Source organism: Lucilia cuprina, chromosome 3 (assembly GCF_022045245.1).
Source record: "Lucilia cuprina isolate Lc7/37 chromosome 3, ASM2204524v1, whole genome shotgun sequence".
NCBI classification, from domain to species: domain Eukaryota; kingdom Metazoa; phylum Arthropoda; class Insecta; order Diptera; family Calliphoridae; genus Lucilia; species Lucilia cuprina.
Genome location: NC_060951.1, coordinates 64,443,253 through 64,585,808, shown reverse-complemented (window position 1 = coordinate 64,585,808; position 142,556 = coordinate 64,443,253). Strand labels below are relative to the sequence as shown.

The window sequence follows — 142,556 nt, the reverse complement described above, 5'->3', positions numbered from 1 at the left end:
AATTTTTTTTTTTTTTTGATTTGAGGAGGGTGCGTTTATTGTTGAGTTTATAAAACAAAATTTGTTAATTTCCTGTTTTATTTGTTTAAGAGCATCTTTATAATAAATTAAAATTTAGAACCCTAAATGTGTTCTAAATACAGAAGAAGAAACCGAATTCACTAAACAATAGAAATAAATTTATTGGTATTATATGAAAGGGTTTTAAAAACCCGTTTTAAATATAAACATTTTTAATATTTACCACTTTAAAATTGTGTTAAAAATTTCATAAATTCCAGAGTACGGATTGAAATATATGCATGAATAGTTTAAAATTAAAACGAACAATCTCAAATATTGTTGTCGTTTAAAAACGGAATATTTCATATGGGCCGTTTCTCATATGATTCGCTAGACAGATTTTAGCTCATATGAAACTTACTTATGTTGAATTTCAGCGCTACATTCGTATTTTCCAGTCAGTAATGAGGCCATTTATATGGGGGTCATGCGAAAACGTGAACCGATATTGCCCTTTCAATATCAAACAAATCTTACATATAAGAAAATATTTGTGGAAAATTTCTGTAGCTCTTTCCGGTCGCCCTCTATAGTGCTTTCACAGACAGATAGACGACATGGCCAGATCGTCTTAGGATTTAATAGGGACCCAAAACATATACATTTGTGAGACTACTATACCTATATTTCCTTGTGTTATTGACAAAATTAATATACCGCCCATCAATAAATTTTATACGATCACGTTCCTAGATTTTTTATTTGAAATTCTTAATTAAGAGCGATACAATTTGTTACCAGTTGATTCTTTTGTTATTTCATATGAAATCTTCTGATTTTTTTATGAGAAATCATCATAATTTAATGAAATTGAAAGAAAAAATTAATTTCAATTCAAATTAATCTACAATTCGTTTCCAGTTTAAATGGATTTGTTAAAGTGAATAATTTCCAATTCGTTTGAACTGAATTAATATTGATTTCATTTAAATGAATTTAATAAGAAGAGTTGAATCATACTTAAGAGCAGATCTATTTATGTTTGGCATTTTTGGTATTCCGCACTTCGACTCGATCCACTAAAATAACAACTTACAAAAAAACGATCAATGAAATAGAATTGCTTCTTCTTTTTCTTTTCAGAATACACACAATTGTGAAGTATTAATTTGAAACAGAATTGCTTCATTTGTTTCTTACGATTCCGTTTGAGGTTAGAATATTTTTTTTCGAAAATTTTCAAAAATTTTCAATAAATATTTTTCATTCATAGTGTATGTATTTCATGTGGGGGAATAGACCTTAATTAATATTCATCATACGCCTAGTAAACCATGACAATTTCAATATTATTTGGTTTTATTCAAATTTTTTGTTTTCAAAACTATTACTGATCATAGATTTTGTTTTTGAGCAGCATTAAACCAAATAATTATTATAAGTAGACGGGGAGAAGTATGTACATATGTATGATTATTGTATTTTTATTTTTAAAATGAGATCATCGTTGAAGGCAATGAAATATTGAAAAACAAACATATATACACACATGTTGTTACTTGTTGAATCTGATGGTAGGTAGCTAGTCCAAACAAAATGAAAATATTAATAAAACACAATTTTTTGGCAAAATTTCGAAATTTCCAAAACGTTAAATGAGTTTTTATGAAAAAAAAATTGGCACTAGATTGGAGAGTACGAGTACGAAACTAAAAAAAAACAATAGTAAAAACAAATTTCGAAAGCAAAAGAAATTTTGTGTTTATGATTTGAAAATATCGGAAAAAATTAGAAAAATATTTTGTATAATAGGTGAATATAAATATAGAAATATAAAAAAATTAAAACAGTACCACACCCACGCATTATAGAAACTTAAAGTTATTTTTACAATTAATTTTTTTTTAAATTAAATATTCAACATAATTTAAAAAAATTGTTATTTACTATTCTTTTTGTTCAAAGTAATTCACTCAATTTTTAGTTAAATTTTTGTTATCTTTATATATTTACTAACAAATTTCTTACTTTTAATTTTATTTTTATTTTAGATAAACCGTTCTATAATGAACGTCTTTACACGCGTACGTTTGATTTTTAACTGAACTGAAATCGAAACCGAAAAAAATTTTTGAACAGAAAATTTCATTTTCAATATTATTTTGTGTTCTCCTTTTGTGCAAATACGCAGCAGTTTATTTGTTTTTTTCAACTCTTTCTGCAATTACTATTCTCTCCATAAACTTTTTATAGAGAAAATGACGTCATATACGACGATACAAATAAAATACACAACAAATGCTAACAAGTTGCTTTTTTCACTATAGAAAATGTAAACAAACTTTTGTTTAGAATTCAAAATATTTAAAACAATTCTGCTGCTCTCCCTTATTAGGGTGGCCCAAAATAAATGTGACTGATATTTCGAAATAAATTTTTGTCTTTTCCACAAAGATTATTTCACTTTGCTCTCGATGACAGAAGATATATTGTTCAAAAACTAGAAAACGGCATTAAACTTGAAACGTAATTAATTTAACGTTATAAAAGTCATTCTAACGAAACCGTTTTCCTAGAAATCGGCAAAAAAACTTGTAAACGTAATTAATTTACCGTTATAAACGTCATTCTAACGAAACCGTTCTCCCATTTCATTTATTTCCGCAAACGTAAAAAAAATGTTGCGTAACGTTAATACATATCTGTTAAGCTAAATTTACTATTATACCTGTTCGATAATAAATGCCATCATCTCTTGATATTCTCCCTCATCGAATCCGCTGTACGATATTCTATAATATTCACCGACATCCGATTCCCAAACCGTAAAAAAATTTTAATGTACGAGGTAGTTCTAACAGGGTATTTCTGATTAGTGGTTAATACCTTAAACTTCGCAGTGATACCTTCATTAGTGATTCCTAATAGGGATTCCATACGAAAGACAGTTTGCAGGGGTGTGCAGCCTTTACTATTTGATCCAATATGGAATCTGGCTCAGGGTTTATCTGATATTTGGCAAGATTAAAGTGTCTTATAGACTTTCGGACGAATATAGCGTCTTTCAGATCCTGACAATATGGAAATCCGTGGACATTATTAAGAAACACATTACTAGGGCAGTTGAAAGTAAAGATTTTTTCCTTATAGCTTGCTTAAAAGCTGCTATAGGGACATGGAAGGGTTAGTCAGCTTATACACAGTAAGGCTATGTTAGGTACATTAAAAGTGTAACGTACAGCGTAATAAGATCGCTGAAGAATTGGCCAGAAACGGCTCGGAATTGTAATTACTATAGGCTAATCTCCGAAAAGCTAAAAAACTAAATCAACCGATTGTTTGGATTTTTGGTTTCTAGAAAGTTAACCTAAAAGCAACCAAAATGGACTTTACAGGAATAGTATAGGGGGTAATAACTAGACATTGCGGAATTGGAGCTTTAAGAGGTAATATCGTCGGTAACACACAGGAGTTTTGTATTCAGCATTAATGTGTTTTGCATTAAGTTGGCAACATCAGCAATTTTAATTTCGTTGCTGCCCTAATATACATAAATACATGTACGCAATAAAATTATTTTTAAATAAATTTCATTTAACTTAACACCGGTATATTTATGTATGTTTTTTGTTAAGACCTTGAGAGCTAATAGCTACTGTCCCTAAGAAACACAATAAATGTTTTTATTTTTAATTATAAACAAATTGTTGATTAATTTCTCTACAATCAGAGTTACTCTTTTCTTTATTTCTGTTTACTGACGTGATGTCTCACCTACACTCATAAATGCACTACTGGGGCCCCAGTTTTCATTGATAACATTCTTTGGTGTTTGTACTACGTTTTTTTTTGGAATGACTCATGTTACTTTATTTTTTTGTTGCTTCAGTTTCCGATGCAAACTTGTAGATACATTAAATTTACAGTGTGTAACAATTAATATTTAAAAATTGTATATAAAGACATTTCAAATAACAATAGTCAAACAAGTAGGAGTTCATATAGGGAGAAGAACAAATCAATAAATATTTCTATAGAAATATATTTGTAACTATAAGTGTGGATATAAAAAGAGGCTCTTGGTAAAATGAATATTGGTCAAGTATGCATTCAAATCTATATCCTATGCCTGCAGTGGGAGGATATCATGCGTTTGTCCTGGTTATATAATATCAATTAACTCTGAATTACACGCTGAGTCGATTAAGCTAAGTTTCATTTGTCCAACTCACAATTGGTGTTGTAAGGTTGTATCGTGATATGTCATATTTCTTTTTGTTTTGTTTTCAAAAATTTTATTTGACATACAAAGATACGACATCGATTGTTAATTGGACAACAATTGTAAAGCATAGAAATGAAATTTATTTCTCTTTTCCATGCGATGCGTTTTTTTTTTTTTTTGCTGGAATACCATTTTTTCGATTGTTGCGTAATTGAATGCGGAAACAGAAATCGGTATCTAGATCAAAGTTTTATAAAAGACTAACTGCTGAAATTAATTCGGACAAAGACTGGTTTCATTAAAATATTGTTAATCTTCTCCAACGATGTAAGCGTTGCAATAGCTTACTGGTACTATTTTTACGGTATCTCTGCGATTCAAGGCAAGTTTATAGTGAGTTTCTGAAAGGTCTGGGCATGCTTGGTGGGATTTATCTGAATTCAATTGGTAGAAAACGTTAATGGTTTGTGTCTTCAAAAATATCGCTTATTGGTTACTCTGAACCGTTAAAAGATTTGACATCGAGTCAAGACATTTGTATGTATATAAAATACATAAGTTATGGAATGTATATCCTTATAGACTTAATCATGTCAAAGTCCTTGATTTATTACCACATACTTATGTTTGTATATTTTTTTTTTTGACTCAAACTGTATAATAAAAATTTCCTGAGTTTACTGGAGGTCGCAGTCATTTTTGTATTGAAAAATATATTGTCTGAGTACTTCGAAAAAAAATTAAGGTGGAAGTGAGAGAGAGAGCCACTTTGTTGGTATATAACTGTATGTACATTTGACATTGTTATTGTTTTATTAACAACAACAAAAGGCATTGTAATATTAAGTTTTTTAAGGTACAGGGTGTGACATAAATAAATGCAGTAGAATTCAATTCTGAATTGAATTCAATGAAAATGTAATGTTACAAATTTACATCATATTGTTAAATTTAAATATGTATTATATCATAATTAAATTTAATAATTTGTGGTTGTTTTAAATATTTTTATAGAAATTTTAACAATGTATTTGTTTGTTTTCTTTATAAATATGTATTGTAATAAATGTGGTTTTACGATAAAATTTTAAAATAATGTTTATTAACCACAATTTAAAGAAATAAACATAATCAATTATACATTTAACCTAAATATGTATGTATGTTTAATCAACAAATAATCATGGATATTAAAATAGTAATCTAAATGCTAGAATGTCTAAGGGCCAATCTTTAGGTGAACGTTTACCGATTAAGTTAAATTTTATCCTCGAAAGTTGTCAGTTAGTTAATTTTGTTTGCTAGTTTTAGCGCCAAATTGATGGCACCTAAACAGTGATGTTTTATGTTGTTTTGTATGACAACACTGCGGAGTTTAATTTTTAATCAAAAACATTAAAGGAGTTAAACCTTGGATTAAATTTTTAGATTTGTTAATTTTCTAATTCAAAACCTCGCTATTTATAATGTTATTTAAACTCAACAACTCCGAACAGGTTAAAAAAAGTTAAATTATTCTAAGATACATATATCTTGCAAACTAAATCTTATGACATACTACAACCTTTTAAACTGTTACTTTCTTTAGTATTTTATAATGTTTATTGCATTTGTATTATTTTATACACCCTTAGTCTTACTATTTTGTATTAGTGAGTCAACAGTTTTAACAATAAGAAAAAAGTTTGATTTTATTTTGACGTCCCTAAGTCTCGCCATTAATGGTCGCACATAAAGTTTATTGAACTTTGTTATACTTTGTGTTTTTAATTTACTTTGTTCTAGAAAGATATCCTTCCTTAGCACATACAATACATACATACATACATATATAAATAGAGGGTGTAACACAGTGTCGGCTAAAATATATTGAAATCTATAGAAATTCACAATATTCAATGAAATCATAATTTATTGAAAACAAAAGTGAATTGACTGTTAGATTGACTCTTTAACTGAAAATTTTTCGGAAATTAATTTTTAAAGGTTTTGTTTATATTTAGTTTTAATCAATTCCCATTTGATAGGATTCATAATTATTGTTGTTTTTATCTAATAAATATGATTAAGTCTTGTTAAAATGCGTTTTTTTTTTGTTTCTAAAAGCTACAGTGGAGTTAACTTGACGTACTATTTTATTAGATAAAGTTGTATTTTTTTATTTCGTTTTCGTGTTAATATTAAGAACTTCAAAGTAAAATATAAATAATAAACAAAAGTAGAAAAAAAAACGAAAGATTCTAAGCAATTTTACGAGACTTGGTTTCGCGTGCAGACTTATGAATAGGAAGGAGTAAACGTTTAAGAACTCAAAACACCAAAAACAAAAATAATTTCAAGGACTCGAAAGACGATACGCATGAAGTTCTTAAGATTTAATCCAAGCCATCGTCGACAAAGTCAGGTTTCTTGGGGGCTTCTTTGGGTTCATCAGCCTTGGCTGAAGTTGGTGGAGGAGTAGCACCATCGGCTGCACCACCTGGGAAAGCACCGGGGAAACCGGGTACACCACCGGGGAAACTATTTTTAACAACATCAATAAGTTTAGAAATTTTTGGATTGGACTTGTATTTGTCAATATTAGCAGGATTTTTAGCAATATCCTGCAAAGCAGCCATAACCTCAGGATCATTCATACCCGACAACAAGTCGCCCATATTCATGCCACCGGGGAATCCACCGGGAAAACCTCCGGGAAAACCACCAGCACCACCTGGGAATCCTCCAGCAGCTCCAGGTCCCGAGGAGGTCTTTTGTTGTTTGGCCTGTTGTTGACGAGCCTTTTCACGTCTCAACTCTTCGGCTCGGCGCTCACGCTCGGCTTTTTTACGTTGCTGTTTCAAGCGATGTTGTTCTATTTTCTTAGCATTTGGTGTTACTTCGCGCAACCATTCGTCAGCTTCTTCATCATAATCAAGCTTACAGGCTTGACGCAAGTCCTTGGCGGCTTCTTCCCAATTACCCAACAAGCGATTGGCACGTCCACGGAATTTGTAGGCAGCAGCTGAATCGCAATTTATTTCTAAAGCTTTATTACAGTCGCGTATGCAGGCATTGGGTTTTTTGAGTTTTAAAAAGGCCTGACCACGTTTAGCATGGAATAAGGCATTGCCGGGATTAATTTCAATTGCTTGTGTATACAAATCGATAGCTTCCTGATATTTCTGTTCACTATAGGCAGCCGCTGCCTGGGAACGCAACTCACCGGATTTATCAACTTCTTCTTCTGTTGGAGTTTTCGAGGAATCGCCCATTGGTTGTTCGACATCGTTATCAGGCTCGATGACACCTATGTAAAGCATGGAAGAAACGTAGTTAAGAACAGTAGAGTCATGAAATTGATTAAAATACGAGGGGATGATATATTTACTGCAATTGGATAGCGGGGAATGATTAAAATATAATACATATCCTTGTTAATTATGTTTTGCACTATGGATCAACAAGGGTCAATTTATTACAGAACTTATTAAAAATTATTGTTATTTTAATTAAAAAAACACAATTTTTTATATTTCTAAAAAGTATTAGTTTATTTTTCTTAATTGATTTTTTACAAAATAAAATACTGTTGCTATGGAAAAAAATTCTTAAATCATTCGAAATATTGACGATGTGTTACTACTATGCGGCAGATTACTGCTGTCATACAGATTCTGGACAGTAGTTTGAAATATCGCTCTGGGATTAAGTGATGTTGCTGCGGCAACAGCCGTTGAAGTATCAACAAAATTTGCCAAATGTTGTGCTGCAGCGGCAGTAGCAAAGTTTAAAGATTGATTAAAATGAAGGTTACCGCTCGTGGCAGCTGAAGATGCTGGAGATTGATTAAGGTGAGATGTTGAATCCATCGAAGAACACGACACAGCAGCAGATGGTTGCTGATGTTGACGAGCCCCGGAATACGTTAAACTTTCTCCAGGATTAATGAGTCTTAAATCTAATTGATTTCCTTTGGAATCTAACCAACAACCACCCGGCTCTTCTCCGGTATAATGAGATATATTGGGATTTATATTCAAGAAGCCACGGCCTTTTTTTGATTCTTTATTACTTAAAAACAATAAACGAAATTCATCGTGAAATACTTTATAGTAGTAAAATGCCGAAACCGGTTTTGTTTCATCCTCTGTACATTTGTCCCGATATTCTTTGTACATGCGTTTAATAGACAGGGAGTGATGAAGACAGCGTAGTTTGGCTTTTTTATTGGGCACCCAAACTGGATAAGAGTTGATGTGATCTAAAATGGCCTGTTTACGTTCGGGAGAGATTTTATGTATCAAGTGTTTGCCACGACCGTCAACACCTGTATAATTGCCCGTAGTTTTATCCGCATATTTAATGGCATTTTCAATAAACTTGCGATTGATAGACAGCGTATTCATCATGAAATGTTTACAGACTCTTTTATTTTCGCTACTTAAACCCGAGCGTAAATAGAATCTTGTTTGATAGGCACGAGTAGGACGGTTTGTTTTGCGAAATTCCGGTGTTGTAGGTGTTTCTACGTCCTTTGTTTCTATGCGCGCCAGTATGAAATCTTTGCGTCTCTTAAAGTCCAAAGACCAAAAACTGTCACAAATTTGTTTTCGTTCTTCTTCGCTGAAGTTCTGATGGCATTTAAATGTACAGCGTATGGCACAATTAATGGGACGGGGAAAACGTTCTGGCTCTGGTTCTCCAGGTTTTCGTCGTTTAGTTTTTTTCTTAGGTTTGGTATCCGTTAAATTTCCCGTTTCTGGATCGAGAAATTGTTGTGGCTTTTGTGGTTTTTCCACACTCTTTTCAGCCAATTTACTTTCTTCTTCCTTTATAATGTCCCGCAGAGGGCGTACAATTCTTTCTGGTTGTAGCTCATATCCCTCGATGGCTTCTTTGATTTCTCGATTCGAAATGCCCAAAGTGCCTTCGAAAAATTTTCGACAAACTTTTGTTAAATCATCATTTTTGGCATTGTCATTATCTTTGTCGTTTTCTGCTTCTTGTGGCTCTTTCAAAATGACTTTTTCACCAATTCTGTAATATTTTAGAAAGTAACAACAATTATTTCCTCGTTTTTTATTACGTATTCGCGTCAATACTGGTTTCCGTATGTGTCCACGTATGAAATTTACTTTATCTTCTTTGCTTAGTTGCCAGTAGTAGTCGAAAATGTCAATTCTTTGTCGCTTAGTATATTTTGTGGTACATTTGTGTTTGCAGGTCTCTAGACAGTTGTGTAAACGTGGAGTTTTTTTCTTTTTCTTGCGTGTTTTACTACTTGACATTCGTGTTAATAGTATAAGAGGCTCATCATCGTCGTCTTGGTCTTCATCTTCATCATCGTCTTCTGAGAGTTTTGTATCATCTAAATTCTGTTTATACATACAGTCAAATTCTTCTTCATAATCTTCAACTTCTTCTTCGTCAGTGGCATCATATTTTTCCACACAAAAATCTTTATCGACATCAGAATCGAAGTAAACTTCGGCTTCCTCTTCATCTTCTACATCGGGTTCAAATTTATCTTCATTTAATTCACATTTAACCTCTATCTGAGGTGTAAAGAGCGGATCATTTGGATCGGTGTTCTCAATTTTTTCTTGATCATCGCTCTCATTCATATTGAATTCCTTTTTCACTCTAATACCTTGTTGCACATGTGTCTTTTTTAAAGTGATTCCACTTTTTCGGCTTTTTGAAATTGCCTTTTTCTCAACGCCTTTTTTTGTTGATTTCTTTCTTCTTGCTGGTTTTAGTTTTTTAACAATCTTGGGTGGATTATCCTCGAGATAAAGAACATTAGGTTTTAAGAGTGGTTGACTGTTGTTGGCTGCAAACATATGGCAAAAAGCACATTATCAAAATTCGGAGATATTAATTGGATAATTGCTTTTTTATTATTTTTTGTGTGAGTGTTTAAAGTGTACATATTTAAAAAAAAAAAAAAAAACAGTACAATATTGTTGTTAAAATTTTGAGAAACAAAGGTAACAATTATCTAACTGTTGTTGACCAATAACTAAATCAGCCAATTTAGTTGAAGTCGTCAGAAACTAGAATTTTTAAAATACTTTAAACAAAAGTATTTCAAAAAAGTTTATATGTATATACCTTGCATTAAGTTTCTATTAGATCTTTCAAATGTTACTTAAAATCTTTAAGAACGATTTTATGCAAATAAAAATCGTGTTTTCTTTAAGTGTTTTTGTTAAAATACATTAAATATTACACAAATTACATATTTTCAGAATTATGAGCAAATTTTTCATAGAGAGCAGGATTTAAATATGATTAACCACGTTAATTGATGATGTTGATGGATTTACAACAGATGTATCTTCCGTAACATTGGCACTGTTGTTAAACTGACACGTAGTGAAATTTTGAGTGGGATTGTAAAATCTAATATTAAGTTTATTGCCTTTGCTATCAACCCAATAGCCACCAGCTTCCTCACCCGTGTAATGTGATATATGTGGATTTGACAGTAAAAACCCACCAAAACCCTTTTTGGGATGGGGACTCGTTAGGAACAATAAACGAAAATCTTCGTGAAATACTTTATAGAAGATTCTGGTGGAGACATAATTTATTTGTTCTGCCAAACATTTCTTTTTATAAGCTGTATACATCTTCTTTATCGACAAATCATAATGAAGATATTTGGTTTTACTATTCTTATTTGGCAACCAACAGGGATACGAATTAATGTAATCTTTTACGACCTGTCTACGTTCCTCAGGTAATTTATTGTGCGGAGTATGAGTACCTCGTCTATCGGTACCCATGTAGGATCCTGTTGTTTTATCAGCAAATTTAATAGCATTTTCTATAAAGAAACGATTAATGCAAAGAGTTTTCATCAGGAAATCTTTACAAACTCTTTTATTTTCACTATTTATACCAGATCGTAAATAAAATTTTGTTTGAAATGTTCGAATAGTGCGATCTGTTTTACGAAGTTCAGGATTTATATGTGATTTCACATCTGTTGTTTCTATACGTGCCAGTACGAAATCTTTACGTCTCTTAAAATCTAACGACCAAAAACTATCACAAATTTGTTTTCGTTCTTCTTCAGTGAAATTCTTATGGCACTTGAATATACAACGTATAGCACAATTATTGGGTCGTGGAAAACGTTCAGGAATCGGATCACCAGGCTTGCGTTTATATTTTTTCTTAGGCTTGCTATTCGTTAAATTTCCTGTTTCTGGATCGAGATATAGTTGAGGCATTTTTGATTTGCCCCCTTCATTTTTACTCAATTTATTTTCATCTTCCTTGAGTTTAAATCTCTGAGGTGGTATATGTTTTTCTAGTTGCAGTTCATAGCCCTCAAGAGCTTCTTTAATAACTGAATTTGGAATACCAAGAGTACCGTCGAAAAATTTACGGCACACTTTCGTTAATTCGTCGTTTTTATCTTCACTATTGCCATAGTCTGCACTAAGATCTCCTGTCACTTTTGTCTCTTTACTTGTGCGAATTTCGCCCATTTTATATGACTTTAGGAAATAACAACAATTATTACCAGTCTTTTGATTACGTATTCGTGCTATAACTGGTTTTCGTATATGCTTGCGTATGAAATTGACTTTGTCTTCTTTGGCCAGCTGCCAATAGTATTGAAACATTTCAATTCTTTGTTGCTTAGTGTATTTAGTTGTACATTTATGTTTGCAGGTTTCCAGACAATTATATAAACGTGGAGTTCTTTTCTTTTTTATATAATTTTTACTGGCAGACTTTTGGGTTAACAATATTAGAGGCTCATCATCATCTTCATGCTCTTTATAAGCACTTTTATATTCCGAATCATCTGAAGTATACAATTCTCGTTCATTCATAAAATTATATTCTTCTTCATCATCTTCCTCCACGGTGGTTTCATTTTTTTCTACACAAACATCTTTATTGTTATCGGAATCAAAATAAATGTCCTCAGTATCTTCATCTTTTACATCGGGGTCGTTTTTGTCTTCACTCACTTCACACTTGACCTTTACTGGTGGTGTAAAGAGGGGATCATTTGGAGCAACATTTTCGTCTTTCTCCTTCTCAACATCTTTTATCAAAATAGATTCCGTTTTAACATCAATGTTGTGTTGTATGTGCGTACTTTTCAGACTATTTCTTACTTTTGAAATGGAATTTTTGTTTGTGATTTTTTTGGTTGGCACTTTTCTTCTTGTTGACCTTCGTTGTTTAACGATCTTGGGTGGTTTTTCTTCAATAAAGAGAACATTAGGTTCTAAAAGCGGTTGACTGTGTTTGGCTGCAAGCATATGGCAAAAAGCACATTATCAAATTTCGGAGATATTAATTGGCTTATTGCTTTTTTGCATGTATAATTTCTTTAAAGGAATTGTGTAAAATAGTTGATTTTTTTAACTGAAAATCGGTTGTATCCCCAAATTAGTAAATTTTTATTACAATTTTAAAACCATGGATACGTGAGACATTGTAAGTTGTGATTTATAAAATAATTACATAATTAATTAAATTTATCAATTATGTTAGAAAATTCTCAAAAACATTAATAACAGAACTCTAAATCATATAAAAATATTGGAAGCCTGCTTCCTTTAAAATCAAGCCATATTTTATTCTATTACATTTCCCGAAATCTCTGTTAGATTTAATAAAATACACTGATTATTTTCATTTATACTTAAATAATATTCTATTTTATTTAAATTACAACTTAAGCCTAGTAGTAAATTAAATATTATCGGAATTTTGAGCAAATTTTTCATAAAGAGCTGGATTTAAGTACGATTTAGCTACATCAATAGCTGACGAAGATACTGATGGATTTTCCACTAGTGTCAGTGGCATAAATGACGCCGAATTAGCTACGTTTAATGCATGATGAGCAAAGGTGTCAGGTGTATACGGATTTTGCGGCAAAGATGTAGCTTCCGAAACATTCTCAAATGAATTATATTGGCAGCTTTGAGCTGTATTACTTGATTGTATATCGAGTTTGTTTCCTTTGCTATCGATCCAATAGCCACCTGCTTCTTCGCCTGTATATTTTGAAATGTGAGAATTTGACACGGAAAACCAGCCAGAACCTTTTGTGGGATGTGGATTCGATAGGAATAATAAACGAAAATCTTCGTTAAACACTTTATAATAGAGTTGGTGGCAGACATGTTTTTTCTGTTCAGCCAAACATTTCTGTTTGTAGGCCGCATACATTTTCTTTATGGACAAGCTGTGATGTAGATATTTTATTTTACTATTCTTATTTGGCAACCAACAGGGAAACGAACTGATGTTGTCCTTTACGGCCTGTATACGTTCGTCGGATACTTTATTATAGGGCGGATGGGTACCTCGTCTATCGGTACCCATATAAGAGCCGGTTGTTTTATCGGCAAATTCTATGGCATTTTCTATAAACCAACGATCAATAGATAGTGTATTCAACATGAAATGTTTACAAACTCTTTTGTTTTCATTTTTTATTCCAGAACCTAGGTAAAATTTGGACTGATAGGCTCGAGTAGGACGATCAGTTTTACGAAATTCTGGCGTAGTAGCTGATTTCACATCTGCTGTTTCTATGTGTGCCAACACGTAATCCTTGCGTCGTTTATATTCCAAAGACCAGAATCGATCACAAATAAGTTTTCGTTCTTCTTCACTGAAATTCTGATGACATTTAAATTTACAACGTATTGCACAGTTTATGGGTTTTGGAAAACGTTTCACTTGTGGTTGTGGTTCACCTTTTTTACGTCGCTTGCTGCTTTTTTTAGGTTTTGAATCTGTTAAATTACCAGTTTCAGGATCGAGGAATTGTTGAGGTTTTTGTGTTTTATTTGGCGATTTATTAGTTAATTTAGTTTTATCTTCATTTGTGCTATTTTTTACGGGAAGAACAATTCTTTCTGGTTGTAGTTCATAGCCCTCGATGGCTTCGTTGATATCACGATGGGTAATACCTAAAGTACCTACGAAAAATTTACGACACACTTTTGTCAAATCATCAGAGTCACATTTATTGTTTGAATCTTGTCCAATTTTATAGTATTTCAAAAAATAACAACAATTATTACGGCGTTTCCTTTTTCGTATTAGTTGTATTACCGGTTTACGTATATGCTTGCGTATGAACTCCACTTTATCGTCTTTGTTCAATTGGGTGTAATAATCAAAAATGTCTATCCTTTGACGTTTATCATACTTTGTTATACATTTATGCTTGCAAGTCTCAATACAATTGTATAAATAAGGTGTATTTTTCTTTAATTTCTTTTTTGTTGAAGCGTGACCATCGGACTTTTCTTCTTCTTCGTCGGTAACTTCATTTTCAGAGTCACTAATATGTTCTCTCCATTTTCCTTTAAAATCATATTCCTCTTCTTCATCATCATCATCATCTTCCTCACATTCATCAACACAATAATCTTTATCGGCTTTAGAATCTGAATATTCCTCAGATTCATCTTCATCATCGTCTACATTATATTCAAGTAAATCCTCTGCTTTTTCATATTTCAACTCTATTTGTGGTGTTAAGAGGGGATCATTAGGATCAATTTTATCAATTTTCATTTGTTCATCGACATTATTTAATTCCATTTTAACTTCAACATTTTGTTGAGAATCGTCTGTCTTTTTTTGACTGGCTACACTTTTTCTTGTTTTTGAAATAATCTTTTTCTCAACTCCTTTTTTGGTTGCTTTTAAGTCTCTTTTTAACTTTTGATCTTTAACGATCATTCTTGGCTTATCTTCGAGAATAAGAACATTGGGTTCAAAAATCCGTTGGCTGCTGTCAGCTGCAAGCATATGGCAAAAAGCACATTATCAAAATTCGAAGATATAAATTGGATATTTACATTTTTGTCTTTGCATCTTAGACTGATATTATTCACACATTGATTTATTTTATTCAAAATATTTGAATTTAAAACATTTTATAGAGATATTATAACGTAACGTTTAAGTTATTATGTAACTAAATACCCTCCTAAATAAGAATATAATTAAATACATTTTAGTCTAATTACAGATTAAAAATAGCTTATTAAAACAATTAAAAAAAATTCAATTTTTTGTAATTGATTCCATTATTATAAGAAAAATGATTTCAAAACATTCAGTTTCTTTAAAAGTTATTCATGTCCCACTTAAAAATCTTTTGATACCAAGTTTCGTTTTGAAGTTATTCTTTGGAAGTACATTTAAACAAAACATTCAAATAGTTTATTAAAATTTATTTAAAAACAATTAGAATTATAGCATTTTAAACATGTTAATTGGATCGTGAAGTAGATTTCCATAAAGAACAGGATTTAAATCAGATCTAACTACTGCAAGTGATTGTGATTGATTTGCTGTTGTATTAATTGGCATTAATGATGTAGTATTGACCACATTTAATGTATGTTGAGGTGCATCAGATACAGAGGAAAAAGGATTAGCTACCAATGATGAATTTGGCGAAATATTGTCGGCCGAACTTTGTTGGCTTTTTAAGCTCTGCGCAGGATTAATTGATCGTAAATCCAGCTTATTGCCTTTGCTATCAATCCAACAACCACCAGGTTCTTCACCTGTATAATGTGATATATTAGGATTTCCCTTTTGTAGGGCACATCCCTTCTTGGGATGTGGATTCGCTAAGAATAATAAATTGAAATTATCATGGAATGCTGTGTAATAGTTAAAGGAAGAAAGAAATTTAATTTTTGCTGCCAAACATTTTTCCTTGTAATCGTCATACATTTTCTTTATGCTAAGGGAATAGTGGAGGTATTTGGTTTTAGTTTTTTTGTTTGGTATCCAATAGGGATAAGAATCGATATGATCTAATAAAAATTGTTTACGTGCTTCGGTTTTTTTATTGGGAGTATAACCACCGCGTCTATCGCTGCCTGTGTAACAGCCCGTTGTTTTGTCAGCAAACTCGACAGCATTATCGATGAAAGAACCAGTGATACAGAGTGTTTTGGTAAAAAAATGTCTACAAACTCTTATGTTTTCTCCACGCATGCCACCAGTACGCAGAAAGAAACGCCTTTGCTGGGTTCGTGGCGGTCGATTAGATGTGCGAAAATCTGGTGCCGTTTGGGTTTCAACGTCCTTAATTTCTATATTGGCCAAAACAAAATCTTTGCGTCTCTTATAGTCCATAGACCAGAAGAGGTCACAAATTTGCTTTCGTTTTTCCTCGGTGAATTTCGTATGACATTTGTGTATGCAGCGTACAATACAATTGATAGGTTTCGGAAAATGCTCTGGTAATGGATCTCCCGGTTTACGTCGAATACGTTTCTTTTTTTCCTGTTTATCTTTAGGAATATTCTGTTCTTTAGGGTTTGTCGATTTGTTGGAGTTGGGTTCCACAGTAATAAGGTTGCCCGTTTCTGGATCTAAAATTTGTTGAGGTTCTTGACATTTATCTTTTTCTTTATCCTTATTCTTTCTTTGACTGAGTAGCATTAATTCCTTTTCAATTTCCAATACGGTACCATCATTGGCCTTTTTTATAAAATGATTTGTGGTGCAAAGGGTAGCTTCAAAGAATTTACGACAAACTCGTATAAGCTCTTTACAATCTTCCGGTGTAGTTTCATCGCTGCCAATTTTATATGTCTTGAGGTAATAATAACAGTTATTAGTACGAATTTTGTTTACTTTCACTCGTTTCGTGCGTGTCAAACGTCTAGCTCTAATATGTTTTCGTATAAAGACCACTCTATCTTCTTTACTTAGATGCCAATAGTAATCACAAATATCCTTGCGTTGTTCCTCAGTAAATTTTTCAGTACAATGCTGCTTACATATTTCTCGGCATACAACGCTTCGAGGGATTTTGATTTTTTCATCATCAAATTCTTGTAATATTTTACGTGATCTACCTCTACGCCGTGAAAGCACTATCAAAGGTTCGTCATCATCATATTCATTTTCATTGTACTCTTCATAACTGTCACTTTTTTCGGGTTTACTAACATGCATGTCATGTTCATAATCATAATCTTGATCGCCATCGTTATCTGAATCTTCCTGTTCATCAGCCCCAAAATCACATTCGTTGCTATCATTTTGATTCTCATCATCCAGTTCACATTTTATTTCCAATTTTGCTGTGTACAAGGGATCATTTGGATCGTTTTCCATTTTTTTGTCCTGATCCTCAAATATACACAATTCTTTTTTGATAATGTAATCTTGTTTTAGTTTAGTTTTTCTCTTTTTTGTAGGATACTTTTGTTTGATTTTGCTGATAGTTTTTCTAGTGGGTTTTTTATTAGTTGGCTTTTTTTTAGTTTTAACAATTTTTGGCGGCTTCTCGTCCAGATACAGAATGTTCGGTTCTAATACAGTCAAGTTGTTGGCTGCAAGCATATGGCAAAAAGCACATTATCAAAATTCGGAGATATGAATTGGCAATTTGCAAATTTTCTTTGCATGTTAGACTGATATTATTATTACACATTTATTCATTTAATTAAATTTAAAAAAATAGCTTTAGATTAATGTTTGAGAATTGTCACACTTCACAATCAATTAGTGAATTCAAAACTCAACTATCCGTATGACCTAATGTTTGACAACAATAATTTCATTTCTACAATCATAACCCTTTGTGTTTCCCTAGATTTATTTATAATTAATTTTTTTATTATTTACTAAATGTATTTAAAATTTATTTTAAAGCACTTAAAACTAAAGCATTTTAAACACATTAATTGAATCTTGAATTAGATTTCCATAAAGATTAGTATTCAATTCTGATCTAACCACTGTAAGTGATTGCGCAGTTGGATTAGGCTGCATTAACGAAGTCGAACTTTGTAGATTTAACGGCTGATGAGGAAGTACTGAAAAAGTATTTTCCGATAGATCTTCAGTGGAATTGCATTGGCGGTTTAAGCTTCGTGCAGGATCAATTGATCGCAAGTCCAACTTATTACCTTTACTATCAATCCAACATCCTCCAGGTTCTTCACCTGTGTAATGGGATATAGTCGGATTTCCTTTTTGTAAAGCACATCCTTTTCTGGGACGTGGATTCGCCAGGAATAATAAATTAAAATGGTCATGAAATGCAGTGTAATAGTAGAATGTGGAGACGTATTGTATTTTTTCTGCCAAACATTTTTCCTTGTAGTCGTCATACATTTTCTTTATGCTGAGGGAATGATGAAGGTATTTGGTTTTAGTTTTCTTGTTTGGTATCCAATAGGCATACGAATTGATATGTGTCAATACGCGTTGTTTACGGGCCTCGGTTTTTTCATTGGGAGTATGACCACCGCGTCGATCAGCACCTGTGTAACAGCCGGTTGTTTTATCGGCAAATTTTACAGCGTTATCGATGAAATTACTGTTGATACAAAGAGTTCTAATATAGAAATGTTTACAAACTCTCAAATTTTCTCCACGCATGCCACCAGAGCGCAAAAAGTAACGCCTTTGTTGGGTCCGTGGTGGTCGATAAGATGTACGAAAATCAGGTGTTGTTGGGTTTTCCACATCCTTTACTTCTATAGCGGCCAGAACAAAGTCTTTGCGCCTTTTATAGTCCATAGACCAGAAAAGGTCACAAATTTGCTTTCGTTCTTCTTCGGTGAATTTTGTATGACATTTATGTATACAACGTACAACGCAATTTATTGACTTCGGAAAGTGCTCAGGTTTTGGATCTCCCGGTTTGCGTCTTATGTGTTTTTTCTTTTCATGAGATACATTCTGTGTTCTGAGATTAGTGGCTACCGTTAAATTTCCCGTTTCTGGATCTAAAATTTGTTGTGGTTCCCGGGGTTTCTCTTTTTCCATAGCCTTTTTCTGACTGAGCAATAGCAATTCTTTTTCGATTTCCAATACAGTGGCTTCATTAACCATTTTAATGAAATTGCTGGTAGTACACAAGGTGGCTTTAAAGAATTTTGGACAAACTGTAATTAGATCATCCGATGTATTAACTTCTTCGTTGCCAATTTTATAAGCCTTGAGGTAATAGCGCAAGTTGTTAGCACGAATTTCTTTGTCTTTTACACGCTTTGTGCGTGTCAAACATCTGGCTTTAACATGTTTTCGTATGAAAGTCAATCTATTGTCTTCGTTTAAACTCCAAAAGTAATCACAAATATTCTTTCGCTGTTCCTCGGTAAATTTCTCTGTACAATGTTGTTTACATAATCCTCCACATACAACCCTACGAGGAATTTTGTTATCTTCATTGCCTATTTTCTTACGATATTTACCCCTACGTCGTGAAAGTACAATCAACGGTTCATCTTCATTTTCACTTTCAGTGCTATCGTCACATTCATCTTTATACTTTTCCAATTTACTTTCAAACATGTCCTGTTCATAATTATAGTCTTTATCATTATCACAATTTTCCTGTTCATCGGTTTCACATTCGTATTGTATGCTGTCATTTTCTTCAGATTTCACTTCCAATTTTGCAGTATATAAAGGATCATTAGGATCATTATTCTCCATTATTTCATCCTGTTCATCAAGTACACACAATTCTTTTTTTATAATATAATCTTGTTTAATTTTAGTTGATCTTTTTTTTGAAGTTATTGGAAGTTTTTGTTTAGTTTTGCTTGTAGCCTTTTTCAGGGATTTTTTATTTGTAACTTTTCTTTTAGTTTTACAAATTTTTGGCGGCTTATCCTCCAGATACAGAATGTTTGGTTCTAATAAAGACAAGTTGTTGGCTGCAAACATATGGCAAAAATACCAATATCAAAATATCGAAGATATACATATAATTTGTTTGAACATTTTAAGCTTTTGCCTTCTACTAGAACAAAAAACTTTGAATAACACAGTTCTTCATTATTACTTCAAATTATTTCAGTAATTTTAAATTTTAAAAATTTTTGTGAAAATCAGTTTCAATCCAAAGAATTCAATTTACAGTTGGTTTTTATAACAGTTAATCATAGTTTATTAATTTTATTTAAAAGAACTAAAAACATCTTAAAATTTATTGTAAATAAATTAAATTTAAAACTGTGTTAACATATTTATGGAATCTTGTGTTAAATTTCTATTAAAATCAGATCTTACTGAATTAAAAGACATCAAAGAATTAGGGTTAACAAGATTTTGTCCACCATCGTAGTTAAATGGATTAGACAAAGACGTACTGTCAGAAATATTCAAAGGTAAAAACGATTGGTTTGAATTTAAACTTTTCGCGGGATCAATTCTTCGTATATCAAGCTTATTGCCTTTGCTATCAATCCAACATCCTCCAGGTTCTTCACCTGTATAATGCGATATATTCGGGTTGCCTTTTTGTAAAGCGTTTCCCTTTTTAGGATGTGGATTTGCTAAGAATAATAAATTGAAATTGTCATGAAATGTTTTGTAATAGAAGCAAGTGGAGACATAATCTTTGTTCTCTGCCACACGGTGGTCTTTGTAGGCGTCATACATTTTCTTTATAGTCAAGGAATGATGTAGATATTTTGTTTTTGTTTTTTTATTCGGTATCCAGAGAGGATACGATGCAATTTGATTCACTACAGTCTGTTTACATGCATCCGATTTTTTGTTATGAGGAATTTGAACACCGCGTCTATCAGTGCCTATGTAATAACCCGTCGTTTTATCAGCAAACTTTATGGCATTTTCGATAAAATGACTCGATATGCAGAGAGTTCTGATATAAAAATCTTTGCAAACTCTGAAGTTTTCACCACGCTTGCCCCCTGAACGCATAAAGTAATGGATTTGATAGGTCCGGGGAGGTCGATTTGACTTACGAAAGTCTGGTGTCGTTTGAGCCACTATGTCTTTAACTTCTATAGAGGCCAATACGAAGTCCTTGCGCCTTTTGTAGTCCATAGACCAGAAAATGTCACAAATTTCTTTTCGTTCTTTCTCAATGAAGTTTGTATGACATTTAAATATACAGCGCTCGGCGCATTTGATAGGCTTTGGAATATGTTCGGGCTTGATTACTTCTGGTTTTCGACGTTTGCGTGTCTTTTTTTCTTTTGTATCTAGAGATGAATTATGTGATTCAGGGTTTGCTTTAGGTTTGAAAGTGGTTAAGTTACCAGTTTCTGGATCTAAAATTTGAAGAGGTTGTTGGCATTTCTCCTTTTCTTTTTCCTTATCTAATTTAATTTGTGCCAGGTGCTGTAATTCTTTTTCAATTTCTAATACAATTCCATTATTGACTTTTCTTATAAATTTACTAGTCGTACAAAGAGTGGCTTCAAAGAATCTTCGACATACTCGTATAAAATCAGTGCAGTCTTTTGGAGTAGATTCAAGACTGCAAATTTGATAAGGCTTGAGATAACAACAACAGTTGTTGGCCCGACTTCTATTGGGTGTAATACGTTGGTTACTTGTCAAACGCCTGGCTTTTATATGTTTTCTTATAAAGGCCACTCTACCCTCTTCATTTAAATTCCAATAATAATCACAAATATTAATACGCTCCTGTTCGGTAAACTTTTCGTTGCAATTTAACCTACATACTGCTTTGCATACAACGCTGCGAGGTGCCTTAATATTTTCTTCATCTCGCATTTTCTTACGAGGTCTGCCCTTACGTCGTGCAAGAAAAATCAAAGGTTCATCATCATCTTCGTTATCATTGCCGTCATAATTATCTTCATCACTGCTTTCTAATTTATTATCAATGATGTCATGTTCATAATTATAATCTTGATCATCATCATTATCATTATATTCGACTGTATCGGTTCCACAGTCGTTTTCGATGTCCTGAGTTTCTCTCTCATCTTCCAACTCGGATTTTAATTCCGCTTTTGCTGCCGAGTATAAGGGATCATTTGGATCATTAGTTGTCATTTGTTCTTGTTGTTTTTCATAAATACACAATTCATTTTTAATAATATAATCCTGTTTTAGTTTTGTTGGTCGTTTTCTTAAAGTTTTTAGTTTGCTGGTTTTTGTATTTCTGGTCTTATTGGAAGATTTAACTATTTTTGGCGGTTTATCCTCCAGATATAAAATATTCGGTTCTAATATAGTCAAGTGGTTTGCTGCAAGCATATGGCAAAAAGCACATTATCAAAATTTCGGAGTAATTTTGTAATTAAATAATTTGTGTTCTTATTAACTGATATTTTAAAAAGTAACGAACTTTCGTTTATTTTTGGTAATTTGTAAAATTTCATTGAGACTCTCTAGTTGAACAAAATATATTTTTGAACTAATATACAATAATTCCTCTTACTACTATAGGTAATAGTTGAAAATTTCCTAGATTCTTAGGAATGAAAAAATTTTAACTCATTTGTTTTATTTAGATAATTATTTAAAAACCTTTGTTTTAAATTTATTTAAAATTAAAGCATTCTAAACATGTTTATGGAATCTTGTGGATAATTTGCATAAAGAGCTGGATTTAAATCCGATCTAACCATTGTAAGCAATGGTGCTTGATTTTCTGTTGAATTAAGTGACATTAGAGAAGTAGGATTGACAACATTTATTGTGTGTGATGATACAGCATTTCCAGATGCAGAAGATGTTGCTTCCGACACTTCTTCAGGGGAATTTTGTTGGCTAATACTTAAGCTTTGACCAAGGTTAACTTCATTTACATTTAGTTTTTTCCCTTTGCTATTTATCCAAAAACCTCCAGGTTCGTGGCCTGTATAATGAGATATATTTGGATTTGCCTTTTGCAGACCCCAACCCTTTCTTGGTTGTGGATTAGCTAGGAATAATAAATTGAAATTGGCATGAAATGTATTGTAATAATATTGGTTTGAGACATAATCTGTTTTCTCTGCTAAACATTTCTCTTTATATGCTTCATACATTTTTCTGATGTTTAAGGAATGATGTAAATATTTGGTTTTAGTTTTTTTATTTGGCATCCAGAGAGGATAAGAATTAATGTGATCCAATACGACCTGTTTACGTTCCTCGGATATTTTATTGGGAGCCATGTGCGATCCACGCCTATCGGAGCCTGTATAACATCCTGTTGTTTTATCGGCAAATTGTATGGCATTCTCAATGAAACAACGATTGATGCATAGAGTTTTCTCATAAAAATCTTTACAAACTCTTAAGTTTTCTCCACGCATACCGCCAGTACGCAAAAAGAAACGTGTTTGATATGTACGAGGCGGTCGATTTGATTTACGGAAATCTGGTGTCGTTTGAGTTTCAATATCTTTTATTTCAATGTTGGCCAAAATGAAATCTTTTCGTCTTTTATAGTCCATAGACCAGAAGAAGTCGCAAATTTGCTTGCGTTCTTGCTCTGTGAATTTTGTGTGACATTTGTATATACAGCGTATAGCACATTTGATGGGCTTCGGAAATCGTTCGGGCAATGGATCGCCTGGTTTTCGACGTATGCGTTTCTTATTTTCCTTTTTTTCTTGAGGAGTTTGTGCTTTTGGTTTTGGTATTTTACTGGACTTTGGATCAAGTGTTATTAAATTTCCTGTCTCAGGATCTAAAATTTGTTTAGGTTCTTGACTCTCTTGCTTGGCCTTTTCCTTAGACAATTTGATTTGTCGCAGTAAAAGTAAATCTTTTTCGATTTCCAACACGGTACCATCATTGGCTTTTTTAATAAAATGACTTGTAGTGCAAAGAGTGGCCTCAAAGAATTTTCGACAAACTCGTATAAGATCAGCACTGTTTTCCGGAGGAGTTTCTTTACAGCCAGGTTTGTAAGTTTTGAGATAATAACAACAATTGTTGCCACGAATTCGATTAGCATTTACACGTTTCATGCGCGTCAAACGTCTCGCTCTTATATGTTTTCTTATAAAGCTCAATCTATCATCTTTATTTAGACTCCAATAATAATCACAAATATCCTTTCGTTGTCTCTCGCTAAATTTCTCTGTACAATGTTGCTTACATATTTCTCGACACTCTACTTTCCGTGGAGTTTTAATTTTATCATCATCCATCTCTCGCATTTTCTTGCCAGGCTTACGCTTACTACGTGTAAGCATAATTAAAGGTTCGTCTTCTATATCTTCATCCTCATCTTCATTAATATCATGGTCATCATACTCTTCATCACTTAACTCCGATTTACTTTCATTTAAATCATGTTCATAGTTATAATCCTGCTCATCCTCTTTATCATCTTCGTCATCAACTTCACGCAATTCAGTTTCACAGTCGTATGCAATGCTTATATTTCGATTTTCATCATCCTGTTCACTTTTAATTTCTAGATTTGAAGTAAACAATGGATCATTTGGATCAATTTTATCTTCGGGCTCTTCGATGGGAAACAATTCTTCTTTAACAACTTTATCTTGATTTATTTTTGTTGATCGTTTTCGTGAAGTCAAAGCAGGTTTTTGTTTCAAATTCTTTTTGCCTTTAGCCATTTTAGTGGATCTTTTACTTTTTGTTTTTATCCTTGTTCTAACAATTTTTGGTGGTTTCTCGTCCAGATATAAAGTGTTTGGTTCTATTACAGTTATGTTGTTGGCTGCAAGCATATGGCAAAAAGCACATTATCAAAATTTCGGAGAAATTTTTATTTTTGCAATTACATACATGTTTTTTTTGTTTTATTTATAAACTTTAAAAAATTTTAATATTTTTTTTTACTTTTCCCCACTTTTTTATTTTTTATGTTAACTAAATCAAATGATTTAAGTTTAAACTTTATACATATATCCAAGAGCTTTAAATGACCTAGACCTCAAAAATACAAATGAGTACATAAATTAAAATTCAAAATTATTATTTATACCTTTCTCAGACTAAAGAAATAACTATTTTTTTTTTTATTTTACAAAAAAGCATCTTAAAATTTATTAAACACGAAATTAACCTAAAACATTCTAAACATATTTATAGGATCTTGAGTAAAATTTGAATATAAAGTAGGATTTAAATCTGGCCGAACTACTGCAAGTGAAGAAGTTTGATTTGCTGTTGATTTAAGGGGTACGAACGGAGCGGGATTTGAAACATTAACTACATTATGAGCATCAGTACTTCCCGATGCAAATGTAGTATTTTGCGAAATATCTTCAGAAGTATTGTGTTGAATAGAATCTAAGGTTTTCGCTGGATTAATTGATCGTAAATCAAGTTTATTGCCTTTGCTATCAACCCAACTTCCTCCAGGTTCTTCACCTGTATAATGAGATATATTGGGATTTGCTTTAAGAAAACCACCACCCTTTTTGGGATGTGGATTAGCAAGGAACAATAGATGAGGAGTATGGATATGGAACGTTTTGTAATAGTAATGCAAATTGACAAACTCTTTATTTTCGGCAATACACTTTTCTTTGTAGTCTTCATGCATTTTCTTAATGGTCAGTGAATAATGCAGATATTTAGTTTTGGATTTTTTGTTTGGTATCCAAAATGGATAAGAGTCGATGTGTTCCAATACAGGTTTTCTGCGTGCTTCAGATACTTTGTTGCAAAACATATGAGCACCGCGTCTATCGCTACCCGTATAATAGCCAGTTGTTTTATCCGCAAACTCTATGGCATTCTTAATGAAATAACGATTAATACACAAGGTTTTGGCATAAAAGTCTTTGCACACCCTCAAGTTTTCACCACGCATGCCACCGGAACGCATATAAAAACGCGTTTGATACGAACGAGGCGGGCGATCTGTTTTACGGAAATCAGGAGTTGTTTGAGTTTCAATATCTTTGATTTCCATATTGGCCAAAATGAAATCTTTGCGTCTTTTATAATCCATAGACCAGAAAAAGTCGCAAATTTGTTTTCGTTCTTGCTCTGTAAACTTTGTGTGACATTTGTGTATACAGCGCAAAGCGCATTTGATAGGCTTTGGAAAATGTTCAGGCTCTGGATCTCCGGGTTTGCGCCGCTGGCGTTTAGTTTCAGTTTTATTCTCAGAAGTTTTTTCTTTTGGTTTTTGTGCTTTATTAGTTTTTGAATCCAGTGTAATTAAATTGCCTGTTTCTGGATCTAAAATTTGTTGAGGTTCTTTGTTTTCTTCCTTTTCTTTTTTTCTAGCTGCCCACATTTGATTGAGTAGATGTAAATCTTTCTCAATTTCCATTACAGTTCCATCATTAGCCTTTTTAATAAAATGATTCGTGGTGCATAGAGTGGCCTCAAAGAATTTACGACAAACACGTATAAAACCTGCACTGCTTTCCGGAGCAGTATCTTCGCAGCCAATTTTATATGTCTTGAGATAATAACAACAATTGTTGCCACGAATTCTATTCGCGTTTACCCGTATCATGCGTGTTAAACGTCTGGCTCTTATATGTTTTCGTATAAAGACCAATCTATCATCTTTGTTTAGATTCCAATAATAATCACAAATATCTTTTCGCTCTTGATCGGTGAACTTTTCTGTACACCGTTGTTTACATATCTCTCGACACACTACATCGCGTGGAGCTTTGTTTTTTTCATCATCTGGCTCTGGTTGTTTCTTACGAGGTCTGCCTTTACGGCGAGCAAGCACAATCAAAGGTTCATCATCATTCTCGTCATTATCATCGTAATCATCATCATCATCATCCTCATCTTCCTCCTCCTCATCATCATCGTCATCACTTCTTTGCCATTTATTTTCAAGCGTTTCATGTTCATATTTATAATTCTGGTCTTGATCATCATCATTATCAAAATCATCCTGTTCCTCGGCATCACAATTTAATTCGATGTTATCATTTTGATTTCCTTCGCTCAGTTCACATTTTATTTCCAATTTTGCTGTATATAAGGGATCATTCGGATCATTATTTTCCATTTTATCTTCTTGTTCTTCATATCCACAAAATTCTTTTTTAATAACATTGTCTTGATTACTTTTTCCTGATCGTTTTCTGGTATTTGTGGAATGTTTTAGTTTGGTTTTCACTTTGCTTGAATGCTTTTTTTTAGGAGATTTTCTACTTGTTTTTTGTTTCTTTGTTTTAACAATTTTTGGCGGCTTCTCATCCAGATATATAATATTCGGTTCTAATACAGTCATGTTGTTGGCTGCAAGCATATGGCAAAAAGCACATTATCAAAATTTCGGAGATATTTATAATTGCAAATAGTTTTGATCTTTTTATTTAGTTTTCTTCTTTCATAATTTCATAATTTATTTTAATAAAAAAAAAACTAATGAGTTTATATTTTTTTATAATTATTAAAATTTTTGTTTATTCTCATTAATTGAATTCCTTTCATTCCCTTAATTCTTATAAATCACTTCACCATACTTTGAGTAATGTTTGTTTAGATCATGTTATGTTTAATAATTATAAAACATAAAATGATTTTTTTTTAATTTTAAAGAAATTTTCGATTTTATTTGTATTTTTTTATTTTAGTTTTTTAGGATCTGTGTTATAGTTCACATTAAGGGAAACAAATTCTAAGTTTGAAATCTTCATAAAAATTTCGAAACTTACGTAAAAATTCCCTTAGTGAATTTTGTAAAATCCGACCTTTTATTAATATTTTTTTAATAAATCAGAATTCTAATACGAACATTAGAATATCCACAAATAAAAGCTATTTAAGCTTATCTATTTTAACGAAAACAATCACCGCAAATAATAATCGTTTTATAGTTTTCATTAAATATTTATTTAAACAAGTCTTATGGTCCAGAAAATATTTCATAACAGTTTCATATTCATAAACAAATTTTTATGTATTTTGATTTATATTCGGTATTTGAGAAAAAGAACTGCATTACCATTTGGAAAATGTAGAGAAATCATATCAACATGGTAGGTAAAAAATTATTCTGTATGACTTTTATAAATTAAAGAATTTTTATCAAAAGTTTATATGTATACAGTTTTCAAATTTATTACTCTATAAAATTTTGTTTATTGAATCCAAATTTCACTCTATATTTTAAAAAGGTTTCCATAAATAGAATATGCTACGAAATAAAATAAGCTATTGAAAAATATAAAGATTTGAATTACGAAGTTTTAAAAGTATTTTCAATATGTATATGATTTTTAATGGAATGTGTTTAAAAACTCGAGTTTAAGTTCAGCTTTTCTATGATAAAAAATAGAATAGACTTCGATTCAGATGGCCAATAATTATCTTAATCATAAATTTAATTATAAAATCTGTTGAATATGCATTAAAGCCATTTTAAAACTTGAGCAATATTAATGCATAAGATATTAATGGGAAACAATTATTTATATATTTTCACTTAAAATTTACTACAACCTACAAGTTATACATATGTAAGTATTATGCATTATGAAGCCACAATAAATCAATGGCTTAAAAGCAATAAAGCAGCTTTTATAGCAAACGTAAAAGCATTAAAAAATATTATATAAAATTTTATTTTAAGAAAAACAAATTTTTCGTACAATTTTTAAATTATCATTCCCCTTTTTATCAATGCACTAAATAAATAGGATTTTATAATTTTAACTAAATCCAATATCAAAAACAAAGTTTTCCCTAATGTTAGACTTAAGTAAAAATTTCAACATACCTTCCATATCTAATTCAACTTCGGACTCTTCAGATTCAGCTTCCATTTCGGGAATTTCTTCTTCATCTACCTCGGCTTCAGCAGAAGCAGGTGTAGGTTTATTTTCAGATTTTACATCACCACCAAAGGGACATTTACTAAATAACAGAAACAAACAAAAGAAAAATTTAATTTTCAAATCAATTTCATTACACAAGCACACACCCATTAACCACTGTATGGTTAATCGCTGGTGAAATATGGACACCATATAACAAACAAGTTTTTAATTAATAATGTCAATCGATTTATGTATAAAGTGGACTATGATTGGCATTATTTTCGCATGTGCGAAAATTTATATTAGTTAGGTGGTATCTATATTTTACCATTGATATGTATCAATGTGAGTGTAGATGTGTGCATAGACAGTGCATTTTATGTCTATTAGAAACAGAAACTTACGCTCCGGCCGGCATTTGGAATGTGCCTTCGGGCACTTTACCACCCAATTGTTCGATAAGTTTTTTTAAGAAATCTAATTGTGGTAGATTCAAAATAGCAGGATTTGCTGCAACAAATTCCACAAAAGATTTTAATTTGGCCAAATCCTCTAGATTAAATGGGGCAGCCATGTTGATTTTTTTCTGTATTTGTTTTTACGATTTCAGTAGAAAATTGCTTTTAGAATTTCTCGTGTTTTATATTTTTCTTTCAAAGAAAAACTATTTTTATTAACACTTTTTAATATTAATTTGAGTAAAATTTACAAAATTCCAATTTACAATAAATTAATTGAAAAAAATTCCAGAGTCTTCTGGTTTTTGTTCTAATGATTTTTTCTTTCGTATTGATTGATCTCACAGACCTGTGCCGACTTGCATTAACGTCTACGGCGATTGATTCTAAATACTTTGGTGGCGGCTTAAAATCGACTGTAAGCCGGCTAAGTTTTGTTTACTTTAAAAAAATTGCAAAAATTATTAAAATAACAAAATGTTTTGCTCCGGCATACGTTCCAAACTAGTTTCAAAAAATTTTTGCACTACCATTTACTTTACACAAAAAACACCTTTTATTCTTTCCAATAGATATAGTTATGATTTTGCAGCATTGCACATTTAATTAATTTAAATTATTATTTGTTAAAAGTTTGTTTATTTTACAGGTACTGCCAGCTGCAAAAAAGTAATGCTAATTAACAAACTTGGCAGCACTTTTTCAAATGTCATCCATTTTTAAATGTCAAATTAACCGCTCAAAACAAGACAAAAAAGCACTCAAAAGTTTGTAATTATAAAAAATTTTCAATTTTAAATTAATTTTTATTGAATTTTATTTACTTTATTTTAGTTATTATGTCTTCCTTTAACGACGCCATAAAATTATTAAAAGAAAAACTGGACGATCTTCAGCGTGATACACAATTTTGCGTCAACAACTACGATTATCATCACAAAAATAATGAACATGAAATTTTACAAGATCTTCATTGCATACTCAAGGATTCCCTTGTGGACGGTCAAGAGTTTCTTAGTTACATGGAAAATATACGCTCCTCCATTGAAACAGCACGCAAGAAGTGTTCTGATATTGATGTATTATTAGTTGATTTAGGAGTTGACACTGAAATAACCGAAGAATCAGATAATTATCCTACGGGTAGTCGTAGTTTTCACGAGGAGCAAGAATCTGGTAAAGGTAGTCTTTATGTACTAGAGGAGAATAAAGAAAACATATATTAGAACATGTATGTATTAATATTTTTTTTTTAATTTAATAGGATAAAATGTGTTGTTACTTAATATGCATTGCTTAAGTCAGCAAAAACATTGATGGTAACTTGAAAAGAAAAGAGCTTAAAGAACATAAAACTCCAATAAGATAAATGTAGTTGAAAGAATGTTTCTTGCTACAAAGCGTTAAATGATAAATTTTTAGTTTTATTTAAAAAATTAAAGGGATATAATTACTTTGTTCATATAACCAATGCTGTACCACAAAGTAATAACAAATGATATTTATTTTAATATAATTTTAATAATTGCACTCCTTTATTGTCATAGTAGGGCTATGACGAAAATGTTACCTAAAATTTGAAAATCCTTTCAAATGAACAAACGATTTGATATGAGGTCGAAATTTTATGGATAATGTTATGAAATATGGCTTAAGGACTAGCACTATTGAAAATGATTAAATATGGTACGTTTGTTTACCTAAATTTTTTTAAAACACCTTCCTTTTATTAAAACTTTTAGAATGAATCATATCTTATTTAAATTATATTAATATCTGGCCTATTTAGTGTTTTATTTCTCTCAAATAAAACTTAAGCTGATAAGTATATTTAATTTGATTTATGTTAAATGTACAAATATCTCGAAAATCGCTTTAATCAAATTTCCGATTTTCATAATGATCGCGCTTCATTTGATCCTTGTTCCCATTCATAGGGACATTTCAGGAAATTACTTGAATTTCTAAAATTCTCTTATAAACGCTTGTATATAAAAAAACATTTATTTCGGAATCGGTTTAGCTGTGTCCGCTCAGCTATATGTCCATGTAAACCTTCAGCGAACATGATCGCAATTTTCAAGATAATTTGAAATATATAAGTAAAAGGCCAAATAAAATTCATGGCCCATATAACTCTTTTAGAAAATCAATGGAGTTTAAACAATTGGATCTTCGCTTCGGAATGAACCGAATCATACTCGGTCAAAGATTATAAACCCAGCGACAGCTGTATCAACCGAAAGTTTTTTTCCCCATGAAAGAACTATCGGCCACAGTCGAACTGTTACAACAACATCCTAATCAGTGGTGTAGGGTATTATGTGGTGTTAAACAAAAAGACGACCTTCAAATGTCATCATGTCTCGTTTTGTTTTTTTTTTAAATAAACCTTTATTTACCAATTTCATAATTAAATATATATATTTGTTGTACAACTTCATAACATTAAGAATTTATAACAAACATTGTTATAAAGTCAAATTGCTAAATAAGTTATAAATACAAGTGAAAAGTCATACACAATTTTGCCAGAAACTATAAAAAAACAGCTGTCGCTGGCTTAATTGAATTTGTCTTGAAATTTTTATATTTTAATTTAGACAACAAAGTACATACACCGACAATGGTGGCAAATAAAATAGAAACATTTAATTAAATATATTTTAAATGATTAATTACGAATTTTATGAAAATTTCCACTAAACAATTGACCACTATTGTGTTTACGAAATAAAACCAATTTAAAACAAAAATATGTATTGAAATATAGCAAACAATTTAATTTCAATAACAAATATTTAATTTCATAATGAATGAAAAAATGCAAACAAAAATAATAAAAAAAAACGGAATAAAAACAAGTACATGACTAAAGAAGTACAGGGAAAAAAGAAGAAGCAAGCAACAGTACAAATACAAATATTAACAACATGAACCACAAACAAAAAACCCCAGATAAATAAAGAAAAATGCTGAAAAGGAAAAAATATTCGCAATAATCCAAAAGTTTTGCATCACTTCTTTTCGTATACTGACAGGGTGACATTGACTGGCCTCCTTACTTTACCCCCAAAACAAGAATAGAGCAAAAAAAAAAAAAAAAACAAACAAGTTTACATACACCTACAGACAAATATATTAAGGTATGACTTGACTACCTACGCGTTAGTACATTTTATTTTTTATATACTAAAATTCCTTTAAATTTTCATTATTCATACGTATGTATGTACATAGAGAACACATTCTCTTTGCTTGCTGTCTTAATATGAAATCATGTACATACATACTATTATTTTATGTATCCACTGTCTTTGTTGTTATTGTAGACGAGCCCACTTTTAGTTAAGTTTTATTAATCCACATACATTCATATACTCTTTGGAACTGTGTTATACTGTTATATAGTGTAAATCTAGTATATGCTGATGGTTCTCTTTTTATTTACATATATAAATTTCCAATAAAGGAAGTTTTGTTTTTCTCTCACATACATTTCTATTTGAAATTTTATGATTTTTTTAACTCTCTTGGAAGTGAGTAAAATAGTCCTTTTTTTCTTTTCTTAATTTCAAACATGTTATACAATCAACCATTTAGACATGTGGGGAGAACTCACTCATTCAGCTTTTTTGTTAAATGTTTTTTTTTGCCATACACACTAACATTAATGACCGCTAAAGATTCTACCAAAGAGAGCAAGTACAAAAAGGACACCGTCAAGGGCAAACGTATGCTTAGAACAACAGATGAAAAGTGTGAGAAGAACTAAAAACCGAAATATGTTAACGTGTCTATAGTATACAAAAAATGAAAATTTGTTAAGCGCGTGTTGTGTATCGGTTGGTAACGTTTTATTTAGTGAGGGCAAGGAAGTGTAAAAGTTGCGTTTAATATTTGTCGTTTTGGGTTTGGTTTGGTTATATTGTATTACTGGGCATACGTGCCACTTTAAACATTAAACTAACCAAAAATTACTGTATTGCATGTGTTAGTTTTTATTGAAATTTGTTTTTTTTTTTTTATAATTATAGATTTTATTGATTTCAAATTTTATTATTTTTATGTGACGTATTAACCCTGGAGGCTTGTGCTGCATGGCCAGTAAACAAAAAAACAGAAACGTGTAGTATTGAGCAAAAAGCGATTTACTATCAAGATAGTAAATAATTTTTGTAAGGTTATTTTTAAATTGTTCGTTAAACAATTAAACAACTACTACTCCCCATTTCCTAGTAATTTTGTTATGTTTATGACTCATAAACTTTATATTTGTTTAAATGTTTGATAAACAACTTTTACCTTCGAAATTTTTCATATGCAAAATGCTAAACAATCATGCTTTTAAAGTGTTTACTACTTATTTATAAAAAAGTTCCTTTAACTTTTAAGAAAGCATTCCAGAGAAGATCAAATTGGATATGCTTTGAATCTATCTAACTATCTATGTATCTATCTATCTATGTATCTATCTATCTATCTATCTATCTATCTATCTATCTATCTATCTATCTATCTATCTATCTATCTATCTATCTATCTATCTATCTATCTATCTATCTATCTATCTATCTATCTATCTATCTATCTATCTATCTATCTATCTATCTATCTATCTATCTATCTATCTATCTATCTATCTATCTATCTATCTATCTATCTATCTATCTATCTATCTATCTATCTATCTATCTACCACTTATTTAATATGAGTGTGCATAGGTCTTTACATGTCGAATCCACATGACTAATTAAGGACTGCAACGCGGACAAGGTATAACTCGTTGAAAATAAAATTGGGAATAATTTGAATAAAATATTTTCTTTTTCCAATCATAAATAAAATAAATAAATCAATAATTAAAATATTTTAATAATGGTGCTTACGTAGAGACAATTAAATACCTGGAAAAATAACAATTAAACTAAATGATTAATGTCTTAAGTACTTCTAATACATATATTGAAATATTTGTAGAATTACTACAAAAAAATACTATACTAAAAGTTTCAATAGAAATAAAATTACAACAAAAACACGTAAATACGTAGATTTCATATCCATTGTTAGACTCGCGAAAAAAACTAATAATAATTATCAATACGATAAGATTAAATTGCAAAAAACAAAAAACTAAAACAGATACAAAATAATTGTTATAATAAATATATATACATACATATGTATATGTATATCTAACGTGCATAAATCTAGAGAGCCAATATTAAATAATAAATTTGTAATTTTCTAATGATTAGATCATATTAACTCAAGTGGAAAAGTGTCTTGTTGTTATTTGATTTAAAACGTCATCTTTGGCAAAGCGTCAATATTCATAGTTTTTATTTCAATACAAAATTTTAAATTTTTTGTAAAGAAAACAGAAAACCGCAATAATAGTTGATAGTGGTTATTTCTTAATGTTTCAGTAACAAAACCATAAAATTCAATAAAATCTAGCTACAAAAACTACGAATTTGTAAAAGTATCTTTATTCAATATTATTTATTATAGTGTTTGCTTTTTTTATGTAATTACTGGCTAGTTGTTGTTTCGCCACATGTTGACCCCAATTTGACTCTTTTTTTATTATTATTATTTGTTTGTATTCACAATTTCATTTTTTATTCTATTCTATTCTATTCTAGTCTAGTCATTCTTTTCGACAAATTTTCACATTGAATAAAGGTCATATAACTTTCCATCTTAACTTTAACCGATATAGAATAACTAAAAATTGAAAGTTTTTTATTGACCAAAGACCAACCATAAGAAATATTTGTATTCAAAATAAATAATATGGTTTTGTATAATTATAATAATAGTGTTTGTCAGGGGTCATTAACTGTTATGTTTTGTACATAATTTTAATATTGTCCAAGGACCATCTTTTATGCTTTTGCATTTACATATTAATTGAGGTTTTCAACAAAATCCATTTATATATTTCTCAGTACCCTGATTGGGACTAAAGATTATATGTAGATTGTGGACAAGACTGTAAACTATAATCGACTGTGGAATATACTATAGACTAGACTGTAGACTAGACTTTAGACTAGACTATAGACTAGAATTTAGAATAGACTATAAACTTGACTATTGACTAGACTTTAGACTAGACTATAGACTAGACTATAGACTAGACTATAGACTAGACTATAGACTAGACTATAGACTAGACTATAGACTAGACTATAGACTAGACTATAGACTAGACTATAGACTAGACTATAGACTAGACTATAGACTTAACTATAGACTTGACTATAGACTTGACTATAGACTTGACTATAGACTAGACTATAGACTAGACTATAGACCAAACTATAGTCTAGACTACAGACTATAGACCAAACTATAGTCTAGACTACAGACTATAGACCAAACTATAGTCTAGACTACAGACTATAGACTAGACTATAGACCAAACTATAGTCTAGACTATAGACCAAACTATAGTCTAGACTATAGACCAAACTATAGTCTAGACTACAGACTATAGACTAGATTATGAACTAGACTCTGGACTAGATTATTGACTTGACTATAGACTAGTCTATGGGCTAGACTATAGAATAGACAATAAACTAGATTATAGACTAAACTACAGTCTACACTACTGACTGACTAGACTATAGTTTAGACTACAGACCATACTATAAACTAGACCATAGATCTGACTATAGACCAAACTATAGTCTAGACTACAGACTATAGATCAGACTATAGACACGACTATAAACTAGACTGTATAGTAGACCATTTTATAAAATTTTATCCTTGAACTTGCAGATTACTTATTTATTAAATATGTATGTATATAACGATCACTTTGACGACGAGTGACAGACAGCACTTACGTTAGTCGTACGTGATCTAATATAAAAAAATATTGTTTGTTCGTGATGTCAATAAAAAATTTGAATTTCTAATATAACATGTAGCTGAATTTCATTCACAGATTTTTTTTCGATCATCTACTGTATTGATTTTTAAGAATTAAAACAAATGAAATGCAATATCATTTTTAAAACTCATAACTAATTATTTCTAATGACAAGTTGTTTACTTGAAAATTTTTAATGAATTGCACTCTGATTTTTTAATTTGTGCCTAAAATAAACCAATTTTTTTTGTAAACAATATTAATTGCTTTTGTAATACAAAGAATGCAGTTTTTTCGAGTTTCGATAAAAAAAATAATAAAAAATTTTAAGTCGCAATTTCGCTGTCTTTATAATTTGTTGTTTCTTGTCTCATTTGATCTTTTACAGAAATGCGAAATTTGCATTTTTCTTATTTTTCGTTTCTTTTTTACGTTTAAATAAAATTTAACAAATACATAAATAAATCAATTTTGTTTTTTTTTATTGTTGTTTTTTACTCGGAACATTGTAAACACTATGCAGTTTAGGGTGTACGTATAAGTTGTTATTTTGAATTTGTAATATTTTGTAATCTGTAATTTTATTTACTGCAGAGATACCCTAATTTTTTAAATAAATGCAACTGAGACTTTTATTATTTGTGTGTAAATATCTTTTTACACAAATATTGAATGTAATATGTCTGAATGTATCTAGTATGTGTACATATACATATGCATGTATATTTGTATATTCTAATGTAATAGTAATGTATTGTGTGTGTGTGTACAATTTGTTAACTGCATAATAATACTAAATGTGCAATTTACGTTTTAACTTTTTCTCGTAGTTATTATTATTATTATTATTATTTTTCACTGTTATTATTGTTGTATTGCCGTTGGAACACATACATTCGTTTAAAAACTATAATATTCTGGAAGTTGAAAAGAAAATAGTTCATTCATTCATATAACCACTACCACCCATCCGTCATATGTGCATACAAAAAAAAAATGATTATAGTAATTTGTTGTTTCGGATATTACACACATTTATACATCTAGTCGAACAAAACAAAAGCGCATGATTTTTATTTTGTAAAATACGAAAACAATCTAAAAAATATCTCAAAATATCTAAGAAGTTTTTTATATTATTCTTAAAAATTTTCTTATTAGAATATTTGCAAGTTTTCATAGATTTGCTTAATAATTATTTATCTGTTGAAGTCTGGTGGTATGTTGTCATGTTGTGTTCTTTTTCACTACTGCTACAGCTGTGTAGTTAGCAAGTACATACCTATATCCCCACTTGTTTAATAGGTACTTCTACTCAAAATCATATTTATAGATATTTTCCTTCCATCCTCCTATATTGAAATAAATAAACAACTCCTTGTCTATGTAATGCATTTTATCTATAAGCTCTTTATTTAGTTAAAATACTTATAGCGGCTTAAAAATACACAAAACAACAATTCGTGTTTATTTTGTTTGTTTGTTTTTTTTCACATAAAGTGACAATTGTTTTTTCGTTTTTAAATCCAAAACAATATGAAAATATATGTGTGTATATGTATATACATATAACAACTAGTGCAATTGCAGCTAAAAACAAAATACTAACTTTGGTGTGTTATTTTCTCCGGTCGTCATTTAATCACGTTTTGTTAAATAGTTTTCTAAAGAATTTTTCTTTAAAAACAAAAACACATTTTTTAATTTTGTTTACAAAACAAACAACAAGTTGTTGTTTGTCTATATAATAAACAAAAGAAAAATATGTCTGTTTTTTTTAATGCACCAAATAAAATACGAAATAAATATTTTATGATGTTAGTTAAAAATCAGGTGTTTTTAAGTTTTTAATTATTATTTTTAATAATAATTAAAACTTTATGAGGTTCTAAAAGGATTAGAGATTTTATAAAGGAGTGTTTATGAGGACCCGCTAAAACAACCTCGTTTTCGCTGACCCCTTTATAACTACGGAATCAATGCAAAAGTATTTCATCACAGCAGGGGAAACAGATTTCAAGTGAAGTTTACAACTCTAAGGGCGGGTTTCTTACTACTCAGTTAAACTAGGTTTAACTTGCTGTTAGATTAAACTCGAAATAAATTTAGGCGGACTTTAACCGATGATTGTGTTTTTCAGTTTTAGATTTAAGTTCAGTTAACTTTGTCAGTACTGCCAACTTTTCACTCAAAAATATAAACAACGAACATCTGTTTTTTGCAAATAATACTTCTGTAAAATGTAAAATATAAAACAATAATAAATAAAAGAAAACAAATCAGAAAATTGCAATTAACTTAAAATATTAAGTTTTTGTTTTTCCGAAATCATTGTTTTATTGCTTTTTATAATTGTGATTTCTCACTTATAACACTCAGTTAAACTAAGATAATAAGTAATGTTACTGTTTACTGAAAAACACAAAACATGTATTAAACTATGTTTAAACAAAGAATGTAGATTATCTCTATCTGAAAAACCCACCCTAAGTTCCTCTTAATTTCGCTATTCTAAAAGCACAGTTTTCATATATTTACATCGCTTTTCACAATTTTTAAGTGACACTAGCATTATTTGTACAATGTTATTTGTGCAAATATCTGTACCTATCTGTCTTTATAAGATCCTTCTCTCAGTCGAAAAAAGTAGACACAAAAAACATTACGGACAATAGGGTTGGCTATATAGGTCAAAACGAAATAAGTATGAACGAAATACGTGTCCATCGTTCTTTGGTAGATGCTGATCACCTAGCTTGCAACTCATCTATATTCTGACTCCTAAAATCTCTATAATTTTTAAGCGTGTGCTTGCATCAAATTTGGAGTCTCTTGCCAATATATCAATTGGTATCATAGCAGCGATTACTAGGGTTGGTTTATCCGAAATTGTCCTATATGAGCCCGCTGCAGTGCATGAATTCCTTTATGGTGCTTAAAAGTTAAGCGGTTATCTTAAAAATAATTATTAAAATGATGTATCCTATAAGTTTTATGATCACCTAACGCTAGACTCATTTTATTAAGCGACGACCTCTCCAACGGAATACAACATTCGTCAGTAGTTTTTGCTACTAATACCAACGTAAGTCGGCGGCGGAACCAATATCTATCTATCTATCTATCTATCTATCTATCTATCTGTCTAACTATCTATCTATCTATCTATCTATCTATCTATCTATCTATCTATCTATCTATCTATCTATCTATCTATCTATCTATCTATCTATCTATCTGTATGTCTGTCTGTCTGTCTGTCTGTCTATCTATCTATCAAATGTAAAATTCTGTAAAAAATAACTTTTCGCTGAAAGTTTGATTCGTTGTTGAAAATCTGAATTTTCAATTTCAAAAGGATAATCAAAAAGAAGATGAAAGTTTTATAACATGTATTTTCTTAAGGATATTCAACTTTCCTTTTTGTTAACTCATAATGGTGACAAAATTTTCCATATTTTAATCTTATATGAAAGATACTTTAATATCCATTCCAACTAAATGTAAAAACTAATAAATAAATTAAAAGTTTTCTGTTAAATGCATCTTTTGTATTTAATGGAAATTGCATATTTACAGTTTTATACATCTATCTATCAAATGTCATATTATAACAAACTATCACACCCCTTTCAAAATTCAAAAATCTTGCCGAAATATGAAAATATTTTTGTAGTATTTTTCCCAGCTATTCTGGTAATTTCTAATATTTTTTAAACATGTTGTATGATCTATTATAGACAACAGCTTTTCTATGATGACGATTACGTTTTGTTTAGGCAATTTGTTGTTTTGTTTATTTTCTCTTATTTTTTAAATTTTTGTTGATTTGCTGTCTGTCTAATTTCATGATCACACAAAAAAATAACGAAAGAAAGAAAGAGGCCGACCAACAACAGACAATTTGACATTTTGCACTTGTTCTGTTAGTTTTTTTTATTATTGGCTCTTGTTTTCATTATTATTATTTACGAATTACAACAAAATTTTGCAACAAAAGCAGACCAAAAATACAATTTTCAATTGTACAAGCAGACTTCTACTCAAAATGCATTTACACGCGACCGACACAAAACTACTTAAAAAAATATTTTCAAGTGCAACGTACAAAAAAAATGTTACAAAATAAGTGTGAAGAAGAAAAAAATCAAATATAAATACAAAAACTTAGGTAAATTGTACAATAAAATAAATACAAATGTACAAAATTAAAATTCTATTTATTTAAAGGTAGACAGACTCGTACAGTAAACTGTTGTAAAAAGGAAATTTCTAATACAATTTTGTCACTTATTACTAGAATTTACTGCATTTATCTTCTTAATGATTGTTTTAATATGTTATAAAACTAGCTGACAACAGCATTTAAACAAAATTGTATGGCATGTACTAATAAAATTTAATAAATTTATATTTCTATCGTCGCTTTATATGTGGGGTTAAAATAAAAATAATTTTTATTTTATTTCTTTTCGAATTTATAAATTTAAATTTATCAATTGAAATTCCTGCAAGCAAAAATAACAGAAGCAATCGATAAATTTTTATTATTAAATACACTGAAAGAGATAATATGATTTGCTTTTGCATCCGTACTGTATGAAGATAAGTTTATAATATTTTTAACTGTACAAATTTTTTTCCATTATTTTTCTTTCGGTCTCTTAGCTGAACATGATGAAAAATTAAGATGTGTCGTAATTCATTTTTATTGTATTGTCTCTGTTTTTAATTTGTACAATTATTGTTGTATGGAAGAGAAACTGCTTATTTCCCATAAAACATATTATTTAAAATTTAGTTTTTGTTTTTTATATATCTTACTTAAGAACTATTCATTCTACTAGATACATATTGGATTTATCTCTTATATGCACATGTGCTGCATACACATATACTAATAGCTACTTAGTGTAGAACAATTGAATGTTTATCACTTTCAAGTTGAAAGTCAATGTCAATGATTCAGTTTTATTTTGAGTTATAAATTTGTAAATATTTTATTAGACTGATACAGTTTTTTTGGTTGCATTTAATAGTTCAAATGAAATGTATTTTAAAAATGAACTAGAACTGAACTAGAACTGAACTAGAACTGAACTAGAACTGAACTAGAACTGAACTAGAACTGAACTAGAACTGAACTAGAACTGAACTAGAACTGAACTAGAACTGAACTAGAACTGAACTAGAACTGAACTAGAACTGAACTAGAACTGAACTAGAACTGAACTAGAACTGAACTAGAACTGAACTAGAACTGAACTAGAACTGAACTAGAACTGAACTAGAACTGAACTAGAACTGAACTAGAACTGAACTAGAACTGAACTAGAACTGAACTAGAACTGAATTAGAACTTAACTTGAACTGAACTAGATATAGAACTTAAACATTAATCGAGTAAATATATTGTAAAATACTTGTTAATATTTTAGAATGTTGTTTTCGACTTCGCTCTTTCAATAACCAGATTCCGGATTCTTCACTAGTTAGTTATGAACCACTCTAATATAAACAATTTTAGGAAATCAAATATCAATTAAAAAATGCCTTGATCATATTTAGAAAGTAGGAACTTGCTTTAATTAACATATTCCTTTTTATAGATGTTATTTAAGGGGTTGTCAAGTTGAGAAGAAAGAAAACAAATCTTTTAACCAACTTAATAACAGTATTATAGTGATAAATGCCTTAATATAAAGTTTAAGATTGAGTTTGATATTGTTTTAAAAAAAAATTCCTACCCAAGTTATATTATTATTTTATTTATTTTTCTAACCTTCTTTTCTAAATATATTTGTATACGCAAATATTGAAAAATTATTTTCAAATGTTAGTCTTGTTTTTCGATTCACTTGATATTGTGCCAATATTATTTAAACAAAATTTGCAAAAAAAAAAAAAACAAAAATATCAATTGTTCATTATTTTCAAGGTACTAATGAAGTGTTTTCGAAATATAATTATTTAAACAATTATATTTGGAAATTTTGCATTTGTTATTTCAAATACGATGCGTAATGTGTGTACCTAATGTATCTATAGGGGAAAGGAAACATGCTAAAACAAGTCCCGTGACTGGATCCTTGAAAGAAACCTGTTTCTACTTCAAGTCGTAAAGGGGAAATTTAAAAATTTCTATATAATACAACATTTTAAAACAGAAGCGCATATCTGTTTCGCTATGCAAAATGATTATTTTAAAAAGTTTTGTTTTCTTTCTTTTAAATTTCTTCAAATATTAATTTATGTATAATATATTATGGGTTTTTAATTGCAATATGGTTTTCTATTAGTTAAACTTTTTATATAAAATAAATTTTCTATTAATTAAAACAATATGTTTTGTTTTTTAAATAAACCCCCGTTTTATTGTTATTGTTTGCAAAATGTTTTCCGTTTTTTGACTTTTTTTGTTTGTTTTGAAAATAAAACGAATTTAGATTAAAAAACACACAATATACAAATTCCATGGGTCACCAAACACAAAAAACGCCAAAACAAATGTATGTGGGCGATTGTTGATAAATTTTCATTTTTTATGACGAAAATTATTATTATTATTATATTCCCAATAAATGCTTCACAAACAACAATTATATATAAAATATTAATATATTAAAACAATGAAAAATGATTTATTTATAATCATTTTTGTATGATGCAAAACAGTTGAAATTAATTAAACATTTACGTATGAATATTAAAAATATACATATATATATAACCAGAACTAAACTAGAACTAAACTAGAACTGAACTAGAACTGAACTAGAACTGAACTAGAACTGAACTAGAACTGAACTAGAACTGAACTAGAACTGAACTAGAACTGAACTAGAACTGAACTAGAACTGAACTAGAGCTGAACTAGAACTGAACTGAACTAGAACTAAAGAACCGGTTCAATAAACTATAACAGAAAGGATTTCTACTAAATGGCATTGCTTTTTTTCTGCATTTAAAAACTTATGATAAAAAATATTTCCAACATTTTGTTTGTTTCTCTCAGTGCATTCTAAAGACACATGACTAAAGTTAATTTATCTTTCTCGTCATCAATTCCTTTCATATTTGACGTATAAATATTTTCCAATTATTTGCATGACCAGACAGATGATTAACGTTAATACTTATACACAGTAAGAAAAAAATCATTTTTTTCTCAAAAATACATTTCATTTTGATCTACTGATCGTAATAAAGTAACAATTTGTTAAATTTTTGCAAAATATTGCAAATATTCCCTCATCATTTTAACATCTAAATTTAACACCAATTAATGTATTTATTATATTTCAATCATTCGATTCCAACGATCGTCTTTCGTTTGATCATATTCAATTGAATTTGATTTTGTAAATTGTCATGTTTATCACAAAAGATGTGCAGAAAATTAAAAGTTTGACATGTCGAAACAAATCGAAATTGATGGTCAATGTTTCTATTTATTCTGGAACCCAGGTCGTCGTGTGTTCGTAACATGTGTTTTTTTTTTTTTTTTTGATTGATTGAAATTAAATCAAAAACACTTTATTATAAAAATTTCATACTTTTGAACGGAGAAAGGTGCAGAAAGGAGGAATTCTATAAAGCAATAGATTTTCTTTTAAAACTAGCAACAAAAACTGATGCAATTGAATAAAGTAGAAATTTATTTTAAATATAATGTGCATCGTGTCTGCTTGGCAAGTTGGCAAGACGGGTCATAAATTTCAATTTGATTTTATATTTTTATGAGAACAAATTGAACTGACTTGGTAGTGTAAATGTAAAAGAATTGAATTGCATTTTAAGTGGATAAATAATAAAGTGTTAAATAAAACAAGTTGTTCGCTGATGTAAGAAACAAATTATTTTAAACAAATTTTAAATGTTTGATACAATAATATTTTACAGTTATATATTAATTCTTAATTGCTTTTCATATGAAATTTATTACACATTTACTAAGGTTTTGATTACATTTAATAACGATTTGTAATATTTACGCAAAACTTTGAAAGGAAGTTGTAGTTTATTTATAAAAATTTGTCTGACTTAAGTCTGTGTCAGTGTAACAACAGCTGTCAGACGGTTTAATTTCGGTAGTCAAATTATAATAACAAATGCTGTCAAATTAACAGTCTTTAGGATTTGATACGTTAATTTTACAGACCGATTAAAGTTAACCTTAAAAGAGAACAGGAAGGACTCAATTTAAATTTTTCAAAAGTGTAGAGTTTTCAGCGAACATATTTTGAATATTTTTAATAGATGCAGAAGGAAATTTCATTACATATCTGATTTCCAAGGAAATAGTTTTCCACTTTAATAACTTCAAAAATAAATTAAATAATTTAAATATTAATTTACGGTAGGAGTACAAATACAGGCTTAAAATAGAAATAAAATTAATTTATTCAAAACCGTATATGTCTGCTGACCACAAATAAATGGAGATAACAAATTAAAAATTTCTTTGAATAATTTCAGTTTCATTTGAATTTTGCTTCAAAAAAAAAAAACCAGTTGAGCTGTTTATATAATATTAATATAAATGTTTAAAATATTAATATTGCTTTTTTGTAAATCCCACTACATATTTATGTATAATTCAGAATTTATTTCTTATTTAAATAATCGAATCTATACTCATATTTGTACCAGTAACTGTAATACAGCAGTCATCAAGTTTTTATTGTTTTCATAGGCATGAGGTTTTACAGCAGATCACGTTTTTTTTACACAACTAAAAGCTGAATATGTATTAATTTATTTTATAATTGTAGTCACTTAAATTAAAATAAATTTTGTAAATATAAATCATTTTAATATAAATATGTATGTGTGAAGCTAATAAAACAATTTGTTTTCAATTTATTAAAAGTATACAAATGACCGTTGAAAAAAAGTACCTCATTGAGTTAAAAATATAAAAAAATAATTCATACAACCATTAAATTGTTTTGGGAATCAAAGCGCGTCAACAATCAGTTTATCATGTTTAAAATACCTTATTATTGAGTCGTTATTGTTGCATATGATACAATTTTTTGTGTTTTTTTTTTTTCTTCATATAAAATGAAAATTTAGGGGATTTTCCAGGGCAATTATTTATTTGAATTGTATTGTTTGTTTATTTTTCGAACATTTGCAAATTTATTTTTGTTTCGTTAAAGTTCTGTTTTTATTTAAAGTTCTGTTTTGTATTATTAAAACTGCCGATGAGTTGATTGTGAGTAATTAAATCTAGATAATTATGAATAATTTAGGTATTAAATTAAAAAAAAAAATACTTTATGTAGAAATGTTTTTAATGGGATCAATGGGGGGAAATACTTGTGTCTTTGAAATGACATTAAAAAAGTCACATTGCAAATTTTTTTAAAGTTATTGTTTAAAAATTCTAAAGGCTTTATTATTTTTAAATCTCTTAATTTATAGCAAAAGACACATTGATTATAAACTATAGTCTAGGCTTTAGATTTGTATATAGTCTGCATTATAAACTTTTATATAGTCTAATCAAAAATAAGACTTGGCTATAGTCTGTAATTTGAATATGTCTGATATAGACTGGCATTTAGGTGTGTGTATTCTCAGCTACAATGTACAGTCTGAACTATAAGATTATGCATAGTCTGAAATATATTTAATCAAGACATCATACGTACATATATAGTGTGGACTGTTAACTTGTATATAGTTTTGACTGCAGACTTGTCCACTACCTTAACTACACAGACTTGACTTGTCTACAGTTTTTTCTACTAGACAACAACACTATAGACTTGACTACAGACTTATCTGTAGTATTTACTACAGACTAGAATATAGTCTTCACTACAACTAAGACTACTATATTCTTTTGACTACTAGTATTGACTACAGTATATTCCATAGTCTTGATTACAATCTATTCTATAGTCTTGACTACAGTCTAGGCTATAGTCATGACTATAGACTCGACTATAATCTTGACTACAGACTAGCCATGACTATAGACTTGCCATGACTACAGACTTGCCATGATTACTGTTTTGTTTTCAGTCATGACTACAGACTATAGACTACTATAGTTTAAACTGAAGACATAACTACAGTTAAGACTACAAACGACTCTATAGACTACTACAGTCATGACTACTGACTAGTTTATAGTCATGACTGTAATCATGACTTCAGACTCGTCTATAGTCTTGAGTACAGACTAGACATGACTACTGTCTACCCTTTAGTCATGACTTCAGACTACTAGAGTCTTGACTATAGACTACTACTTGACTATAAACTAGTCTATAGTCAAGAATATAGACGACTCTGTAGTCAAGACTATAGACGAGCTAGTAGTAATAATTACAGACTACGGAACAGTCTAAGTCAAGACTGATCTATAGTCTTAACTACAGTCTAGTCTTAAGTCATGACAAGAAACTAATCTTTAGTCATGACAACAGACTAGTAAGGTCAATACTATTGACTAGTCTGTATTTAAGACTAAAAACTAGCATAAAGTCAAAACTAAAGTAGGCAAGACTATAGCAGTCTACAGACAAGACAACTCTATAGTCGTGACTGCAGACTAGTCAATAGTCTTGACCTTACTAGTCTGTTGTCATGACTAAAGATTAGTTTATTGACTATATACTTATCTAAATTCTCGACTTTAACGACGTCGATGGACTATATACTTGGCTATAGTATTAATCGTTGACTTATGTAGTATATATAATCTTGACTATAGTGTTACCTTTCGTCCTAGCTAAAGTATAGACTAGAGACCTCTCTACGAACTCGACTATATAATACTATCTAAATTCTCGACGTCAGCGACATCGATCGATCACAGTAAATACGTAAATAAAAAATTCCTATAAATAATTTACAAGTATGTATTCATAAAAGAAGATTTAAATACAAACTTAAACCACAAAATCTCTTATAAATATTCAGAATTTTGCATGTAGTCATGAAATATAAAAAAAACAGAGACATTTGAAATAGTTGTACATAGATACTTTAATTTTAGACTGGTTACTGGTAAAATAAATGTTTTTCGATAATGTCTTAGTGTTATTGACGTAAAACCGAACAAACCTACATACCAAGTCCAGCATGTATTAATTTAGATTTGCTAAAAGTTGTTTCATTGAAAAATAAAACACGTTTAAATGAAGACTAGTTAAAAAATGTGTGTTTCTTGTGTTTTTATTTAAATGAATTTTTATTTCTTATATATTTTTTTATTCGTTTATTTTACTAAGTTTTTAACGTTTGTCCATTTTGTTTAAAGAATACATATTTTTAATGCAAATTTTGTTAAAACATGCATAGTTTAAAATAAAAATTTTTGAAATTTCAATACTAATCAAAAATTATGTTTCTTAAGGTTTAAATACTCTTTATAAAACTCTTTTTTGAAAAAGAGCATTTAGTTATTAAAGAGAAGTGATGAAAATAGAAAAAAAAGAAAGTTGGAAAATGTGTGAGTAAGAGAGAGTAAGGCTTAAAAACAATTCTTTAAATTTGCCTGATATTGTTTTAATGATATCCATAGAAGTAATAGAGTAAAAATGTTAAAGTAGGAGTTATGAGAGAGAGCATTTCCTTCTCTTCTAGTTTTCGTTTCCTGCAATCTCTTCAATAATATAAACATTTGAATTTTTTGTTGTTTTTTTGTTTTTCAAATAAATATTTTTATTTATTTTAGTATTTATTCAAAATAGTTATTTAGTTTTATTTTGTATAATTTTGTTTTAAATATAAATGTGCATTTCAACAATTAGTTTTTGAATGATTTTCTTCTATAATTCGTTTTTTGTTTTTTTTTAAGTGGCTGCATTTATTTAATTTTCTTTTACGAACGAGATTTTTATGTCATTGAGTTTTATTTAAGGATATAATTTTTCTAAAAAGCTTTAGCTTTATAATTTTTATTTGTTAAATTAATATAAACTTAGTTGGTAAATGATTTAAGCTTTTGTTATTTAATTAAATATTCAACTAATTGCCACTTTATAAATTACACAACATTTAACAAAATTTTGTTTAAATAGTTTTTGTTTTTATTTTGTTTTATACTCAATTGAAATAAATGTTTGCGTTTTTCTTTTTAGTATTTTGTTTTCTTGGTAAATATAACAATAAAAAAATTAAGGCCAATTAATGAAACTAATAATAAAAAATGATATAATTTATTTGTGTAGTTTGGGTTTTGTTTTCTTTGTTTACAAATAATTTAAAGCCAATTTAGTTTTTAGATCTAAAAGTCTAAAAATAACAAAAAATAATATTTTTTTTTATTTAAACTAAATTAAAATCTAAATACTACTAAGAAATAAAATATAATGTTAAAAAATATTGTATAATGTAATTCAAAAAATATATCAACTTTATGGGTTGTACTTAAAAAAAATAATAATAATAAAAACAATATTTTCTTGTAAAAAAATGAAAATAATAAAAATGATCTTGTTTGTAGATTTTCATAAAATATCATTTCATTAGAGAAAAAAAGAATGCGCTTAGTTTTTTTTTATTTAATTAAATTAATTTAAGTTTTCTTTATCTGATAAAATTCATGTCTTTTTGAGCTTTTCTTTTGTTTTCTATGAATTAAATACCAATTTTTGAAAACAAAAGCTTCTTTCATAAAAATCAATACCAAATTAATACGCCATAAATTATCACTAGTACTGTAAAGAGTATGACTCAGAAAAAGAAATAGAGAGGAAGAAAAAGAAGAAATAACAAAAGATAGAGAGAGAGAATATTAACAGGAATTGAAAGAGAGTTCTCTTAGCATAATTACTCTATAAATTAGAAATTAAATTCGTTAAAAATAACCGTTATTTTGCATGCCTTGCTCTCGCTCTACTTATTAAAGGAATAATACCAAAGAGAGAAAGTTTGAGGAGAGTTTAAAAATGACAAATGAAATTCGTTTACTGTATTTCTTTTTAGAGGGATCTAAATGGCCACTTTATCTATTTATGTTTTTTATGCGCGTAGGCTTAATTACAAAAAGGTACTAACTACAATATTCGTTTAACATTTTAATAATTTACAATTTGTGATTGTTTCACCTTTTCTTATTATTGTTTGGAATTATCACGTAATTAAGCCGTTAATTGTAATTGTTTATTGTTTTCGTGGTAGTTTGTTTATTATTTTAATTATTATTTTATGTTTTCTTTTGTTTTGTTTTGATTTTCAGGTACAGTTTAATTAAATCAACAAAAATATAAAATAAACTTTCAACTTTTAATCGGTTATTAATGTTTGTTCTTAATAAATAATTACTCACAAATTAATGATTTTTTGTTTTCGTTTTTGCTTATGTAATCTTCAAAGAACTCTCTGTTCATGTTGTCATCATTTTATCGTTAAAAGTAAGCGCATCTTTTTTTTGACATATTTTCTTAAACTTTTTTGTTATTGTAATTTAGTATATTATTATCTTAATACCTTGTTTTTGTATATTATAACTCAATTGCCTTCTAGCAGATCTACTGTTTTTTCTTGGGTACATTGTCCTCCCGACAGGCTACAGCTGCTACAAGGGCAGCACCACGACCGGAACCATCTTCTGACAACATTAAATCGAAGGAGATGCCAGGTTTCACCAACTGTGAGATTTTCTCCACCATCAATTGATGGAACTTGGGATGGAAACGATAGACACTGCCGTCCACACCGACTGTCACCTGAGGTTCGTTCATTTTGTTGATGAGCGTGGCAATGCCACAGGAAACCAAATGGGCAGCTCTCTTGGAAACACATTCACAGATATAACGAACATTGGCACAATCTTCGTCGGTGGCGTCATTGAGACCCAATTCCTCCAAAACCAAACGGCAATTAGTGAATACTCCGGGTTCGTCGGCCTCAATTTCCGATACGTATTTGGTAAAGAATTGGCCTCGTGTCATTAGAACATCGGAATCTTGTCCTCTAAATAGAACACCAGCCTTGACCATTTTCACTATGACTAGACGCACCAGTTCACCCATGTACATGCCAGAAATCATTTTCTCGAAGACCTGCTTGCCGGGGTTAATAGAATGACTGTCGACTTCTTCATCGAATTCGGTGCGCACAAAGTCGAGAGCACCGTTATCGCCAAAGGCTCCCCACTCGGTGTTGATGAGTACATGTGATTTACCATTTCCAGCTCCATCAAACATCTCAGCCTCTTCTACACGTTCTACGTAGCAGGCATTTGAACCAGTGCCCACAATGAGACCAATTTTGCAATTGTGATTTTTCCACGCACATGACATCAAAGTGCCAGTAGTATCATTCAAAATAGCACACACATCAATTTGTACATCACCTCTTCTGGCAATGGCATCTTTCAGCAGTTGGACTACGTCCTCATTAACCACACCAGCACAGTTGAAACCCTTAGTCCAGGTGACCAACAGACCCTTGGTGAGGCCCAGCTGTGTCAAGGGGAAGGAGAAAGTGAAGCCCAAAGGCAAACGCTCCTTGTAGACGTCATGCTCGTTCATAAAGTTGGCCAAACACTCGGCGATATGATCAAACAGTTGTGTGCCCGAGCCCAACATAATATGCTGGGGAATGGCGTAGATGCGAGACTCCATTTGGAAGTCATGTTCCTCCTTCAGATGAATCAACAAGACTCGGAAATTTGTGCCACCAAGGTCAAGTGCCAAGAACTTGCCACGTTCGTTGCCATTGGGCAAATCTTGTACGTAGGTGACGAAACACTTGACATTCGCCTTCTGGTGGGTCTCCTTGGCCAAACCTTTTTTAACTTCATGGAGTATACGATAAGTTAGTTCGTTAATCTGCTCATCCGTTAGTATCAATTGCTGACATAACTCGTGCACCATCTTGCGTTTTTCCGCGACACTTGCATTGGCATACGGTGCTGTCGTTGGTGGCGTATTTGTGGTTTTGTGGTTCAATATCGATGCAATATTGTCGCCCTCTGCCAACACGGAGGCAGTCGACATGAACGATTGCATGGCAGCATCACCGGCCGCACCAGATCTGTCTGTTTCGTCCAACGATTTGCTGCAGTGGCAAGACAATGTCGTCTGCGATGAGCCATTGGTTTGTGAGAATTTCTGGCAATTCATACTGTTGTTGTTATTGTTCACGGTACCATTGATGAGTGACTGCTGGCAGCAGGAATGAACCGACGAGGGGGATGAGAGTGGTGATGTTGCGGTGGGGCAGGATGATGTCGACGTCTGTTTATTGCACACTAAATTGTTGCAACAGCCATTTGAAGATGTCGATGTAGACGTTGTTGCCGTTTTCAAACAGCATTCTTTATTTATAGATGCATTTTGCATGGCCACATTTAAATCTTTATCCATTTTGTTTCTTAATTTATTTCTATTTGCGATTTTTCTTTAGATTTTTTCTTTTTTTTTTATTGTTTCTTTTTGCTTAAAGTTTGTGTATTTGTTTTATTTGAATAGTTGCTTTTTGTTTAAAATTAATATTTGCTTTGTCTCGCACAGCACAATTCAAAATGTTGCCGTTTTTTCCGCTTTCAAATTTGGTATCGACCGTTTCGTTTAAATGCTTACAACGGAATCAATTCTACACAAACTCTGTTTAAGGTTTCTTTCTGCGTTTTCGTGTATTGCTCTGTATAGATCTCTCGATGACGACGACCAGACCACTTTAACCAGTCCACACTCGTAGCAGTTGTTAATAATCAATCGGCTTTTAAAATGGAAAAAATATACTTTATTTATTTAATTGTTTTTTTTTTCTCCAAAAAACGTTTTCTATACGTTGCTCAGTTGAGTTGTTGTAGCCGTAGTAGTTGTTTGGTGTATGACGAATGCTCGGGTTCAGAGCTTCTGTATGACTTGACTTTGTTGTACTTTTGAAGGAACCTTGAAGGTCAAAATTGACAATTTATTAGTAAAATACTGGAAAGTTGTTTTTTTTTTGCTTTCTGTTTCGTTATATTATATGGAAATGAAATAATGAATATGTGTATGAGTATGTCTGTGAATAAGTTTAGAGGAGAGTAGTAGTGGTATAGAGTAAATATTAAGTATACGCTATATGGGTATGAATTTTACAAGAGAGCTTTTTTTACACAATATGTAACAGGGAGAGAGAGAATTGATTTACACTAGCTACTAAGGAATAGAATTGTGTTGCCAGTAGTTTTTTTGTAAGGATTTTGAAAAAAAGATATATTTGTTCTTTGAAGTTTCATTTATGGCAAATAAAGAGATTCTATTAATACATACAAACATTTAAACGTTCAGTTTTCTTCTAGGAATTATTTAGATTTACCGTAAACTTTACATTTACCGTTAACATTTAAAATTAAAGTGGCATCACTACTAAATGATATATATACTCTCTCAGTCTTTTTATATAAATTGATTCCAATATCGGACTAAACCAATTTCATTTTACACTGGAAACTTACACGTTTGCCTGAACGTACTGGTGTGTACTCATATATTTTTTTAACGAGAACATAATTTTTTTTGTATGTACGTCTTACGGCATGAATGTATATATTTCCATACTTTAATTATAATAAAAATAGATGTAGATGGTTGTAAAATGTGTGTGCATGTAACAGTTTATAGGAATTTATTATATATGTATGTATATACTAACCTGCCTTCTATTTATTTATAAATCGTATGACTGTATAACAGTTTGCCGTTGTATTTATGAATTGAGTTTTTCAGTTGTTTTTTTTTTTTTTTTGTAGCTGGAATGTATTCTACGAATATTTTTCTGGTTTTTCCTTTCTTCGATGATGTTTTGTTGTTCTCTTTTAAAAAGGGGGGTGTGTTGCAATTTTTATATACAAACACACTGACACGTATTAATGTTGTTTGAGTAATGAAAAACGGGGCTCGTCTCTAATTATTTTGTTTTTGTATGTATGAGACCAAGTAATATCACTACTATTTCAATAATAATAATAAATATTGCATTCACAAAACTATTGTATTGTATCAATTGTTTTACTATCTTACACGAGACTAAATTTAGGTGTATGATAGATGATAAAAGTTGGTTAAAGTTAAATTCACTAGTTTTTTTGTGGAGGGGTTTGTTGTACGTGCTTTAACTCACACTTTTAATTTTTTTAAGTTTTTTTATATTCTTTTGCTTTGGCAGTATCTTTTATTTGCTTTCTGTTGTATGGAATTTTATTTTTTTTTAACTTGTTTTCTGCAAAACTTATTTTAGTTATTCTGCTGTGTACACGTCTACTTGGTTGTATGTACCGCTTTGAACTGAAATGAAAATTAATAAAATTTAAATTTTATTATAAATTATTTGTTTATTTATTGTTTTGTATAGTAGTATATAGACTTTATTTGTGTTTTTTTCTTATTTTTTTGTTATTGCAAATGCATTTTTTCTCTAGTTAGGTTGATTTTTGTTTTGTATACAAGGGGGCCAATCAGGGGGTGTGTAGTTTTACTATAAGTCATGCCATATTTATGGAAATAGACAGACACTCGTTTTTTTGTTTGCATTTTTTTGCTATTTAAAATCATTTTGTTTTATGTTATTAACAATTGCTTTAATAATTCTTGGAAATTTTTAAATGGGTGTTGAATTTTAATTTAAAATTGTGTAATAATTACTTTATTAAATTTTTTATAATTTTTACTCTTAATTACCAGAAAACTAAGCTAAAGAAAATATAACACTCTTACTTTCCTGCTACTTTAAGCAATTGTCTTTTTCAAGAAGTCAACTTTACGAATAAAGGGAATAAAGAAAAAAGAGTAAGCGTTTAGCTACTGTAGTAATCAAAGATATTAAAGGAGATATTAAAGGAGAGAATAAAAGAGTAGTATGTTTGCCTTTGTTACACCATTAGAAATTCTAAACAATATTCTGCAAAGTTTAATTTGATTATAATATTCGGCGGGTTTCTTAATACTCAGTTAAACTAGGCTTAACTAGCTTTTAGATTTAACCAATGATTGCGTTTTTCAGTTATGGATTTAAGATCTGTTAACTTTGTTTAAATTGCCAATTTTTCAGTCAAATGCTTAAACATTGAACAGCTGTTTTTTGTAAACATTACTTTATTACTGCTCAGTTAAACTAGGCTTAACTTGCTGTTAAATTAAACTTCGACCAAATTTACAATATTCGTCGAGTTTCCTAATACTCAGTTAAACTAGGCTTAACTAGCTTTTAGATTTAACCAATGATTGTGTTTTTCAGTTATGGATTTAAGAATAGTTAACTTTGTTTATATTGCTAACTTTTCAGTCAAACACTTAAACATTGAACAGCTGTTTTTTGTAAACATCACTTTCTTACTGCTCAGTTAAACTAGGCTTAACTTGCTGTTAAATTAAACTTCGAACAAATTTAGGCGGACTCTAACTGATGATAGTGTTTTTCAGTTATGGATTTAGGATCAGTTAACTTCATAAACAAAAACTGATAACATAAACAATGAACAGCTGTTTTTTTGTAAACATCACGTTTGTAAAATGTAAAATTTTAGAAAAAATATAAATAAACATTTAAACCAATAATAATATTAATAAAAGAAATCAGAAAATTACAATTTACTTAAAATATTTAGTTTTTCTTCTTTTAAATTCATTATTTTTTTGTTTTTTGTTAATTGTGTTTTCTCACTTATAACTTAGGTTTAATTGGCCAATAACACTCAGTTAAACTAAGATAATAAGTAATTTTACTGAATACTGAAAAACACAAAACATAAACTAGGTTTAACCCAAGAATGAATATTAGCTTTATCAAAAAAACACGACCTTAGACAAAAACCTAAAATGTTTCTTTTGATGAAAACTTTAAAATTTTCTTTATATAAATGTTGATTGTTTACTTAATTGAAAATAAGCAATAAGATTTTTTTTTCAAAATTGCCGTTCAGCCGAAAAAAAAAGTTAAAAAACATATTCACTGCAAATTATAAAAAATTTTCTCGAAATTGCTTAAAATATTTGCCAGATTTTTCTTAAAAACATTTTATAGTTAAAAAAAAACAATTATTTTTATTAATATTTTTTGAAAACAATACGTATTTTAAAAAACAATAATTTGAACATAAAACAATATTCAAAAATAATGTTTGCAAAACAAAACAAATATCTAAATTTAAAAATTTCCTTGGAAGTCTGCATATAATATTCTAAAAGATCACTTGACCACTAAAGTGTATATGTATGTATTTATTAGTATGTATATGTTTTAACACGGGGCATTGACAGACAGACCTTTAAATTGTTTTGTCAAATATTTTTTTTGCTACAAAAAATGTTTTGTTTAAACATCATAAATTATGTCATATTTATTTTTATTTTGACACAAATTACTTTTAAATCTTTATTACTTTTGTTTTAATTAACAAATTATTAATGAATGAATAAAATTTCTTTATTATTTTGTTTATTTTTTTTTAATATTAATCTAACTGTTTTAATATTTTTACTTGTTATTTTGTTAGTCTTTCTTTATAATTTAATTAATTGAAATATTTTTATCAAGATACAATTGTCGTGTGCTTTTAATTATTTTTTATTTTAATATTCAAACCATTAAAAGTTCATTGAATTATATTGAACTTTAGAATTTTATTCAATTAAGTAATTTTAATTTATATGCATAAAAAAATAATAACAAAAAAAGTCAATGGCAAAGTATTATTATAAAGAAATTATACTTTACATACAAAGCTATTTCTTATTTAAAAACTAATAGAAATTTTTTAAAAAAATTTTGTAGTTTATAGTAATTTATATAAAACTTTAATTATAAAATCAACAAGTGTTTCGAAGGATTTTGGCGCGTATTTTCTTTAAGTGTTTTTAAGAATTTTGATAAAACTATTTATAGTTTACTTTTTATAAAGTTCGTTATAAATTTTTAGAAATGTTTTTCAAAATAAATTACATTTTATTGTAAATTTCTTTTTTTATTTTTAAAAAACTTGTAACCTTTTAATAACTTTAATTATCACTCAATTTTTTCTTTAAGTGTATAACTGTAATTCTCTCACAAACATTTGGAAGGAAATTTGTTGTTTAAAAGTTGAGACATTGGAAAAGTTCTGTAAATTATTTTTAAATATTTTTCTTTTTAAAAATTGTAAATATTAAATTGTTTAATTAAAATCTATTAATAATTTCTTTTTTTTCCAGCATATTTTTATAATTTCTTATCAAAAAAACTTAAACAAGCAATTGTAGATTTTTTATATAAATTTATTTCTTATCAAAAAAAAAAAAAATTAATTGGTTTCTTAAACGGAAATTGTTAAAACAACAAAGTGTAATAAATTAAAAAGAAAAAACAAAATTTTTTTTAAAAGTACACACTCAACCAAATGCCGGTTGGTTTCCTTAAGTACACAATACTTTAAACAACAACAAAAAGCAATGAATCATGATGGATCTCGTGTCTCAAATTTAATAAACATTTCTGATAATTTTGAAATTATAAAAAAAACAGCAGCAACAAAAAAATTAACCAGGCACGTGTATTAAATATTTGCATTAAATGCCATACAAAATTTATTGAAATACATTCATTTTAAAACATTTTTTTTTGTAAAAAGTTTGCATTAACAACTCCATAAAATGATGTCTCAACAATTCAAAATAATTTCACCACTTAATTGCAATCGAAAGAAAAAAACTGCACTTGCAATTATTTATCAAAGATAAAATTTAAAACAACACAAAAAAATGTTTAAAAGAGTAACAAAAAAATTACTCACTTTTATTATTTCTTCTTGATATAAATTATCACACAAAATGATTTGTTTTGTTGTTCTTGTAATAAATATTTTTTCTTTAATTTAAAATTCAACACAAATTTTCTTATTTAGTTCAATACTAAAGTTTTGTATTTTTTTTACACAATAAAATTTAAATTTTATAATTTTAATTTATTTTGTATCTCTTCTCTTGTGTTTTTAACACTTCCACTATTTGCGTATGAATGTTGCTGAACACGAAACAAACATCACATTTAAGAAAAGACCTCGACTCTACCAACACCAACACATGCTCCTCTCCTATGTAAACATTTTTCGAATGTGTGTTGTTTTTTCAACACACACATTTTTTTTAGAAATACTAAATGCAGGCCCCCACTTCGCCTCTCCTGCATTTAATTTTATTGTTTTGTTTGTACTTTGACTAGCGAGTGAGTGAGTGTTTCGTCATACATACTCATTTTAAAAATTCCAGCAACAAAAATTATGGTGCTGGTAGTGGTGGTGATAATGTTTGTTAGTGTGACATTTATTTGATTTTTACTCTCTGTAAACAAATACACACCTCTTTTACTCTTTAGGTTTAAATTTTCTATATATGGAATGTGTGATAGATATAAAAAAAGTGGAATACGTTGCCATATACAAATGATTTGTGTCCGCCGAAAACGTGAGAGGAGCAAGATTTATTTTAGTCTTGAAACGCAAATAATAAATATGTATAAACTTTGTACTAATGTTCGGAGTACAAAGAAATAGATAGATAGATAGATAGATAGATAGATAGATAGATAGATAGATAGATAGATAGATAGATAGATAGATAGATAGATAGATAGATAGATAGATAGATAGATATAGATAGATAGATAGATAGATAGATAGATAGATAGGTAGATAGATAGATAGATAGATAGATAGATAGATAGATAGATAGATAGATAGATAGATAGATAGATAGATAGATAGATAGATAGATAGATAGATAGATAGATAGATAGATATAGATAGATATAGTTAGATAGATAGATAGATAGATAGATAGATAGATAGATAGATAGATAGATAGATAGATAGATAGATAGATAGATAGATAGATAGATAGATAGATAGATAGATAGATAGATAGATAGATAGATAGATAGATAGATAGATAGATAGATAGATAAATAGATAGATAGATAGATAGATAGATAGATACCTTTCATCATTTTCCAAAAATATTGGATATTTTCTTTAATTTCACTGGGAATAACTTGCTATTCACCAATACGGCTATTTATTCGCTTAGTATATTCCAAATTTTATCATTTCGTTGTTTTTTTGCAATTGTTCAACTTGTACATTCTTATGTGATTTCCATGACTACAAACATACAACAAAACAAATAATCCTCCCTTTTTCCTATGCTGCTCTTTACCCACTTAGTATAACTTTATGTATAAAATTTACTCAGCCAGTTTTTAAAAGGGGCTCGTCTCTTATTTTTTGTATATAACAACATATACATACATACAAATCTATATTCTTTAATAGTAGTAGTGTAATATAAATGTGTGTGTGTGTCCATATATATGTGTATATAATTTCAAGTTGTGCTAAAATTAAACAAATTGATTTTTTTCTTCTTATTTTTGCAATTTGCTTATTTTTTTTACCTCCCTGTTGTCTGTTATTTGCTGTACTGATAAGTTCATTACTCATTTCCTCTCTTATCCTGAAAACACATACACCCCGTTCTTCTCAGTCTGCTTTGCTAAGTAAGTTTTTGTAAAAATTCCATTATTGTTGGGTTTGTTTGTGCTTATTTTGTTGTTGTCTCAGTTTTTGTCTTCAAAATTTGACCCGAACCTTACAGTACTTTGGACTGTGTTGAAAATAGATGTATGAATACATTAATTTAGGTTGTCATGTTGTTTTTGTATAGATACACAATATGTATGTAGTTTGTTGTTGGGTAGATACTAAAATTGATGTTGTCTATACTACTCTTAAAAAATTGAAAATCAGTAAGAAATTATAGATGCCCTATATCCGCTATGATTATATTATATGTAAAAGCAATGATTGCTAAGATATATTGAGGCTTAATTTAGTAATGAATCAAACTCTCATGGACTGTTAAAGAAGTTTTTTAAGGCTAACTATGGATCGAATTCTTTATAGCTGGATAGTCATATATTTCTTATAGTAAATATATGTTCAATTTTTCTTTAATACAGATAAAATTTAAACTTAGTATTTCTGAGCCAACTGTTTTACCTTAAATTGGGTGTCACAAACATCAATATAAACCCTTAATATCCATACCACTAGTATATAGTATAGGGTATAACAAGAGTATATACTTTGTTCTTATTTTTTAATATATTTTTACTTTGTACTAGTTAAAAACCATTGACGTCACATTTTTAGAGTATCAGTTTATTTTATTGGGAAGGGAGTTGATGGTTTGTTTTTGCCTTTATAATGGCGGGAGTATATATGTATGTAATCTCGAATGACGTATTTAAATGTCGTTGTTTTAACCCATTATTGTATAAAAATATAGCAAAATTTTAATTTGTATCTAAAAAACAAACTAAATATTCAAGAAATAATTTTATAAATACAATAAACATTATTTTTAAAATTTAATTTTCATATGAAGGTTAAATATAGTTAAAGTCTATTTTTTTGTGACAGTAATTCACAAAACAAAATTTTTCTTTTACTTTTTTTTTTAATTAAAAAGGCCAAAATGCGAAAAAAAAATTATTATATTTTCGTTTTATTTAAAAATACAAAAAATTAAAAACAAATTATCATAAATCAATGACAACAAACGAATGGAAAAATTTTCCAACAGCTGTTTTAAACAAAAATATTTTTTCTATATGTTTGTATAAAATAAAAATATTAAAATTGTTTTGTCTCTATAAATTGTTCACAATTTTACTTTTTAAATTTAAAATTTCAGGAAAAAACTAGTATGAATTAAATAACAGTAATATTGCCTTAACTCCAGAACTCTTTCTCTGGTATATGTTGTGAATCTTAAGTTCTTCTAAAGAGTTTCTTAGGAATTAAACCTTTGCCATTAGTTAATTATGTGCTTTCTAGTTCCAGAATGGTTCTATGGAATCTAATAACGCTTCCAACCAACATCTTACATGAACACAGTAGTTTCAGAATAGCTTTATGAATTCTTAACTAAAAAGTGAAATCAAATTTGTAAAAAAAAAAAAATATTTCTAAAATCTTCTCTAAAATCATTTTATTGATCCAAAATAAGAATATTATCCCAATAAGTTTAAGAAAAAGATTTTTAATTTTAAAAACAATTATAGTTTTTTTTATTCCTTTTAAACATTTTCACCATATTTTTCAAAAATTTCAAAAACATTTTCTATTTCATTACAGACCGCAACACCCCTCAAGTGATTTGCTTTTAACAAATGACACTGAAATGACTTACAAAAACTTCTACTAACACACACACTCCAAACAAGGTGAGTCCATAGAGAAAAACAAATCTACACTCTCAAATATTATGTATTTACATGTTCATAGTGTAAGCACTCTCTTTCTAACTACAATTTACTGTTAAAACTCTCATTGTTTTCATTATGAACATACTTTTTGTACAAAAGAAAATCATTTGTTTATTATTGTTTAAACAAAATGAACAAACAAAAAAGTTAAAAAAATCTCAAAAAGATATAATTGTATATACACCTTCACGTGATATATATCACGTCTTATGCGTCTTGAAACAAAAAAAGGCGTCAAAATAGAAATTGGTTTGTTATATATAAAATAAGAGATGTCATACCAGTATCGTCACTATACCACCCAACCCAACCAGAACACCCACTCAAACGTCAGTCAGAGGGAAAAAATAGCAAAGTTGTGTCCTCCATTCATGTGACCAATATTTTCCCATGAAATTTGCGTGTTTTCCTCGTTGGGTTTTTGCCAAAATGAGCCATTATTTGTATTTTTATTAATAATTATAGATGTAGTTGAATATATTTTATTATTCTTTTAATATTTTCATAAATTTTAAATGTGTTACACCATATAATCTCAGTTGGGGAAAGGTGTTCTATATACACTAATGGAATGTCATTACATACAATATTGTATGAAATGCAAATGTCCCATTTTTAGTATAAGCCCCTTAAATACGACCTACTTAAGGCCTTCTTTACATTTCAGATCATTCACTGAACCTTTAATAACTTTTTTAATAATATGTTGTATAAAATAAAATTGTTTTTATGAGGGGATCTTATTTAGAAGAAAGTTTAGAGATGGGTTTGTGATAAAAATTTTGTACAGACAGTTGTCAACACAAGTCAACAAAATCGAAATTTTTGCGTGCCTTTTAAATAAAAATATCTTATTCCTATGTATTTCCATCCGCTGAGTTCAGAAATCATTATTTAAACATTCGGTTAGCTCAAGTTTTAGAGATATTACGATTTTTGTACAGACAATGTTTACGCCTTTTTTTGAAGTTTTTACTTAACTATGCAAAACTGGAACTTAATTCCAAAGTTTCTACACAAAATTATCTTTCTAAAGAGCATAATAATGATGTCAGTTATTGCAGTAAAACTAAATTGCCTTGGAAGAAAATTAAGAATTTTTGTTTTATCCTTATAACAATACTTCGGGCTAAATTTATTGGAGTTTTTCCATAAAGTACTACCTACACAAACCGATGATACCACTTTTCGGTTAAAACTGGAAATTCGGTTAAAAACGCAGTGAAATATTTCGGATAGAATACAACTTTTATTTGTTACATACCCATGAATTCAAAATTTTATACAATTCACAATCAGTGCCGTATCGTTGTATGTCGTAAGTTTTCACTATTCTTTTGTTTTTGTGTCAAAAAAAATTGTCTACGAAATATTATTGACGTATGATGATACAACAGGACGATACCGATAGTGAATTGGATATATGCAATGTTCTTTCTTTAAAAAAATATATAGTTGTAGATATCTGTAGGTGCTTGTCATGACAAAAACCACAATATCTCGGAAACTAGAACTAACGGAAAATGTTCATAACAATTTTTGAATTCAGCAGTTAGAAATACATGAGAATCAGCAATTCTTATTTAAAATGCATTTACAGTGTTGTCTAGTGTTATTTAAAGCAGCTGGTTGTCAAATAAACATCAATTACAATTTGAAGTACTTTAAGTATAAACACATGTAAGTTCATACAGAATGCACATACATACATGTGTATTAATAACTGCTTATTGTAATAGAAATAATAAGAAATATGTACATATATTTTTAAAGAATTGTACAGTTTCCTTTTAAAATACAATTTTTAAATGTACAGCATACATTTTACCTACACAGTCTAGGCTATATACTGAATTTTAAGAATATCAATAGAATTCTAATTTATTACAAAAATAATATTGAGATTTTGACAAGAATTTGCTTATTTTTCTCTTAGTGTAATCCATATGTTTCTACAAGTTTTGTTTTCAATGGGATTTGTCGTAGATTTTGAAACAAATTGCAGTTTAAAGTATTTTTCAACCAGTATGTATTGTCTACATAATTTTTAAATAGATTTATATATAACGTTGTCATTATAAAAGTATAATATATACCAAAAAAAATTTAATCCAGACTCCCAAGTATACTTTACTAAGGGTCAATGTTTAGGTGAACGATTAAATTGAAATAAATTTTTATTTTTTTAATACTCAGTTAATTTTGTTTGCTGGCTTAAACGCCCAATGGTGTTGGTTTAAACTTAAGCAAGAAATAATGTTGTAAACATAAGTGATGCAAAAAATTAATAAAGTTTTTTTATAAAAATAATCAGTGAAATGTTTTAAATCTTGATAAGTATAAATTATGGAGACTTTGTTTTTCAAACTCCACTTAGCGTTGTCTTCTTCTTTTTTATAAAACATGCATTGTTTTGATAACAAACAGTAACGTTCCCTGTTGTTTTCTATGGCAACACTGCAATGTTTAATTTTGTACTCATCAAAGGGATTAACATCAGTTTAAATTAAACTTTAAATTAACTAATCGGATTATCAATTGGCATTTGATTGTCAAATTTGCCGCCAAATTTTTCCATTACATTATGATTTCCAGTTATCGTGTTATAAAATTCCGCTGTATATGAGATGCTATATGAATAAATATGGTCTTAAGATTTTAACTAATCAATAGATTACTAGTCAGTATTCTAATCTGTCAGAGTTCGTGAATTCATTTCTCCGAATTTAACATAAATCAGATTGAACTCAGAAAAAATTAAGAAAAAGTTAAAATGAACATTAAATACAATAATAATAAAACAAAGCCAAAATATACTATTCTTTAAAAAAAATTATGCTCTTGTTGAGATTATCTTTATTAGGAAAACCCAATTGTATGATAGACGCAACGTTGTCAACATTGCAACAATTCGTTTTTGTTACGAAGACAATTGTAAATGTAATATGAAAATTAATGAAAACCTTATTAAAGAAGTATATTGTAAAGTCGATAAATCAAACATTTAAATGTTTATTTTTATAAAAATTTTATAATTTTTTGGCATCAGCTGTTTACACTTTTGTAAACAAAATTTAAAAAAAGAGATATTTATTAAATACATAACAAAAAATTCTTAAAAATATTCTCCATTTGAATGTATAAATTTCAGAAATTGACCCATTTTGTATGGGGGCAATAAAATAGAACACACAATTTTTAAAATTTATAAAAAAATATGTGGAAAAATTACAAAGATTTCTAGCTCATCGAACCTATCCACATAGAAATATAAAATAAAGAAAATATTTTGGCCTTAATATTATGCGAGGGATATTTTAAAAGTTTCTAAAAATATAAAAATTTTATACAAAATATATTTCTCTTACCAAAAATATTATAGAAAATTTTCATATATACCACGTAAATTAAAAAAAAAATAATAATGAATGATATTTTTGTTGGTTTTTTAATCACGGGAGGGAATACCTTGTCACACACACCAGCACGTGAATATTTTTTCCAAAAAAAAATATCAACAAACTTGTCATAGTTTTGTTTTATAAAAAAAATCAAAATTTTATATATACATAAGAGATTTCAAAGGCCATTTTATAAATACTTCCTATTTTTATAAAAAAAAATTGTGAAAAAAATCAAATTTATGACCTTTTCAAATTTCAACGTTAGAAAACAAAATGTGTAATTATAGAAAAAAGCAAAAAAAATATTATTATAGAAAAAAAGCTTAAAAAAATTTTAAATAAGCTTGTTGTTTTTTACTAAACACTTTTTAAATGTTTCTTGTTGATTGATTATTTTCAATAAATCTAAAGTCCAATATCAAAGTATTTAATTAATAACTTTGAGACGGTCATTTAAATAAAAATGATTCCACTTTTTCTTGCAATCAAAACAAACTCATCTTTAGCTAGAAAATAAAAATAATCTGTGGGTCAATTTGCACACTTCACAGGCGGTGACAAGTGTATATCAGTTGTAACTGGTTTATTGACATTAATTAAATAATTATCAATATAAATAATGACATATTGACTGGACGCATCTAATATTTATTTTTATTTTAATACAATTAAGGAACCTGTTTATACCTCTTATAAGTAAAGGTTTATAAGGTTTGTTAAAATTTAAAAAAAAAATTGTTAGTTACGAGTTTTTAATATGTGGCTATTAATAGAAAAACGTGAAATAAAATGTTATTATTCTTTTATTTTTTGTAAATCTTTGCTTTATATTCTAATTAAATTTTGATTTTTTTTATTTAATTTATTATTTAACAGTACATGTTTAAAAATGCCAGACAATTTTTTTACTTTTATTAAAATTTTATTGTCATTTTTTTGTTTTAAAAGAATCTTGTATTATTTCTTTTTTCTGATTTGATAGAAGTGTGAAAGAGCTTTTTGAACTTGTTATAATTTATGTTTAAATTCCATTCCACATACAAGTTTATTTGACCATGACTGCTTTTTTTTCTTGAAATTTATTATAAATTTATTTTACTTATACATTTGTACATGTGGACATCACCTCTCTTTATCTGCTTAAATTCGCAGTATATATATTAATATATATATAAATATATACAAAAATATTTGTTAATTAATAGAAGTAGCGCTTTCAATTAGATTCGAATTGAGAGATCACAAACAAAATGTTTAAACGTACATACATATTTCTAATTTGTCAAAAAACTTTTCAGTGTCTTCATCTATATTATAAATTGATTAAAATATTTTTTACTACAAATTTGTGTCTTTCCAGTATATTCCCCCAAAGTTTATTTTTTATTTTTTTTCAAAAATTTTCCCTCTTAAACTAAAGTATGTTTAATAGAGAAATAATGTCCACACTGATCAAATATTTTACTCAATAATAATAACAAATATTTAACAACATCTTTTACAATTTCCATTTCCACATTTCTTTTATATCCATCCAAAACTGCTTTCAGTTCAGTTCTCGTTAAGTTTAGTTCTCGTTAAGTTCAGTTCTAGTTCAGCTCTAGTTCAGTTCTAGTTCAGCTCTAGTTCAGTTCTAGTTCAGTTCTAGTTCAGTTCTAGTTCAGTTCTAGTTCAGTTCTACTTCAGTTCTACTTCAGTTCTACTTCAGTTCTAGTTCAGTTCTAGTTCAGTTCTAGTTCAGTTCTAGTTCAGTTCTAGTTCAGTTCTAGTTCAGTTCTAGTTCAGTTCTAGTTCAGTTCTAGTTCAGTTCTAGTTCAGTTCTAGTTCAGTTCTAGTTCAGTTCTAGTTCAGTTCTAGTTCAGTTCTAGTTCAGTTCTAGTTCAGTTCTAGTTCAGTTCTAGTTCAGTTCTAGTTCAGTTCTAGTTCAGTTCTAGTTCAGTTCTAGTTCAGTTCTAGTTCAGTTCTAGTTCAGTTCTAGTTCAGTTCTAGTTCAGTTCTAGTTCAGTTCTAGTTCAGTTCTAGTTCAGTTCAGTTCTAGTTCAGTTCTAGTTCAGTTCTAGTTCAGTTCTAGTTCAGTTCTAGTTCAGTTCTAGTTCAGTTCTAGTTCAGTTCTAGTTCAGTTCTAGTTCAGTTCTAGTTCAGTTCTAGTTCAGTTCTAGTTCAGTTCTAGTTCAGTTCTAGTTCAGTTCTAGTTCAGTTCTAGTTCAGTTCTAGTTCAGTTCTAGTTCAGTTCTAGTTCAGTTCTAGTTCAGTTCTAGTTCAGTTCTAGTTCAGTTCTAGTTCAGTTCTAGTTCAGTTCTAGTTCAGTTCTAGTTCAGTTCTAGTTCAGTTCTAGTTCAGTTCTAGTTCAGTTCTAGTTCAGTTCTAGTTCAGTTCTAGTTCAGTTCTAGTTCAGTTCTAGTTCAGTTCTAGTTCAGTTCTAGTTCAGTTCTAGTTCAGTTCTAGTTCAGTTCTAGTTCAGTTCTAGTTCAGTTCTAGTTCAGTTCTAGTTCAGTTCTAGTTCAGTTCTAGTTCAGTTCTAGTTCAGTTCTAGTTCAGTTCTAGTTCAGTTCTAGTTCAAGTTCTAGTTCAGTTCTAGTTCAGTTCTAGTTCAGTTCTAGTTCAGTTCTAGTTCAGTTCTAGTTCAGTTCTAGTTCAGTTTTAGTTCAGTTTTAGTTCAGTTCTAGTTCAGTTTTAGTTCAGTTCTAGTTCAGTTTTAGTTCAGTTCTAGTTCAGTTTTAGTTCAGTTCTAGTTTAGTTCTAGTACAGTTTTGTTCAGTTAATTTTAAGATTTTTTTTTTCGTTATATAAAATTCAAATTTAAAATTTTGTCTTGTCTTGTCTTATAAAATGTGTTTAAAATATTAAAATCTCATAGCTGAAACTTTAGGCACATTTTTAAAAAATTATGGATTATTTCCCAAATTATGAATTCGTTGTAGTGAATACCCTATATTATGTAAATGTTATAATAAAATCACAAAATTTTTGAAATTTTCCATTGAACAACATATTCTCCTAGCAACTGGTTAAATGTATAAATGATTTGATATCAATTTGAAACTGTTTCTTTTACTCAAAACGAAATTAAATTGAGAAAATTAAATTAACAAAAAAATTTACTAGAATATAAAACTATAAACAATTTAATTGTGATACAATTTAATAAATAAACAAAATTCAGTCATCTCACATTCACCAAAAAATACAATATAGATGTTAAGAGAAATTTCAAGAATTTAAAAATATACTAAAAATTTTCATCAATTTAATAAGCATTTAAAAAGAATTCAGTCAATTTCGCACGTATTACATTTTTATTACCTGTACAAATTGGCTTTTATTTCTGGGAAACACTTTGAAAAAACCCCCTGGATTTTTATTTTAATATAAAGAATTTATCAGTTAATAAGTTCTACGACCTAAAGATATTATTACTCTGATAATGAAGTACCAACAATGATTTATTATTTTAAACCTAAATAAATATTTGTGGTGTAAGAAAGTTAAATATAACATTTAAAAGAATTCAAAAGAAAGAGATCGGTACAAATGTAAATAACTCATTTATTCAATATAAAAAAAAATAAAAATAAAAGTAATATCGAATTTGTACTTAGATTGTATTTCAACAAAGTTTTAAAATACTTCATCATTATTTCTATAATTGTACAAATATACAAGTTATATTTATGGCTATGATGGCACATTTTCAATATATGTACATATATTTCTATATCAAATATAAAAATTACGTTCCTTTCTACTTAGAAACACAAACACACCCTCTTTTTGATATCTCTCTACGACTATCGTTTCATTTCAAGTACTTTTTCATTTGACATAGTTCCAAAAACAAAAATTATTCAATGAATTTGAAAAAAAAAACAAACTCCTGACTTTTGATAAATAGAAAAAACCCTTATCATGGTTAAGTCTTGGGCCATTTAGCATTAGCATCACTTACGGGTTGTTTTTGTGTAGGAGATTTATATACATTTAACTGATAAGATAGAAATTATTTTTTTATTATTTGCTTAATTAAGCAAACATTGAATCAATGAACTATGAGAATTTATATTTTTTAATTAATACTGCTTAAAAAAAAAAATTACAATAACAATGTTTAAACATTGAAAAAATTAACAAATAATTGTAGGCATGAGGGTCTGACTTGTCACTCTATAATAAATGCCATTTAATAATGATTGTACCTCTATTTAAAACGAGGGCTGGTAGAAGGCTAGTAACATTATCAATTTTTCTACTATAACCGAATCTAAAAGAAATAATACAGAAATTTTCATTCAATGTGTTGATCTTTAATGCAGTACTATAGGTATATATTTCAAACGATCTCAGTTATATGTATGTATTGTTCTGAAATTGTTTTTAAAAATTTGTATTAATTTTTTAGATGAGACTTAGGTTAGGGTTAAGTAAAACTTTCATAATATGATAAATGAGATGATTTTTTCAAGAACTTTAAAGTCTTAAGTTATAAAATGTTTAAAAAAAAATTGAGACACATGATGATTGGAGCAATATATTATTAAGGAATAGTATTTTTATATATTATTAGAAGATAACTTAATATAATAAGCTTCTCGTTCACATTTGCTAATCCGATGATAAGAAAACCTTTTAACATATAATATTATAATAATATTTATAGTAATTAATATTCCTTGGAAATTAAAAATTAAACACAAAACAATATGTTTTTCACCAATAAAAATACGAAATTTAAAGAAAAATCTGTTGCTAACACCACTCGAATAACATGTATTGAATAAACAATAAAAACTTTTTTGTGGATATGACTCAAAATATATGTATTTGCTCTGGTCTGGTCTGGTCAGTCGCTCATATGTATACAACATCGAGGGAATGTTTGTATATTTGCTTTATTGCACGTATTGATGAATGAAATCATGATTTCTGTCCCGTACACATTAAAAAATATTAAAACAAAACAAAAACCGATTAATAGAACTTCTGGGTATTTCTGGAATGTTATTCTTTCATCGTAATTCTGCATGGCAACTTTATGTTGCGAAATTCGGCAAAACAAAAATGTCCTTGACAAACAAAATGTCAAATTATTGTTGTCAATGACAATTTCTAAGCTTTATAGTGATGTTCAAGGAGGACATAGATAGATAGATGGATAGATAGATAGATAGATAGATAGATAGATAGATAGATAGATAGATAGATAGATAGATAGATAGATAGATAGATAGATAGATAGATAGATAGATAGATAGATAGATAGATAGATAGATAGATAGATAGATAGATAGATAAATAATATCATATTTCTAACACCAGAATGGTCAATTTTATATCATACATCGGGATCATTTTTAAAAAATTTTTTAAAAGCGCATTTTGTTGATCACTTCAAGGCCATCAAAAGAAAAAATACCCAGTTTGTTGATTATTCACCCAACAATTTTCCAAATGCTAGCTGTGATGAAGTCAATATACGACAATCAACCTATTCGTTTAAGTTTTTTTAATTGTCTACTCTCTAGATTACTTGAGGACAGTACATAGACGACTATATCCGCTCTTTCTTACTAAAAGTTAAATGAAAATCGTCACAATCAATTACATGGAGTACATTTATAGCGAAAGGTGAATAAAAAGTAACCAATCGGTAAGTTGTTAAGGAAATGACTGCGATTTTTAAATACATTGAATATTTGTTGAGGCAGTAGAGTTAGCAGATATGAGAACCGTTTATGCATAGCTTTATTTTTTATTTTAACTGTCAGAAGATAATTTGAATCATTAATCAAAGTTTGACACCAAAAGTATTTTGACGACGAACCACTTTTTTTTGTAATCAATTTTCGAATCCGTACAGGTGCCATCAGCAACCTTTCATTCCAAAAATCTCATGTGAATTTTTACACCTACATACCTATATATTGTTGGAAAACCCTAGGAAATATAGGGTATTCTGTAATTTAAAGCCGAGAACTCAATATTATTTTGCAAAATAAATAGTTTTTAAAAGATTACAACGTTGTCGCCATTGGCGGTTAATTAACATTAATTCAGGCATAAATGTAAATTTTTCACAATCTACGTAGTACATTTTTAATAGCCGCCAGACACAGACCGTATAATAAACAGATTATAAACTCTCTTCATTTATTGAAAGCACATTTGACGACGATAACAACAGAAATCTAAAAATATCAATAAAGTTCGTAAAACTCGTTTCAATTCCGACTTGTACGTACTTCGCGCTCATTTACATAAAATGTTTTTAAATTCGGTTTAAATAAATGTCAAATTTGAAACTGGACAAAAAAAACTACTTGGCAACATAATTTGAAAATAGCACGTGTTTGAAATTTCACATGAATCTTATGAAATTAATTCCAAATACAATGAAACAACAAAAATATAAATAGAAAGAATAGAATTAAAAAGAATATAAAAAAACATAAATACATAAATAATAATACAAAAACACAATAAAGAGGGGCTCGTACAGCTAAAAAATAATAAAAAGAAAAGCATAAAATGATTGTCTATATATTCAAATAGTAAATAATTTTATAATACTGCATAATTACAGAGAATTTAAAAAAGTCATTGAGTACGTAAATTAAGTAAATTTTATATACTTTCAAAGACGCTCTTTTTCTCATATTTGATTTTGTATTTGTTTATTTCTCTACCCATGTATAGACATGTGTGTATTTTGTATATGTGTTAATTCTTACTCGTATCCACCGACTGCCTGTCTGAATGAACGTCTGACGCAACAATTCCAGTCAGTCACTGACACGTTAGCATAATTCAGTTTTATCATTTATAAATGTTCAATTTTTAACGCAATACGTACAAGTCTGCGAGTTTAAAACAATGTTCGCCCGTAAAATTCGAAATCACGTTATTCACCAGCCATAAGTCGTGTGACTTGATTTCTTTATATGAATTTCTATCAGTTTTTACTTATATGGAGAGGAGGTGTACGTATGTATACTCGTTCGTTCCTACGTACCTACTTATATTTATTTCTGCGCGGAATATAATATCACTGCTTAAGTTGAAATTGAATACAAAATAAAAAATTAAATATTTAAAAATAAAATTAATTGAAATTAAATATTCTGTACAAGTTTTAAACAAAATGCAGTTACAATAATACATATATTCTATACATATATACTTAAAGCTTAAAAAATAGAATACCCTACTTATAGTGGGTTGTAGCTTTTGACCTTGATGTTTAATGGGTTAAACTCTAGCATGATTTTAATATTGAAATTGTCAATAACATTAAGATTGTTAAAAAAGTTTTAATGTTAAGAATAACATTGACAGCTTTGTTAATCGGCAAAGTTGAACTAAATAGTAAACTAAACTGCACTTTAATTAAAAAATGATTCTTAATTATTTAGATTTTTTAAATTTTGCTTAGTTAGTCAGTAAGAGTTAGTTCGTTCGTTAATAAATAGAATTTTTAATATTAAAAGTTTACGCTAATAAAAATTGTGACTTTTATACTATTTAAAAATTATGTACACTCCTGTTTTCTGTGTTTATATAAAGGAGGTTATTATGTAAATTCCTTCTCCTCACTTCACTTCATTTTACATATATTTTCAAAAATTTGTATGAAAATATTTTCAACGCAGGTGAAGTGTTTTACAGAATAAGGAGCTAAATTTTGTATCTATTTTTATACCCTACACCACTAGCGGGGAGGGTGTATTTGGTTTGTGCTGATGTTTGTAACGCACAATAATATTGGTTTTATTCCCACCTTAAAGTATATCAATCGGCTCAGAAACATTTTTGAGTCGATTTAGCATTGTCCGTCCGTCCATGTGAAAAGTGGCTAAAGCTGAACCAAAAGAGGACAAAAGGGAGAAAACTTTTAGCATTTTATGCAAAGTCGATTTTTCGACTTTTTTTCATTTAGTCAAAAGTCGACTTTTTGACTATTTTCGACTATTTTTTACTTTTTTCGAGTTTTTTCGACTATTCTAGAGTTTTTGATTTTTTCCACTTTTTTTAATTTTTCGGCTATTTTTGACTTTTTTCTACTATTTTCGAGTTTTCGACTTTTTTCGCCTTCTTCGACTTTTTTCGACAAAAAGTCGATTTATAGAACCCTATTAGAAATATGCATATTTTAGAAGCGCGGGTAAAAAAGGGAGTTCTTTATGTGTATGTGCCGTGTAAAATATCGGAGACCTTAGGAATTTTTAATTAATGAATATTAGAGTATAATGTTATGAAACCACTTAAAACCCCGTGCAACGCCGGGTATACAAATCAGATATAAAATAATTTTGTAAAAAATTTTGCACATTTCATTTTTTAACGGTCGTCTACTAAATCAAACAATTTTCACCAAAGAAGTGGTGAAAACAACCATCAGCTGTTTGATGATAAGAAAATACAGAGTTGCAAAAAAGTATTCAATATTAATAATAATATAAACAATAAACATGTTGTGATTCAACTTGTGTTCTTAAACATTTGTTGACAACATCAGATTCCAGAGAGCATTCTGCTGTGCACAGAAATTTCGTCAAGCGGTGCACAGCAAAATCATTTTTTTATATGTGCTGCGTCAAATGAAAGTGGGCCTAGGGATACGCAGCAGCCTAGGTCCCATAAGAAATACACGTGTTTGTGTGAGGTGCACAGCCAAGTCTGCTTATTCGCAGCAACTCTCTCTCTAGCAACTTGAATGAGTTGACAGCAAGTGACAATTTGTGAAAATATTTCTATGTATTTCAATAAATGTCATTTTTTTCATATGTGATTTGACATATGAAAGATCTGTGTGCTTCGCGCACAACAAAATACGACTTGTATTCCAAATTTATGAAATGTCAAAATGACAACATGGGCAAAGTAATAGAAACAGTGACCGATTCAATAGCCATTGAAATCCTGGATAATTTTACCATATTAACCAGTAAGTCCATAAATAATTGCTTGCAAATACCCAAAATAATGTATTTTATTTCCACAATTCCAAAGGTAAAGGCAACGAATTACATTTGTATAAAAGGAATCCCAAACAAGAAAACGTGTTTGAGACACAAGTGCTGGACATAAAACTCACAAATAAAGTGCACTGTATAAGGAAGTCAACACACCCAGGTGTTAAACTGTTATTAGTTTATGGTGAAAAAGAGTTTGCTTTGCTGGAATATAGTGAAAACTATGAATTCAGAGAATTTTATAGGGCAGAATTAAGTGATTGGATTAGTTGTGGTTTGTTTGTGACTACGGACCGTGAAATAGTGCTACTAACAGCTCATAGCATAATATTGAGATTTTCTTTAAATGTTAAAGAAAACAAATGCGACCTTAAAGAAAGGGTCTCTTGCACCGACAAATCAACTTTATATTGTGCTCATTTATATGGCAAAACATGGGATGAATTGGTGGTATTTGCGGGTAATGCTTTTGGAGAGTTGCTTATCTGGCAACCTAAACAGAATGAGATAAATAAGGAAGAGCCTTTAAAGCCTAAAGTAGCTCCCTTATTGCACCGTATTTCGGCCCATAATGGTGTTATATTTTCAATTGATTATGACCAGTTTTCACAATGTCTTATAACCACCAGTGATGACCGTGCCATAAAATGGTGGAAAGTTGAATTTTGTTCTGAAGGCAATTGGAATGATTCAAAGCTGCAAGCTTTGTCTAGTGGTTATGGTCATGTGGCTAGAGTTTTCCAAGGGCGTATTATAAATGATGGTGAGTTTAACAGTCAGAAATTGCAGAAGAAAATATTAACATAACTACTATTGCGTGTCTATAGGTGCCAATGTTTATGCTCTAAGTGTGGGAGAGGATTCGTACTTTTGTCTATGGCATAAAAATGGACAACTTTTGTTCAAAAGACGCCAACAATATGGAGCCACAATTTGGAATTTTGTCTACGACAATAATACTAAAACTATTTACACGATTGGCTCTATAGGAAATTTAGTGGCTTTTGGTTTAAAACAAGTGCTGCATGAAACTCAACTACCCCTCAAGGAAATACTTTTACCAGCACTAACAGAGGGATCTACAACAGAGTATATAGCAAAAATTAAATTTCTAAATGCTCAACATTTAATAGGAGTAACAAATCAAAATAATCTAATGACCTCCATACATAAGGGAGAGGAATGGCTTAATTGGGAAAAAGTGCCAATAGCAGTAAATTTTAAATGTACGGTAATGGAAGTATTTGAAAATCGTATCGCTTTATGTGGCTACAAACGTTTGATTATCTTAGAATATCAAGATAACAGTAGAGAGTTTGTAATATTATATGATGAGGAGTTGCTTAAGAGTGTTGTAAGAAGTTTTGTGTTCTTTAGCAAAAAGCAATATTTACTATGTGATGATCAGGGTAATTGTTTAATATTTGACGAATCCTTAAATATTAAACAAACTTTGGAATTGCCCAAATGCAAAGAACCTTGGCTGACAACGGCTGTTATACTACAGCAGCAAAAATGGATAGTGGTGAGCAATAGACAAGGCAATTTGCTGCTGTATCAGCTTCAAGAAGAATCCAATAATTATGATTTAAAACAAATTATAAAACATCCTCATGGCAATTTAGGAGCCACTAATCTGCACTGTCTGCAAGAAACCTTAAACTCGGCTTTAATACGTTCTACTGGTCATGATGGTGATCTAAATATTTTCACAGTTGACTTTGTCAATGCCACAATGCAAACCTGCTCTCGCCAAATTATACCCGTTTCCTGGGTGGAATATATTGAAAAGTGCTCTAATAATTTGGATTTGTATCTAGGATTTAATGACAATCATTTTGTAGCTTGGTGTAAAGAATATGATTTCCTGCTGCAGTTGCCCTGTGGTGGTGGTCACAGATGTTGGCATTTTATCATAAATCCCAAAGACTTTAAGATTTCTCTAGCATTTATTAAAAATAAAAGAGTACGTTTTTATGAAATGCCTTTATTAAATAAAGAGTTAACCACTTTACCTTTGGCTAAACGTTGGCATATAGCACCCTGTAATATAATGGAAATATTACCCAAAACTTCCCTTTCATCACAAATGGTAGTAACAGCAGGTGATGATAATTTGTTAAAAGTTCATACCTTTAGCCCATTAAATGGCCTTAAAGAGTGCAAGGAATTACATAATCATATATCGAATATAAGAGCCCTTAAACTTATTCCTTTAAATGACAATGAATTCTTAATATTTTCTGGAGGTGGTCGGGCTCAACTTTGTGTTTCGAAAGTAAACTGTAAAAGTTACCATATAAAGGAATTGATTAATTATACTTTGAAGCAGGATAGCGGCAATAAAACAAATAGTAAAAACTATAATTTTGATCCCGAGACCCGTTTGATGGCTTTGGATGTTAAAGCTGTAAATAAGGAGGAATATGAAATTTATGTGGGCTGTTCCGATGGTTTTATAAGACATTTAAAACTTAATTTAAAAACCTTAGAAATTCAGTTGCTAACACAATATTTCTATGGCAAATGCATTTTACAGCTAAAATATTTAGCAGATTTAGATTTAATAATAGTGGCCGCCACTGATGGCTTTTTAAAGTTCTATGATAATAAACTTTCGAAATGTTGTTATCAATTGCAACATCACTCTAGTGGCATCAACGGTCTCGCTGTTTTATATAATTCCTCAAATAATTGTTTAAAAATCTTAAGTGGTGGTGATGATCAAGCTGTTTCTTATACGGAATTGTTAGTTAAAGATTTGGACTTTGTGATATTAAATGAATTCCATAAACCTTATTTACATACCGCTCAAGTCTGCGCTAGTGCCTTAAGTTCCTGTGGTCGTTGCGGTTTTACCAGTGGTGTTGATCAAATGCTGTATAAACTTGATTTGAAAACAGGTGAAGTTGTGGATAGCTTTTACTCGTGTGTTGCCGATATCAAAGGTGTATCTTTAGCCGATTCCGATGTTTGTTTGCTATATGGCTGTGGTTTGCAAATTTATGCATTTAATTGTTAATATTTTTAATATAGAATTTTTGTTCTACAAAAAGATGATCAAATTATAAATACACTTAACAATAGATTAATAAAATGAACAAGTTTTTAATTAAAAAGTATTTAATAAACTTTTTCAATTGTCTACGTATGCAGTAGTCTAAATACCAGACAATGGACCATTCTATAGATTTTTATTTATTTAATGTTTACTAATTAATTGACTATTATTGCGAGTGTATGTGCAATTCCTTTGACTATTTAATAGACTAGACCGTAGATAAGTTAATGGAATGATGGTCTATGAAGAAGTCTATTAAATACTTAAAGTAATAGCATGGTTACCAGTCTATGGACCGGTTTATTAACTAATCTATGGACTAGTACTTTCTGCTGACTGGGGAACATTTTGGCTGTTGTTGTTTGAAACTAGCAATACAATTTAGGGTAGGAAATTTTTTAATACAGTTTTGTACACCTGTTACATATTTTCATCGTTGCCTTGGAAACCATTTTTTGACATTAAGAAAACGAATAATATCAAATTTATAAAAAATTCTTAATAAAAATAAAAAGGTTGTTCTTTGAAAAAAAACTAAATAAAATTATATTTTTACCATGGATCATAGTGACAACGAAGAGACAAACATCGATATTGTTTGCCAAACAACGGTAAATGAATATTTCGATCAAGTCATTGGTCATATAGAAGATATTGTTCTAAGCGACACATTTCAAAATTTACATGAACAATTCTTGGAAAGAAATTGGTTTAAATTTGAGGATAATGAAGAAAACAAATTGGAATATATGGATGTATTTGAGGAATACACCACAACATTTGAAACATTCTTTATCGAAGAGTTAAACAAATGTATGGAGGATTTCGATATGGAAAAATTTGCTCAGGAATTAAAGTAAGACTGGAAAATAAGAATAAATATAAACTGAAAATGTGTTTTAAATCTTGATTTCTTTCTTTAATTATAGTTCTTATGACTCTACAACAAATTCGTTGGGTTTTGTTGATTCCGAAATTTTCGAATTGTTGTATTCGTTTAGTAATTTTCAAATCTTTAAAGATTTAATGTTAGATTATCGCCGCAAGAAGGAGGGTCGAGTACAACATTTAGATTTTAATATTCTCACAACAAAACCATTATTTCAAACGGCTGAATTGTTGGAAGCAACGGATAAGTAATCGGTTAATAATGTAAAATAAAATTGATTTTTGTTTTCTATATTTACGTAAGTTCTGGAGATTTTAAAAATTGTCATAAATATTATAATAAAATTCATACTTTATCTGAAATAATATAGTTTTATCAGAAATAGTATTTTACAAAATGAATAAAACAATTAACATAAATTAGTTTTTCAAATATTTCTATTTTAACATCATTTGAAATGATTAATTATTTAGTATATTTATTAAATATATACGTTTCATTGTTAAAAAATAACATTAACAAAGTTAAACTTAGGCATTTTATAGTTTTGTTAATTTAAACAAAAATAATATTTTTTTGCTTAACTCTCTTTGCCACACAATCTTTTCATCAAAAACCATTTGCTTTAACAAATAATAACAAACCTAAAACAATAAGTTTTTATAGATTTTCAGCCAGAGAGCTTAAATTATCAAAACTCTGCTTATAAATAATAAAAAAATATGTAAATTTCTTTTTCGAAGAAAATCATTTTACATTACATTCTTAAAACTCTCAGCGCCATAAGGACAATCTTATTTAAGGAAATAAATAACAAAAACACTTTCCATTATTAGACATCTTTATGTTTAAAAGAGTTTTTTTTCTGTTTTCATTAAAGATTCTTTAGGATATTTAAGGAAAGGGGTTGTAGCAGAATGATGAGTATTTGAAAATTAAATTTCATTGACTCTTTATGGATTATAGTGTTTTATTTTAGCAAACTCACTGCAAATTTTGTTCTTTAACTCTATTTAAAAGAGTTCGATTTAAATTTGCAGCGTATATGACAAAATCATTTATTTTTTTGATCTTGTTGCTGCTGTTGTTGTTCTTTTTCGGCATTAGCCTTAACAGCAGCTCGATGGGCTTTTTGTTCTTCATACATGCGTACAAATTCCTCTTTAGTGGGTATAGGTTTGATATGACCCTGTTGTACTAAGTACTTGATAGAAACGGTGGTGCCGCCTGCAATTTCAAGAAAAAAAGTTATGAGAAACGTTATTTTAAGCAATTCGTCACACTTACCCAAAGTGACTGCATAACGTACGGGAGTGGCTACCTTATAGCACAAATATGCCACTGCCCAATGACCCAAATTAGAACTTTGCACTTTTTCTATAATGGTTTCACTTAAATGTATATATTGTAAAAGAGAGGGTACATCCACTCCGCTAAAAATTAAAGCTATGTTTAAAACTGTTTTAATAGATTACACATGACCTTTACTCACCTTTTTGACAGATAATAAAAGCCACACATCCAACCAGCCGAGGTCACCACATGCACTGGTATCAAAACATACCAGTACTTTTTATACATTAACTTAAACTTAGCAAACAAACCCAATTTTGAGGCTTCACCAAATAAGTCCACATCTGTGATGGCGGCTGATTTTGTATCAGACTTATTGGCTCTATCGGGTGTATTCTTTGTACCAAATTGACAGCGTGTATTGTAGATGGGTGCACAGGCATGATTTTGTAATTGTGGCCAAAGCAAATTGTGTGTTTTAAAACTGTCCTTATTGCTGTAAATCGTGGCTGCTTGAGTTGGACTACCAATGTTACGTATAAAGACAGCTGTGGAATAGTTTGCTGCACGTTTTAACTGATTACTATTCCGGATGTCAACGGCATTGTTGACTTTCAAAGCGTTTGTCAATAGCTTTAAGGTGTTCATTTTGTTAGTTTAATTTTATTTAGGTGTTAAATTTAAAAAATCATTTCACTTTTTCGTTTCTTAAATTCTCATTTCTTCCAACCATATGTACGTGCCCGCACGATGCGCCGATAAATATTAACGGCGGCGGCGACTAACACTAAATATGTCGGCGGCGGCTTAAAATCGACTGTAAGCCGGCTAAGTTTTCAACTACGTTTAGTTTTTAAATTTTTAACGATTTTAACCCTTTCCGTGGTTTTGTCGAATATATTCAACATAACAATAGGCTCTGTTTTTTAAGCATTTTTTGGTTATAATATTTAATTTTAGTTTTATTTTTTTCTTTTAGATTAAAATGAAGACTTTATTATATTTTAAAAGTATTTAAAAATCAGATTTTAAGAAATTGTCACTTATGACTACTTTTTAAAAAGTGCTTTTTAACAACGTTTAAAAAACAGCTTCATTTAATGGCCAAACAAATTGTATTTTAGGAGATCGGACTATGCAGATTTAAATTGTATTAAATGAAGTTTAAGAAGATTTTTACAAAAAAAAAATCATAAAAAACATTAGTGGTACATTTTAATTTAATTTAACTTTGACCTTCTATAACTCAATAGGGAAAACTCAAATTCAAAAAATATTATTTTTCCCGGATTCAGCATACTCAAATTATCAAGTTTTTTTCTTGACATAAATTACTTTTGACCCTGAAAGGGTTAAATAAAAATGGATTTCGAGAGATCAGAAAGCGGGATTTTGGAAGCAAATATATTGTTTATAACAACAAAACAGAGCAAGCTCAAAAGTTGTGTAAGAAATTGATGAATAAAAAATTCTTAAAAATTAAAAACAAATCTTTTCTCCAAATTTTACGAGGATCAGCCGATATTTAACTATATCCTCCATATAAAACATTTTGCAGAAAATCAGTTTCTAAAAAATTTTACATTAAGAAAATGATCAATAACGTAAAAACAAAACAAATAAAATTGTTTATTTACTCTAGCTATACCCAGTGTGTTGTGCTACCCTAAATGCAATATAAATAAGAAACTTAACGATTTTGATCATTCTAACTACAATGGTTTTCCAGATATACAATTTCATGTTTCGATTTCAATATCATAGAAAACGCAAAAAGTACCAGTTGGAGAATGAAAAAGTACCAAAAAATATCACTTGGTACCGGTGTTTCGAAAAACTCCCCATTAGCATATTTAGTGTTTTTTTGAATAAAATCAAATTTCCCGTTTTTGAGCACAAATTTATAGCATTTTATTAAACAAATTGGTCTGTAAATATATAGAATAATTTACTGAAGATATCAAGAAATAAAACAGGACCATTGTGTTTTAACTATACACATTTTTTTCAAGAAATTTTAAACCAAAATTCAATTTCCGCTTTTTACGAGAAATGATATCAAAAAAAAATAAAATAAAATTTATGATGTTCAAAAAAATCAAAACGCATGAAAGCCAATACAAGATATTTTTAATATAAACACATGCAGAACACTTTGCACATGTATTAACGTTTTCTTTATAATTTTGCAAATACTTAGGATCAATTAACTTTTCACTAAATAATAATTTTGTTAAACAAATATACAAACACGAAATAAAGAAACGAACGTAGCCAACGAATCGGCAATAGAAAATATTTTTGGGTGAACAATGCAATTGAAATCTAACGATCGATGGATGCATTTTCTTAGACACATGTTTTATATCAAAAAAATTTTGGTAATAAAGTAATAATTGCAAAAAAATATATATATGTATACAATTGTAAACATGTTTATACATATTACAAATTTGTAATCTGTCTGTAAAGTTAAATGTAAAGGAAACTGAAGGGGAAAAGCGTTCAGGTTGAATTCTTTTTTTTTTTTTTTTTTTTGTTCGACAAGGTAATTTTCATGTGATTTGAGGGGGCAGGCGAAAAAGAAAACTTGTACATTTAATAAATAATAAAAACAATGGTGTATAAAAAATTATTAATTAGAGACACCCACCACCACTGTGTAGTATGGAACATATTTTTAATTAGTAATAATTATTTAAATACATTGATTATTTATACATGCGAGTTAGTAGTAAGATTTGAAGAATTTTAAATTTATTTTTGTTGTCCTTTTTTAGACGGTTAATTTAAACAAAATTTCTTTAAATTATTCCTACAAATTAAAATTCCATCTTTTGCATTTTCATTCTATTAGTTATTAGTTTATAATATAATTTTTATTATTTTATAAAAATTTTTTCCAATTATAATTCAAATTTTGTATTTATTTTAATAATAAACTAAATTCGTTTGTTAATTAATTAATTGCGATGGCACCTACTCTCTTTGTATGCAGAAATATAAACAATCGAATTAAGTGTTTTCTTTTTTATTGAAATATAAACTCTACCAATATAATAAATTAATTAGTTGAAATGTGTTTTTTTCCTTTTTATAAAACAACGGCTAAAACAGCTAATAACATACTAATTTTTTGGTTTAATACTTAGACCACAAGTATAAACAATTAAGTTAAATAAAACATAAAACAAAATGATCTGCCCATATGTCTATTGAAATTTGAAAAAGAAAATAATATAAATAAAAACAATAAACAGGGAGTCGGTACCAAAAAAATGTTTAAGCAAACAAATGAAATCATTAAAAGAAATTATATGCCAAATAGCAAAAATAAATAAAAAAAATTACGATTCAACAATATTGTATACGTTCAAGTTTCTTGAAAAAGAAAAAAACGATAAACCGGATAGATAGATAGATAGATAGATAGATAGATAGATAGATAGATAGATAGATAGATAGATAGATAGATAGATAGATAGATAGATAGATAGATAGATAGATAGATAGATAGATAGATAGATAGATAGATAGATAGATAGATAGATAGATAGATATAGATAGATAGATATATAGATAGATAGATAGATATATAGATAGATGGATAGATAGATAAATAGATAGATAAATAAATAGATGGATTTCTTTTGTATGTTATCCTTAGAATATCCCTTGAAATCAATAACATTTAATGAATTCTTTGCGAGTTCATTGTCACAAATTGTTTTTGTTTTTTATATTTTCTTTATTAAAAAAGAAATCGTTTTTTTATAAAAGTTGCATATATAAAAACATTATATTTAAAATAAATTAAGATGATAATAAAAGGGGGAAAAAACACAAGACAAATTTATAAACAACATTATTTTTAAATATTTATACTACTTTTTTATTCATTTCCTGTTTTTATATACATTTATTAAGGATGCTGTTTACGCCACCAGCACATGACGTTAACACTCAACCAAACATCCACATTATATTCATTAGTTTGAACCTAGAGCGTATGATTGTTTTTTGTTTTTCGATTTTATGGTGCCGAACTCATACGCACCATTGCAGGCACTTGTAAAGCGTCCAATCTTTGCAGACGTTTACGTTTCTTTTCCATCAATGTTTTAGGAGGTGCTGCACTTATAAGCGGTTCAGCACACTGTGGTACCGGTGTATTAATGACAGCCTGTACCAGTGTTTGTGTGGCATTTACTGTCGTATTTGGCATGTGATAGATGCCAGATTGTCGAAAGAGTTTTTGTCTTATACTAGGTCTTTTAACGCGCAAATCTTTGGTGGCATAATGTGATGATTTCTTAGAGCTTGATGAGGAGGTGGTACTGTAACCATCACTGTTCGAAGCATTTCTATGTTTGCGATGTTTACGATGATCATTGTTTTTGAGTATCGATGTGGTGGCCGTTGACAAGTGATCTTTATTAATTTCGTTTTCAAAATGTAATAATATTTCGTTAGATAATTTTTTGTCATGCGGCTTTTTAGTCTTGGATTTGGATTTTGCTTCTAATTCTTGTTTATTTTTTATAGCCACTTCTTCCAAATATTTTTCCTACAAGTAATTGAAATGAATTCTGCATTAATATAATAGAAATTGATTTTTAAAATTAACTAAAAGTTAGGATTATTTATTTTATTTTCCATACTTACAAACATTTGTCTTCTGGCTTTATCACGTTTAGCCAAGACCACAACCCAGCCACCAAATGACAACATTATAACGGCCGGTACTAAAACACCAGCCAATTTGTTTTCAGGGTTACGTATCCATGCGTGATAAATCGCTAAAAATATGACTAATGAGGCCAAAATTACTGCTACCAAACGACCATTGGCCTTGCGTTCTTCCTAAAATTAATTAAGAAAAAAACATTCATTCAATCATATGGTGATCATAAAAACAAACTAAATCGTACATATGTAAAAAATCTTTTTATAAACTGGAAAAAATAGATCATCATCGAAAAAAAACACCAACAACAGAACATCTTATTTTCAACACCTTTAAAAATGATGCGAAAATGAAAATTACAAACATGCACCCAAACATCCTAACAATCGACGATCGTTTTATAAGTTTATATTAATTATTATAGACAATTTTAATATTGTTTACATATTTTTGTAGTTTATTAAGTTTTTAATAATTTAATTTGTTCACTTTTTTTGTTTCTCCACTTTCATACCATAACGATGAATTGTTTGTTATTTTTAATCTGCTAAGTCTCTAATCTAAAAACAGTTTTATAATTATTTTTCAAAATTTTTTAAATATTTTATTTGTGAAGCGTCTGCCTTGTATTTTTATTATTTTGTAGTTTAGATAAATTGCGCTATAAATTTTGTCTACATATTTTTTCCATTGCAGATTTTTTTTTTGTTTATGTTTTCAAACAAATTTTATAATATTTTGTTTTTAGAACAATATCAAGTTAATTTTATGGATTTTAGATCATGTCATATGTTATTGATTTGCATTCAATTCTTTGCTATTGATGTGTTTATTTGAGATTTTGTAATAATATAAATTATTAAACTTTTAACGTAATTATTACATTTTTTGTTTCAAAATTGTTCTAGATAATATATGCTATACATTTTACATTGAGCAGCATTGAATCCGAATCTGTCCTCCGGAAGAAAGAATTAGATATTGAGTGGTAGAAACTTTATTTTAAAGGTGACAATTGGACTTTTAAATGACAGATCTCAAATATGACCAAAAATGTTTATTCAAACAACATTACTCGATATCAACAAAATCGAATGTAGTGTATAAATTCTAATTGAACACAATACAAAAAAAACCTTATATAATGGATAAATGTTGAGGCCACATTGGGAATCAGCAGCGCTGTAATACCACCGTCAAACTGCATTACCGCCCTCAAACAGATATGAGCTGTATTACCAACATATTACTGCTTTATGTCCTTGTTCTTGTTATACCCACTTACCTTCGAGAGAACAGAACAGCATCCAAACATACAAAAAAATACGCAGCTGAATAAAACCAAATACATTTCCACACGCACATGTACATCTTTATCCAATTCATAATGTTGTTGTTGCTTTTTTAACAAAGCATGAACAAAATGTGTCTTTTTTGATGAAATTTGCAGATGTTGTCTCGGATTTTTGCTCATATCTCCATTATTTATAGACCGATTTTGCTGATTTTAAAAAGCGATCTTCTCGAAAGCATGTCTAACTGAATTATTCAAGATTCGGATCTCGCCGATATCTGGGGACCTCTAAAAACTGATTTCAACAGACAGACGGACAGACAGACGGACATGGCTTAATCGACTCCGCTATCTATAAGGATGCAGAATATATATACTTTATAGGGTCGGAAAATTATATTATAGAAATTACAAACGGAATGACAAACTTATATATACCCTTCTCACGAAGGTGAAGGGTATAAACACAGGTCCAGTATTGCCTATAAGGTAAAACTGTGGTTTTTTGCCGCTTCGAAATAATAACCTAATATCCTTAAAATAAAAAATATAGGTAAGAGAATCCCATAAGACCTCTTGGAATATTAAAACGGTGTGTAGAACCACAAAGATCTATGGAGTGACTCTGATAAGATGATGGTACGTGTTCTGAGTGAACGCAGTTTCAAAGAAAGTGCTCAATAGTTTCATTGTGCTCTCCACAAGCTCTACATTCGTCTGAATCAGAACGTCCAATTTTGCATAGATGCGCTCGTGTATCTGTGCAAAATTGGACGTAGAGCTTGTGGAGAGGACAGTGAAACTCTTGAGCATTTTCTTTTACACTGTCAGACATTCGTCGAAGTTAGATCCAAGTATCTTGGAAGTGATGTTAATCCGGAAATAACGTTCCTGACTAATATTGATTGGAAGATTTTAAGGAATTACGTCCAGCAAACTGAATTTTTAAACATTGAAAAATAATACATTTTTTCATGAAAAGGAGCGCATAATAGTGGCCTGGGTGTCTTTCTTTGGATTTTATGTAGTAAACGTACTTCTATCAACCTAACCTAACATATTTTACAATAAAACAACTTTCGGATTTTCTTGAAAATGAAAATTTTCAAATAGTTACAAAAAATAAGGTAAAATACAGGAATTTTTTGTTGAGAATAATAATAATTTCAGTATTGGATTACAATCGGAATGTTTGATAGTTTAGTTTATTAACTAACATTGGTTCTTATTTCAGTAACTTTATGAAGTAATTTTGATTTATTGTTAATTTTTTGCCCAATTTCAAAACAGATTCTATATTGTGCCCACGAGCAACGATTGTAAAAATGTACATATGTATGTGTACATTGTACAACCATAAAATATATTGGATGTGTAAACAAAAATATAATTTATTCTCATTCATTAAAACAATTGATATATTAAAAACTACATTTAAAAATTCGTAATATTGGATTTAATGCGCAGTTAGCTTGTTCCTTGATCTTAATTTTCAATGACTTGTTTTTATTATGTTTAATTTTTGCATTTATAAATTATAAACTCACTCGATTCTTTTTCTCCATTAATTCCCTTAAATTTCTTTGTATAATTTCTTCATCTGTCATGGATTCAAGACGTTTTTTAATTGCACCCATATTTGGATCACCCAATGTCGTCGATGTTTCTGTTTTACTTGTAATAGTGCTGATCGATGACATTGAGGTGTTTTTAAAATTTGCTGAAGCAACATTATTTGTGGTAAATTTTGTATCATTTTTTAAATTCGTTGTGGCAGCAGCATTTGTAGATTTTACATCACTTGTCGTAACCATTATTTTTTTTTTAGTTTTATTTTTTTTATTTTGTGAAAATTTATTAATATAAAATTTGTTTTTAATTAAAAATCCTTTAAATTAATTGAAAATATTCACATTATCACTTGTATTTGTATAATATTCAATTATATGTATATTATTTATTAAATTTATTTTTTTTTCTTCTTTAAATTTGTTTAAATTTAAAACAAAATCTTTCCGTTACTTAGCAACCTTGCATCGTTTGTTCTAAAAAGCAACTAAACTGTTTGTAAAAACACGATTCGAGTAAAACTCTTTGATTATATTAATTTCATGAAATTTTTGCTATTTTGGAGAAATAATCCAACAGCATTTGGTCATTATAAACATTGTTCTTGGTACAATATTACTGTTGTTGTTGTTGCTGTAAAATTTTCCAAAGAGAACAAAATAATAAACAAAATTTTAAGAAAAAAATTGTCTGAAACTTGATTTTATTTTCATCAATAATTTTTTTTTTAGCGAATAGTAAAAGTAGCAGTGGAAAGCAAAAGGGGATAATTGCGAGAAAATTTATTTAATTACTATAGGTTTTTTGTTTTGTTATTTAAAATAAAAATTCTTTCAAATTTTCTTATGTAATTTTATTAAGTATTATTTATTGAAATATACCAATCAATCACGTTTTGTAACAAAATATTTGATGTAAATTCTTATATGTCAAAAAAAACGGAGAATTCAGTACTATTGGTATATTAAAAATTTTCAGAAATAATCAATAGTTTAGACTATAGATAATTCTATGTATATGTCCATAAACTACCCAGCAGTTCGACAAAGAGTCAATGCATAGGAAAAAGACAGTAGTTTTCACTAATAGTTAACCACCTGAATGATCGCAGCTCGTATGTTTTGGGTCATTCGTCACGAATGTACCCTTTGTAATGTGGAATGAAGACGGTCGTCACTTTAGTGTCCCCTTTGTAAGCGGGAGCGGAGACAGTCGTCTCTTTACTGTCCTCAAGTAACCTAGAGATTATACTCTTAAAAGTGGTTTATTTGTTGTACTTCCGAAAGTAGTTATTTTACTCATCTTTTGGAGAAATGATTATTACTTTCTACTAATATGCCACCATCTGGTTGACTCAAATTTATAACTTTTGGGCCAATCGTCACATTATTATCCCATAGTATTCTGGAGAGTAGACACTTGAAATTTTTAAATTTTAGTTCCATTAATATCTTACCACCTGGCTGACTCCAATTCATATGTTTTCGGTCTTTCGTCACAAATAAACTCTTTGTAAACGAGAATGAAGACAGTCGTCACTTTAGTGCCCCTTTGTAAGCGAGAGCGAAGGCAATCGTCTCTTTACTGTCTCTTTCTAGGGTGTAGAGTGACGATTGACTTCCTCGTAGGACAAGTCCATGTTAAAATGATCGGTTACCTGGGTAGTCAGGTGGCTAGGGGCCACCACAAGTGGTAGGTTAAGTGGTCAGTTCGGGACTGTCCCGTCGAACTGCTGGGTAATTAATAAACAAGTACGTATACTAGTACAAAGAAAAGTCCTATATAGAGTGATTTAATTTTTATCTTGTCACCACTACCTTTTCGTTCTTCACTGTATTTAAGTATAAATATGTGTTCATTTGTGTGTGTTTACTTGATCATAAATTATCAGAAAAAACTCACGATAAACAATTGTTTTGTATAAGAAACAGTTTGTTGCAAAATTCCTTCTCTTTTTTATACAAAATTTTTTAATTAAAATTATTTTTATGTTTGTAACGGAAATTGAACTCGGAAATTGTGTGTTAACGGAAAAATACATACAAACATGTCTGGTAAAACTTAATAAATCAGCCTAAAACTTTGTTTTTAAAATTTCCCTGCATTTTAAAAATTAAACAATTTTATTTTGTTGTTATTGATTCTTAAAGATCATAAAAATTATATTTTATTATTCAAACAAATGAAAAAATAAAAACAACAACACATTGTTTTGATCAAATATTTGATTATAAATTTAAGGATTTTTATGGGCTACGAATTTGTTTAAAGTAAGAAAGTATTTTAAGATACAAGAAAGTTTATTTCTTTAAGATTATTATGGAAATGATGAGGCTAATTTTAATAAACATACAATTTTCATTAATAAAATCATATAAAACAACAATGTTTATTGTTATAGTATTATTCAATTTTCCTGCTAAAATTGTCTGGATCTCACAATTATGAAAAATTTATAATATTTCTACTTTATTTTGTAAACATTAATAATTATTAGGAAAATCATGACTAAAATTTGCCAAATTTTGGGAAGAAGATTGTTTATAATAAAAATTATTACTTTAAGTTAATTAAACATAAGAAACATAATTCGCAATTATTAAATATGGTTTGGTTTACCATTTAAGAAAAATTGTTATTATTTTCTACACTAGCCAACATATTTACATTTTCTTATTAATGAATCCTATGATCACTATTGACATATGTTGTCGATTGTCCATGTAAACCTTGTGGGCAAGGTACAGGTCAAGATAATTGAATGAAATTTGGTACACACTCAAGGACGAAGCCTATTGGAAATAGATAAAATCGGTTCATTATTTTGCCTAGCCCCCATACAATCGTACCCCCTGAATAGGGCCTTTGGGCTAATAATTAAGTAAAATCTTCTATTATGTCAACAAAATTTGGCAAAACTTAGTTTTATAGAACTTTTAATGACATTAATGATTTTTGTAATGATCGGGCCTCATTTGACCCTAGCCCCCATACAAACTTCCTTCAGAAAATGACTTGATGATCAAAATTCACCTATAAACACTAAAAACACTTAAATTCTACATAAATAACTTTGAAGCAGACGTGAATTTCTCTACCAACTTTTATAAAGATAGACCCATACTCCCCTTTGAGCCCTCTTATAAAAAATCTTTTTCTTTGCCAAAAAATTTAAAAATTATCCGGAATAAAGTTAAAAAACAAATCAAATACTTTATTTTTTTAATAATCCCCATTTTTGTAGGGTATCATACTTTCGACTATGCCCGACAATACATTCATACTTGTTATAATTATTATATAGAAAATTTGCAATTTTTTATATAAAAATCATTCAGCTTAAACTGTTAAAGCTAGATTAATGAATTTTTTGGGTTATGTTTTTTTTTAGCATTTTATAGATCCATTGTAAAAGTATTTCTGGAAAGTTAAACGTTTAGGAGATAAAATGGTGAAAAAGTGGTAAAAGACTGTGAATGGAAGAAATTGCTTATAGGAAATTACTTATACAACATTATCCATCATATTTTTAAACTACAGATTTTGAAATCTCTATATTAAAAATTGTAAATATTTACATTAAAATCTTAGTTTACTACTTCATAACCTTTTAAAATATCACATCACAGATTTTTCATCACTCCTACAAATGCAACTCTGCATAAATATTTTCTAAACAAAACACCGATTACTTTCATTGCATACACCAATAATTTTATATTTTTGTTTTAAAAAAGAAGAAGCAAACAGCTGCTTTTACAGCAAGTGTTTTACTAAAATAATTTTTTAGATTAAATAGAAATTGTATTTAATTTAGTGTATATTTCATATATTTGTTTTTATTTTTAACATAAAAATTACTTAAAGTGACGAAAAATTGGAAGGTATTTTTAGAAACTAATACTACAAAGAAAAAATTTTGTACAAAAACAAATTATAGTCAAGCAAAATTATGTATTTTCTTAAAAATTTTTCTTAAAATTTTTCAATTTAAAATAGTTCCAATAAAAATTTAATTTGTTGCAAAATATTTGTTTATGTGCCACATACCACCATGTTAAAGTTATAAATAAAATGAATATTTAAATATTTTTATGAAAAAAAAAATTTTTTAACTAAAAAAATTCATATACGACTAGGAACTTAGTAAAATAATTGCTGGTGTCTTGCTGTCGTCCCAACGTATTGATCCTCCTTCCTGAAAATATACAATTAATGAAATTTTATTAAAGCAGCACTTATAGGATCTCCGCAAACATGTCGAATGGCAATCGAGGTCCCGGTCCCATACCCAATCGTTGGCTGTATTGTCCACGTAAAAGTGACACAATTATAGCAGAGAAATTTTTGGCATTTAAGACCCCATTGAGTGATGCATTCACTAGCCAAATGCCCATGGAATGTATTTTCATGCCTGACATGATATTCGGCTATTGCAAATCATTAAAATTAAAATTGGGGCTTTGGATCGATTTGACGAATACAAAAAGATTTTACGATCGTGCCGTGGTCGATGCCCAGGGAGCACAATATGTTAAGTTGCAATGCCGGGGTCACGGGGAAACTCCTTCGCCAGAGCAGACACGATCCTTTATAGAAATTGTAGATAATTTTATCAATGAAAGACCATTTGATATTATTGCGGTACACTGTACACATGGATTTAATCGTACTGGTTTTCTGATTGCTTCCTACTTGGTTGAGCGATTGGATTGTTCGGTTGAGGCTGCATTGTCCATGTTTGCCACAGCCAGAGCTCCTGGCATTTATAAACAGGATTATATAAACGAACTATATCGCCGTTATGAAGACGAGGAAGACGCCACTCCGGCACCAGAACTACCAGCCTGGTGTTTGGAATATGATGACTCAGGTCATGGCGGCGGCGGTGGTGGTGGACAAAAGCGTAAACATGAGGAATCTGCACACTCTTCTAATTCTCAGCAAGCTTTAGCTGCTCGCCAACATTCCAATGGTAGTTTAGGTCTAATAGAGTCCTTAGACGACGACAATCAAGCCGATGAGGCAGATGGTAATGATGATGGTGCCGAGGACGACGGCAAAGAGGGTAATGGTGAGGGTAAACCACGTAAAAAGCGACGACGAGAATTAGTAGTAAAAAATGCCACGTTTATGGAAGGTGTGCCAGGAGTTGTATGGGTACAAGACCAACCACGTCTAGGCGAATTGCAACAGAAAGTTCAAGACATGTGTGGCTGGAAAAAGAGTGGTTTCCCCGGCTGCCAACCTGTGTCTATGGATCGTAATAATATTAAACGCTTACACGAAATACCCTATCGCGTATCATGGAAAGCTGATGGCACAAGGTACATATTGTTTTATTTTAAAAACAGACAGTTTTAAAAATATTTCATTTTTCATTTAAGATATATGATGTTAATAAATAAAAGAGATGAAATTTATTTCTTTGACCGCAATAACTCATGCTTCCAAGTTGAAAACTTGACTTTTGTCAAGTCTTCAAATCTAAATGAACACCTGGAGGATACACTAATCGATGGAGTAAGTTAATGAATTTTATTTAGAAAATTTTAAGCAAATTTCTTGTTGTGTTTCAACAGGAAATGGTTTTGGACAAATATAAAGGAGAAATAATGCCACGCTACCTCATCTATGATATCATAAAAATCTCTAATCATGATATTGGCAAGGAGCCATTCTTTCCCAATCGCCTAAAATGCATCAAAAGAGAACTTGTTGAGCCTCGCATCAAAGCCATTGAAAAGGGTATTATTAACCGTCCCTCGGAGCCATTTAGCATACGCAACAAAGAGTTTTGGGATATACGACAATCAGCATCTCTGTTAGGCGAAAAGTTTGCAAAATCATTGTTACACGAACCCGATGGTTTGATATTTCAACCATCTGAACAACCTTACACAGCAGGCGTGTGTTCTGACGTCTTCAAATGGAAACCGTTGGACATGAATTCTGTGGACTTCCGTATGAAAATACACACTGAAGAAGGTCTTGGGTGAGTATTTTTAGATTTTTCCTAAAATAGTATTTATTTCTTAAACATATGTTTTTAAGAATTGTAAAATGCAAAGTGTGTCTCTTGTTTGTGGGAGGACACGACGTACCATTTGCTCAAATGAAATACACTAAAGAACTTAAGGATTTAGATAATAAGATTGTAGAGTGTACGGTTAATCAAAAAGGACAATGGGAATTTATGCGTGAAAGAACCGACAAGACTTTGCCTAACAGCTATAATACGGCCGTATGTAAGTACACTTTATTACCACCAACAACTGAAAACAGTTCTAATAATTCTAATTGTTAACTTGTATATTTCTAGCTGTGATTGAGAGTATACGAAATCCGGTTACAAAAGAGATTCTTTTAAATTATATTGCCCAATATGGTTATCGTAATGACAATGATATGATGCCACCACCACGTAATATGCACCATCACCACCAGCAAAATCCTCATCACCATCAACAGCAACAACACCAGCAGCAGCAGCAGTTTAGACCTCCTTCTCAATAAATGCAGTTACAAATACATGTCAAAATGACTTTCTCAAAAAAAAAGAAAAAATCAGACAGGCAGACACAATTTTAACTAGTTATTAAAATGATGTTTTAATTAAATTAATTAATACTACAACTTACTTGTTTAAGTTAAGTACTTACTATGATGTCCTTTTCTATGGCAAACACAAACAAAAATCAATTTACATAAATATTTGTTTGGTTTTAAACTTTAAAAAAGTTTATCTTTTTATTGTGATCATCTTAAAATACTACCATTTTTTATGAGTTCTTCATCTGTGACTAGACCAATATTTTTTAAACACACTAGGGCTGCTGCCTGTTCGGCTTGTTTCTTATTCTTTTGCCAATATGTACTTCGGTAACGTTTGTCATCGTACTTGCAAATGGAACGAAACAGTTTATCTTTGCCCTCTGTCTCATAAACTGGTTGCAATTTATCCTCTTTCCTTGAGTGTTCATATAAGATACTTTTGGGAAATTTGTCTATATCTTTTGGATTTAAAAGACGTGTTTAGATTTGCTGTTAAAAATAATAATTTGTTTTACTTACTCATATTGTAGTTGCTACGGAGAAAAGCTACATTCTCTTCTATTATATCTTCCTCATTTTCTATTTTTGCTTTTTTAGCAACTGTCTCCAATACATCCGAATTGTCCACTTGTCCAGGCACAACTTTTCGTCTGCCATATTTACTTTTCTCATGCAGTTCTAATTCCTTTTGACGACAATAATCACCTAAATTCCAAATCTCACTGAAATTATAATTTTGTTATAAAACATATTTTTTGTTAAAATCGCACACTTCTTGTCTGCGAAAGTCGTGCACGTGGGTCATTTTGGTCCCTCCGAGATATGACTATTCTTACCATATTTGTTGCATAGTTTGTGATTGTAGAAACTGTTTTCCTCTTGGTGTCTCCTGTTGTTCCCTTAAAATGCTCTGCACCCCATACTTGGTATTGTGTGGAGGATTGTCATAGTCAACACTTAATTTTAAATATTTACAAATAAGCTCATCCATGGGCAAAAACCCTATTAGATTAAAATCAAATTTTAGGTTGTTGTAAAATCTATTAATCTAACTATGTACTTACCCTCCTTCCTAAATATGGACACATTAATTTGAGCTGCTCTAGCCACCATTATACTGGAAGCACCACACTGTTTACGAAACTTTAAAATGTCCTCGTATTTTTGTATATCCCGGGAGCCACCATTACAAATGACCGGTATGTCGATGTGTTTAACAATCTCTCTTATTACTTCCGGATGTGGTTCATGCTGTGGTCTTTCATCTCTTGTACGACAGTGTATGCCAATTGCCGCTATACCAGTACTTACCAGTTTCTTGACCAATTCTATGGTGTCTTGCAGGTCGGGTAGTATGCGTATTTTACAGGTAACTGGTATTTGCAGGCCATCTACAAGTGTTTTTAATATGTGTGCAGCCTTATCTGGCTGAGACAAAAGAGCAGCACCCATGCCACCCTTAATGGAAAATTCCTTAGGACAACCCATATTGATATCTAGACCAGCAATATCATGCTGCACTTTTAAGCCCACTGCCAAGGCTCGGTCAGCATCACTGGTGCCCATTTGCAGCACAACGCGAGATTTTTCTAAATCACAGGTGCGAAATGTTACCGTGCCATCGGTGGGATCAATAAAATCCACCGTGCCCAAAGCCTCTAATAGATTTAGATTAAAAGCATGTCCTTAAATATTTATTAGTGGTTCTTACCATTTATTGTTCTTTTACACTTTATTAATCTTAAATCAATTAATTCCTCGGTGTAAACAATATCAGCTCCCATCTCTAGGGCCAATAATCTAGTGGGTAGTGTGCCTACCCTTACCATGGGTGCCAAAATGATTTTATTGCTATAGTCTAAACGTTGAACTTTATCAATAGTCATTTTTCTTAAAAATTTCCAAATCATACGAAATTAATAAATTTAATGTTGTGATGGAAGTACAATATTTTGTTCTTGCACATGTACAAAAATAACAAATGTTATCAATTAAAGTGAATGTTAAGAAATAATATGAAGAAGTTGTAAATAAATCAGGGTTCGGAATGCATATGTTCAATTTCGTTTAAAGTGACCCAAATCAAAAAAATAGATTTTGATGAAATTTGTCAAAGTTGGCCTTTTTGGTCGTACAGGGTTTTTTAATAAATTTTTAAATAAATGTAACTTTTCACCTAATGGTCCTAGCAAAAATTGTCTAAAGGAGTTAAGATAGCAATTTCATCGCCTTTAAATAATTTTTTTTTCAAAATTTTGTTCAAAAGAAGGCTTATAGTTGCTTAATGGGTTGCGAGTGAGATATCTATCAATATTTTTAAAGTCAAGAATAAGATTTTCTTCTTTTTATAATCCCATTTTATATGATTAATTAAATAACTGTTGTAAATGCGATTGTATATAAATTATATTTATTTTTAATAGTATACCTGTATGGAGTTTTAACAAAAAGAAAGAATTTTAAATAAATAGGTTTGTAAATTCTCCAAAAAATCATATTCGGGTCATGTTTTTTTTTTTGAAAAATATTACATTAAAAATTATAATATAAACTACAACGTAAATATATATTACTACAATTAAACGCTACAAAATTTGTTCGAAAAAATCTTTTTAAATAAATTGAAACTAACAAAATAAATAACTAAAGTAATAAAAAAAAATTTTAAGTTTCTATTAAACCTTTAAAAAATCTGTAAATTATACTCTTTAAATGACGTCATTGATTTCATCTTGACGTTTATCGATCCTTTGGCAACGACAGCATTTTTCACTCAAAGATTTCCAGCAGCTGCGATGAAAACATGTACCGCAACGATCACAGCGTTCAACACGTGAGTCCCAAGGATATATTATCACATCTGCATGACAATATTCACATAGAAAACCTCGGGCCGTACAAAGCTATGAAGAATTGTATTATTTAGATTTGAAATACTTCTCTAGCTTAAAATTTCAACTCACCACACAATTAAATATATGATTTTCACATTTACTTATTAACTCATCTATGGAGCGGTGCAAGCACTTGGTGTGTGCATCGATAAAATCCGACATAGACCAATTATCGATGTCGGCGGTTATATAATCGGGTACCGATTCAAAATAACTCTGTTCACGCAAGGCAAAACGACACATGCGTATAAAGTCTTTAACAAATTTCAATTGTAAACGTTTATTACGAGCACTGAGCAATGATTTACTACGAATATATAAGGCAGGATTTAAGTCGGGTACATAGAATAGAGGATAAGCATACATTTGTTCCAGCAGACGATAAGCAAAGACACTAACTGGATAACATTTAAAATCCCAGCTGTAAAATTAAGACATTTTAATAGTGTCCTTATCTGAAATGGCATTGATACTTACGCTTGCAAAATCTTGGCTGGTGTGGCCGAAATTTGATTACGATGACAACCAGTACAGTGATATTTACCCAAATAGGTGCAGTAACGAAAACTCTGCATATATTGGGGTGATACGCGCATGCCACAGCCAGCACAGCGATAATTTTGTTTCTTTAGCAATTCTTTGCGGCTAATAAAACAAAATATTAATTTAAATAGAAAAAAGCTAATTATAAAATAGATAACTTACTTTGGCGTGGGATGATCGGTAAATATGATTTGTTGTCTTGGTGGTGCCCAATATCTGGTGCCACGTGTTGCCGAATGTATGACATGTTCATCGGGATTAGCTGAACTTGTTAAATCGGGCATGGGTAACAATTTTTGTGGCGTATCATCATCCGATACCAGCCACTTTAGTTCAGAAACTTTTGGTAAATGTTTCTCATCAAATTTTGATATAAGCGACAGACCTACCACCTCAGCCGAAAGTAAATCATAGCTTACTTCTTCTAACTCAGCATAAGGTATATGTTCTCCTTCTATAATATCACTGGATGAAGTGGGTACGTTGAAATTTTGAGTAACATCTGACGCGGCCAAGTAGTCTGTAGCTAAAGGTGTAGCTAAAAAGTAAATTATTGATGAAACATTGTTATACTATATTTTTTTAATTTCAATTTTTGTAAAGTGAAGAAAGAATCGTAATCAGTGACATTTACCTTCTCGTAACTCTTTATCTTTTTGCGTTTCCAGTTTATTCCACTTTATATGTTCTATAGCAGAGATTATTGCCTCCGATATACGAAAATGCGCATTTTCCTTCTCCAACTCCGTATTGTTGCGTGACAAGTGAGACATTTGTAAAAATCTTGTTAAACTTTGGCAATTTTTTGGTGTAACCAACGCAGAACCCGGAGAAGACGTTGTTGTAGGGGAATCGGCCGACACCAACATATTTATACCCGAACAATCAAGCGTAGTGTTCACATCTTCGAAGAGACTTTGCGATTTACGAGATTTTAGTTTTTTACCATCGATTGGTAAAAATTTATCGAAAACTGTAGATCCCAACGATAAGGATGACAATTGTTGCTGAGAAGACATAACGGAATGATGATGTTGTTGTTGATTGTCTGGTATAATGGATTCTATGGCGGTTTCAGTTGATTCCTGCTCCGTTCGACCACCATGATCCACAAACCAGGATGTATAAGAGGGCGGGGTACTGAAAAGTGAAGAAAAGAAGCTGTTCAAAGGGCTAAGGCTTTTGGAAGGCTTGGTATTGGTGGCCAACGGTGTGGGTATAGCACAGGATGCTGTTGGATGTTGATTCTGCTGTTTGTTTTTCTGTTTCATTTCCCAAGTGTGATCTGTCCAAATCTTTATATCATCGGTGTTAATTAATTGTATGCATTTGGTTGTGCTATTCGAATTGCAGGAAGACACTGAGGTCGACATTAAACTGGATGTATTGGACTTGTTTGAATTTAGGGTATAATTCGATATTGGACTTTTACTACGGTTTGAACTTGCTTGTGATGTTGTTGGTTGATTATCGTCATAATCCAATAAAAAGGAACCAGAAGACGAGGTAGTGGTGTGTGAAGCATTTATATTGGTGTTCACGTTTTGTGGTATATTCTGAGGTTTAGTTATTCTAGATCTGATTGTCCCAATGGTTTTACGTCTAGGTCGTTTTAAGTAACCAGCATCTGTGTCATCTGGTGATGTTAACATTTGCTTGGTGAGTTCGGGAAGACTTTTTGTTTTACGTATAGTCAATAAACATGTAGAAGAGGGATGAAGCTGAGTTGATGTTTTTGTAGGAGAATTTTTTACAGAAGAAACTTTTCGTTTGGTTTGTGGTACTATAATAACATTTGGCTGAGAATTTGATCTTTTGTGAATCTTGTTGTCTTTTATATCGTCTTTGAGCACAGCGTCAATTTGACTTAAAAGACCATATTGATGTGTTTCAAAGGCCGTCAAGCCAATAACTAAGATTGTACAATATTTTTCTTGTCTTAGTAGAGCTTCTTCGCTGTAATGCTCTTCTAATAGTTCTTTATCGGTGACTAAATACTGCAAAAAACCACATAAATTGTGTTCGTTAAGATTGTGCATTAACCATCGTGTCACATGTGTTAATATTGTCGTTTCTCGTGGAGTTTCTTTTCGATTTACATTCAACTGTATCTGTCGATTTTGTAGTAGTAAAGACGCCTTTGCTCCCCCTAATGTTGGTGTTAAAATTCTACGGGGAGGTGTATTGTTTGAATTACGTCGTATACTAACTGCATTACGCACCCATTCAAAATCATCGATTATTTTATGTAGAACATTCAAGTTTAGGTCATTATTGCCATTGTTATTGTCGATGTTATTATTATTATTGTTGTTAGTATTTACATTCATAGATGCAGCAGATGTAGTTGGCGATGAATCATAATCCAATGCATTAATACTTGTATTTGTCTGCAGCTAAAATAAGAATTGAGTATAAAATGGGTATTATTTCAGTTTTGTATATGAATTGGTTGTGAAACACATGTTTGTACAAAGACTTTATTTCAATTGTAATTTAATCTTCGATTTAAATTTCTTAACTTATAATAAATAAAATTATAAGAGATGATCATAGATTGGTAAAAAACGTTTTCTCAAATATTAATATATTCTATGTAGGTACTTTACAGATTCATGGTTTCAAAATTATGCTGAATTTAACGATTGATGCATTATAAACACATTTATGTATTTTCAAACGAACGCTGCGATGACTTTAAAAATATGAAATACGTAATAGTTAATGTCTAAAAAGGTAGTAGTGTCAATATTATTTAGCATTAAAATCATCAAACACAAAATATGTAGAACTGTGGAGTTTCCTACAAATGGACCTCCCTAATATACATGCAAAGTATATATAAATATATATGTATTACATATACAATGTATACGTCGTTCCGTAAATGTTTCATCATCGAACAGATTGCCATCAGGTCTCTACTCGTCTGACTACATTCTTGTCATTCTTTTGCCAATCATCATCAACATCTAAATTCAACTTAAAGCAAACACACAAATACTTGCAACTGACTGACACAGAAATAGAAAAACGCAATTTATAAAATAACAACAACTTTCACTTTAAATAAATTGCAATTTTTTAATTTTTTCTCCTTGTTGTCTTTATATACACTACCTTTTCTGGTTGATTTTTTAAACCATGTAAAATAATTTCCGCACATGAATTGAGTACTTCCTTTAAAATCGTGTCATCAACCGCCCCATAAAGAAACCATAGATTTAAGGTTTTCTTTAAATTTTCAATTAATTCACGACACTTTATTTCGTCTTTTGGCAACAGTTGTAATTTTTCTTTTACTTTTGTTGCCATTATGTTTATGATTGTAATTTAATACTTGCATCTGCTTTGTTTTTTCCTTTTCTTTAGTAATTAAATGGAAATATATAAAATTAAATCTCAAGGAAACTATAAAAGACAATTATGATTAATTATTTTCAATTTTTTCTTATATTTTGGGAAAATAAAATTTGCAGTAAGAAAAAAGCACACAACACGCAGATAAAAAACAACAAAGCTGGCATAGATGTCAAAAGTTTCTCTTAGTTTTTTTGTTATGACATTTATAAACGAAAACATAAACAAACATACGAAAAATAATGTAAAAAATACAAAAGAAAGAGATGTTGCCACATCGTTTCACCAAATGATAGTTGGGAAATGGATTGTTGTGCAAGGAAACCGTCAAGTGTTAGTAAGATTTAACAGAGTAAAATTTTTAATAACTCTGAAAATGTTTCTTGTTTAATACAAAAAAAATTTTTTGGAAATCTACCGGACTTTCCTGAATATTAATTTAGACCGTATGTGCAGTCAAGCTTTTGTTTCCAAACAGTATGGTGGCGGATTATATACAAGAAATGACTGTTAAGCCGCCTTTTAGACAAATTTATCGTACTGTAGAAAATTCGGATATTTAAAATGTTTGCTTTCAAAATCCTACTGGAATTCCGTTGAAAATTTAAAAATTACTAAAAACTTATCCAGCTTAGAATAGGTTGTCTCTGGTTGAAAGGTGGTTCGATTTCCAGCTGAGGCACTGGTAAGTAGCGTACAGCAGATCCGATAGAGTTTTAGGTGTATTTATTTGATGTACATATATCCTCCTTTTAAATTAAAAAATAATTAGCCGATTTATAGATTTTAAGCTGACGTCGACATTTTTAGTGTCAACCGCCGCCGTCATTCATATTTGTCGGCACAGGTCTCTGGAGAAATGCCGAAAATATACTAAATCTACTTTTCAAGTGCAAACAATACGTGCGATGCATTTTATTTATATCAAAAAAAGCTGTGTAAAATAACAAAATATTAATTACAAATAAGTCATAAAAGTATAAACGATAAAATATAAACAATAAAGTTAAAGTATAAACTAAAATATTAAATTTTATTGAAAGAAAAAAATTTAAAACAAATATAAAATACTAGATATAGAAAGTCAAACACCCAAGTATGCGTTGCTGTTCGTGGAACTTTGTCGAACAAATTCTTTGTTGTTTTTGACGCATATGAACGCATACATGAACTTTGTTTTTGTTCTACTAAATCGTCGCAAAGAAAATCAACGTCAAGCAACGCATTGCTGAGGACTTGCGTTTTTCTCGTTTAATCGTTCGTTGTTTTTCATAATTCAACTCGTCATACGAAGGTCTTTAGCAGCGTTGCTGTCTTCCATCGACTTTGTCTTTTTGTCTGATTTTGTGATTTGTAAAGTACGGACGTGTAAATTTTTATATTTCTTGTTTTATTAGTAGTTTCTAAGTGAAATTTCCAAAGAAAGAAAAAAAATAAAGTGCTTTAAAATTTTATTTTTAATATCAAAAGAAAAAACTTGAATAATTTTTACTTGTGTTTTGTTGTAGTAAAAAAAATACGAAAAATATTCTAAGTTCTATTAAATATAGACACTTAGAAAATTTTTCATTTATTTCTACCACCACCAACACTTATAATTTTTTCACTTTGTCACTACACTACCTCGTTGTTTCGACTTGTAAAAATTTTCATTTTTTCTTTCATTCGTCTTTAGTTGGTTGGTTGTGGCGAGTATTTTTTAATTCACATCAGCAAAAATCAGTAGAAGGAAAAAATAAAAGGAAAATATACTGAATATTTCATCTTCTGTGGCAGCAAAAGTATAAAATTAAATTTCTTAAACTTGTGAACATTTTATACACCCTCATATATATTTTGGTTTTTAAGGGAAATTGTTTAATTTTCCTTAAATAAAAGCTAAAGAAAATGAGTGTCGATGTATCGGGAGAAAATGTAAGTATTTTTTAGATTTTCTAAATTTAATTTTTCCTATTAAAAAAAATCATTTTATATTTATTATAAGTGTTTTCATTTTTATGGACTTGTAATAATTTTACAATTTTTTCAATGTTATATAGACTTTGAAAAAATTCACAAAAATGGCGACAAGTCAACAACTCACACTATACATAATACAACCAGTAATGTTTAGTAGCGTTTTTTTTTGTACACTAGTTTTTACGTTTATAGTGTTATTTTTATAAAGTAATAAGTAAAATCTGGGATAATAGGGATTTTTGATAAAAATTAAACTATTCAGATGTAATTAATAGTTGAGTTTTAAATGCAATATGTGTGTAGGTTAGTGAAGTTGACCAAATTATTGAATCACCTCTAAAATTTTGATAATAAACATTATAGGTAGAAACTATAGGAGATGTATGAAACTTTCAATTGATTGTAAGAAATATCGTAATGGTTTTAACGACAGTTTTGAGTCAAAAATATATAAATATTATTTTTGTAAAAAAAGGAACTTTCAAGTAAAGTTATGAACTATGTATATCTAATTAATGTTTTTGCTGTTTGAGTTTTGACACTTTAACTAAGGTTCAATTAAACAAAATAACAAAGTGCTTAAAAACATAAAATTTAGATAAACTAAATTTTAATTTAAAAAAATAGAACCCATCCATAATTAAGCTCTGGGTGGAGGAAGACCGTAATGCTTCGTTGCCATTATCGTTTAAATGGAATTTGTCCGTCCTTCATTTCTCTGCATTTTTACAAAAGGTACCGAGTTATTTAAAGCGCAGGTTGACCATATGAAATAATTATTGTGGAGAACCAATAAAACGCTTATTTCGAAAAATTTTATTAATTGGTGATGGCGTTATGTTTTACACTGGCCAAATAAATCTTAAATGCATTGTAACTTTAAATTTAAACAAACAAGAAAAACTTGCCATAGGTTTAATAAGTTTAGTATTAAAGTTAATAAGTGATATGTATATAAATTGCACCTGTTTATGAAAATTTGTTTCATGGGTTTTAGTCCAGGATATCTAATATGTATATATACATTGTATCTGAGTAGTCTTTGTTCGTAATCGATATAATGAAGAATATTTTTTAAACAGTCCATTAGAATTAAATGTTTGTCAATCTATACAAGGGGATTTCACATGTGCATTCAAATCTTTTTAACGATTTTTTATACACTCAAGTTAACCACTCTGTTTACAATGAAGTATAAAATTTTCTGACATTTTTTTTTTCAACTGTTCCATTGTGTTCAATGTGTTTATTACTAGATTTCATTTCATCGTTGTTGTAGTTGAGGTTGTTGTATTTGTATTTTTTCATACACTTTAAATTGTACGTTCATCATCCACATGAGCATTTATTTTAAAAAAGACAAAAAAACATAAATAAGTAACATTTACAAAGAATAAAATAAAAACAAGGTGTACGTACATTAATGGATACGCCGAGAATAAGAAGATTATTTTATTATACAAATAATCATTAGTCGTAGTGTATAGAATAGGCTATTATTGTATTAAATTCTTTTGAAAATAGATTTATTTATCATTTTCCCTTCTAATATTTATTTATCTTATCACATATAAATGGGGTGTAATAATGAGTCAGTGTTACTTTAACTTAACTATCATCTTCTACACTTCAAAAGTGAAATATAAAAAGGATTTATATAATAAATTAGATGACAAATTGATTGATATATGTACATATTTACGAAGAAAAATTATTTCTATTTACATACCAATGTACTTATTTCTAGAAAACCTTGACCACTTATTGCGCTTTTAATTAGTTTTAATAATACATAATATGTATATACATATATTATGCTTTAATCATATCAATAAGAGACATTTTCATACAAAATACCTTTTGTAAACCTATGATAAGTTGGCATGAATTAGCAGGGATGTTTTTTATACCAGCTTTTCCTTAAAAAAGTTAACTAGTTTTCTACATAAAATGTTCAGTACGTTTAATAAAAACAAGGAAATTATTGTTATTATTGTATAAAGTATTAATACTTATATTCACATATGTAAATACATTTGAAATTTAACAAATTATAAACATATGGAAATAAATAATATAACATACCCGACGGTAACCTAGGCCCTAAATTGTCCTAGGTGCATTTTTTCGTATACAATGTGCTAAACATTCTCCTATCAACCTTTAATAAATTATAATTAAATTTTAGATTTTAAAATTAAATATATTGGCTAAATAGCTTGAAATAAGTATTTATAAAAATACTTAAAATAAACTGAAAATGTTTAATGAAAATCAATCAATTACAAACCATACAACTTGTCAGTAAATATTAAAGTTTGTATTTTAAATATCAACATTTAATTAATTGCTGAAAACAAAAATGAAAGGTGTTTGAAAGAAAAAAAAAAAACACCATAAAAGTAAAAACTAAACAATACAAAAAGTTTAATATTAAATACATAAACATTAAAGATATATTTTTTGGTGTGACCCACTTAATATTCAGTATTCAAAAGTTATATATTAAAAAAATTAATTATACTATGTAGAAAAAAAAAGCACGTGATTATTGTTGTTATTGTAATTAAAGATATAAAACAAACATATGTTTTCTAAAAAGTTTTATTTACAAAGGTTGTTTCTAGAGACAAATACATAATATACAATACATACATTCATACTTATAAAAATTTATTTATGTGTGTACAAATTTATTCGTAAGATGATTTTTTGTATTGAATACAATATTGTACACACTATACATAACATAAACATGTATGAATTTCTAAGATCGTGTAGAAAATAAACGTGGCGAACCAAACTACCACGTGTATGTCTGTCTTTATGGGTAAGAGTTGTTCATCTCACTCATAATACTTACAAATGTTGTACATGTATATCTATCATATTATGTACTCATAATAAAAACAACATTACTAGTAAAGTAATGATTTTTGAAAACAACCAACAGTTTTTCCTCAAATATTTAATATTGTAACCTGATTTTTCACTTCCTGCAGTTTTCATTCGTTATTGTGTTTCAACACTGACTCTGGGTAGTTTTATTTTTGTATTTGATATTAAAAAAAAGATCTGTTAAGGGTTGTACATAAATTTATGTATGTTATTCACTTAAATACTTGTTTTCCACAAATATAGCATCCTGTCTAATACAGTTGAGAGCAACAAACGTCCACATAATTTTAAATTGTTGGTTTTCTTTTTGTTACATCTTATCGTCTACCTAACTACCTAGCATGTGGGTATATTGTCTGTGGTATGTATAATTTGCAAAAATATGAAAAACTCGTTTGTCTTATTAGGCCTTTTTAAAGGGGTGTATATATTTTTCATTTTCAATTTTATAATTTTTCTTTCATTTACTTATACATATGTACATATATATCTTTTATAATCAGCATAAGGTTAATAAACCTTTATGGATTTTGTTTTACTCTTCTCTACATGGTAGCCAGACTATTAAGGACCTAAAATAAAATTTGTTGTTTTTTCCATAATTATTTTTTAATTTCATATCTACATTCAAATGTGCTTTAGTTATATTCACAGGAGCATTCTGAAATATTGATTTGAATTTAATACATACCTATTTTCCAGTGTAAACTATCAGACAGCTGATGATTAGATCAATGATATTTTTATCAAGTTTGAACCAATTACTGATTGGAAGTTAACAAATTCGTATATATAATTATGTATTTCCTTAATATTTTTGATTTGCTGAAATAATTTAATAAAGCTTTATAAATGATATTTTTTAATAGTTAATGTCTTACAATTAAATAAAACTATTTATTTACTTTATCTGTTAGAAATTTATTTTTACTTACCACACACTATACTTTCGTTTAATATATTTTATATTTTAATAATTAATTATAGCCACCACCAGCCCATAATGGCGGTACTGCTGAGGCCCAAGTGAATGGCATGAGCAATGGTCATAGTAATGGCCATATTAGTAGTAGCAGCAGTAAATCTCATAAATCATCAAGCAAGGATAAACATCGTGACAAGGATAGAGATCATAAAAGCTCTTCGTCGAGCAGTCATAAGAGTAGCAGTCGGTATGTTTATTTATAATTTAAATAAAAATCTTAATAACAAAAATTCTATTTTTTCAATTCTTAGCGATAAAGAAAAGCATAGCTCTTCTTCGTCGTCAAGCAGCAAAGATAAACATCGCGATAAGGATCGTGATGATAAACATAAAAGCTCTTCATCGAGTAGTTCTAGCAGTCATCGTGACAAGGATAGAGAACGTAGTGACAAAGACAAACATAAATCATCTTCTTCATCGTCATCTTCTAGCCACAAGAGTTCTTCAAAGGACAAGGAAAGACGTGATAAAGATAGAGATCGCAAAGAAGGCTCTAGTAGTTCTAGTAGCAGAGATAAAGATCGCAGTGATAGAGACAAAGATAAGGATCGTCATCATAAGTCAAGCTCTTCCAGTTCTCGCGATAAAGATCGTGATAAGGATCGTCATCATCGTTCATCATCTTCTTCGTCGTCCTCGTCGAAACATAAACATTCCAGTTCTTCTTCGAAATCATCATCTTCTCATGATAAGTCTCACCGCAAGGATGGTGAATTTATCAAGCCCGAACCTTTGTCCCAGCCATCTAATCATTCGCAAGAAAATGGTTTTAATGGCAATGTTTTATCGCATGATATTAAACAGGAACAGTTCACACAGGATCCTTTAGAAACAAGCAACAGCAATGGTTTCAATCAAACTTTCGAGGATAATAACAAAAGAGAAGACGAAAGAAGTTTTAATGTGTCTCAAGCCAGTTCTTGTGATTATTCCATGTCCCAGTTTCGCGATGATGAACCACCATTTGTAGCCAAGGAAGAAAGCAGTATCCAGGAAGTCAATATCAAGTCTGAAGATGATGAATCACCAGAGGAGGACTATAAACCCGAGGAAGAGGATGAAGAAGACGAAGATGAAGATATGCCATTGGCCATGCGTAAAACAAAATCTCGCCAGACGCCTGAAGAACAAATGGACGATGAAGATGACGAAGAAGACATACCCCTAGCTAAACGCAAAATAAAGGCTGAAGAAGAAGAAGACGACGATGAGGATGTACCATTATTGGCCCGTAAAAAACCTAAAAAAGAATCCAAATCAAAATCCAAGGATAAGAAAAAGAAACGTATCAAAGAAGAGGAAGAAGATGATTATGCTGATGTAAAACCCAAAAAGAAAGTAAAGAAGGAACATAGTGCAGTAAAAACTGAAACCGAATCACCGACAAAGCGCGTTAAGAAGGAAAAGAAAAACGACGAAGAAGAGGAAGTTTGGAGATGGTAAGTGAAAATAAATCCTAAACTTAATTTAATAACACGTTCATATGATTGAATGAAATTTAATTGATCCAACGAAGTTTACTGAAAAGATTTTATATATAAAAACTGTTTTGCTGCTGTAGAAGTCAAGTTCATATGTATATGTTCTTTTCATATGTATGTATATAATTTCGCTGTTTCTCGAAAATTTCGATTTTTGGTTTCATTCATAAAAAAGACTAGTATCAAAATAATAACTTGAAAGCATCTCTGCATTAAGTCGGTAGATTTTATTTTTTCTTTTGCTTTTATTGGCAACACTTAAAAACAGCTGTTTCTATAATTTTGACACTTAAAATTGAGGTTATGTACATTTCTTCGTTTAGTCTGTTTGTGTGTATATATTTGTACAGCCTTTTGCGTAATGCATTTTTTTCTCTCAAATGGCAAAAGCAATTGTATTTGCCTCAGTAATATCACGATGTACATGTGAAAGCATTTTGGCAACAAAACAAAATAAAAATCCGCTAGTTTTACAAATAAAAAATAATTTTCTGAATGAGCACCAAAAACTTTTGTCAGCACCTGCGTTGATTTTTTCCTTAACGTGTCGCAATTATGCTACAAAAAATAAAAAAGTTTCTTTGATATCAAAAGACAAGAAGTTGGTGACACTTAAAACTAAACAAAAATCCTCTGCTCAAGTTTCTTTGGTTGCAAAAGCAAAGAAATTGGCGGAGCCTAAAAGTAAACTAAAAACACCTATTAAACTTGCAACTGCGGCTCAATTTTTTAGGTGGGAAGAAGAAAAGCGTGAAGATGGTGTCAAATGGAATACTTTGGAACACAAAGGACCAGTTTTTGCTCCTCCCTACGAGCGTCTACCTAAGAACGTACGCTTTTACTATGATGGCAAACCTATGCATTTGTCGGAGGAAACTGAAGAATGTGCTACATTCTATGCCAAGATGTTGAACCATGAGTACTGTACGAAGCAGATTTTCAACGACAACTTCTTCAAGGATTTCCGTAAGACCATGACTAAAGAAGAAAAGGAAATCATTAAAGACTTCAACAAGTGCAATTTCGAAGAAATGCATCAATATTTCTTGGCCGAATCGGAAAAACGTAAGAATGCTACCAAGGAAGAAAAACTTGCCAAGAAAATGGAAAATGAAGCCCTGGTCAAAGAATATGGCATCTGTATTATTGATGGACATAAGGAGAAAATTGGTAATTTCAGATTAGAACCTCCGGGTCTTTTCAGAGGTCGCGGTGAACATCCTAAAATGGGTATGATTAAAAGACGTATACGTGCTGAAGACGTCTCCATCAATTGCGGCAAAGACTCAAAAATACCTGCACCACCACCAGGCCATCGTTGGAAGGAAGTCATTCACAATAACACTGTCACTTGGTTGGCTTCATGGGTTGAAAATGTCCAAGGTCAAGTGAAATACATCATGTTGAATCCTTCGTCCAAACTAAAGGGTGAAAAGGATCATATCAAATATGAAACAGCTCGTAAATTGGCCAAATCCATTGATAAAATTCGTGAAACATATCGCAATGAATGGAAATCCAAAGAAATGCGAGTACGACAACGTGCTGTTGCACTCTATTTCATTGATAAATTGGCGTTGAGAGCTGGTAACGAAAAGGATGAGGATCAAGCCGATACGGTTGGTTGCTGTTCGTTGCGTGTCGAACACGTACAACTTCACAAATCGTTGAATGGTAAAGAAAATGTTGTGGTATTTGATTTCCTTGGTAAGGATTCTATACGTTATTACAACGAAGTCGAAGTTGAAAAGAGAGTATTTAAAAACTTGGAATTGTTTATGGAAAACAAAAAAATCGGTGATGATTTATTCGATCGTCTGAACACACAGGTTCTCAATGAACATTTGAAAGAGCTGATGGAAGGTAATTACTATTATTAAAATTAAAAAACACACAATTTATTTATAGAATACTAATTCAATATTTTATTGGTTTAATTTAAAAGGTCTCACTGCCAAAGTGTTCCGTACCTATAACGCTTCAATTACATTACAAAATCAATTAGCGGAATTGACTAAGGACGATATGACAATACCCGAAAAGCTGTTAGCTTACAATAGAGCTAATCGTGCGGTAGCCATTCTGTGTAACCATCAACGTTCAGTGCCCAAAAGCCATGAGAAATCTATGGAAAATCTTAAAGAGAAAATACGACAAAAACGTGAGGCCATCGAAGATTGTGAAGCTGAATATCATGTAAGTTGCCTATGAAGGATTTAAAAATTCAACAGTAATATAATAATATATATGTGTATTTTGTTTAAAGGACCTTAAAAGACAGCGCGGTTCTGTTAAGGAGCGCATTAATGCCGATAAAAAGGCCAAACAATTGGAGCGTTTAAAGGAACAATTGAAAAAACTAGAACTACAAGAGACTGATAGGGATGAAAATAAAACCATTGCTCTGGGCACCTCCAAGTTGAATTATTTGGATCCACGTATTTCAGTGGCCTGGTTAGTTGTTTTATTTTTATAAATATTCAATTAGATTTTCTAATTTTGTTTGTTTGTTTATTCATTTACAGGTGTAAAAAACATAATGTACCAATTGAAAAGATTTTCAATAAAACTCAAAGAACCAAATTTTTATGGGCTATACACATGGCAGATGAAAATTACATTTTCTAAATAACACAACACAAAAATGAAATTAGTATTAGGTACTAAAAATTAACAAACAAACATCCACAAAGAAACCCACCCAAAATTACATGAGAAGAACAACAAAATACTAAAATATGTAGTATAAAAAACCTATTTTCACTTTCACCACAACCACCAACAATCATCCAACAGACGGACACAAACAAAAGTTTTTGTTTTTTTTTATATAAAATACATACTAAAATATCATAAAATAATTCATAGAATTAAAGTGAAAAAAAAAAAAAAAAACAAAACTGCAAAAAGTAATTTAGTGTTCAACACCTAAACCTAAAACATCAGGACACATTTGGAAACAAACAATTAAGAAGACGTATTTAAATTATAAATATGTTCAAAACAATATTAATTAATTGACATCATATTTTAATTATTATTTTACAAAAAAAATAATTTTGAAAATTTTAACTATAGTCTACAACAAACAAAAAAATTTACTATATTATTTTAGTAAAATTATACTGTTTTTAACTGTCCACAACAAGTTACAGAAACAGTCTAAAAAACATAATTTTGTAATGATTTTATAACAAAACATAAAATTACAACAAATTATTAATTTTATTCATACATATGCTGAAATTGCATAAACACATAAAAAACACATTTGCAATTAGTTTAATTTATAAAAAAATATATATTCCTATTTAAGAATATAAATAAAAATATTTATGAAATGCTCCACTTATATAAATACAAGATTTTAAATTATGTCATACATAAAACTAAGATCTTGTTCTAATACATAATTATAATAATAATAAATTTAACAAACATGTTTAAATATATAAGTTACAAAATAATTTTGTATTTAAAAAAAGAAACCAATCAACAAACATTATTATGTGAAATTCTTTTTAATCCCTTCACTAAATGCAAACTTGTTTATAATTTCTTTAAATTTAATTTAAATTATTTTTTCTTTTAACTTTGTTTTATTTTCATTTCTTGCATTACTCTTTTCCCTTTCTCTTGACTTTATAAGAGTATATCTTAATTATCGTTTTAATTTAAATTTATATATGTGCAATCTATAATTTATAACATCATTTTGCCTCAATAATAAAATTTACATACATATTACAATTTTGTCTCTTACACAAAATTTTTTAAAAATTGTAAGACTTTATTTTTTATTTTTAGATGAAATTATTATTTTTTTATTTTTCATTTCATTTGTTTTCACTTCAGTTTAACATATATTTTCTAAACACATCTTATCGCATCCAATTCATTCTTATAAATATTATTGATGAAAAAATCGAAAACTATTTGTAGTGTAATAATATAATGTTCTCTTGAAATCATATTAAAATTTTTCTTTTATTAAGCCTAAAAATCAACAAGCTAAAAAAAGAACTTCATAGTAATTAAATAATAATAAAAACAAAAGAAAATTATATAGAAAAAAATGGAAAAACAAATTTTATTTTTAAGTGATAATTTAGTAAAGAAAATAAATTGGTACACTTACAAAAACATATACATACATAAAACTTGGATTAATTGAATTGAAAATAAAAACTTATTAAAAAACATAACGCATTTGTATTTATTTAAGACCAAAGTTACCAAAAGTAGAAAATTTCAATTCAAATTGAAGTGTAGAATAAAGTGGGATTGGAAATAAATTACAGAATAAATAATTTTAAGAATCAATCGAATATTTTTTTTAACTCTATATAATTTTTAACAAATGCAATATTCATGGAAATCTTAAAAAAAATAATGGCCCCTATTCTAGATTTTAATTCGAATCGAAATTTTCTCCGTTTGGTATTCTGCATTTCGATCCGACTCTCCGCCACATAAACAAAACAACTTACAACAAGTAGGAAAGTATAGTCGGGCATGGCGACCATATAATACCCTACACCATGAGTATATTTTTAAAATTTTTACTTTTTATAAAATTTTTATTTTTGTAAAGAAACTTTTATGTTGAATATTACCATAATTCCAAAATATTTAAGCAATTTATTGATAAAAAACTAAAATTTCTAAATAAGGCTTTATATAGGTCAAATATGGGCCGATCCTCGGTAAATTTGGGAAAAGGATATATTTCTAAATAACAGTTAGTATTGTTGAGTTTCATTGCGATACAAATGGTTACAAGTCAATTTTAGACGTTTAAGTCATTTTTTGAAGGGGGGTTTGTATGGGGGCTAGGGTCAAATATAGGCCGATCCTTACGAAAATCTGCAGTATCATTTATACTTATATAAAACTTATTTGTGCCAATTTTTAGAGAGATAGCAGAATATTTGACGTAATTATAGCATAAAAAGTTCAAATCGGGAGGTACGGTTGTATGGGGGCTAGGTGAAATAATGGACCGATTTCAACCATTTTCAATAGGCTTCGTCCTTGTGCCAAAAAACATGCTTGGTCCAAATTTCATCAAATTATCTTGAAAATTGCGGCCTGTACCTTGCGCACAAGGTTTACATGGACAGCCGGACAGACGGACGGACGGACATGTCTTAATCGACTCAAAAAATGATTCTGAATCGATCGGTATACTTTAAGGTGGGTATTGGACCAATATTTTTGTATGTTACAAACATCAGCACAAACGTATAATACCCTCCCCACTATAGTGGTGTAGGGTATAAAAACGTAGGTACGATCGTAACGCATAATACACACATTCGTAAAGCATTGAAACAACATGGAATTGCTTCTTCTTTTTCTTACGATTCAGTTTTTTGTTGAAATACCTTTTTTCGATCGTTGCGTAACTGAATGCTTAAACGTAATCAAAATGCAGAATAGGGAAATATTTAAACAAGCTGTTACTATACTAGGATTAGTAAAAAAATTAAATTATTCAAATTATATTTATCTCAAACCGCACCTACCCCCTTATTAACAAACAAAATTTTTATTTTATAAACGGTTTATAAAATAGATTTTGTATGGAAATTTGAAGTGTAGGCACACTGTCAAACGTCATATATAAAAAATAAATTCGCTCCGTATTTCTGAATTCACCGACGACTCTACCTTATAATTAATATATCTTGGTATTATTAATCTTTGTTTATAAACAAAAACTTGACATTTTTTGCAAATTAGAGTTCGTGTACAGTTAAGTGCAGGTCTACACAAGGAAACTTTTTGCGGAGTTTCTCGGATCTGAATGGGCTATTCAATATTTGAGTTAATTATTAAAACCTTAATATTTTGCAATATTAGTGAATACATTTTTCCACTTCAATTACCATTATGTTTAAAAACTTAAATTTCGCATCTACACTCGTATAATAACGCTTTGCCAACTTGAATACATATGAGTGTTTGTTTACTGTTGGTAATACCTGTTCAAAGTGGATGACATTTTTCAAGAAGAAGCATAGTTGACAAAAATTTTTTAGCGTTTTTTGGTGTTTGCAAAATTAGAAAAATTTGCGAAAATACGATAATGCATAAATAACAAAATAAAATTTAAACCTGTTTTGTATATTACAAAATTAAATAAATATCAATAAATTTCACTAGATTTTTCCTTTAAATACCTATAACTGGCTACATCAATTAGCTTTTAGTACAACTATCTAGAACTTGAGGAAAAATCTAAATGTAAACTTGTTGTTGTAATAGAAAAACATGGCACGTCAGCGTGAAAATAAAGGAGGCAATAATTCTTCTGAAAAATCTGCAAAACAAAAAACCCTCAAACAAATAAATGAAAATGCTGAGTCGACAAAATCTAACAACAGTTCCGGCAGTAGGGCTAGTACAACTACCACTAGCACAACTTCATCGAATGCAGCCATGGATAAGCCGAAAAATAAACATTCATCTCATCCTAAAAAGGCCACATTCGAGGAACAAAAATCGAAGTTTGTGTTAAACAAATGGAAAACTTTGGCCGGGTGTATTTGTATGGCAGTAGCGGTATATTTTGGTTATCAGGGCTATTTGGAAACGCGGGTTAATACACCGTACGATAATCAAAAAATGGTTGCCCGTGCCGGTTTAGATGATCCCGAGCGTTATTGGGGTTCTTATAGACCTCTCAACTATTTTGGTATGAAAACACGAGATCCCCATTCTTTAGTCATGGGTCTAATGTGGTATACACCCTCAAATTTGGGCCATGGCGGTAAGGGCATACGACATTGGTGCGATATGGGAGATAATCTGGATAAATATGGCTGGACTCATCATGATGGACGTACATTTGGCGTACAGGAAATTCATGATTTGCCTTTTGAACTAAAAACGTCGTTTGTCAAATATCCCAGTGGCAAACAATTTGGCGGAGATTGGACTGCCAGAATATCGGTGAAGAATACCAGCAGAGCGTGGGATAAATCAATATCACTTATATGGTATGTGGCATTAGATGAGCGTACCAATGGCCACATTAAATATGTCTCGGACGAAAAAAGTCCCGAACCAGGAGTCTATGGTGAAACATTGGGTTTGGGCGAATTTCAATTAAGATTTCATCCTGTCAAAGGACGCATTCTGCACAAATCCTACTTGAGTACCGTGGCGCCTTCTTTGAGTAAACTTAAAGAAACCGTGTTTACATATTTTAGAGCATTTACCGATAAGATGGGACATCGCTATATAGGTCTACCGGGAGAAATGATATCACACAATGGAAATTTAGCTTTAGATCCAAATTTTATAGCCATACAAATTACCGCCGAAGTAGATTTTACCATGGACATAACATATCAATCGACTTCAGGTTTTTCAGTTGGTGAATTGATACCTAAACCTCCTACGGGCCGCGAATATACTGATTCTTTGCAAGCTCATTTAGCAGCATTCGATAAACGTTTCGAGGATACATTCCATTTGAAGTCTAAAGGTTTCTCAAATGGTGAAATCAAATTTGCCAAATATGCGTTAAGCAACATGTTGGGTGGCATCGGTTATTTCTATGGATCCAGTAAGGTTAGTGTGAATAATAATTATATACAATAATAATTAGGATAAAATATTGTTCATTTATAATGTATTGTTTAATAGTTTAAAAAAAAACAGTTGTACATATATGTACATATACTTTTATGTTATCAATAATCATTTTATGCCGTTTAAAACTGAAAGTCATTGCGACTAAATCTTAACCTTCGCTACTTACGATATTTTTTTTTAAATAAATTTAGCATTCTTTTGTTTAATTGTTGTATGCGATATTTCTTAATTTTTAATTTCTTGCTTTCTTTATATTTCTTTGACCATTTCAAAAATTATGAAATTCTAACCCATGACATTAATCGTTAAAAAAAATAATTTGTCGCCCCCGATTTTAGGTGCAATCTATTTACACTACTAATCCAGTACCGTATTGGAAATCTGCTTTATATACAGCAGTGCCATCACGTTCCTTCTTTCCTCGAGGCTTTCTTTGGGATGAAGGTTTCCATGGCCTTCTAATATCCTCATGGGATATTGACATTGAATTGGATATAATAAGTCATTGGTTTGATTTGTTAAATATAGAGGGTTGGATACCTAGAGAACAAATACTGGGCGTTGAAGCTTTAGAAAAAGTACCGGCAGAGTTTGTTATACAGCACAATTCCAATGCCAATCCTCCTACATTTTTGCTAACACTAAAGAAAATATTAAAACATCATAAACAGGAATTATCTCTAAAAGGTAGATTAGACACTTTAGAGCGCATTTATCCACGTCTGCAAGCCTGGTTTTCATGGTACAATACTACACAAAGAGGAGATTTGGCGGGTACATATCAATGGCGGGGACGCGACGCCACAACCGAACGTGAATTAAATCCAAAAACACTAACCTCAGGTCTAGACGATTTCCCCAGAGCTTCACATCCTACAAAAAAGGAACGACATATTGACATTAGATGTTGGATGGCATTTGCCTCTAGTGTAATGTATGAATTGTCCACAATACTGCGCAAGGAAGATCACAAGTACTATGAAACTGCTGCCTATTTAAAGGACAATGAAGTTTTGAATGAACAACACTTAAGTCCCTACACAGAGACTTATGCCGATTGGGGCCTGCACACCGATTCGGTGGTACTTAAAAGACCACAAATGACACAGAAAAATATGCAACGTGGTCATCAGCATCACCAGCAGCCACAGGAAATGGTGAGAGTGACTTTGAAACAACCAGATTATAAATTTGTTGACACCACATTTGGCTATGTCAACATCTTCCCCTTCCTTTTGGAGATTCTTGATCATGAATCTCCCTATTTGGGTAAACTACTGACTGACATAAGAGATCCACAAAAACTCTGGACACCTTATGGTTTGCGTTCTCTTTCAAAATCCTCTCCCTTGTATTTAAAACGTAATACCGAACATGATCCTCCATATTGGAGAGGTCCCATTTGGATTAATATTAATTATTTGGCTGTAAAGGCTTTGCGCCACTACGGTATGTTAGAAGGTCCTTATGCCGCTTTGGCCCGTGAAATTTATGCCGAATTGAGAGAAAACTTAATAAATAACATATTCAAGGAATACCAACGCACCGGCTACTTATGGGAGCAATATGATGATACCAGTGGTCAGGGCAAGGGTTGTTATCCATTTACCGGCTGGAGTTCTCTAGTTGTACTTATCATGTCTGAACAATATTAAAAAATAATAATAAAAAATTAAGTTACAAATTAGGAAATTGTAATTTATTACGTAAATACTTATATATTGACGATAAACAATACAAAAACAATTATTACGTTTTGTTTAAAGTTGAAATAAAATATGTAAACAAAAACACTGGAGTTTTTAAATATGAAACGAAACTTCATAAACCGAACTACTAAAATACTTCAAGCATAATTTAGTCAATTTATTTAATTAATTTTAATGAAACTATCGTAAACTATAATAATGTTCTTTGTAGTTAAATTGATTAATAAAAAAAACAAAAATCCCGTAAAAAAATACTTCATTTCTTTAATTTTTATATAATTAGTAATACTCTAGATTGGATATGAAAATTTTAGGAATAATTGTTAACATAAGGTTAATAATTGTTTAAGAAAGTATTAGAAAGTCGTTAATGAAGAACTCAATTGTAGTTTGTTTCAAGATTTAATCCTTAAAATCCTTCATATTTTGATCATTCTATTTTGAGTGAATATTTTCCCTGACTTATTTTAGTTTTACTAGCGTTTTTAGATCATCGGGTAGCAAGGAGAGAAGAAAACAAATAATAACTTTTCAAATAAATGCTTTATACATATATTTATGCTTTTCCATATACATAAAGTACTACAAATTTGATTATTATTTTGCAATGATTTAATTTAATACATAAAGTTTTTATTAGTTTTAAAAATATAAATACAATATGACATTTTTTTAATATTTAAAATAGTATTATTATAATTATTACGAACTTAATAATTACTTACTTTAAATTCTTATTTTTAAAAATGATGAAATAATTATTTGTTCTTACATATCAAATGTAAAGATTAATTTTCATATTTTATGCAAAATTTTACATAATTTGGAAAACAATAACATTTCTTACAGCTTTTTGTTTTCATTTTCCTATTGAATAGTAAAAAGTATGTCTTAATACACAATTCGATTAAAAGCTTAAATGTAAATAAAAATAAACCCAGAGTTTGGAACTACAACCACATATTTTAAGTACAATTACAAAAATAATTTAAAATAAATAGAAAATTCCAAGCGCATAATACAGTAAAATATGCTTTAACAAATTCTTCTATATGTTTCGGCTTATTTTCCTGAATAAAGTAAATAAATCTCATTTGATATCAGAAAATATTTGTCAAATTTGTAAAGTATTATTAAAAAAAATGCATAAAAAAGAAAAAAATATTTTTTAGGGTTTTTTTACTTACAACAGTAAAGCAGCATATAGAAAAAAAAGAGTATAATTATGAAAAAAAAAAAATAAATGTAAAAAAACATAAATTAACACAGTTCTGAGATTTAATATAGCTAAAGAGATGTCTGAACGAATTTATAAATAAACAAAAAAATTTAATCTTTTTTATTTCGAAAAGGAGGAAAACGATCTAATAAGGCATGAAATATACTGCCTGGTATCCGTTGATGTTTATTTATTAAAACTTCTAAAGCCTGAGCAACCTAAAATGAAAAGAAAAATTAGTATTTGTTTTACATAAGATAACTTTATAAAACTTACTTTAACTTGCAACTCTTCTGGTGTTAAAGAACCATCATATTCGATAGGTTTACCCAAATAGGTGCGAAATTTCACCGGAAAACCGCCATATATGGGATAAACTGGAATTCTTACCGCATTATAAAGTTTAAGGAAAAATCTACGAAATATTCCCACTTGTCGGAAGCCCTCACGTAGATTTTGTGTAAAACAGGGTATTATGGGTGCTTTAGCTTCCAAAGCTACCTTGGCAAAACCCACACGATTACGCCACAATAATTCATAGTAATTATCGCCAAATTGTGCTTCGTAAACACCACCCGGTGAAATAGCCAAAAGATTGCCATCTTTTAAAATATTAACACATGATTGTACTGTGCCGGGACTTATGTGGAATGCTTCGGATATAGTACCCCAACCAGGTAGTTTAAAGAGAAAACGATCTCCTATAGTGTAGATCAATTGATCTCTTTGCAAAAGCATGCGAGAATTTAAGTAATACATGTCTATTGGTATGGCACCATGATAGTAAACAATTAGAGCAGGACCTTCTAGTGGTATATTTTCCATGCCAATCACCTCATAGCCATGGTAAATGCGAGCATGAGCATCCCATATAGCGGCCACTAGTTTTCGACCAACTTTCCAAAAACCACGATCTGTGCGTACCGAACGCAAAATCACTTCTCTGTAAACAAAAATAGAAAGTGTTAAAAAAGAATTTATAAATATACACTGGATTTGTTAACAACTAAAACTATAGCTTAACTTAAAAAATTTAAATTTAAAACAAGTAAGAAATTACAGTTAGGCGAGGCCGACCGACAATAAAGTGTGATTTAGTTTTAATAGTAAAACATTTAAGCTGAATTGTACCTTGCCTTAGATTTACATAAGCCATTTATTGTTGAATAAAATTGTGGGTCATCAAGGCTAGTATAAAACTTGGTGAAATAATGGACCAAATTTTATTGAATTATCTTCGAAATTGCGACCTGAAGTTTGATTACAGACATAGCTAAATCGACTCAGAAACTGATTCTTTAAACTGATGATACTTTAAACTTTTATAGGACAAATATTATTGTATGTAACACAAATCAGCACAAACCCAATATACCACCCACTAAAATGATGTAGGGTATAAAAATATTTTTGGGATATTTATTTAACTGAAGTTGATTAATAATTAATATTAATAATACAATATGTTAATGATACATATATTTATTATTTTTTAGCAAATGGTGTAATTTTATAGGCACGTCATTAAAATGGGGTTTTTTCTATTATTAGCTATTATAATTGTTATATCGTACGATATTTGTTAATATAATGATTTCATTATTAATATTATTCTTATCACAAATTTCTTTGAACAAACCCCCCATTAAGTAAAACGAAATAAACACAAGTGCTACGAGATATCAATTGTTTTTATTAAAGAATTTAGTATCAAGTTTTAGTCATTGATTTATTGTTTTTAAAGAATACAATAAAAACACACTAGACAGAAAAATATTTTGATAATATTAATTTTGATAAGTATATTGTTATATTAAAATGATTTTTTTAAATCAATTAAATTATGCAGTTAGAGATTAGTATTAAAGTTAGAAATTTGTACGGTTGTCCTTCCTTCCTTCCTATCTATCTATCTATCTATCTATCTATCTATCTATCTATCTATCTATATATCTATATATCTATATATCTATATATCTATATATCTATATATCTATATATCTATCTATCTATCTATCTATCTATCTATCTATCTATCTATCTATCTATCTATCTATCTATCTATCTATCTATCTATCTATCTATCTATCTATCTATCTATCTATCTATCTATCTATCTATCTATCTATCTATCTATCTATCTATCTATCTATCTATCTATCTATCTATCTATCTATCTATCTATCTATCTATCTATCTATCTATCTATCTATCTATCTATCCATCTATCGATCTTACTTATATTGTATGTTTGTAACTATTTATAACATATAAGTAATTTAAAAACAACTACATATAAAACAGTTAAAACAAATTACTAATTATATATTCGCACTTTGTCTGTTTATAAATAAGTGTATTTTATTATTCGATTAGTGTATCTGTATAACTACCTATCAACTCATTATAAAATATAAATTCCAATTTACAATCTATGAAAATTACATTGAAATATTTATATACACTTTAGCCGATAGTTTGTTTATATTGAAATATTTACTTAACATTAGCAAGATAAATAAGGAAAAATTTACAATATCATAACTTGTTTAGGTTTTAATAAAACACTAAGCTAAAACACGATTGATACAGTGATAAGTTTTTAGAAAACCACGTTTGGTTATAGAAATGGTTGTAGAATTTTCTAATTGATCTTATATTAGTTTAATCTTTCTTTTTGAATTTATTTAAATGCAAAAAACACTAATCATTAAATTAAACCTTGAACTATTTAACTTGTTGAATTACAATTTAATTTAATTCATAAAACATTTTAAAAGTAATAGAATAATAAATTAATTTAAAAAATCCTAACAAAGTATAAAATGTCATTTTGGTCAAAACAATAAAATAAGCAAATAAAAACACCGGCAATGACCTAAAGAACATTTCTAAGTAAACAGGTGTATACTAAAACATATGATTTTTATAATATTCAGAAGCATTTGTTTGTTCAAAGAACAAAAATGTGTTTTTGTTTAATAAATTTAAAACATTTAATTGTTTTTTAAATTCAATTCTAAACTTGCAGTTCATTAATTAAGCTAATTATAAAGAACTTTTAACATCTAGCAATTGCACACTTTTTGAATAGATTAAGCTAAACACCTTAAAATTAAATATTACCCACCTGTGTAACTTATAGATGAACAGGATTAAAAAGGATATGTAAATTAATGCCACAAAAACCAATGGCAAGAGGAATGTTGCAATCAGTGGGGTCAATAAACGATAAACCCACAAAGAATAATCCAAATCAATGTAGGTGGCTAAAAAAAATCAAAAAACAATTAAATGTAAACATTTTCGCTTACGAATTGATTTTTTGCATTTTTGCAAAAAAAAAAAACATCAGTGGAAACTTACACAAAAATTCTTGCAGACCTTTTGTTAAATTTTGTATAAAATCCATATTGAAGAAATTGGGTTATTTTTTATTATTTTAATTTTCTCCAAAGTGCTTCTTTTTTTTTAATAATGATGATGTTGTTGATTCAAAATCGCTAACTTTCTTTGTTATTTTTTGGCATAATAATTAAATAATTACGGTGGCTAAAATAAGTCGTTTTAAAACCCGGGTTGCTTTGATGATAATTCTTCTTTTACTTTCTTTGTTGCTTTTTTTAAGTTAACACGATTTTTATGAGGTTCTGTAACTACTTTTGTTGATAGTTCTTTTAGCTTGGAGCTTTTTCTATACTTATGGCGTTTTGTTTTTGTTCTTCGTTTTTTTCTATATTAATTTGTTAGATTTTATTCTTCATTTTTATCTATCATTTCTTTTTTATAAATACGTATCTATATAGTAATACTTTTAATGGTTCAACATCATTATTATCATTTTGGTTATGATAATTAATTTGCAAAACAACTTTCACTTAATATTTATTAACTTATTTTCTTTTATATTAGTGTTTTTTATGTAACTGCATTGTTTTTATGATAAATTGTATAGTTTTTAGCTTTTTTGTAAAAACTCAAAGAATATCAAAATTTAGCCCCCAACCTAACATGCCGATTTTATAAAAACAACTGATGGTGGAGCAAATAATTGGCGAAATAACTAAACCAAGGCGAATTCATATAAAGTGGTGTTGAAGGCAAGTTCATACAAGGTGGTGTTGTCAAGGCGTATTTATACAAGGTTGTGGTCAGGGTATATTAATTTTTTAAGGTAGTGTCATCGGCGAATTCAGAATACCAAGCGAATTCGTTCTATTTTTTATATGTTGTTTGACATTGCGCCTGCACTTGCAGGCCTACTGGCTATCAGGGAAAAATTTCAAAAACAGCTGACAAATAAATCGAAGCGAATTTCTATTAAACAAAAAATGTTTATAAATTTGAATCTGTTTATATTTTTTTGATGCTTAAACTGTTAAAGCTCAAAAACACAAAAATATACCCTAATCACGTAACTTCACTTTAATCACAAATTTTATATATCCACAATGAAACCAGTTTGACATTAACAAAATGAAAACAAAGTTTTACATTTACAAAATGTAAAGAAACTTTAACGGTGAAAAAATGCCTTATAATTAATATATCTTGGTGGTGGCAATTTTTGCAAATTAATCTTCGCAATAGAATTTTTCGTTTGAAACTAACATTATTCTATTCAGAATATATTTTTATCACAATTTTTTATATTTTTATCTTGATTTTTTAATAAAATATAAAAATTTTACACAAAACTTTCATAAAATAAATTCGTCGTTCATATGGTTTTTGACATTTACGTAAACCAAATGCAAAAGCAAAATACATGTAAAATGTTGTTGTTGTAGAACTGTGAAACACCTAATTAAAGACATAGTTGCAATATAAAGGAACAAAAGGCAAAAAGCAAATGACATTTAAAAAAGTGTTGCTAGTTTATTTTTAAAAGTGTAGTTGAAATTGTTAAAACTTGGCAATACTTTTCCAGCAGCTGTTGGACTCCAGCAGCAAAAACAATAATAATGATCATTAAAACTTAGTAAATAATAACAACAAAACACATTACATTGGTAAGTACGTGAATGTTTGTTTTTTTGTTAAATAAAGGTAATAAAATTTGTTGAAATAAATTTACAAAAACAAAGCAAATTTAACGCAGATTATAAATTTGCATTCTTTATTTTTTTTTGTAATAATAGTGATTAAGATAAGACTGATTGAAAGATAAGCTGCTGTTATTTGGAACAAAAGAACGAACAACAAAGGTTAGTTTAAATGGTTTAAAACAAACATGATAAAACTTAAATTTATTTTCATTTTTAGACTTGTCCCTTTAAAAAATGTGTGTGATATTTTTCTATGTTAATTCCAATCCTAATAAGGAGTGCTATAAATTAATATTAGCATCTAATCGCGATGAATTTTATGCTCGTGACACTAAGCAGGCCGGAAAATGGTTAGATGCTGAACATGTTTATGGTGGCATTGATTTGGAGCCTGGTCGTGAAGGTGGTACTTGGTTAGCAATTTCTGGAAAAGATGACATTATTAAAGTGGGTGCATTATTAAATCTAACGGGAGAGCCTAAACCTAAAAATGCTGAAGGTAAGCGAATTTTGCTTTAATTTTATTATATAAGAATGAAAATTTCCTTTAGTTTATCTCAAATTTCCCGAGTTTTATCATTATATATCAAAATTAAACAAAAATTTAGAATATGTAAAATAAAAGAAACAAAAAACTTATATGAGAATATGTAATCAATTATTTACACTTTAAAGAATCTCCACACTTCCTAGATATAGCTCCAAATAATGCATTCTAGAACAAGTAATGTAACTATGTAATTAAGTTCTTACTGTTCTTTAAAATTGTAAATAATTTCTCGAATTTTATAATTTTACATAAAAATTTAACAAATTTCGTTTCATTTTGATTTTGAATTTATTTAAACAAGCTTTAATTTTTATTCATTATACCTGGTTACGTTTACAACTAATATTACCCAATGTACATTTTTCCATTACCAACAATCCAAGTAATGAATCATATTGAAAACTATCATCAACACCACCTTCACGAAAATCACAATTGCAACAATAAAACTTCCTTGTTAACGACAACCTCAAATGGTTATACTCCTTCTAAAAATACTACTGCTAAGATTTCTATTAATACATCAATTGACTTGAATAATCCAACCTCAATTCCCATACACAATAATAACTCTTTACTAGGAAGAGGCATGATCGTTAGTGACTATGTTCGTAATTATAGCAAAGACTTTGATAACACAAACTACAATCAAAAGCTGGTGAATGATTGCAGTAAATACAGTGCATTTAACTTTGTATCTATTGAAATTGGGCAAGTATTCAGGGGTTAATTTGAATTTGGTTTAACAGTTAAAGTGACAACTAATAGATTTTACTTTTTTACAGTTCTCCCTCTACACCAGCTGCTGTTACACTTTGTAGCAATGTACCAGCCGGTTTAGTGCACTATAAAGAAAATACATGCTATGGTTTTGGCAATAGTTTACCTTCAGTGCCCTTCGAAAAGGTTTGTTATGGTCGTGATACCTTTCAGCAAATTCTTGATGATTTTCAACAGCAAGTAAATCCCCAACAAGATGAACTCGTAGAGAAATTAATGAATCTACTTAAGTGTAAGAAGAAATTTTGGCCCGATGCCGAACTTAAACGTCGTGCTCCTATTTACGGAGAACATTTAAGCGCTTTAAATGTTTTAATACCCGAAACTGGTTATGGCAGTCGTACGCATACGGTTATATTAGTAGATAACAATAATAAAATGCATTTTATTGAGGAAACTATGCTCAGCGAAAATCCGGAAGGCGAATGGTCTAGAACTCATATTGAGAAGCAATTTTAAATAAAATTTATTTGTCTATAATAGTTTACTTGATATTAATATTGTGTGTTCATGTTTTAATTCAAATTTAAACCAAAAATAATATTTAGCTAAATAATTTTAACTCAGTTTTTTTTTGATTTGATAACTTTTTATTTCACAGTTATATATTTTACATAAAGTTATTATGTATTGAATTATAATTAAATTTTCATAATAAAAAACTTCTTTGCAATAAATATACACAACTTCTTTTTTAAATTGAGAAAAACAAAAACTAAAAATCTATTTCATTCATTTACTTTTTATAGGCTTTAGCCATTTTACTTTTAACTCCCTTTAAAGCTCCTTTACGTGCACCATTAACTATATTCTTAAATGCTCCCGCATGTTTAGCACGTTTTCTAAAATAAGCAAAATATTAAAATATATAAATTATTTTATTTAAAAGAACTTAATAGCTTACCTTTTATTTAAAGTATTTCTACTTAATGGTATGTAAGCATATGGATCTAATTTTCCCTTCTTTTTCATATCACCCTTAGCTTTCTTAGTGGTATATTCTCCACCTGTATGATTTGATTTGCCCGATTTAGTCGAATAGCCAGATTTACCCGATTTCATAGAGATTGCATCTGAAGCAGCGCCAACATTTCTATGAATACCTTTGCCGCCGGTGGTATAACGTGAAGCTGAAGTTTTACCCGAACGCATACTTAATGCATCAGCTGCTTTACGTTTACGGCTGGGAGCCATGGCACCAACATCTTCATCTGTAAAAATGCAATTAATTTTTATACTCAATAGAAGTTTTTATGCAAAAAATCAATGGTAAGTTTTTGAAAAATATAGGTCCTTTTTCACATTAACATATTCTTTCTTATTCGTTCGCATTTATTGGAGTTAAAATTTTAAATATGCTTTTGTTATATTTTGTAAAGATGTTATGAAAGTTTCACTTAAAATGTTATCAAGGAAATACTAAACTTACCATCACTGGAATCATCTTCCATGCCACGTTTAACAGCCTTTTTCTCATTCATTTCAACACCCTCATCATCGTCATCATCACTACTGCTATCGCCCTCATCATCATCCATGCCACGCAAGGCTTTATCACTAATAATAAGACGACCATCATCAGCGGTTTTGAAGCCACGATTGGGATCACTAGATTTTGTTTTACCACCCGATTTAGCAGCATCCAAGTTGGGGCGGTTAGCTAAAACAACGATTTTGTTATAAACAAATGGAAAATCGCATGTAAAACAACAACAACATACTTAAAACATTTCCTATTGATTTAATATCAGCTAAATCAACAATATCTTCTGGATCTTCACGTATGAAAGTATTGCGTTGTTTTTTGTTTTTAGATTTATCAGCTGCATTATGGTCATCATCATCGTCCATGTCTTCCGGTAAATCGGAGTCAGAATCAGCCAAAATATCATCGATTCTGTATAAACAAAATAAATGAACTTTACATTTAAAAGTTTAAATAAACACAACGAAAAACTTACGTAACACTTTTCTTTTCCAAGCCAGGCACAAATTCTTCATCGGAGCCCTCTTCATCACTGTCCTTGGCATTACCTTCCGATTGTTTCTTGCGATTTTCGCGTCTCAATTGTTTGCGTATCTTTTTAAGTCTACGATGAGTAACTTCATCATCACCGGGAACAAATCTTATCAATTCTTCGGCAGTAAAACGTTTGCAAAGTTTCTTTAATAAATAACCAATTTGTATGCGACAGAAACGTTTGGTATCCTTAACCATGGCCGAAAGAGATTTCATCTAAAACAATTAAAAAGGTAATGTAATCAATTATTATTTATATTATTTTAAATTTAAACTTACTATAGTTTCCAAATGATTGGCCACCAAAGGTGCAGGCATTACTTTAATGAAAGTGATTAAAAATGCCACCGAAGCTTCAGCTTGTGATCTTGATTTTTGCACTAAAAATACCGCAATTTGCTCCATTATGAATTCCAAAGTGCTAACAGTTAAGTTCTTGCCCTGGCTCTGTACCACTGTACGGAAGGCTAGAATTGTATTGGTAATCAAAGATTCATCGCCAGCAAAGCCAGCCGTCAGAATGTCTACAAAATCATTTAATTTTTCAGCCTCCTGATACAAGTCCAAAATTAATTTTAATAATTCCTCGGAAATATTTTCTTTGCGTGTGGAAAATTCTTTGTAATTTATAACAGCCTCTGGCAAAGTTTTGATAATAATCTTATCGGTGATCGAATTGTTTTTGCGATTCTCAATAAGAATTTTCAGACATCTGTTTTTAAGAAAAATTTGAACATTTTTAAAGAAACTTCCAAAAAAAGTAGTTGTGTATTGAACTTTACCTTAAACGTGCTGCTTGACAAACGGCACAACTGGTGGAGAAGGCTTCTAAAAGTAACTTTTGCAAAGCTATCAAATTGGTGCGTGTAAACTTTTTGCACGAAGCGGCCTCAGAAGTTAAAATATCGCGCAATAATCTGAAAAGTAAAACCAATACATAAACCAAGCATTATTTAAATTTTTAATTTGAAAATAATTACTCATAAGTTTTGCGCTGTTGCTTCTTCAATTTTTGTTCATCTTTGGTCACTAATTTTGATTTTTCACTCTTCATTAAAACTGGCACTATGTAGGTTTCGAAAAAGCTGCGTATAACTTCGCAAGTCTGGAATAATACTAAAGCCGCAGTGATGTCAAAAATGGAGTCATATTCAAAGGTGCCCACAGCAGTGCCTTCCAATTGTTTGTGAGCGGTATCAAAGAGTTCTTTTAACATGTCATTGGGTGTTTTTGTTAAATACAACTATAACAATTTAACTCGATTAGGCAAAGTTACACAAACATATTAAATGTTTAGTTAGACCAACTTACCTTAATAACTTCCAAAGATTTCTTGCGTAAATCTTGTTCATAAGTGCCATTGGGTTTTTGTGTGTAAATATTAAACAATCTGGGTAAAAAGTTTTTAGCATATTTGCCCAAAGCTTCGTGAATAACAGTTTGTTCTTCATTTTGTATCAATTCAATTAAACCATCGAAGATGGGAGCCCTAAATTCAGGATTATTATCTAATGCATTACCCAAAGTTGGTGCTATTAATTTAAAGTTATCAGGATCTTTGGGAGCTCTACAGAAACCTGGGAATAAACCCCACAACTGACAGCACAGCAGTTCGTAAGTATGGGACATGGATACTTGCTTCTCATCGGCAAATTTATGCCATTTTTTATTGCAATCCAAAGCTAAGGCTAAGATCACCTCTTTAAAGAATTTAAAACTAGCTCCAGCAGCGCCTTCTCTAAGTAAAGGCAACAACCAGGATTTCTCCAATAAAACTTCACCTTTAGCATTAGTTAAAGGTATGGACTTCAAGACAATTTCGGGTCCCATGGCTTTAATAGCCGAAATAATGGCATGTTCAATTTGTATGCGCAAAGCAGATTGAGTATCGTAACGTTTTGCCAGTTCCAACAACGAAGCCGACAGTTCTTTGCTGTAGTAAGTACCACATACTTCGAATATTATGGAGAATGTTAAGACCACATATTTGGCAACCTCTCCAAAGGGAGCACTTAAAACTTTGTGCACTGAAGACAATATTTTTGTTATGGGTACTCGATATACATTAGCCAATTCTTGTGTGGCACAGGCGGGTTTAACACATTCATATAACAATTCTTTAATGGCATTGGAGACACCTACTATAATATCGGTTCTATCCGAAAGCCATAAATCGCTGCAGCATATTTCCACAAAACTTGGTAAAGCATTTATGCATAAATTCAATTCCAATTGACTCAAATGTATGTGACCCTCCTTGAGCACTGTTAACCAGGCCAATGTTTGACGATAATCTGTGCGATCTGGACGATATTCATGGATAGCTGTCAACAGTTTAGCGCATAGCAGGCCATTCAAGTTTGTGGTCCGTGATACAAAAAGCTGATGCATGGTTTGTAAACAATTTGTTCTTACCAAAACATTCGCGGCGGTCATAATGGACAGCAAATGTTCGCATACAGTCCTTATATCGTCGGTCTTAAAACCACTAATGGTTTCTTTTAGCAACGCTAATGTGTGCAGTACAGTAGTTTGTTGTTGGGCCAGAACTTCGGGCTTGAATTGATTTAAACAGAATTTGGTAACACGACTGCCGGCAGGATGAAACTTTATTTGTGGTTGTTGATTGCTGGTGTCTACAGGAGTTTCATTCTCCTCTTCGTTATCAGCTGGTTTTGGAGGCAACATAAAGGAACTGCCGTGAATAATAGAAACTACAGCATGCTGAGCAGCTTTACGTATCTATAAATAATGATTTTTATGTAAATTTAAAATTTTTATCTTAAGTGTTTCTCCAACCTTGGGTTTTGAGTGTATCGTAAAGGATAATAACGCATCCATATATTGCCATGTTGACGAGTAAGTCCAGGTCATATAATCCTGAGCTCTTAATAAAACCGATAAACATCCAATAACCTAAAGCAATTAAAATATTATCTACATAAATTAAGTTTCTCTAAAATTTCATCTTTTTCCCCTTACATATTTAATTATCGACTGATTATTGGAATCCATAAATCTTTGTAGACACGACATTAAAGTTCCTGCTGTTTCGCTAAAACGTTTTCGCAATACTGCTGCAGGTACAGACTTAATACCCATAGACAAAAGTGAAACACCAGCAATGATTTCACTATCCTCGGTACTGGCCTCAATTTGTTCCATTAACAAAATAAAGTACTCTGTTGATGATTCAGTGCCACCTCTTTCTTTAATAATTTCTGTTAAAGCTGTAAGAATAGCCAACATTTCTTTGTGAAAGTCCGAGGAGGCACGAAAGCCAACGAGAAGTTTTTTGAAACTCATATTACTGCAGGTGCTGTAGTTGGAAGCGAAAGTTTTGAAAGTTTTAAAGGTGCCACCTTGTGATTCGGACATTAACTCATCGTCATCATGCAGGCTGAAGGATTTTAAACTACCAGCAACATCATTAACCGTTGTGGTTTCAGCATTAAATGCCTGTCTTTGCTCATGTTTCATTACCGCCTCAAGGGTAAGGGTATTGGGATTTCGTTCGGCTTCAGGAGGAGCTGTAAAAAATACATTCTTATTGTTCTGTTTTATTTTTTCATATCTGTTATTATCTACCTAAACTTATATTGGGTTGAAAAAATCTCGACTTTGCTTTGTTGCGATGCTTCATTTGTTCCGGATTGGAGGTAGAGGAATGTCCTTTGCTCCAGGTTTTCCCCTTGCTATGGCGCTTTAGTTTCGAACGAAATTTACCCATTTTTTTGTTATTTTTTTAATTATATACGGTCTTTATTAAAATTTTAACTTTTTTTAGAAATACAAACAAAACACGTGCTGAGCTCTGCGATGTGTGCTGCTAGTTTGACAGTTTGTATGTCAACAAATAACGAACAACTCTGTTTTTGTTAGGGCCTCAATAAGACATTCACATGGGATTGATATCAAGACGTTACTTATAGTTTATGTTTCTTAAAATAACCGATTTGTCTATCAATACCCATCATACCCGGGTATGTCATACAATTTATATGACTATTTCATCTTTTTATATATTCCTAATGTATAATTCACATAATAATTAAAACTAATTTAATATAAAATGCAATAATAAAAATAAATGAAACATAACATTAAATTTCAGCATTTTTTAAGGCTTTCTTATGGTTTTTCTATTAAAAAATATCATATGCAAAAAAACAAACTTTCAAAATGTCCACTTAAATAGGTTCTTACATTTTCAGGGATCTGTATGCTTAATTTCATGTTTCTAGGTTCAATATTATAGAAAATTGAAATCACATCACATTTAGGGTTTGAGGTATGATGTCCTAAAATTTAAGAAAACGCCATTTTTGGACTTTTTAAACGTTATAACAGCGCCAAGACAACTTTATATGTAAACTGTTCTATGCCATCTGAAAGTCCATTATAAATTATTTGAAATAATGACTTAACATCTGTGTTCTCTTTTTCGAGATGTCAACTTGAAATTTTTTGTATAATAAAAGCGAAAATCTCGAAAAAGAAATAATATATGTCAAATATTTTAAAGCTTCCAGAATAGGCACATTTTATGAACAAAGTTACTTCGTGCAGTTATAAAATTTTACCTTAGATAATTTTTCGTTCTTCACTTTTTAATTTTTAATTTTACATCAAAAATGTATTTTCTTTTTAAATCAAAACAAATTTATAATGTAAAATTATTCAAAATTAATTTTTACGAAAGTTTTGAAACAAAATTGTTCTTCATTCAACATATTTTCATTATTAGTAATACATATTTTGAAGGTTATTTAAAAATTTCCTTGCGATTTTTTCTATTTTCTTTATACTCATGGTAAATTAAAATAATTTTCCATTTGTCAATAAAATTTACTTACGGACATGACAAATTGGTTTGAAAATGTTTATTTGTAATATGTATGTATATGTATTTACATACATATGTTGATTTGAATATACATGTAAAAGATCGAAGAAAAACCTTCATGCTTTAATGGCATTATCAATAGAATGCTAAATAAAAAAGGTGCTTTAAATGGAAATGGTCTTTTAAAAAAATTATTTAAAAATTGTTTTCAATGTCAAGATTTTCGAATCTAAAACATACTTTTTATTTTTTACGATTTATTTTATTAAAATATTAAAAATATATTAAAACACAATTTTTGTAATAGCCTTTTTATATTATACACTTTCAATATACAAACTGAATCTGCTATTGGTACAAATTTATTTTATATATATATATATATATATTTTTTTGATTTGTCCACAAATGATCAATAAAATTATAACAGCGCCAAGACAACTTTATATGTAAACTGTTCTATGCCATCTGAAAGTCCATTATAAATTATTTGAAATAATGACTTAACATCTGTGTTCTCTTTTTCGAGATGTCAACTTGAAATTTTTTGTATAATAAAAGCGAAAATCTCGAAAAAGAAATAATATATGTCAAATATTTTAAAGCTTCCAGAATAGGCACATTTTATGAACAAAGTTACTTCGTGCAGTTATAAAATTTTACCTTAGATAATTTTTCGTTCTTCACTTTTTAATTTTTAATTTTACATCAAAAATGTATTTTCTTTTTAAATCAAAACAAATTTATAATGTAAAATTATTCAAAATTAATTTTTACGAAAGTTTTGAAACAAAATTGTTCTTCATTCAACATATTTTCATTATTAGTAATACATATTTTGAAGGTTATTTAAAAATTTCCTTGCGATTTTTTCTATTTTCTTTATACTCATGGTAAATTAAAATAATTTTCCATTTGTCAATAAAATTTACTTACGGACATGACAAATTGGTTTGAAAATGTTTATTTGTAATATGTATGTATATGTATTTACATACATACATATGTTGATTTGAATATACATGTAAAAGATCGAAGAAAAACCTTCATGCTTTAATGGCATTATCAATAGAATGCTAAATAAAAAAGGTGCTTTAAATGGAAATGGTCTTTTAAAAAAATTATTTAAAAATTGTTTTCAATGTCAAGATTTTCGAATCTAAAACATACTTTTTATTTTTTACGATTTATTTTATTAAAATATTAAAAATATATTAAAACACAATTTTTGTAATAGCCTTTTTATATTATACACTTTCAATATACAAACTGAATCTGCTATTGGTACAAATTTATTTTATATATATATATATATATATTTTTTTGATTTGTCCACAAATGATCAATAAAATTTAAAATTTAAAATTTCTTTTATCGATATTATTATGGTTTTAAATGGTTATTCATATTTTTTTCCAAAATTTTACATTTTACAAAAGTGATAGTTGCAAAAACAGCTGTTCATTGTTTATGTTTTTGAGTGAAAAGTTGGCAATACTAACAAAGTTAACTGAACTTAAATCCATTACTGAAAAACACAATCATCGGTTAAAGTCCGCATATATTTGTTCCGCGTTTAATCTAACAACAAGTTAAGCCTGGTTTAATTGAGTAGTATGAAACTAGCGCTTTATGCAACAAACTTTGTATTAGACTAAAATTTGAAATATACCTCAAATTATAATTTAAGCTGTAGTCCAAACTATAGCCTAGTTCATGGTCTAAACTATCGTACTGACTTTATTTTTTACTATAGTCTAGACTGTAGTTTAGTCAAAATTTCTGACTATAAACCAGGCTGTAGTCTAGATTTTAGTTCTTTATATACCAAATTCGGAATGTTGTTTAAATTAATAGAAAATGTTAACTTTGTTAAACAGTGTTATTGAACATTTTAATATGTGATTACTAAATTTAAACAGATTTGTTATGGTTTTAGAAAATTATGTGACATGTGTTGAAAGTTTATATTTATTTTATTATAAACATATTTGCGCATTTATTTTTTTTTTATCAAAAAACACAAACATTTATTCAATAATTTTTATTAATTAAAATTAATAATTCTAATCAAAATTAACTAAAAAACATTTTCAAATAATGTAAAAAAAAGAAATAGAAAAACATAATACTCTCCCAAAATCCTCAGATTTTAATTCGCCTAAATTAAAAACAAAATTCCAACGTCATTATGGTTGCAACACTAAAAATATTTTTTTTTTAATTACGTATAATTTATTTTCATTCATCAAAATTAAAATACATGTCACATAAAACAAGAAAATTCTTCATTCATTTTTCATCATTTTAATTGGTTTGGTTTAAATTTTGAAATTTAACAAAACACTCAAACATACAGCATAATTATTTTAATTGTGTGCGAAAACAATATTTCTTTTTTGCTTAAAACAAATATCAATCGAATACAAAAAAGTATTCGAACAATGGCACCCACAAATCATGAAAATATTACAAACAGCTGTATGTCTGTTAATGTTAAATTGTCACATTTCATGATGTTTTTTGTCATTAAATTTAAAGAAAATAAAATAATTCTTCTGTTTCAGTCGATTATTTCGTTTTAACTTTAACAGCTAAGAATTTGAGAATTTGTCTTTTAATTTTTATACCCTACACCACTAGAGTGGGGAGGGTATTATACGTTTGTGCTGATGTTTGTAACATACAAAAATATTGGTCCAATACCCACCTTAAAGTCGATTAAGACATGTCCGTCCGTCCGTCTGTTCGGCTGGCTGGCTGTCCATGTAAACCTTGTGCGCAAGGTGCAGGCCGCGATTTTCAAGATAATTTGATGAAATTTGGACCAAGCATGTTTTTTGGCACAGGGACGAAGTCTATTGAAATCGGTCCATTATTTCACCTAGCCCCCATACAACCTTAACTCCCGATTTGAACTTTTTATGCCATAATTACGTCAAATATTCTATTATCTCTCTAAAAATTGGTACAAATAAGTTTTATATAAGTATAAATGACACTGCATATTTTCATAAGGATTGGCCCATATTTGACCCTAGCCCCCATACAAACCCTCCTTCAAAAATGTCTTAAACGTCTAAAATTGACTTGTAACCATTTGTATCGCAATGAAACTCAACAAAACTAACTGTTATTTAAAAATATATCCTTCTCCCAAATTTACCGAGGATCGGCCCATATTTGACCTACATAAAGCCTCATTTAGAAATTTTAGTATTTTTATCAATAAATTGTTTAAATATTTTGGAATTATGGGAATAATCAACATAAAATTTTCTTTATAAAAAATAAAAATTTTATAAAAAGTAAAAACTTTAAAAATATACTCATGGTGTTGGGTATTATATGGTCGGCCATGCCCAACTATACTTTCCTACTTGTTTCATAATTAAAAATTTTACAAAATGGGTCATTGATGTACCTTTGTACTTTTGAAGATCGAATTGTACCAAAAAAAGTACAATGAAGCAATTTTGCCAACCAGCATGGTCCATAACCTGCATTACATACATAAGACCATGATGCGGATCATTTACTCCCATAATTTTTGCAAGGGAGTAGTAGTAGTAGATGCATTGATGGATTGATTACGGGGACCTTACTAAGAACATCACAATGTTGAATTTATTATGTTTTTCCATATACAATTTGCGTTGTTTTTGTACACGTCCTAGTTCTTTGAGGCGTACTCTTTACACGCATGAGCAAAGTAGTCACATTTTTTAGCAGAGAAATTTATATTTTGTAGTGAGTTTTCAATTCGTCTTAACATTTTCTTTAATTGAAAATATTCATTTTTTGTTTATTTGAGATACAAACGATTATTTTTGCAATAATAATGAAAAGTTCATAAAAAAAATCGTAAATTTTAAAGATTATTGTCTTAATCATCATATAGATGTTATTTTTTTTAAGCGTAAAGAAATCTCCATATTAATAGAAGAAGTATGTGCCATCGACTTAAAATATACAAAAAGAAAAAAACAATGGAAATTTCTTAAATATTTTCATTTTAACTAAAAATACTGTAGGGGAAAATTGCATAAAAATTTACACAATTTTTCAAATACTAATTAAATGTAAATAATGGAAAATTATTAGTATTGACTTGCTAGCTTTGATCTTTAATTCTTTTAAAAAAAGTAGTCAGCATTTTGTTTATAAACAATTTAAGAATTTAATCAAACGAAAAGTAATTAAAATGCCTTCAATCAAATAAACACAAATTAAGGGAATGTGAATTTTCTTTTTGAAATAATACATAATAATAAAATAAAAATTCATACATATAAATTGCATTATTGGTGGTTATTTTTAAATGTGTTTTTCTTTTTTTTTTGATCGCAATAAATAAAAAATGGAATATTTTTAGCATTCCTAAAAAAACAACCAAAAAGAGAAATCGCCAATTATCTTAAGAAAAAAAAAAATGGTGACAGTTAGTCGTGCTGCCAATCCAACTTACAGATGTCTGACAATTGTCAAGCAATTTTTAAACATGTCATACTTATGTCAATATAAATTTCATTATAATGAGGACAATAGCAACAACAAGACCAACAACAACGTAAACAAAATGATGCCAACAAACACATCACACTTTTTAACAATAATAAACATTATATTTTGTTTTTGCTTTTATACATATTATCAACTTGTTTATCATTTTTACACATTTACCGTTAAATTGACGGAAATTGTATGTTTGTTCACACACAAGTGCACTCAAAATAATAAGTGAGTAAGTGAATACACAAACACAACAACATGTTTTCTCACTCAACAACAATTTGTTTTGCAATTTTTTTTTGACATTTGATTGTTTGTTTTTATTTGGCTGTTGTTTTCATTTTGATATTTATTTGGAAAATACATAAATAATATTATGAATGGAATAACAAATTATTGAGAAATGAAATGAACTTATTAATTTAATAATTAATAACTGAAATTTGTTTAAATTGTTTGCAATATTTATTTTATTTTTTTAACGAAAATAATCAGATTTTAAAGTCAATTGCCTAAAAAATTTAAATATTTAATAATTCTTTTTTTCTGAAATTTAATTTTCTTTTCTAATGTAATGTAAACATTCTTTTGATCTTATGTACATAAACCTACAATAAATAAATTCAAATGTATAATAATTATAACTTGTTTTTTTTTTGCGCATCCGAAAAAGTGTTTATTATCTTAATTGTAATTAAAAAAAAAAAATAAATAATTAACTAATTGTCTGTTTTTCATAAATCATGTGTAATTGGAATCTGTGGAAGTAAATGTTTGCATTATGGCGATATTGCTTAAAGGAGGAGATCTTGATCGACAGCCTTTTGGGTGTTACACTTTTTATGCTTAAATACAAACGATTTATTTTTGATGATATTAAAAATGAATAAGAAAGTTTAGCAGAATTTGGCCGCCATTTGCAAAGTATTAAGTCATGGAAGTCGTATACATATGCCGAGTTTCATAAAGAAGAGATAAAGAAGAGATAATAAGTTAATCATGAAATTATTTACTGGGGTGTTACTAACGAACTAAGTAACAAACAAACTAACTAACTAACTAACTAACTAATTAACTAACTAACTAACTAACTAACTAACTAACTAACTAACTAACTAACGAACTAAGTAACAAACAAACTCACTAACTAACTAACTAACTAACTAACTAACTAACTAACTAACTAACTAACTAACTAACTAACTAACTAAATAACTAAATAACTAAATAACTAAATAACTAACTAAATAACCAACTAACTAACTCTTTAAATCTGATCAGACATAAAGTGAAAACTCATTTCTTTCTAAATTCTCATTTAAATTCTAAATTCTAATTCTAACAAACTAACTAACTAATTTACTAACTAACTAACTAACTAACTAACTAACTAACTAACTAACTAACTAACTAACTAACTAACTAACTAACTAACTAACTAACTAACTAACTAACTAACTAACTAACTAACTAACTAACTAACTAACTAACTAAATAACCAACTAACTAAATAGCCAACTAACTAACTCTTTAAATCTGATCAGACATAAAGTGAAAACTCATTTCTTTCTAAATTCTCATTTAAGTTCTAAATTCTCACACTTTGAGCCACCATGTATTATAAGAATTATACATATCATTTTGAATTACAAATTTTACAACACTTTATGGGAAATTAAAAAAATAGCCTCAGATATATATTTGGACCTAAAAAAAAACATAAAATAAACAAATACATTCACAATAATCTCCTTGGTAAAATATTATAAAATGTATAACACATTTTGAATTTAACTTAACGCATGATTGAACATTCAAAAAAAATCTGGTTGACGCAAAATATATCTTAAAAAAAACTATTGAAGATTGGAAATTTTCATTTAAAATTTAGAATTTTTTTTAAGAATTAAAAATGAATTTTCATTCGTAATTAATTAAATGAATTTTATATGCAAATTTGTATGCTCCAACAGTTTGATTTATTTTTATGAACGATCAAGAAAATTTCGAATTTTGTTTTCGAATTACATATATTAAAAGCAAATATTTTTGGTAAAAGCAAAATATTTTTAAAAAAGAAGTATTTTTTTATTTGTTTTATTTAATCATAAATAAAATTTAATTTGTAATAATTTTTGAGTATTTTTTAAAATTTTATAAATTTAAATCATATTTTTGCTTGATAGTTTTGCAAATAAATGAAACGTATTTTAAAAGTCTTACGTATTAAGGTGCAAATATAAATATTTGTTTCTTTTTTTGCCTAAGTTTTCATAAATTTAAACAAATGTTTTAATAAATTTCAATTTTTTTTGCATAATTTTAAATTTGCTGTAGTTTTTATGGGTACTTTGCCAATTAATGTAGGTGTCATACATTATATGTCTAAAATATAAAACATATATTATTGAAAGAATTAAAAAAAGATTTATATGGCAAGTTGAGTTTTTTTACTAACATTTAAATAAATATAATCTGAAATTGAAAAGCTATTAGAGGGTTAAGATTGACATGCTTACTGAACTAACCTAAATGTTATTGTTACTGTTATAGAAATTAAATTACTGATCACAAAATGTATCTTAAATTGTTAAAGAAATCTTTAGATTCTCATATGTAACACAATTTTTTAAAATACTCTGTATATACTTATTATAGCAAATTATGATCCTCTCGTACATAATGATCATTTTAGATTTTGTTTAAAAATCCTCTTTGGGGGTGCCTGGGGTACTTGTTTATTTGTAAGTGGTTGTTGTTTTACAAATTTATATTTTGTTTAATATTATTGTTGTTGTTGTTGTTTTAAAATACAAGCACCTGTCTAGTGTGTGCTTTTAGTTTCGCTCCCACTGGGTTAATTACTCGCCTAGTGCTAAAAGATGTGGGAAGGAAATTTTGGTGATAAATTTTAACAAAACAAAAAATTTAGTTGAGATTTTTAAAATTTATTTTTGATTGAAAAAAGTCAGAGATTGTTTTTATTTTAGTTTTTAAAATATTGAGAGCATGGCTCTCCGCTCGTGTTGTTATTAATGAAGAGTAATTGTAATATTTCTTTCGATTTTTTTTTCATATTAAATTTTAGCTTTAAGTTTAAATTTATTGTTTACATTTATTAACTTCCTGTAGCCATTAACAGATCATTGCCAAAGGAAATTGAGAACATTTTCTTAGGAATTTAAAGTTTTTATATAAAATTCTAATTTGAGATCGTCGTTGTCGAATGAAATTTTAAAGAAATAGTTCAATATCACATATTTAAAATTCAAACATTGATGTGTTCAAAAAAAGATCGAAAATTGTTTTAAAGTTTTCAAAGATTTCGGTTTAAGATTTTGGTTTAAATAATTTCAAAGATTTTGGTTTAATTTCACTCAAAAGTACAAACTTTCGATTAAACTTAAAGTGATCTTCCAGTTAGTTTTAGCGGCTCTAGTTTAGCCAGAAATCGGACATTTATTACTCCAAATTTCGAATTTTGCTAAAGTTTTTTTTATATTAATTCTAGCTCATCAAAAATTAAGAAATCAAAGTGATCGATCAACAAAAAGTTTAGAAATTCCAACTGTACGTGCATTTTAAAAAATTTTATCTTAAAGCAAATAGAAAAAAAATGTCTAAAACATCGAAAAAGAAAAAAATGTTAATTGTTATTACTCACAGTGAAAACAAAATCGCCGCCGTTGTTAAAATAGACAAATCAAAAGAATTTTGTTGTATATACATTTATTGAGCACCAACACACTATCACAACACAACACGATCTCTATAGATCGTGAAAGAAAAAAGAAAAGAATTTTCGCTAAACACAAAATTTTTCTTTTCAAATTTTGCACAAAATAAAATGATTTTCAGCAGAAAAACAATTTCTTTTCGAAATTTTTAAATATAAGTCTTGTAAGCTGGAAAAAGGCGACAGTTAGTCAGCGATCGCGTAGTGCATAAGAAGGAATAATAAATTTCGAAGAAAAAAAAGAATAAAGAAATCGAAAAAAAAACAATAAAAGTGAATTTTTAGTTAAATACAGTATAAAATATATAAATATTTTTAAAAATATTATAAATTGATATTGAAAATAAAGTAATTAAAATTATAAAAATTAATTAATTTAAAACAAAGGATAATTCAAAAACTAAATAAAAACTTAAAATACTAAATTACTAAAAAAAATTACTGATAAAAAAGATTTTTAAAGAAATTTTTAAATGAATAAAAAAGTGACACGAAAGTTAAAATAATAATATCAAGGATAATAATATTTAAAACTTTTAATATAAAAATTTTAAAACAAAATTATTTTGTGGTAATAGAAGTGTTTAAAAAATAAAGTTTTTCATTTAACAATTATTTAAAAATAATTATATAAAACATTTTACAACAAAAATTAAAATATTTAAATAAATTATATCTAAAACTACTTGACAGGGTTTTATGATTTGTTATAATAATATTTTAAATATAAAATTTAATTTTCTAAAGAAAGTAACAATACAATGGAAATCGTTAAAGATCCTTTACTGTAATTGGTTTGAAAGTTAGTGTGAGTCACACTTTGTGTCGAAGTGAACAATGTCATTTAAGATTTTTACGCACAATCTAAACGACTGAACATAACCACTAAGAAGGAATTTTGGGATATATATTTATATTTAGGTGTAAAAGGGGGAAAATGGGTAAAACAGGGTTTCCTTAGTAACTATAGTAATACAATATTAGTAATATTTTAAATAATCTGTATCTACTTTTGAAAGGAACAGATGGGTGTCTGATTTTAAAATTCGTACTTTAAAGGGGTGAAAATGTGTAACAAAGATGTTTTGGTACTTTTTTGGTCCTATATAACATTTGATGACCTTGGTACTTTTTTGGTCCTTTAAAACATGGAATGAAATATATCGCAAAATTATCTAACACCTTTTTTGTACTTGTATGAAAAATATGGGGAGTATATTGTTGTTGAACAGTTTAAATAAAGTAAATTTCTAAACCAAATGTTATGAGGATCGGTCTTTAAGTGATCCTATCATCCATATAAAGTAAATTTAAGAAAATATCTTAGAAATGCGTGTATAGAAATGAACTTCAATATTAACAAGTTTTGTATGAACCAAAATTTCTATACAAACTTTAGTGAGGATCGTTCCATAGTTGAAACTACCTCCTATATAAGGTCCTTCCCAGGAAATTATTTTAACACTTATTTCTTATGAGAAATGTGAGTACAGCGATGAAATTCGACATAAATAAGTTTCTTATGAGCCAAAATTTTTATACGAACTTTTGTGAGGATCGGTCCATAATTGACATTACAGGTTCAGAAATGTGAATAAAGCGATACAATTCGACATAAAAAATTTTGGTATGAACAAAAATCCCTATTTAAATTTTGTGTCGTTCGGTCTATATTTGACCCTACCCCCTGTAAAAATTCCCCTTCAGAAAATGACTTTTGAAACTCTTTTTTCCTTCTTTAAATAGCACCTATTGTTTAGCAAACACTGAATGGGATTCTTTAATAAAGAATTGTTAAGAACTTTTTCGTCTTTGAAATGGTACTATAGAATTTAACCAGCAGGGATCTGACTGCATAAGAATCTTTAAGGTAAACCTTATTCCTTAAATAAAAAAATCAAACGTTTTGATGTTTCTATAATGGGAAACCGACACATAATTTTTTGTTTCCACGACAATTGGATCTCCGCTGCGGTACGACCCGATTTTATATCGGCCAAAGGTTGTCAACTCAGCAACAGCTGTATCAACCGGAAGTTTTTCCCTAGGGAAGATCATCCAGTCACAGCTAATCTGTTGCAACAACAACACAAAATTCTTATAAGGTGAAAATTTATTAAAGGGAAATTTTTGGTACTTTAATAAGGTAGAGTATTATAAAATATTTCTATTTATATCTTTATAGATAAAGATAATCGTTAAGACTCAGTTATCTTCAGGGTCTGAACTTTATACAATTTTCTTAGAAATATTTTTTTAAAATTTGGTACACCATTTAGAAATATCGGAGCTAGACTTTCGAAAAGTATAAAACACTTAAAGTAGTTTTGAAAACAAAAAACCAACTTTTGTTCAAATATAGGATATTCATTAAGTTGACAACAAAGAAATAACATTTGGACAACAATTTTGGAGTGAAGTGGGTGAAACAAGGGTTAATGAAAAAATTTGAATATTTCAGAAACTTGATGTGATAGAAGAAAGAAAATGCAGATAGAGCTTTTGTATATAAATATTTTTAATTCTATTATAATTTTTCTTAAAAAAGTTATATCAAAATATGTAAAATATATAAATATATATAATGTTTCCATAGTATTGTCACTTTACATGATTCAAACTTTCAAAATCCTCTAAAGTTACATGCAATTTAATCAAGATTTTTTTCTAACAGAAATAATAATTAATAAGCAATTAATAATAAATAAAAACAATTATTACAAAATCTAAAAAATATATATAAAATCTACAAACGCATCAAAAATTTTATCATAAAAAAATTTAAACTACAAAATGATTTGTCCCAAACGTACAACTGAGCTGTTGGAGCTTCATCTAGAACCTTTAAAGGATAAAGATCCCGCCTGGGAAATAGCTGTTTCAAAAATTGCCGGTCGCGGTGTATTCGCCAGTCGCAACTTAAAACGTGGTGATGTTATATTTCGTGATATACCCTTGTTAATTGGTCCATCGGCACGTAAAGAGGATACTTTGAATTCGTGTTCGGTATGTTTTAAAATGTTACCCGACACCAAGTTCATGTGCCGCAATGGTTGTGGTCTACCCATATGCTCGTTGTGCAGTAAGAAGAAACAACACAAACAGGACTGTACTCTGTTCAAGTCCTGGGAACCCTGTGAACCAGATGTGGCCAATTCGATTATAATACGTTTACTGTGTGTAGCCAGAGCTATAAATTGCACCAAGGAACAGAGGGATTTAATCTATTGTCTTCAGGCTAATTTGGATAATAATCATCGCACTGAGGTGCGTAATGCCGCTAAAGGTTTTAAAAAATTCCCCACCGATAAGAAGTTAATAGAAATTATGAATCGTACTGTAGCCGTTTTGCGCACTAATGGTTTTGATGAGACCTCTGATCGCACCAATGACAATCAGGAATTTTTCTATCGTGCTTTGTTTCCTCTGTTCGCCTTGATGAATCATGATTGTGTACCCAACTCGTATTATACTTTTGATGAAAAAACCAACAATATGATTGTAAAAGCTTCGGTGGATATACCAGCGGGAACTGAAATTACCACAACTTATACGAAATTGTTTACCAGCAATATTGCCCGTCATTTGTTTTTGAAAATGAAGAAGACATTTACTTGCAAGTGTCCAAGATGCTCGGATCCCACTGTAAGTATTTTTTTTTAATAAAATATATAACATATTTTATTTACAAAAATATGAATCGTTTATTTTTGCTTTATTAAGCACATTTTCAATACAAAATTCCTACAATGTGTATGGAGCATAGTCATTACACTGATATTATTTGACCCATGGTTAGAATAGTTTTTTTTATTGCGGCGAAGGCTATACAAGTTGACGACCCATCTATATTAGAATCAATAAATTTTCTTGGCACATTTCTTTATTTGAGTAATTTCTTGCCAAAAAATATTTCACTAACAATTGTACGAATTTTTGTTTAAAAACCTCATTAAATTTTTATTGACATTTTTATTACAATTTTAATATACAAATAATTAAATCTGCAATTACAATTAAACAACAAATTTTCTTATGTGTCCACGTTTTTAAAATTATAATCTACATTACGTTGTATTAAAAGCTATTTAGTAAAGTGAATAAATAAAATTTTTAATATAAAATAAATAGAGAACACTAAACGAACTTAAAGAAAAAAAAAAAAAAAAAAAATATAAATAATTGGAACGCAGTTATCCTCAGTTTAAGTTCTAGTTCAGTTTTAGTTCAGTTCTAGTTCAGTTCTAGTTTAGTTTTAGTTTAGTTCTAGTTCAGTTCTAGTTCAGTTCTAGTTCAGTTCTAGTTCAGTTCTAGTTCAGTTCTAGTTCAGTTCTAGTTCAGTTCTAGTTCAGTTCTAGTTCAGTTCTAGTTCAGTTCTAGTTCAGTTCTAGT

The 142,556-nt window shown here is 29.3% G+C and overlaps 19 protein-coding genes and 1 long non-coding RNA gene across 30 annotated transcripts in view; 8 read left to right on the top strand and 12 right to left on the bottom strand.

Annotated features, from left to right (window-relative positions):
• The window catches only part of LOC111674825, a 6,059-nt gene extending 3,893 nt beyond the window's left edge, over window positions 1–2,166 (bottom strand). Inside the window, exon 1 of the mRNA XM_023435486.2 lies at window positions 2,032–2,166. The gene's annotated coding sequence lies outside the window, so the exon portion shown is untranslated. The remainder of the gene's footprint in view (window positions 1–2,031) is intronic.
• A 4,035-nt stretch (window positions 2,167–6,201) lies between these two features.
• Window positions 6,202–29,630, bottom strand: LOC111674820 (hsc70-interacting protein 1-like). Of its 6 annotated transcripts, none has more exons than XM_023435480.2 (3): window positions 29,097–29,509; window positions 28,653–28,789; window positions 6,202–7,517 (listed from the first exon to the last, which is right to left on the bottom strand). In XM_023435480.2, exons 1-3 carry the CDS (start codon window positions 29,264–29,266, stop codon window positions 6,604–6,606), a joined length of 1,221 nt encoding a protein of 406 aa, XP_023291248.1. In that variant the 5' UTR covers window positions 29,267–29,509; the 3' UTR covers window positions 6,202–6,603. The 6 variants fall into 6 exon arrangements, with proteins under 6 accessions (XP_023291248.1, XP_023291246.2, XP_046801808.1 ...); XM_023435478.2 differs by having other exon boundaries at window positions 7,489–10,043; window positions 29,097–29,630; XM_046945852.1 differs by lacking the exon at window positions 6,202–7,517 and adding an exon at window positions 12,865–15,009 and having other exon boundaries at window positions 29,097–29,629.
• On the bottom strand, window positions 17,506–20,027 carry LOC124418706. The gene has a single exon (XM_046945854.1). The coding sequence runs from the start codon at window positions 19,922–19,924 to the stop codon at window positions 17,906–17,908; it is 2,019 nt and encodes a 672-aa protein (XP_046801810.1). The 5' UTR covers window positions 19,925–20,027; the 3' UTR covers window positions 17,506–17,905.
• Window positions 22,322–24,722, bottom strand: LOC111674822. Its single transcript, XM_023435481.2, has one exon. It carries the CDS (start codon window positions 24,670–24,672, stop codon window positions 22,534–22,536), a length of 2,139 nt encoding a protein of 712 aa, XP_023291249.2. The 5' UTR covers window positions 24,673–24,722; the 3' UTR covers window positions 22,322–22,533.
• A 161-nt stretch (window positions 29,631–29,791) lies between the features above and the next one.
• LOC111674834 lies at window positions 29,792–60,260 on the top strand. Of its 3 annotated transcripts, none has more exons than XM_023435498.2 (3): window positions 29,792–29,917; window positions 29,985–30,381; window positions 60,171–60,260. In XM_023435498.2, the coding sequence occupies exons 1-2, from the start codon at window positions 29,857–29,859 to the stop codon at window positions 30,374–30,376; spliced, it is 453 nt and encodes a 150-aa protein (XP_023291266.2). In that variant the 5' UTR covers window positions 29,792–29,856; the 3' UTR covers window positions 30,377–30,381; window positions 60,171–60,260. The 3 variants fall into 3 exon arrangements, with proteins under 3 accessions (XP_023291266.2, XP_046801812.1, XP_023291267.2); XM_046945856.1 differs by lacking the exon at window positions 60,171–60,260 and adding an exon at window positions 30,415–30,593 and having other exon boundaries at window positions 29,985–30,332; XM_023435499.2 differs by having other exon boundaries at window positions 29,800–29,921.
• LOC111674815 (hexokinase type 2) lies at window positions 48,581–56,828 on the bottom strand. Its single transcript, XM_046945855.1, has 3 exons — window positions 56,769–56,828; window positions 52,658–53,289; window positions 48,581–51,909 (listed from the first exon to the last, which is right to left on the bottom strand). The coding sequence occupies exon 3, from the start codon at window positions 51,376–51,378 to the stop codon at window positions 49,537–49,539; it is 1,842 nt and encodes a 613-aa protein (XP_046801811.1). The 5' UTR covers window positions 51,379–51,909; window positions 52,658–53,289; window positions 56,769–56,828; the 3' UTR covers window positions 48,581–49,536.
• An 11,815-nt stretch (window positions 60,261–72,075) lies between the features above and the next one.
• LOC111674807 (WD repeat-containing protein 6) lies at window positions 72,076–75,812 on the top strand. The gene is made up of 3 exons (XM_023435464.2): window positions 72,076–72,643; window positions 72,709–73,434; window positions 73,499–75,812. Exons 1-3 carry the CDS (start codon window positions 72,496–72,498, stop codon window positions 75,691–75,693), a joined length of 3,069 nt encoding a protein of 1,022 aa, XP_023291232.2. The 5' UTR covers window positions 72,076–72,495; the 3' UTR covers window positions 75,694–75,812.
• Window positions 75,813–76,168: 356 nt separating this feature from the next.
• Window positions 76,169–77,002, top strand: LOC111674814 (ADP-ribosylation factor-like protein 2-binding protein). The gene is made up of 2 exons (XM_023435472.2): window positions 76,169–76,588; window positions 76,662–77,002. Exons 1-2 carry the CDS (start codon window positions 76,290–76,292, stop codon window positions 76,870–76,872), a joined length of 510 nt encoding a protein of 169 aa, XP_023291240.2. The 5' UTR covers window positions 76,169–76,289; the 3' UTR covers window positions 76,873–77,002.
• Window positions 77,003–77,040: 38 nt separating this feature from the next.
• Window positions 77,041–78,671, bottom strand: LOC111674813 (uncharacterized protein C18orf19 homolog A). Its single transcript, XM_023435471.2, has 3 exons — window positions 78,114–78,671; window positions 77,909–78,054; window positions 77,041–77,848 (listed from the first exon to the last, which is right to left on the bottom strand). The coding sequence occupies exons 1-3, from the start codon at window positions 78,560–78,562 to the stop codon at window positions 77,676–77,678; spliced, it is 768 nt and encodes a 255-aa protein (XP_023291239.2). The 5' UTR covers window positions 78,563–78,671; the 3' UTR covers window positions 77,041–77,675.
• A 3,039-nt stretch (window positions 78,672–81,710) lies between these two features.
• LOC111674811 lies at window positions 81,711–85,947 on the bottom strand. The gene is made up of 3 exons (XM_023435470.2): window positions 85,443–85,947; window positions 82,580–82,777; window positions 81,711–82,481 (listed from the first exon to the last, which is right to left on the bottom strand). The coding sequence occupies exons 1-3, from the start codon at window positions 85,707–85,709 to the stop codon at window positions 81,948–81,950; spliced, it is 999 nt and encodes a 332-aa protein (XP_023291238.2). The 5' UTR covers window positions 85,710–85,947; the 3' UTR covers window positions 81,711–81,947.
• Window positions 85,948–89,188: 3,241 nt separating this feature from the next.
• On the top strand, window positions 89,189–92,118 carry LOC111674808 (mRNA-capping enzyme). The gene is made up of 6 exons (XM_046947179.1): window positions 89,189–89,348; window positions 89,604–90,791; window positions 90,852–90,987; window positions 91,047–91,459; window positions 91,519–91,712; window positions 91,787–92,118. Exons 2-6 carry the CDS (start codon window positions 89,722–89,724, stop codon window positions 91,978–91,980), a joined length of 2,007 nt encoding a protein of 668 aa, XP_046803135.1. The 5' UTR covers window positions 89,189–89,348; window positions 89,604–89,721; the 3' UTR covers window positions 91,981–92,118.
• Window positions 92,119–92,166: 48 nt separating this feature from the next.
• LOC111674810 (tRNA-dihydrouridine(20) synthase [NAD(P)+]-like) lies at window positions 92,167–93,997 on the bottom strand. Its single transcript, XM_023435469.2, has 5 exons — window positions 93,731–93,997; window positions 93,084–93,677; window positions 92,856–93,021; window positions 92,539–92,741; window positions 92,167–92,477 (listed from the first exon to the last, which is right to left on the bottom strand). The coding sequence occupies exons 1-5, from the start codon at window positions 93,927–93,929 to the stop codon at window positions 92,224–92,226; spliced, it is 1,416 nt and encodes a 471-aa protein (XP_023291237.1). The 5' UTR covers window positions 93,930–93,997; the 3' UTR covers window positions 92,167–92,223.
• A 410-nt stretch (window positions 93,998–94,407) lies between these two features.
• On the bottom strand, window positions 94,408–98,983 carry LOC111674806 (run domain Beclin-1-interacting and cysteine-rich domain-containing protein). Of its 2 annotated transcripts, none has more exons than XM_023435463.2 (6): window positions 98,577–98,983; window positions 96,091–97,852; window positions 95,619–95,994; window positions 95,391–95,558; window positions 94,983–95,334; window positions 94,408–94,922 (listed from the first exon to the last, which is right to left on the bottom strand). In XM_023435463.2, exons 1-6 carry the CDS (start codon window positions 98,769–98,771, stop codon window positions 94,728–94,730), a joined length of 3,048 nt encoding a protein of 1,015 aa, XP_023291231.2. In that variant the 5' UTR covers window positions 98,772–98,983; the 3' UTR covers window positions 94,408–94,727. The 2 variants fall into 2 exon arrangements, with proteins under 2 accessions (XP_023291231.2, XP_046803134.1); XM_046947178.1 differs by lacking the exon at window positions 98,577–98,983 and adding an exon at window positions 98,317–98,522.
• Window positions 98,984–99,748: 765 nt separating this feature from the next.
• On the top strand, window positions 99,749–109,886 carry LOC111674797 (DNA topoisomerase 1). The gene is made up of 8 exons (XM_023435453.2): window positions 99,749–100,174; window positions 100,492–100,730; window positions 104,661–104,845; window positions 104,910–106,097; window positions 106,873–108,002; window positions 108,085–108,335; window positions 108,406–108,593; window positions 108,665–109,886. Exons 2-8 carry the CDS (start codon window positions 100,704–100,706, stop codon window positions 108,765–108,767), a joined length of 3,072 nt encoding a protein of 1,023 aa, XP_023291221.2. The 5' UTR covers window positions 99,749–100,174; window positions 100,492–100,703; the 3' UTR covers window positions 108,768–109,886.
• On the bottom strand, window positions 99,823–100,501 carry LOC124419034. Its single transcript, XR_006940347.1, has 2 exons — window positions 100,440–100,501; window positions 99,823–100,219 (listed from the first exon to the last, which is right to left on the bottom strand). It is a non-coding gene; the product is annotated as an uncharacterized LOC124419034 (long non-coding RNA).
• A 2,302-nt stretch (window positions 109,887–112,188) lies between the features above and the next one.
• LOC111674816 (mannosyl-oligosaccharide glucosidase) lies at window positions 112,189–115,705 on the top strand. Its single transcript, XM_023435474.2, has 2 exons — window positions 112,189–113,720; window positions 114,083–115,705. The coding sequence occupies exons 1-2, from the start codon at window positions 112,416–112,418 to the stop codon at window positions 115,397–115,399; spliced, it is 2,622 nt and encodes an 873-aa protein (XP_023291242.2). The 5' UTR covers window positions 112,189–112,415; the 3' UTR covers window positions 115,400–115,705.
• A 276-nt stretch (window positions 115,706–115,981) lies between these two features.
• LOC111674818 (transmembrane protein 68) lies at window positions 115,982–120,716 on the bottom strand. Its single transcript, XM_023435476.2, has 4 exons — window positions 120,039–120,716; window positions 119,803–119,941; window positions 116,949–117,615; window positions 115,982–116,890 (listed from the first exon to the last, which is right to left on the bottom strand). The coding sequence occupies exons 1-4, from the start codon at window positions 120,082–120,084 to the stop codon at window positions 116,783–116,785; spliced, it is 960 nt and encodes a 319-aa protein (XP_023291244.2). The 5' UTR covers window positions 120,085–120,716; the 3' UTR covers window positions 115,982–116,782.
• Window positions 120,717–121,560: 844 nt separating this feature from the next.
• LOC111674824 (transport and Golgi organization protein 2) lies at window positions 121,561–123,664 on the top strand. 3 transcript variants are annotated; one of them, XM_023435483.2, is made up of 5 exons: window positions 121,561–121,684; window positions 121,814–121,879; window positions 121,938–122,219; window positions 122,654–122,981; window positions 123,056–123,664. In XM_023435483.2, the coding sequence occupies exons 3-5, from the start codon at window positions 121,955–121,957 to the stop codon at window positions 123,507–123,509; spliced, it is 1,047 nt and encodes a 348-aa protein (XP_023291251.2). In that variant the 5' UTR covers window positions 121,561–121,684; window positions 121,814–121,879; window positions 121,938–121,954; the 3' UTR covers window positions 123,510–123,664. The 3 variants fall into 3 exon arrangements, with proteins under 3 accessions (XP_023291251.2, XP_023291252.2, XP_046802099.1); XM_023435484.2 differs by having other exon boundaries at window positions 121,563–121,684; window positions 122,852–122,981; XM_046946143.1 differs by having other exon boundaries at window positions 121,669–121,721.
• Window positions 123,665–123,677: 13 nt separating this feature from the next.
• Window positions 123,678–128,908, bottom strand: LOC111674836 (RRP12-like protein). The gene is made up of 12 exons (XM_023435501.2): window positions 128,659–128,908; window positions 128,053–128,600; window positions 127,870–127,986; window positions 126,382–127,812; window positions 126,051–126,313; window positions 125,853–125,987; window positions 125,350–125,782; window positions 125,012–125,286; window positions 124,772–124,947; window positions 124,480–124,710; window positions 123,955–124,261; window positions 123,678–123,892 (listed from the first exon to the last, which is right to left on the bottom strand). The coding sequence occupies exons 1-12, from the start codon at window positions 128,798–128,800 to the stop codon at window positions 123,787–123,789; spliced, it is 4,164 nt and encodes a 1,387-aa protein (XP_023291269.2). The 5' UTR covers window positions 128,801–128,908; the 3' UTR covers window positions 123,678–123,786.
• An 11,936-nt stretch (window positions 128,909–140,844) lies between these two features.
• LOC111674823 (SET domain-containing protein SmydA-8) overlaps window positions 140,845–142,556 on the top strand; it is a 7,644-nt gene continuing 5,932 nt past the window's right edge. The window contains exon 1 of the mRNA XM_023435482.2: window positions 140,845–141,809. Within this exon, the coding sequence (XP_023291250.1) occupies window positions 140,958–141,809 (852 nt within the window). The 5' untranslated portion in view covers window positions 140,845–140,957. The remainder of the gene's footprint in view (window positions 141,810–142,556) is intronic.

Bases quoted from the DNA above. Each gene is read 5' to 3' on its own strand.
- LOC111674834 (XM_023435498.2), top strand. From the start codon at position 29,857: ATGTCATCCATTTTTAAATGTCAAATTAACCGCTCAAAACAAGACAAA. The intron at 29,918-29,984 runs GTTTGTAATTAT...ACTTTATTTTAG, and splicing joins AGACAAAAAAGCACTCAAAA to TTATTATGTCTTCCTTTAAC.
- LOC111674810 (XM_023435469.2), bottom strand. From the start codon at position 93,929: ATGATTTGGAAATTTTTAAGAAAAATGACTATTGATAAAGTTCAACGT. The intron at 93,678-93,730 runs GTAAGAACCACT...TAAATCTATTAG, and splicing joins GTGTAAAAGAACAATAAATG to AGGCTTTGGGCACGGTGGAT. The intron at 92,478-92,538 runs GTAAGTAAAACA...TAAATCCAAAAG, and splicing joins CCGTAGCAACTACAATATGA to ATATAGACAAATTTCCCAAA.
- LOC111674814 (XM_023435472.2), top strand. From the start codon at position 76,290: ATGGATCATAGTGACAACGAAGAGACAAACATCGATATTGTTTGCCAA. The intron at 76,589-76,661 runs GTAAGACTGGAA...CTTTAATTATAG, and splicing joins AAATTTGCTCAGGAATTAAA to TTCTTATGACTCTACAACAA.
- LOC111674824 (XM_023435483.2), top strand. From the start codon at position 121,955: ATGTGTGTGATATTTTTCTATGTTAATTCCAATCCTAATAAGGAGTGC. The intron at 122,220-122,653 runs GTAAGCGAATTT...CAACAATCCAAG, and splicing joins TAAACCTAAAAATGCTGAAG to TAATGAATCATATTGAAAAC. The intron at 122,982-123,055 runs GCAAGTATTCAG...ACTTTTTTACAG, and splicing joins TTTGTATCTATTGAAATTGG to TTCTCCCTCTACACCAGCTG.
- LOC111674797 (XM_023435453.2), top strand. From the start codon at position 100,704: ATGAGTGTCGATGTATCGGGAGAAAAT. The intron at 106,098-106,872 runs GTAAGTGAAAAT...TCAATTTTTTAG, and splicing joins GAAGAGGAAGTTTGGAGATG to GTGGGAAGAAGAAAAGCGTG. The intron at 108,003-108,084 runs GTAATTACTATT...TTAATTTAAAAG, and splicing joins TTTGAAAGAGCTGATGGAAG to GTCTCACTGCCAAAGTGTTC.
- LOC111674818 (XM_023435476.2), bottom strand. From the start codon at position 120,084: ATGGATTTTATACAAAATTTAACAAAAGGTCTGCAAGAATTTTTGT. The intron at 117,616-119,802 runs GTGGGTAATATT...TTTTGTTTACAG, and splicing joins TTCATCTATAAGTTACACAG to AGAAGTGATTTTGCGTTCGG. The intron at 116,891-116,948 runs GTAAGTTTTATA...TTTTCATTTTAG, and splicing joins CAGAAGAGTTGCAAGTTAAA to GTTGCTCAGGCTTTAGAAGT.
- LOC111674820 (XM_023435478.2), bottom strand. From the start codon at position 29,266: ATGGCTGCCCCATTTAATCTAGAGGATTTGGCCAAATTAAAATCTTTT. The intron at 28,790-29,096 runs GTAAGTTTCTGT...TCTGTTATTTAG, and splicing joins TTCCAAATGCCGGCCGGAGC to TAAATGTCCCTTTGGTGGTG. The intron at 10,044-28,652 runs GTATGTTGAAAT...ATATGTTTGCAG, and splicing joins AGTTGAATTAGATATGGAAG to CCAACAACAGTCAACCACTC.
- LOC111674816 (XM_023435474.2), top strand. From the start codon at position 112,416: ATGGCACGTCAGCGTGAAAATAAAGGAGGCAATAATTCTTCTGAAAAA. The intron at 113,721-114,082 runs GTTAGTGTGAAT...CCCCGATTTTAG, and splicing joins ATTTCTATGGATCCAGTAAG to GTGCAATCTATTTACACTAC.
- LOC111674815 (XM_046945855.1), bottom strand. From the start codon at position 51,378: ATGGATAAAGATTTAAATGTGGCCATGCAAAATGCATCTATAAATAAA.
- LOC111674808 (XM_046947179.1), top strand. From the start codon at position 89,722: ATGTCGAATGGCAATCGAGGTCCCGGTCCCATACCCAATCGTTGGCTG. The intron at 90,792-90,851 runs GTACATATTGTT...TTTTCATTTAAG, and splicing joins TGGAAAGCTGATGGCACAAG to ATATATGATGTTAATAAATA. The intron at 90,988-91,046 runs GTAAGTTAATGA...GTGTTTCAACAG, and splicing joins AGGATACACTAATCGATGGA to GAAATGGTTTTGGACAAATA.
- LOC111674822 (XM_023435481.2), bottom strand. From the start codon at position 24,672: ATGCTTGCAGCCAACAACATAACTGTAATAGAACCAAACACTTTATAT.
- LOC111674807 (XM_023435464.2), top strand. From the start codon at position 72,496: ATGAAAGATCTGTGTGCTTCGCGCACAACAAAATACGACTTGTATTCC. The intron at 72,644-72,708 runs GTAAGTCCATAA...ACAATTCCAAAG, and splicing joins TAATTTTACCATATTAACCA to GTAAAGGCAACGAATTACAT. The intron at 73,435-73,498 runs GTGAGTTTAACA...GCGTGTCTATAG, and splicing joins AGGGCGTATTATAAATGATG to GTGCCAATGTTTATGCTCTA.
- LOC111674836 (XM_023435501.2), bottom strand. From the start codon at position 128,800: ATGGGTAAATTTCGTTCGAAACTAAAGCGCCATAGCAAGGGGAAAACC. The intron at 127,987-128,052 runs GTAAGGGGAAAA...TAATTGCTTTAG, and splicing joins ATCAGTCGATAATTAAATAT to GTTATTGGATGTTTATCGGT. The intron at 126,314-126,381 runs GTAAGTTGGTCT...AAATTGTTATAG, and splicing joins AATCTTTGGAAGTTATTAAG to TTGTATTTAACAAAAACACC.
- LOC124418706 (XM_046945854.1), bottom strand. From the start codon at position 19,924: ATGTTTGCAGCCAACAACTTGTCTTTATTAGAACCAAACATTCTGTAT.
- LOC111674811 (XM_023435470.2), bottom strand. From the start codon at position 85,709: ATGGTTACGACAAGTGATGTAAAATCTACAAATGCTGCTGCCACAACG. The intron at 82,778-85,442 runs GTGAGTTTATAA...AATTAATTTTAG, and splicing joins TAATGGAGAAAAAGAATCGA to GAAGAACGCAAGGCCAATGG. The intron at 82,482-82,579 runs GTAAGTATGGAA...AATTACTTGTAG, and splicing joins AAGCCAGAAGACAAATGTTT to GAAAAATATTTGGAAGAAGT.
- LOC111674813 (XM_023435471.2), bottom strand. From the start codon at position 78,562: ATGAACACCTTAAAGCTATTGACAAACGCTTTGAAAGTCAACAATGCC. The intron at 78,055-78,113 runs GTGAGTAAAGGT...TTTAATTTTTAG, and splicing joins TTTTATTATCTGTCAAAAAG to CGGAGTGGATGTACCCTCTC. The intron at 77,849-77,908 runs GTAAGTGTGACG...TTGAAATTGCAG, and splicing joins ACGTTATGCAGTCACTTTGG to GCGGCACCACCGTTTCTATC.
- LOC111674806 (XM_023435463.2), bottom strand. From the start codon at position 98,771: ATGGCAACAAAAGTAAAAGAAAAATTACAACTGTTGCCAAAAGACGAA. The intron at 97,853-98,576 runs GTAGTGTATATA...TTCTTATTTTAG, and splicing joins TAAAAAATCAACCAGAAAAG to CTGCAGACAAATACAAGTAT. The intron at 95,559-95,618 runs GTAAGTTATCTA...TTGTTTTATTAG, and splicing joins ACCGATCATCCCACGCCAAA to CCGCAAAGAATTGCTAAAGA.